The 144,179-nt window shown below is 43.2% G+C and overlaps 1 protein-coding gene across 1 annotated transcript; it reads right to left on the bottom strand.

Moving 5' to 3' along the window:
• Positions 1 to 37,667: 37,667 nt before the first annotated feature.
• On the bottom strand, positions 37,668 to 121,913 carry LOC149457453 (E3 ubiquitin-protein ligase DTX4-like). Its single transcript, XM_089683670.1, has 9 exons — positions 121,184 to 121,913; positions 74,074 to 75,883; positions 73,926 to 73,987; positions 72,719 to 72,871; positions 70,531 to 70,592; positions 63,128 to 63,229; positions 50,783 to 50,944; positions 47,084 to 47,173; positions 37,668 to 42,783 (listed from the first exon to the last, which is right to left on the bottom strand). Exons 1-9 carry the CDS (start codon positions 121,389 to 121,391, stop codon positions 42,571 to 42,573), a joined length of 2,862 nt encoding a protein of 953 aa, XP_089539796.1. The 5' UTR covers positions 121,392 to 121,913; the 3' UTR covers positions 37,668 to 42,570.
• Between the last annotated feature and the right edge of the window lie 22,266 nt (positions 121,914 to 144,179).

The following is a 144,179-nucleotide window of genomic DNA, read 5'->3' as shown; positions in this document are numbered from 1 at the left end:
ATTCCATCGAGGATAAGGCGCATATCCTCTTGTGTGTAATTTCTACCTTTACATGCTTTCTTCAAATAGCTCACAGTAGCCGTTGAAGAAACAGTGGGTCTTGGACAATGTTTGACAATCCTATTTATGTCTTCTATCTCAATGGGTTTCTTTAATAGATTGTCTCCTATTGTCATGAAGGGCATCTGTTGTGTATTGGAATCAATACCATATTGGGTATTATGGCGTGTGTGTGATGGACTTAGCATGTCCACTATACCTAGACTATTAGCTGCTCTGAACAGCAGAGAGCCTGAACTAGCGGATTCATCAACAAGTGAGTCATCTGCTTCAGTAGTTGAAGAAACAGCTATTCCCCCTGTCGCTCCCTGTGTGGTAGGACTTTGAACCACACCCTGGGAGGGCGCGGGTGTTTGAACTGTACTAGGCTGTGTGGTAGAAATGTGAACAGCACTAGGTATTTGAGGGGTCTGTGGAAGTGTTGGTGCTGGAGGTGCAGTGGGGTGTTGGACTGCATAATGTCCGGCTAAAAAATCAATATCTTCTTCAGTAAGAGATGGATAAAGTTTTGTGGGCTGTGGGACAGGTGGGACATATGGGGGAGGGAATGGCATGAGAGGGTGTGTGGGTCTGTCTATTTCTGACTCTAATGCATGTATTTTAGTGGCATCTACATTTCTAGCTTTGGCTTTATTTTGTTTCCCAGTTTGTCTATGAAACCAGAGAGGGGCAAATTCTAACCAATTTTGTCCACCTTTGGTCATGTATTTCTGATCCCACACAGGATCTCCCTTATACCATGGGAAAGCCTGTTTATCCCCCAGACAGAGACCCCTAATCATATCCATATGAAAAATATTATTGCTCCCATCACGGGGGAACGGGTCAACACTTCCCATGAATTCACTCCAGTCTGCTAATTTATCCACCCAGGGGTTAACTAGATAGTAATCTGTCCCACAGATACGGGCTACATAATCTTTACATGTCTCACCAACATTTGGGGGAGGGAGTTTATCCTTACTTTGACCACTTCCCATTTTTACACTTACAAAGGTCTGTGTTACAAATCTGTCCTATAGGCTGTCCCAAAAAACAGGGGTCAACTTCCAAATGACAATTTACTTTATAAAAATGTCTGGACTTAAGATATTTATTGGGTCTTTCTCTAGTGGTTGACCAAAAGTGGAGATTATAACCTGGATATACAATACTTCTAATAATATCCTGACTCTGACTAACTCCCACTTTTCTAACAATAAGCCTACAACACAATTTGAACAAGACATTTACATAGGCACCCAACTCCGTGTCACCATGCTATCACCTTCTCTAGGTCATCAGCCAATAAGGCCTAGCTAAAGGGGTGGTGCGTCTTACAACGGAAGTTGACAATACCTTCAGTGACCTCTGGCCCATACACTTACCAACTGGGCACTTGTGTCACACAAACAAATTATCTTATACTTCTATGCGATAGGAAGAAAAGCAAAGAGTTGCAAGACAGAATTGATCAGCCCCGGACTTTTCCTGGTTTCTTCTCAGAGAAACTCTTTTCAGCCCCTTCTCATAAGAGACTGTGCAGTTCCCAAAACTGCTCCTGGTCTTTTCCAAAAGACCTTGTGCTCCCCACAGCACTTTGCGCCTGGCCACTAGCGTCTTTAGACGCGAAGCCCGGTGCTACCTAAGGGCATGAGATTTTAATCAGAGCCCTTCCGGCAAGACAGACTAATTGACAGAATGACAAAAAATCTTACCTACCGAAAAGGATGATTATCTCATCCCGGACACGAGCCCCCAATTGAAAGGAATTGGCTCCTCTCGTTCCTTCCTGTAGCTACCGACTCCCGTCAGTCCCCTGGCCCTGATCAATGTCTGTCTACAGGCCTGGAGTCCCCTTTGAGATACAGGAAATTGCACACAGACACAAGGTGGTATCTCAGAAGGAACTGAATTTATTCTTCCGTGTTCAAACTTATATATGAAACTTAAAACAATACATGGAAATATAAGAACCAATCAATTGACAGGTATGCATTGACCAATCAGAATATTATATACGTCAGTAATGCCCAATCATTTAGCATTTATGTTAATTATTATTATATACGTCAAACATTAATATAGAAAGTAGACAACTTCCCTTTTAGCGCTGGCTATAGTTTATTAATACTCTTGCAACAGGAAAAAGCCCACCGCAGACTTTCAGTCTTGTGCTCGGTAGAGGAAAAAAGGAAGTTACATCTGAAGGGAAAAGAGGAACCTCAGACTCTTATCGAAAGTAAGAAACAGTCTTAAAACACAAATTCATCTTTAAGTACTGACATAAATCTCAAAATGGATTCTTATCTTAAAATGGCAGATCTCAGGTCAAGAGACAATATGGCGGTATGGTAATGCTGAAAGGCTAATTCCTTCACTTTCCTTAACCTAATATCTAATATCTTCTTATTAACAGTACTAACATAAGTATGAATGAGTTGGATCTTAATAGAATAATTGAGTTATTATATTTATATTTGTTCTAGATTGGGAAAAGCAAGTAATTAGACTTCATAGTCTGTGAATATACATATGAACATATATCTTGGGTTTTCTTTACATTCCAGCCACACATGTGGTAGCAATTGGTCTAGCCATCCTCCCCCATCTATGTAAGAGATAAAGTTACACTCAGACTTTGAGAGAAGTAGATTGGAGGTTTTGTTTTAATACCTCCTGTTGGTGTCAATTATCTTAGTGGGACTACAAGAGAATACCAACCCACTTTTAGGAGATGGTGGGGGCTGGATTGCTCTTTCAAGAGCAGAACAAAGGTTTGAGTTTCACTCACTCTTTATATAGAAGCCTTGAGACACACACACACTCACACACATATACATATATACAATCTTATCAAGAACTTAACTATATTTTTTGGACATTATTTAAACATTCTGTATGCCAATATTTTATTTCTAATTTTATGCAACGTTATTATTAAATCATCTTTTTGAGTTTATGCAAGAAGTGGAAGGACTTTCTATCTGAACATTTCTCATCAATACAAGTTAATAAAATATCGAGACAATACAATATTTTACAGATGGTTAGTTGGGAGATGTCAGTGAATATTTGAACCGTGTGACCTGAAAGAGTGACATACGTTCAGGCTCCAGCTACTCTCATGATGTTTACCTTGACCCTATGATAGTGAGGCTTGACAATCATATCTCTAGGCAAACCATCAGATTTGGGGGCTGTCATGGCTCTGTGAAAGCAATCCAATTCCATTTGGTGAAAAAAAAATATCAGAAATCAGAAATCATGTCTTGCATCAATGCATTTATAACTGGCTCCAGGTCTGTAATGATCTCAGGCAGACCCCTGATCCTATGTTGTAAAAAAAAAAAAACATGGGCAGACTTGATGGACCACTCTGTATTTTTATGCCGTCACTTTTCTATGTTTCTATCTGTGGGATCTATTTTTCTTTATTGGCTTGATCCAACTGCTCTTCTAGTGAAGAAATTATGCTGGTGTTTTGGTTCACCCTTTTCACTGTGTCATCAACCTTCAACTCTATGGAATCCAACTGTTCACCAATGGTTTGGAAGTCACTCTTAATATCAGTTGTGATGATGGCACAGGCCTTAGAAAGTTCCTATTGTAGGAGAGTAGAAAACCTAGCAGTAGGTACTACATCGCCAGAATATGTGACAGGTGGCATAGGCGATTGGTCTATGGTGGATCTGGAGTGACTCGGGACTAATTCAGCCATATTTTTGTCCATAGAAGAAGCAGGGGATGCAGCACAACTGACTCCCCCCCCTTCCCAGGGGGATAGACGATGGAGAGAAATGCTGGATCTCACCTGGGGATATTGGCAGTAGCTCATCCAAGGACTGTGATGAAAAAGAGTCTCAAGCTGTGTCCTCCTGTGAAGCTGCTGGGGGTAGACCTCTGGACTGTGTCGGTGGTCTGATTTGTGCAGCTGAGTTCTGCACCAGCTTGGTTGGAGGGGGTCGCTGCTGTGAAGGAGACGGGCTAGCCAATCGGGATAGCTGTGGCAGTTGTGGAGGCTTTTTCTTAGCCGTGTCCACCGTTCTCTGATGCATCCTGAGCTCCCCCAGCTGTAGGTGTAGTTTGTGGTTCTCTCTCTGCTCCCCAGATCACTAAATATAGCATGGAAGGCCAGAAGGGAGTGTAGATGTCAGGGATCCAGGTATGACCAGAGATGTGTGGACTGACACAGGGAACAGCAGGCTTCAGAAATGATGAAATAATCATAAAATTTATTAGGAGCACAAATGTACAAACGCACATGCAACCAAAAACCAAACCTCCAACGAATAATAGATATGTACAATTGTAGTCAGGGCTGGAGAGGTGGAGTGGTCAGGACTGACCGGGTCAGGAACAATCGGGCAGATAAGGTACAACAGGATCAGGCAGGAGAATGGTCAGGAATAGCCGGGGTTGGTGCAAGCGGAGTTCTAGCAGAGTCAGAGTCAAGCAGGAGAGTCAAGCAGGCAGGATACAGGAAACAGGATCAGGACAACAGGGCACATGGGAAAACACCAAGGCACTGATTGCAGGCCTGGTGCTGCTTAAATATACCTCCTGCAATCAGCCTCAGGTGATGGCTTGATTGCAGGAGTGAGATCCTGGCTGCTGAAAGCACCCGCTGGCAAGCACTGGTACTTCAGCCCACACGGCAGGTGAGCCCATTCCTGACACACCCGCTAGCAAGCATCGATACTGCAGCCCACAGGGCAGGTGAGCCCATTCCTGACAATAGAGCTTGGTCAGCTCATGTCCACTCCCGGCGCTGCGCACATCATCAACACTAATCACTTCTGCTTTCAAGGAGAAACATGTTGTCACTTTCACACCTGCAAATCATGTAGCATTTACATATTTTTGTCCAACCCCTGTACTTACCTATTCTCAAGGCATTCCAGTCTGGTCACATGCTCAGCTCCCAGTTGTAACTTCAGGGGAGAGGAGGGACAGCTGACAAGGATGTCCCATAGTAAGCCTATGGGTAACATCAACGCTTAGGCATTCCAACCATTGTTGGCTTTCCTCTCCTGTGAAGCCGACCGCTGGGGAGATCACTTGACCAGACTGGAGCCCTCTGAGAATACTTCTGATTTTCTACTTAGAATTAAAATTGCAAATTTGCAATTAACAAATAACACCATTATCTGTGACATCCTGTGCTCAAGCTGCTTGCCGGGAAGAAAACACAACAAACGGGGCTCTTTTAGAGTGAATTAGAAAAGCAAGCAAACCTTGAGCCTTGTACAAAAATGAATCTTTCCAGTAGAAAACTCCTGACAAGCTTCCATTCTAGAATAAAATAAAAGCTTTGCACACACAAAACATAAAAACTGCAGTGGGCATCTTTTTTTTTACCCAACTCCTCTGCAGCATACTGTTTACTGCAAAATGACAAGTGCACTCAAATCCCAATGACGTAGATTACTTGAACTGTCCTTTTGTGAGCTGCAACAATGAATGTACCAGTCAGTCAATCTCTCAGCATCTCACTGAATGATTAATCACTGCATTGGCAGTGTCTTCTATTGGATTGAACCACATTGGGTGCAGTGGATAATGTTTGTGCACAACACATGCAAGCAGGATGGACCTCTTCCGTACCATAGGCCCATAACTCTGCAGTGTAATTGCTTGATTAGTATAATTGGGAAAGCATGCATTACTATTTCTAGATGGTAATGGAAGGCAACTCAGTACTTACCAACGTCGGTGGGAAATGGGGGTTTGAGACAGGACTTCCCCTGCTTCCCTTCAATACTCTCGATCAACACTGTTTCTTCACCGCAGATGTATACCCCAGCTCCTCTTACAACAAACACGTCAAAGACATACCCGGAGCCACAAGCATTTTTTCCAATAAGTCCCGCCTCGTACATCACCCACATGGCCACCTGTTCCAATGCAAAATAGTAAGTTTAGGGACTATAGCACATTCACATAACACTAATGTATATCAGACTATGCATCCAAGTGAAAAAAAAAAAACAGCAAAAAGGAAGTGTATAGAAGTTATAACAAACAATGTTTATGTTATGTTTTTACACTTATTTTGTATTTTCTGTAAACACAGAATTTTTGAGATGATGTAATCCCAGATAAAGCATTCCAGTTCTACTTGCAAACGTTAGCCCTGGTTCACACGGATGCGAATTGTCATACAACATCGATTAGAACTTTGATATGCAAATTTTTCAGTACAGCATACAGCACCCTAGAGTTGTAAAGACACCATAGATTCAATGTCCATACTGTAGAAATAAACAATATAAGTATCCTCCTGCGCTCCACAGACTGCCTAAATATAGCTAGCTGCTATCATCTACACCCTATACCATGGGACACACAGGATAAATATTAAAAAATGGATGAAGCACTCTGCTATAAAAGTGCTATATACAAAAACAAAATATTATGCACATATATGAAATATAAAAGTGACTAGTGCTTAAATAATATATGTGTTAAAGATATACAAAACATTTTATATAAATTTTAATATAACCAGTCTGCCCTCAAGTGGCTAAAAACTGGTTATACATGTGCACACACAACTGAATAGAAAGTGACCAAGTGCTTAAATACATAAATAGTGTCTTAATAAATATAATAAAAAATCACAGTGAATAATCTTAAAAAGTGCCAAGTGTTTAAACAGCAATCAATATACATAAAGTATAATCGTGCAAAAAAACATGCTATCACTCTTCTGTGAAGAAATAAAAGTGCTTCTTCATTCACATAGTGCTCAGACCAAGATGTCACTCCGGTGAATCAATCCTAAATATCCAGAGTGCCTCCTCACCTCCAACATTCGACCCCTAGAGGTCACAAATCATTTATTTAAATGATATTCCAAAAGCGACACCAGGATATAACTTGCCCCACGATTCAAAATCTTAATACATCAGATGCCTCAGCCATATGTCCATGGACCATGGAAGATTTAAGCACAAAGAGAGATCTCCATAGCGCAATATGTAGTTTTATTAGGAAAAAAAACAAAGATAGAAAACTCACATGCTCTTAGAAGTATACAGGCGGTTCCCCCATATCCTATGGGTGTGATAGGAAATCGCGTTTGCCAAAAACTGGAAGTACGTCACCGGAAATACGTCACCGAACTCCACCCGGAAATGATGTCAATGCGCTCCACGCGTTACACCACTGTCACGTGGCTTCTTCAGGATCCTGAAGAGCGCATTGACGTCATTTCCGGGTGGAGCTCGGTGACGTATTTCCGGTAACATACTTCCGGTTTTCGGCAAACGCGAAAAAAAAACCAATTAGCCTGGAAGCTGTGACCTCTGAAATCAGAAGTCCAACACCAGCCTGTGTTACTCATGTTTGTCTATGTAGCAGTTGCATTTAGGTTTAGCCCAAGAGCATGTTAGTTAAATGCTGTATCCACATTTTATGTTTCTAGTTCAGTCCAGGGAAGGAGCCTTATGTGTTTTTGTTCGTTGGGGCTTTTGCCTAAAATATTGCACCAAAAGCCCTGATACCACTATAGCAGAAACCCTTAGGATGGCAACTCTGCTTGCTGCAACAAAGGGAGAGTTTGAGGGTAAAATGGAGTAAATAGCCCCTGGTACCCCTGCACACTTATAAGTGTTGCAACAGATGTAGGGTGCCATTAATAAGTTGTATTCTTGATGACCTTGGGGCTGCTGGCACTCTGCAGATTGAGAGGTGTTAGTGCTAAAGCCTCTTCCACTAACTTGCCAAGCCAATGGTGGACAAGAACATACAGTGCATTCAAGACCTGCAGTTAAAAGAGGCAGGTCCATTTGCAGCTCCGACCCTCATCCATCAGCTCTCCTTCAGTGCCTGTGGGCCCAGAGACACCTAATGACATGCTTGACACATGGCAGGACAAAACCTGTAATTAATGGGAATATCTCAGACCCCACTGTCGTGTCCAAATAGGAGCCATCACTATACACTCACATGAGCCTACTGGATGCTCCATAAAGCTGCAGCAAAATTCCAGCATAGTGGAACTGCAAGATGTCACTTCCACTGGCTTTCCAAGTCACGCTCAAGCATGAGTAGATTGGACACCTCTTCCCAAGGGGTTACTAGAATCACTATGCCTGTGGGAATGGTTGCCAGTCCTAAAGGTAGTGGAGGAAGAAAACCTCAGGATAGAAAACACTCCTTTCCCGGGGGTAGAATCTGAGCTGGATAGCATGGGAGGCCCCTGAAACTAGAGGTAGACCTTTCAATTCCAATGTGTTCTTGCTAGGCCTGAGGAAATATCAGGAACTCATAGGTCATAGATGGATCGAATCTCAGCTGGTGCAGCAGGGATGGGCCGAGATGCAATCCTTCTATGGGCAGGCTGATTGTACTGGTTGTCCACCAATAGAATTCAGTACATGCTGGGAATTTTTTCATGCAATTACTGCCAGCAGCTATAGCCACCAGCAGTGATTGTTATATTGTGCCGTCAGGGAAGGTTCCCCATTGGAAAAACACAATAGTGCTACGAGCAGGATTCCCCCATCAACACAGTCAGTGGTGGAAGGAAAAGAAATTGCATAATCTATGGGCTGCTTAAGCTTGTTCTTTATTGTCTATGAGCCTTTAGATGGGCAGAACCACACTTTCATGTGCTGTCCTAGAAGATGAACACACAATACAATGACAGCATATCAGTATACATAGAATAACTAGTGTAGCATAAATGACAGATGACACAGCAGAAAGGCACTTACAGGTGATGATGTCTCAAGCCCCTTGGGAGAGAAGCAAGCACACTGCATCCACAGTTAATAGAAATCTAAAATGGCTGACGAACTTCCTAAACCAAGAGTAATTTTCTGTCTGAGAATTCACATACCCAGAGGAGAACTGCCGACTTTCATCGACGATTATTCCAGGTACACAATAACGTATCTAATGAAGCACAAAAGTGAGACATTAGAAAAACTTCAAGAGTTTGTAGCTATGATAAGCAACAAGTTTCAAAGGAAACCTAGAATAATACACACTGACAATGGAGGGGAATATATGAATAAAGAGATGGAATCATACCTAAAGAAAAAAGGTATTATACACCAAACAACTGTACCATACACTCCTGAGCAAAATGGTGTAGCGGAAAGAAAGAATCGCACTCTTGTAGAAATGACCAGATGTATGATTTCGGACACTGCCTTACCTAACAAATACTGGGGAGAAGCAATAATGACTGCAACATACCTACAAAACAGGCTCCCATCAAAATCTATTGGGAGTACACCATATGAAATGTAAAATGGATCAAAACCTAACGTAGGACACATCAGAGTATTTGGCTGTAAAGCATATGCCCACATTCCAAGTCAGAAACGCTCCAAGTTGGAGAACAAAGCCATAGAAGGCATTCTGGTTGGCTACAGTGAGCAGAGTAAGGGATATAGAATCCTTTGTCCAAAGACCAACAAGGTCACAGTAAGCCGCAGTGTTTATTTTGATGAAAATGAAGCACCAGATAAAACAATTCTTGAAAAATGTGGAGAGGATTTACGCGCTGAATCGGCAAGAGACACTGACCCATGCGAAGCAGGACAAGAGCCAGAACAAGAAGTGGAACTTACAATCAACGAGCCAATAGAATCCACTGAACAACAAGAAATCAGAAGATCCTCTCGAATGACAAAAGGGATACCACCCCGCAGGTTATCATACGCTGCTAAAACGCATCAAACACAGGAGCCAACATCCTGGGAAGACATAGAAACTTTGCCGAGAAGGGAAGCCGATCAGTGGAGAAAAGCAGCTGAAGAAGAAATAAAATCACTTCAAGAAAATAAAACTTGGTCACTAACAGAACTCCCTCCTGGTCGCAAAACCATCGGAAGCAAATGGACTTTTAAAGTAAAATATGATGCAGAAGGAAACATCCATAGATACAAAGCAAGATTAGTTGCCAAGGGATACTCCCAGAAATTTGGAGAAGATTACGATGAGACATTTGCTCCAGTTGTGAAACATTCTACTATAAGAACACTCCTTAGTATTGTTGCCGGAAAGGGAATGCAAGTAAAGCATCTAGATGTCAAAACTGCCTTTTTGCATGGAGACATCAAGGAGGATCTGTACATGGAACAGCCACCAGGCTTTGAGAAAGAAAAGAACCTTGTATGCAAACTGCAAAAGAGCATCTACGGGCTCAAGCAAGCGGCGAGAGCATGGAATGAAAAAGTGAACGAAATACTCAGAAAAGAAGGGTTCTCAAAAAGTAAAGCAGATCCATGTCTGTATTCAAAGAATCAAGAGAACAAATGGACATACATCCTAATATACGTCGATGACATCTTGACGTGTTTTGAACAAGAAGGGGACTATGACCAAATAGTTCACAAACTGAAACAAAATTTTGAAATTAAAGAGTTGGGGAACATTACTCACTATCTAGGAATTCAAATAGAGTGGGAAGAGGATGGAAGCTATCTTCTTAACCAAAGTCAGAAAATTACAGAAATGTTAGAACAGTTTCACATGCAAGATGCAAAGGAAGTGAAAACACCGATGGAACCAGATTATCTAAAAAACAATGGAACAGAAAACTTGTTACCTAACAATGATTATTACCGCAGGGCAATCGGAAAATTGCTATACATCGCCACCGTGACAAGACAAGACATCACCCTAGCAGTGGGAATACTTTGCAGGAAAGTCGCAACACCGTGTCAACGCGACTGGAATGCAGTAAAGAGGGTAATGCAATACCTAAAGGGAACAAATCGGATGAAGCTGCGACTTCCAGCATTGTCAAACCCAAAACTGATTGGATATGTGGACGCCGATTGGGCTGGAGACACCACTGACCGCAAATCTACAAGTGGTTACATCTTCCAGTATGGACAAGGAACCATAAGCTGGTCTAGTCGGAAACAAGTGACTGTTGCACTCTCTTCAACTGAAGTGGAATACATAGCAGCAGCACATGCATGTCAAGAAGCCATTTGGATTCGTCAACTTCTACTAGACATGGGACTGAATATGTCACAACCCACACCCATCTTTGAAGACAATCAGGGATGCATAAAGCTTACACACTCTGAGAAGATTAACCCAAGAACCAAGCACATTGATGTAAGATATCATCTGCTCAGAGACATGCAAGAACAAGGGATTATCGACATCCAGTACTGCCCATCAGAGGAGATGACTGCAGACGCACTCACCAAACCTTTGCCAAGGGAACGTCATTGTTTTCTACAAAAGAGACTAAATGTCATATAATTATGCACATGCCGTTGAGAAGGGGTGTTGGGAATACAACAGCATGTACTATAATGTACTATATACAGTATTCTGTGGTAATATCACTTGACCAGTAGATGGCACTGTATGCTAAAGGTTACTAGTTGTGTATGTGTAAAACTTGCTGCTTCTTTCTTCTTCTCTATCATCTCTTCAGGAAGTAACGAGTCTAATATGTCTGCTGAAATGTGCTCTGTATGTTCGTAACTTAAGCCACACAAGTAAAGTCTGAATTCTGCTATCACTACCAGTGTCTTCTATAACACATAACCAACAATGCCCACCTCCTGGAGAGTGTCCTTCACTTGTCTGGATGTTGTAAATGGGTTTTTCTTTACCATAGAGAGGATCCTGCGATCATCCATCACTGTTGTCTTCCATGGATATCCAAGCCTTTTTATGTTGCTGAGCTCAACAGTGTGTTCTTCTTTCCTCAGAATGTACAAACTGTTGATTTGACCACTCCTAATGTTGCTGCTATTTCTCTGATGGATTTGTTTCATTTTTGAAGCCTTACATTGGCCTGTTCCACTTGCATCCCTCAGACCCCCAGACACTGTCACTGAAAGTCATCCTTCCCTAACTGACTCACCTCCACCCATAGATATTCCTCACACAGTCACTTCCACCTCACACCCCCCTTGCTGACAGACATCTCTCTCCCACTGGCATACCCCCTACACTCCTCTCCTGTACATGCTGCCCACAGTCATACCCTCCACACTCCTCTCCTGTACATGCTGCCCACTGTCATACCCCCTACACTCCTCTCCTATACATGTTGCCCACTATCATACCCCTACACTTCTCTCCTATACATGCTGCCCCCTGGCATACTGCATACACTCCTCTCCTATACATGCTGCCCCCTGTCATACCCTGCACACTCCTCTCTTATACATACTGCCCCCTGTCATACCCCCTACACTTCTCTTCAATAAATGCTGCCCACTATTACACCCCCTACACTCCTCTCCTATACATGCTGCCCACTGTCATACCCCCTACGCTCCTCTCCTATACAGGCTGCCCACTGTCATACCCCCTACACTCCTCTCCTATACATGCTGCCCCCTGTCATACCCTGCACACTCCTCTCTTATACATACTGCCCCCTGTCATACCCCCTACACTTCTCTCCAATAAATGCTGCCCACTGTCATACCCCCTACGCTCCTCTCCTATACAGGCTGCCCACTGTCATACCCCCTACACTTCTCCCCTATACATGCTGTCCACTGTCATACCCCCTACACTCCTCTCCTATACATGTTGCCCACTATCATACCCCCTACACTTCTCTCCTATACATGCTGCCCCCTGGCATACTGCCTACACTCCTCTCCTATACATGCTGCCCCCTATCATACCCTCCACACTCCTCTCTTATACATACTGCCCCCTGTCATACCCCCTACACTTCTCTCCAATAAATGCTGCCCACTATTATACCCCCTACACTCCTCTCCTGTACATGCTGCCCACTGTCATACGCCCTATGCTCCTCTCCTATACAGGCTGCCCACTGTCATACCCCCTACACTTCTCTCCTATACATGCTGCCCACTGTCATACCCTCCACACTCCTCTCCTATACATGCTGACCCCTGTCATACCCCCTACACTCCTCTCCTATACATGCTGCCCACTGTCATACCCCCTACACTTCTCTCCTATACATGCTTCCCACTGTCATACCCTCCACACTCCTCCTATACATGCTGACCCCTGTCATACCCCCTACACTCCTCTCCTATACATGCTGCCCACTGTCATACCCCCTACACTCCTCTCCTATACATGCTGCCCCCTGTCAAACCCCCTACACATGCTGCCCACTGTCATACCCTCCATACTCCTCTCCTATACATGCCATACCCCCTACACTCCTCTCCTATACATGCTGCCCCCTGTCAAACCCCCTACACATGCTGCCCACTGTCATACCCTCCATACTCCTCTCCTATACATACCACCCCGTCATACCCCCTTCACTTCTCTCCTATACATACCGCCCCGTCATACCCCCTACACTCCTCTCCTATACATGCTGCCCACTGTCATACCCCCTACACTCCTCTCCTATACATACCGCCTGGTCATACACCCTATACATGCTGCCCACTGTCATACCCTCCACACTCCTATCCCATACATACCGCCACTGTCATACCCCCTACTCGCCTCTCCTATACATACTGCCACCCTGTCATACCCTCCACACACCTCTCCTATACATACCGCCCTCTGCCATATCACTTACACTCCTCTCCTATGCATGCCGCCCCGTCATACCCCCTACACTCCTCTCCTATACATGCTGCCCCGTCATACCACCTACACTCCTCTCCTATACATGCCGCCCTGTCATATCCCCTACACTCCTCTCCTATACATGCTACCCCCTGGCATACTGCCCACTGTCATACCCTCCACACTCCTCCCCTATATGTCTTACCCACTAAAACAGTTCTTCAACATTATTTTGAATATCCCCAATGTTACTGTCTCTGGAATGGATACATTTTTGCTATTTCAGCTAAAGGAAATCTCTCTGTCTCCAATTCTGTTCTGCCCATCATTAGTATTCTTTTAATTTCATGATTACTACTGTTACATATACTGTAGAAGAGTATGGTTGGTGTTAAAAAAAAAATAATCCACCCCACGTGTCAGCTATGCTAGCTGCACCACTGCTGCATATACTTCTTACTACTGTGTAGACCTGAACAAGCACGAATACAGCAGACATATTATGTTGTATGGGACAACTTTATCAGCTCATTTTTTCATATATAGTGTTCTTCCACTATTTCTGTATGGTGCAGAAAGATTGTTCACTTAGCCAGGGTTCACACTGAATACGACTTGGAAGTCGCACGATTTCAAAGTTGGATGTCAGTGCCACTTCAGGTGCGACTTCTAAGTCATCTGCACGATTTTATGCAGAGATTTCTGTGCAAGTCGCACCCGAAATCACCAAAAGTAGTGCAGGAACTATTTTTCAAGTCTGAGTCACACCAATTAGAACAGTTCCATTGCCAATCATTGGGTGTGACTTGTCATGGGAATTGACAGTTCAAAGTCGTATAGGTGTGGATGGGGGCTTAGGTAATGTCTGCAGCCCCCCTTTAACCGCAGCCTACAGGGGACTTATACCCCCTTCCTGCCCAGGACAATTTTCAGCTTTCAGCGCTGTTGCACTTTGAATGACAATTGCGCGGTCATGCAACACTGTACCCATATGAAATTTTTATCATTTTTTTGTGACACATAGAGCTTTATTTTGGTGGTATTTAATCACCTCTGGGTTTTTTATTTTTTCTTAAACAAACCAAAAACCACAGAAAAGTTTTTGTTATAAAATTTTGTAAATAAGTGATTTTTCTCCTTCACTGATGTGAAGGAGGCTGCACTGATGGGCACTGATAGGCTGCACTGATGGACACTGATAGGTGGCACTGATGGGCACTGATGAGGAGGCACTGGTAGGTGGCACTGATGGGCATTGACAGGCATCACTGATGGGCACTGAAAGGCAGCACTGATACATGGCACTGATATATGGCACTGATAGGCGGCACTGACTGGCACTGTTAGGCGGCACTGACAGGCACTGATAGGTGGCACTGATTAGCAGCACTGATAGGTGGCACTGATGGGTGACACTGAAAGGCAGCTCAGATGGGCACTGATATGTGGCATTGATGTGCACTGGTAGGCACTGATATGTGGCACTGATGGGCACTGGCACAAGGCACTGATGAGCACTGACATAAGGCACTGATGGACACTGACAGGTGGCACTGCTGGGGCTACACTGATCATCAGGGCACACTGATCATCAGTGTCCTGATGATCAGTGTACATGTCCCCTCCAAGGAATGCAGATTACCGGCTCTCCTCTCCTCTGTCAGCATGACAGCTCGAGAGGAGAGAAATGCCGATAACCGGCATTTCCCTGTTTACATGTGATCAGCTGTGATTGGACACAGCTGATCACATGACCGAGCCAACATCTTCGACTCTTTCTGTGATCCGTGATCCGCTGTGTCCGAGGGACACAGCGCACCACCGATCGCCGCGCTGCACGCTCCCTGAGCCGCGCATGCGCAGTGAGAATGGAGGACGTCATATGATGTCCTCCCAGAACGAGAGAACCACCTTGCGCCCGTCATATTACTATATGGCGGGCGGGAGGTGGTTAAAACCTTGGAATTACTTTTTATTTGTTTATTGTCACAATTATTTATTATTTGTTTATTGTCACAACCAGTGTTTTGTTGTTTTTATTTAGCTTTGTATTTTTTTTAGCCCTGATAACTACAGCTGTCTTATAGGCCCCTTTCAGACGGGGCACAGGCTCACCTGAGGTTTGGGGTCTAAGCGCTAACTGGTATTCACCAGAGCTCCTGATGGTGGAGATGGGTCTTGCTGCATGTTAGTATCAGGTCACGGTCCTCAGGCTCGCCCCACCAGGAGGGGAGTAAGTGAGGGTCCAGTAGTAGATATAGCAGGTAAAAATCAAACAGAAGCATAGTTGGTAAACAAACCGAAGGTCGGTAACAAGTGGTTGCAAGTTGGGATCAGGCAGAAGCGTAGTCGAGGAACAAGCCAAAGGTCAATAATGAGTGGCAGGGAAGGTACGGACGGCAGCAGGAGAGACAAGAGTGAGATATTGGCTGGAAAAGGCACAAATATGTGGCAAACATGAAGTGCAGAGACATGGCTTAAATCAGGAAGTTCATGGGAGGAGCAAAGAGTTCAAGGTTCAGCAGAAAACAAAGCACAAGGCAGGATTGTCAAATGGATCAAGCACAGTGCTGTCCGGCATCTCAGGTAGCTCAGTGAGAAGAGTTAACGACAGCCACAGGCAAGGTTGGGGGTTCAAACCCAGGACCTAACAGTACTCCTCTCCTCCCTGGATGTCTTAGGGCTGGGCTGGTGAGCAAACCTCAGGTGGATTTCTCTTGTTAATCTAGGGGCATGAACATTCTCCTCAAGCTCCCAAGAATTTTTTTCTTGCTGATATCTGTCCCATTGCACCCGATATTGTAATTTGTTCCTAAATATCCTGGAATCAAGAATTTTCTCCACCACAAATTCTTCTGTACCCTGTACCTCAATAGGTGCAGGAGGTGGAAGAATTCTTCTAGAGAAAGGTTTTTCATTAAACTGTTTCAGTAGCAATATGTGAAAAACAGCATGAATCTTCATAGTGTCAGGAAGTTTTAGGCAAAAGGTGACCGGGTTGATTTGAGCAGAAATCTGAAAAAGGACCCACAAACTTTTGACTCAACTTAGATGGAACATGGACCTTAAAATTTTTGGTTGATAACCAAACTTTATTACCCACATGAAAGGTAGGAAGTGAAGTTGAATGAATATGTGGTACACTACATCCCAATGTTGAGGGCATCTGGCTTGGTATGGTTCAGGAAGGGAGGAGGACGCTCGCTCGCCCCCCCCCTTTCCAGACCTGCTGGGCTGCATGCTCGGATAAGGGTCTGGTATGGATTTTGGGGGGGACCCCCATGTCTATTTTTTCCCCTTTTTTCCTGCGGGTTTCCCTCAAAATCCATACCAGACCCGAAGGGGTTAGTATGGATGAAGGGGGGGACCCCACACTGTTTGAAAAAAAAAATGCCAACGCCAACAATTCTTTTGAAAGCGGGAACCCCGCTGACAGCTGAAACACTAAAGAATGTTTCACTACTAAAATACCGCATGACTTAATAATATAACTCCTGCCATATTTTACTCAGATGAGGTGAAATACCCCTCAGCAAACTGTCCCTGTTCAAAGTTAGCGGTCAAACGTTCGGTAGGTGCAAATGTTCAAACGCGAACCGAACAAGGGGGGTGTGCGGCCCATCACTAATGCAAACTCTGCTGTAGGAAGATAGTCCACTCAGTCATGCTGAAGATAAGTGACAAAACATCAAAGATATTGCTCCAGAGTTTGATTGGCTCTTTCGGTCTGACCATTAGTCTGGGGATGGAAAGCAGAGGACAGATTAAGTTTAACACCTAAAGCTAAGCAAAAACTTTTCCAGAATTTTGAAATAAATTACACTCCTCTGTCAGACACTACGTCATTAGGGATTCCATGCAGTTTAAAGACTTATTGAACCATCAGTTCTGCAGTTTGTTTAGCAGTGGGCATCCCCTTAACTGGAATAAAATGAACCATCTTTGTGAGACGGTTGACAACTACCAAGATGGTGGTCATTCCAATGAGGGAGGTAAATCAACCACAAAGTTCATAGATATTGACCTCCATGGTCTTGATGGAACGGGGAGTGGCTGAAGCAACCCCAAAGGAGAAGCTCGGGAGTCTTATTGCATGCACAGGTCAGGCACGAGGCCACATAGCATTTGATACCTTTCTTGTAACCAGGCCCCCAAAAAGGAAGATGATAAAAGTTCTTCTGTCTCCCACCAAAATGCCCAGTAAGTTTGGAATCATGAACCAGCCTGCGGACTTCAACCTGAGCAGAATAAGGTACATAGAGTTGAATCCAAAAAGCCATGTTAATGTCCTTAGGTGGATGATTGAGAAGTGGGTCATTATCATACCCCTCTTTGAGAAGATTCAAGAATGCCTTAGAACTTGTGGCCCCTAGGAAGTTCTTTTGAGCAGGATCTTGCATTCAGAGTTCTATTCCTAGAGAGGCCCAGACAACAACCGTGATAAGACATCAGCCTTACCATTTCTTTACCCAGGTAAAAGATAAAATTAAACCTGGAAAAGAACGGAGACCAACGTGCTTGTCTAGAAGGCAATCTCTTGGAAGAATGGATGAATTCTAGATTTTTATGATTAGTGAGAACAGTCACAAGATGCTTAGCCTCTTCCAGCAGATGCCTTCATCCAGAAAAAGCTTTCTTAATTGTCAGAAACTCCATATTCCCAATGTCATAAGTCTTTTCAGCTAACGACATCAAGAGAGAAAGATATGCACAAAGATGAAGCTGCATCTTTTCTCCTCTTCGCTGAGAAAGGATAGTCTGAAGCATCCACTTCCACAAAAAAAAAAAAGGTAGTTCAGAATCGGGATGTACCAATATTGGTGCAGAAGTGAAAAGTCTTTAGCTTACTAAAAGCAGTCTGTGCCTCAGGTGACTATATAGAGGGCACTTTTTTCTTTGTAAGCTGCGTAACTGGTGCTATTACCGTTGAGAAATCTTTCATGAATTTCCTGTAAAAGTTGACAAATCCAACAAATTGTTGTATTCCCCTAATGTTTCCAGGGCAGGCCAATTCACCACTGTTTTGATCTCCTGGGATCCATGTTCACTCCTTCTGAAGAAATAAATCCCAAGAAATGTACCTGGGTTGTTCAAACTCACACTTTTCCAGTTTTAAAGTTGGTTCTTCCTTAATCTTTCAAATACAGTGCAGACATGCTTGCGATGCTTCTCCAGGCCAATTAAAAACAGGAGAATATATTCTAGATATGCAATGACAAGTGGTCCAACAGGTCTCGAAAAATATCATTGATGAAGTGTTAAAAAGTTGCAAGAGCATTGCATAGGCCAAAAGGCATAACCAAGGACTCGAAATGCCCATGTTTGGCTCTAAAGATGGTTTTCCATTCATCTCCTTGACGAATGCGTACAAGGTTATATGCCTAAATTAAATTTGGTAAAGAGTCCCTTTACAAAAGTTCCTGAAATTGATGCATGGACAGAAGTTGCAGTCCTTTTTCCTCAACAAAGAACAGGGCTGCTCCTGCAGGAGATGTTGAGAGTCTGATAAAGCCCTTCTCTAAATTCTCATTAAACCACTCCATATTGTCTATATATAACGCTTTTGTGCTTTACAAAGCAACTGGATGAAGTGGATCCTTCCTAAGATTCCAGGAAGAGATCATAACGGCCCTTTAGTATCCAGAAGGTGCTATGGCCCAAACCCCAAACCCAGATGCAGTTAGCCGGCTGCATGAGAGGCATTTTCCTGATGCCATTCCTGGTACCCCAACCCAAAGGACACCCCAAAAAAGATAATGGAGAACCACCTGCACTACCCTGAATACACTATTATTCTAGGAATGGGTTGCCGCTGACACCTGGCTATACACCTGGATAGAATGGGATCAAAATTATAGCAAAATTGGTGCTGCGCTCCCATACTTATATAAATAATTAAATCAAAAATGAGGTTTCAATTACACCCCTAGTGAATCCTCATGTGTGTAATTATCCCAAACTCAGTTCTTCAGTGATGTTTGATAAACCATATGACAGAAAATAAAAATGTGCAAAAACGCATAAAAACATAATACATAAACCCACTTGTGTCCCTAAACAGGGTGAAATCACAAACATGTATTAAACCACACATTATAAAACACTTGGCATAAATAAATGCCCAAAGGTGCAGTGGAAACAGACTGACAAATGGCACTATTGTGCCTATAAAACAAACAATAGGACGGTCAGGATAAATCGGCCCTGACTATAAGACAATCTACAAGGACTATAACAAATCCTTCAACATTAATGTGCGACCACTGCTAAACATGTGCCCACATGTACCAAAGTATAAATTGCCATGCTCTCATCCCTAAATTTGGGACTATACTGCTATATAAATAGCAGGAAGAAAAAAAATAAATAAATAAAAATAATTATATAAAATATTGAGTGAATCCAAAAATGAAAATCCAGTGACACTCTATGATAAACACATAACTTAAATTTATAACAAAGTCCACAAAAACATGTGCCACCAATTATTCATAAACAATAAACAAATCATCCATGTGTGTAATCTTCAATATGGCTGGATATACAGTCAGGTCCATAAATATTGGGACATCAACACAATTCTAACATTTTTGGCAAGATGTGCTTTAGCTGCAGACTGTCAGCTTTAATTTGAGGGTATTTACATCCAAATCAGGTGAACGGTGTAGGAATTACAACAGTTTGCATATGTGCCTCCCACTTGTTAAAGGACCAAAAGTAATGGGACAATTGGCTTCTCAGCTATTCCATGGCCAGGTGTGTGTTATTCCCTCATTATCCCAATTACAATGAGCAGATAAAAGGTCCAGAGTTCATTTCAAGTGTGCTATTTGCATTTGGAATCTGTTGCTGTCAACTCTCAAGATGAGATCCAAAGACCTGTCACTATCAGTGAAGCAAGCCATCCTTAGGCTGAAAAAACAAACCTATCAGAGAGATAGCAAAAACATTAGGCGTGGCCAAAACAACTGTTTGGAACAATCTTAAAAAGAAGGAATGCATCGGTGAGCTCTGCAACACCAAAAGACCCGGAAGACCACGGAAAACAACTATAAGTAAACACCCTTCATAACAGTTGGCCAGATCAAGAACACTCTCCAGGAGGTAGGTGTATGTGTGTCAAAGTCAACAATCAAGAGAAGACTTCACCAGAGTGAATACAGAGGGTTCACCACAAGATGTAAACCGTTGGTGAGCCTCAAAAACAGGAAGGCCAGATTAGAGTTTGCCAAACGACATCTAAAAAAGCCTTAACAGTTCTGGAACAACATTCTATGGACAGATGAGACCAAGACCAACCAGAGTGATGGGAAGAGAGTAGTATGGAGAAGGAAAGGAACTGCTCATGATCCTAAGCATACCACCTCATCAGTGAAGCATGGTGGTGGTAGTGTCATGGCGTGGGCATGTATGGCTGCCAATGGAACTGGTTCTCTTGTATTTATTGATGATGAGACTGCTGACAAAAGCAGCAGGATGAATTCTGAAGCGTTTCTGGCAATATTATCTGCTCATATTCAGCCAAATGCTTCAGAACTCATTGGACGCCGCTTCATAGTGCAGATGGACAATGACCCAAAACATACTGCAAAAGCAACCAAAGAATTTTTTAAGGGAAAGAAGTGGAATGTTATGCAATGGCCAAGTCAATCACCAGACCTGAATCCGATTGAGCATGCATTTCACTTGCTGAAGACAAAACTGAAAGCAAAATGCCCCAAGAACAAGCAGGAACTGAAGACAGTTGCAGCAGAGGCCTGGCAGAACATCACCAGGAATGAAACCCAGCGTCTGGTGATGTCTATGTGTTCCAGACTTCAGGCTGTAATTGACTGCAAAGGATTTGCAACCAAGTATTAAAAAGTGAAAGTTTGATTTATGATTATTATTTTGTCCCATTACTTTTGGTCCCTTAACAAGTGGGAGGCACATATGCAAACTGTTGTAATTCCTACACCGTTCACCTGATTGGGATGAAAATACCCTCAAATTAAAGCTGACAGTCTGCAGTTAAAGCACATCTTGTTTGTTTCATTTCAAATCCATTGTGGTGGTGTATAGAGTCAAACATCTTAGAATTGTGTTGATGTCCCAATATTTATGGACCTGACTGTATAAAAACCTCCAGCGATCAATATAAATCTGGCAGGTGAACAAAAAGTGTAATCTTTCACCAGTAAGATTGCTCCCTCACCTTCATGAAGCAACCACACTGGGTCAAAATGCTTTTTTGCTATTAAGCACAGCCAACCGCTGAATCCTCCACGTCAGATTCGGTATCACAAACAGTGGTGGTATACCCCTTCAGAACTTACAGGTATCACCTCTCCTGATATCTGGATGGTTTTCATATGATCTATTTGTACCTCAAGTTCCTCATCTATGTTTATAAAACAAGAAGAAGAATCCTTCCATCGTGTGATATTGTTTCATTTATTGATGTACAGTTGCGTTCAAAATAATAGCAGTGTGTTGAAAAAAGTGAATAAAGCTCAAAATCCTTCTAATAGCTTTTATTTCCATACACACAAATGCATTGGGCACACTACACATTCTATTCCAAATCAAAACATGAAGAAAAATATATCAAATTTGTGTTGTTCCTCTAAAAAATGGAAGAAAAGTGAATATTAGACTGTTCAAAAAATAGCAGTGTTTGTATTCTTCTTTACAAACTCAAACGTTCACTATATAAACTGAAAAATGTTTGAAGATTTTGCTTTCCTTTGAATCACTTAATTAATATTTAGTTGTATAAGCACTGTTTCTGAGAACTGCTGTACATCTGTGTTGCATGGAGTCAACCAACTTCTGGCACCTGTGAACAGGTATTCCAGCCCAGGATGATTGGACTACATTCCACAGTTCTTCTCTATTTCTTGGTTTTGCCTCAGAAACTGCATTTTTGATGTCACCCCACAAGTTTTCTATAGGATTAAGATCCGGGGATTGGGCTGGCCACTCCGTAACATCAATCTTGTTGGTCTGGAACCAAGATGTTGCACGTTTACTGGTGTGTTTGGGGTCGTTGTCTTGTTGGAACACCCATTTCAAGGGCATTTCCTCTTCAGCATAAGGCAGCATGACCTCTTCAAGTATTCTGATGTATTCAAACTGATCCATGATCCCTGGTATGCGATAAATAGGCCCAACACTGTAGTATGAGAAACATCCCCATATCATGATGCTTGCACAACCATGCTTCACTGTCTTCACAGTGTACTGTGGCTTGAATTCAGTGTTTGGGGGTCGTCTGACAAACTGTCTCCGGCCACTAGACCCAAAAAGAACAATCCTACTTTCATCAGTCCACAAAATGTTGCGCCATTTCTCTTTAGGCCAGTCAATGTGCTCTTTGGCAAATTGTAACCTCTTCAGCACATGTCTTTTTTTCAACAGTGGGACTTTGCGGGGGCTTCTTGCAGATAGCTTGGCTTCACATAGGCGTCTAATTGTAACAGTACTCACAGGTAACTTTAGACCTTCTTTGATCTTCCTGGAGCTGATTGTTGGCTGAGTCCTTGCCATTTTGGCTATTCTTCTATCCTTTCGAATGGTAGTTTTTTGCTTTCTTCCACGTCTTTCAGGTTTTGGTTGCCATTTTAAAGCATTTGCCATCATTTTAGCTGAGCAGCCTATCATTTTCTGCACTTCTTTATATGTTTTCCCCTCTCCAATCAACTTTTTAATCAAGGTACGCTGTTCTTCTGAACAATGTCTGGAATGACCAATTTTCCTCAGAATTTCAGAGAGAAATGCACTGTAACCAGCATGTACAACATTTGCTGCCTTCCTTCCTTAAATAAGAGCAATAATTGCCACCTGTTTTTCAAAGAATGAATGACCTCACTAATAGAACTCCACACTGCTATTATTTTGAACATGCCCCTTTCAATTAGTGATTCAATTATACAGAATCAGCAGCATGCATGTCATGACTGTTGGGTCTGTTGGATTTCTATTACTCTACTACACATGCTAGTAAATTATTTGCCATGTAGAAATATCATATCTACCAAAAACAGTGATTGATCAGGTTAGTGATGTCTGACTGCTATTATTTTGAACACAACTGTAAAAGAATACTATAAATGCTCACTCACATGTGTTATGAGATAATAATGCTCACAGATCCTCATAGGAACTCCTGGGTGTACTCCTATGGGTGTATCTATGGGTGTATCAAGATGGTGCTTCCACCGGAAATGATGTCACCATGTCTCCGTCTCTTGTCCAACTAGTTGCATCACTAATCGCGTGACTTCATCAGGAACCACATATGCTGAAGCATGGGGGCCTGGGGTGGCCAGTGGGTGGATGGCCCCTATGCTTCAGCATATATATATTTCATAATATTTGTTGGCACATTTCATGTGTGCAGGCATCATCCTGGTATAATTTTTTTCAGCCGAAGATGGGCTTTCATGTAAAAGCAATCCTAGTGGCTAATTAGCTGAATGATTGCTTTTACATGCACCAGAAGAAGATGCCCCCGCCCTCCCCCGCTGCCTTCCACGGGCTTCTCGGGCAGTCCTGTGCCATCGGGAACCTGAGAATGTAGCCGGTGTTTCTGCCAGCTGACCATAGAGCTGATTGGAGACCAGAGTGGTGCCAATCATCTCGCTACGAGCATTTCATCACTTCGGTTTCGCAGGATATAAACAGTGCCATTTGTAAATTGGTAAAGCATATGATCACACCGATCTTGGTGAGATTAGATAATGTAAGGGCAGAGGAGATATCCAGAGTCTGATAGACCCCAGATTTCTCAAAAAAGAATATAGGACAATGCCCATTGAAGTTATAGGGGATATTTGTATTCCCTGTGATAGCATTAAAGGTGATTAAAAAAATGAAAGGGACAGTGTAATAATAATTTTAAAAAATCAAAATAACTTAATATGTAAATAGAAGTTGCACCATACATGTGAGGTATCGCCGTGAACATCAGATCAAGGGCAGTAATTCTAACACTAGACCTCCTCTGTAAATCTAAAATGGTAGCTTGTAAAGTGTTGCCTATGGATATTAAAAACGTATGCAGTTTGTTGCCATTGCACGGAGCATGCGCAGTTTTAAAGCATGTCATATTTGGTATCTACTTACTCAGCATAGCATCACCTTTTATATTTTACCATATAATTTGCCAATATATTGTTTTTGTGCATTAAAAGTAAAAAAAGTGTATTTTTTAAAAAAATTTGCATTTGAAAAATTGCTGCGCGAATACTATGTAACATTAAAAATTGTAGTACCCACCATTTTATTCACTAGGGTGTCTGCTTTAAAAAAAATATATAATGTTTGGGGGTTCAAAGTACTTTCCTGGCAAAAAATACAGATTTTTTTCATGTGAACAAAAAGTGTCAGAAAAGGCTTGGTCTTCAGGTGGTTAGAAGAGTGAGTGATGTGTGGCATAAACTTCTAATGCTGGGCATAAAACGCCCCCACCCCCGAAAATGACCCCTTTTTGGAAAGTAGACACCCCAAACTATTTGCTGAGAGGCATGTTGAATCAATAGAAGAATTTATTTTCTTTAAATGTTTTTGGAAACGACAAAAAAATTTTTTTTTTTTTATATATCATTTAAGTGACAACTTTGTGTAAAGAAAGAAAAAAAAAAAGGTATTTTAGCACCTCAAGAAATGTGATGGCAGTCAGTGTCTCCCCCCCCCCCCCACAGGGTCTCCTGTGTCCCCCCTACAGTGTCACCTGTGTCCCCCCTCCCACAGAGTCTCCTGTGTCCCCTACAGTGTCTCCTGTGCCCCCCCAGAGTCTCCTGTGTCCCCCCCACAGAGTTTCCTGTGTCCCCCCCTACAGTGTCTCCTGTGTTCCCCCTCCCACAGAGTCTCCTGTGTCCCCCCCCCACAGTGTCACCTGTGTCCCCCCTCTACAGTCTCCTGTGTCTCCCGCCCACAATATCTCCTGTATCCCCCCCACAGTCTCCTGTGTCCCCCCTACAGTGTCTCCTGTGTCCCCCCCACATTGTCTCCTGTGTGCCCCCCCACATTGTCTCCTGTGTGCCCCCCCCACAGAGTCTCCTGCGTGTCCCCCCCCACAGTCTCCTGCGTGTCCCCCCCCCCACAGTCTCCTGTGTGTCCTAACAGAGTCTCCTGTGTCCCCCCCCAACAGAGTCTCCTGTGCGCCCCCCACAGAGTCTCCTGTGTCCCCCCCACAGAGTTTCCTGTGTCCCCCCCCTACAGTATCTCCTGTGTTCCCCCCTACAGTGTCTCCTGTGTCCCCCCCTATAGTGTCTCCTGTGTTCCCCCTCTCACAGAGTCTACTGTGTCCCCCCCTACAGTGTCTCCTGTGTCCCCCCCTACAGTGTCTCCTGTGTTCCCCCTTCCACAGAGACTCATGTGTCCCCCCTACAGTGTCTCCTGTGTCCCCCCCTACAGTGTCTCCTGTGCCCCCCTACAGTGTCTCCTGTGTCCCCACAGAGTCTCCTGTGCCCCCCCCACAGTGTCTCCTGTGTCCCCCCCCTACAGTGTCTCCTGTGCCCTCCAGAGTCTCTTGTGTTCCCCCTCCCACAGAGTCTCCTGTGTTCCCCCTCCCACAGAGTCTCCTGTGTCCCCCACAGAGTCTCCTGTGTCCCCCTCCCTACAGTGTCTCCTGTGTTCCCCCTCCCACAGAGTCTGTGTTCCACCTCCCACAGAGTCTCCTGTGTCCCCCTGTACAGTGTCTCCTGTGCCCCCCCACAGAGTCTCCTGTGTTCCCCCTCCCACAGTCTCCCGTGTCCCCCCCTAGAATGTCTCCTGTGCCCCCCCACAGAGTCTCATGTGTCCTCCCTACAGTGTCTCCTGTGTCCCCCCCCACAGTCTCCTGTGTCCCCCCTACAGTGTCTCCTGTGCCCCCCTACAGTGTCTCCTGTGCTCCCCCCTACAGTGTCTCCTGTGCCCCCCCCTACAGTGTCTGCTGTGCCCCCCCCTACAGTGTCTCCTGTGCCCTCCAGAGTCTCTTGTGTTCTCCCTCCCACAGAGTCTCCTGTGTTCCCCCTCCCACAGAGTCAACTGTGCCCCCCACAGAGTCTCCTGTGTCCCCCCCCCTACAGTGTCTCCTGTGTTCCCCCTCCCACAGAGTCTGTGGTCCCCCTCCCACAGAGTCTCCTGTGTCCCCCCTACAGTGTCTCCTGTGTCCCCCCCTACAGTGTCTCCTGTGTCCCCCCCTACAGTGTCTCCTGTGTGCCCACTCCCACAGAGTCTGTGTTGCCCCTCCCACAGAGTCTCCTGTGTCCCCCCCTACAGTGTCTCCTGTGCCCCCCCTACAGTGTCTCCTGTGTCCCCCCTACAGTGTCTCCTGTGTCCCCCCCCTTACAGTGTCTCCTGTGTGCCCCCTCCCACAGAGTCTGTGTTCCCCCTCCCACAGAGTCTCCTGTGTCCCCCCCTACAGTGTCTCCTGTGCCCCCCCTACAGTGTCTCCTGTGTCCCCCCTACAGTGTCTCCTGTGTCCCCCCCTACAGTGTCTCCTGTGTCCCCCCCTACAGTGTCTCCTGTGTCCCCCCCCTTACAGTGTCTCCTGTGTGCCCACTCCCACAGAGTCTGTGTTCCCCCTCCCACAGAGTCTCCTGTGTCCCCCCCTACAGTGTCTCCTGTGCCCCCCCTACAGTGTCTCCTGTGTCCCCCCTACAGTGTCTCCTGTGTCCCCCCCTACAGTGTCTCCTGTGTCCCCCCCTACAGTGTCTCCTGTGTCCCCCCCCTTACAGTGTCTCCTGTGTGCCCACTCCCACAGAGTCTGTGTTCCCCCTCCCACAGAGTCTCCTGTGTCCCCCCTACAGTGTCTCCTGTGCCCCCCCTACAGTGTCTCCTGTGTCCCCCCTACAGTGTCTCCTGTGCCCCCCCCCTACAGTGTCTCCTGTGTCCCCCCCCCCTACATTGTCTCTTTCCTATCACACACAGCTACAGGCGCCTACCTGTCAGCGTGTGCGGAGCAGAATGGAAATCAACACAGTACTGGGTGGAAGGCGGGAGCAGGAGCTGCCAAGGTGGTGATTGGTTTCTAGGACAGCCTACAGAAACAATTGAGTACTGTCCGTGATACTTTTTTTATTTGCACTAACATACAATTTTGAGAACAAGCTTTCCGGGTATGTCCCCTTCTTCAAAGTCTACTAGTACTGCTTGGACCTTGAAGAAGGGGACATTCCCCGAAAGCTTGTGTTTCTGTCACAAATGCACTAATACGGCTACAATCACCTAGGACAGCCTAGCAATCAATCACTGAGCAGCTTCTGCCCTCCATCCAGGACTATGCTGCCTCTTGCTCTCTGCTTTGCCTGTAACATGAGAGCGTCGGAGGCTGAGAGGAGGCGGGACCAAGGTCACCATCCACCTGTCGGCTCCCCGCCGCCGTGTAGAGCTTCTTCCTTCTATACGCCATCCAGCGGCTAAAACGGCTCATTTTACTTTTAACTACAAAATCGCGTGTGTAGCCATCGTGTGTTATTCTACGAAGTGGGACCTGGAAGAACAGCCTTGTCCAAGAGCTCTATATATATATATATATATATATATATATAAATTGGGTGAGAGAAACCAGGAACAGAAAGACATATTGTCACTCTATTGAGCAATTCAATGTAATCTTTTATCCTCTAGTTAGTAAAAGAAAAATGAATCAGCCAATCTGGTTGGTTATTAGAATCAATACCATTTAAGATAAAAAAAATTTTAAGTATTGTAATTTATATACCATATTATATTATTATTATACAGAATGTATATGCCATATTATGTTATTATTATATAGAATTTATATACCGTATTATATTATTATTATTATTATTATACAGGAATTATATTCCGTATTATATTATTATTATTATTCAGGATTTCTATAGCGCCAACAGTTTGCTCAGCGCTTTACAAAATGAATGAATAAATTCTGAGCATTTGTTCCGGGCACTGATAGCTTTTCTATGCTGCACCTACTCTGTCGTACATTTCTGTACTTGTTGTCCATCTATTCATGTAATATATTTTTTTTTTCCCAGGTATTTGTGGGACGGAACAATGGTGCAGTTCTGCAACCATCTGCAGTTCCTGGATCCTCTCCCACCAACAATCTCCAATGACCCCCCCAGCTACCTTCCATGACACAAAGTGGGATGAGCGCCGGTGGACCATAACCATAACAGAATCCCTTATTTATTTCAGGTATTTATATAGCGCCGTCAATTTACGCAGCGCTTTACATATATATTGTACATTCACATCAGTCCCTAACCCTCAAGGGGTGTACAATCTATGGTCCCTAACTTACATTCATACATACACATACTAGGGCCAATTTAGACAGGATCCAATTAACCTACCAGCATGTCTTTGGAGTGTGGGAGGAAACCGGAGTACCCGGAGAAAACCCACGCAGGCACAGGGAGAACATGTAAACTCCAGGCCGGTGGTGCCGTGACTGGGATTCAAACCAATGACCCTAGTACTGCCAGGTGAAAGTGCTAAACATTTAGCCACTGTGCTGCCCCACTTGTGTCTTCCTTTATACCTTTGTTACACAACCCCCTCCACCTTTATACCAGCTTTATACTTTTTGCTCCAATCTATCCCCAGAAGATGTTGTTTCCAACAAAACACGTAGGGAGCAACTTGTACGCGTTGCTATCACGCATCAGTGCTGGTTGGAGCCGGCTTTTTTCCATTAACCATCAACCTGCTATCGCCTACAGATGGATGTGGCTCTTTTATGTGTTTCATAACTAAAGAGGTGATTGCGTCTGCATGTTTATGTTCGATTAACCTCCCTAGCGGTCTGATTATGTCCATATTTCTGTGCTCAAAGCGGTACATTTTTTTGCATGGAAATATGTATTTTTTTTATTGTAGGCCTGTAATTTTTAGGAATAATTTACTGAAATCTGTCCGAACAAAAGTCTAGTAAACATCCCGGGTAGGATAAAACTTGAAACACGAAATCATAAATTATAATTTAATAAATAATCATAAAAAATAATAATATAATAATAAATTTAATTCAATAATATAATCAAACCAAAAACACTGAAATTTGAAATATAGCGCCAAGTTCTCACATCACTGAGCAAAGTTGCAAAATCGTTTTCAGTGTCTGATGACAAATTTCCCCACGAATCATTATCACTCAATTCTGCAAGTGGTTCTGATTTACTATCGCTGTTCTCTAGCTGGTCTAAAACTGCTTTTGACCTAAAGGGACGCTTTTTGGATGCCATGGACATTTCTCAGTTTCCAGGCAGAAAGAACAGTAAAAATGCAGGCAGGGCACAGGACAAATCAGTAGGGACAAAATGTATGTGAAATGGTTTGATACAGTAATGTTTTACTATGTGATTTTAGTGAATGTCACTTTTTGTCATTTTTAAATTTCCCGCTGTTCCGTCCCTCGTACGTCCTGACGCTTGCAGGGGACGGAACCCAGACAACAGATGCCGGCGTCCGCCGGATTACATTGCCGGGGACACTGCAGGAGGGACATCGCGGGAGCGCAGGACAAGGTAAGTGATCAAGGGATCCCGGAGCACCGCTGCAGGGTATTCCTGAGTGTAGCTCGGGGTTACCGCTTGTGGTACTGAAACTTTACCCCGAGCTACACTCGGGAATACCGCCAGGGAGGTTAAAGTCTTACTAAACCCACAACAGTAAATCAGTCTGTATATGCAGTAAAGCATGCTTGTTATACTCACTGTGGAACCTAAGGGGTTAATACCCTGCATTGTGTAAAAATGCTGTTTGATCCATTCTTCTCTGCCCCTCCTCTTTTTGAAATGACTACCTGATACAGACTGAATCTGTAGTCACATGCACATGCTCAGTTTGGTGAGTATTGCTAAAGATGTTTTTTTTTTTCTTGGGAGAGTGCATATAATTAGCAGAGGGCCAATCAGCACTGTCCAGACAGAGGATCAGGGATTCTGCTTCCTCCCAGAGCAGAAAGAAAACACCTCCTACATGCTTTAGCTAGCGGTGGGCTGGACACTGATAGAAGTCACAAGACTGCTCTAAACAGGGCTGCTGTTAGAAACCACAGGGTCTCATAAAGCCAACCTGACAGCCACCCCCCCCCCCAAGAAACACAGTTTACTATGCTTCAGTTGTGAATGAACACAGTGAGTGATCAGTACAAATTACTCATTGTGTTCATTCAGGAAAAGAAGGGGCTGGTGAATATGTCATATTTACTGGACCCTTCCTCCACTTTCTATCATGAAGGATACTTTTGAGTGCTTGCAGCTGCTGGTGGGAAATCCGGCAGTACTGTGGGGGCACACAGGGGGGCCTGGGCAGCAGGGGGGAACCTATGGTGCACAGGGAGGCTGATGGGTGCACCGGAGGGGGGCAATTACTGGAGACCGGATACAGTGAATACAGGGTCCGGAGAGACTGCAGTGAATGCAGGGTCCTGGGAGACCGGATATAGTGACTGCAGGGTCCGAGGAGACCAGATATAGTGAATGCAGGGTCTGGGGAGATCGGATTTAGTGAATACAGGGTCTGGGGAGACCAGATATAGTGACTGCAGGGTCCTGGGATACTGGATATAGTGACTGCAGGGTCCGGGGAGACCAGCTATAGTGACTGCAGGGTCCGGGGAGACCAGATATAGTGAATGCAGGGTCCGGGGAGACCAGATATAGTGAATGCAGGGTCCGGGGAGACCAGATATAGTGACTGCAGCGTCCGAGGAGACCAAATATAGTGAATGCAGGGTCCTGGGAGACCGGATATAGTGAATACAGGGTCTGGAGAGACTGCAGTGAATGCAGGGTCCTGGGAGACCGGATATAGTGACTGCAGAGTCCGAGGAGACCAGATATAGTGAATGCAGGGTCCGGGGAGACCAGATATAGTGACTGCAGCGTCCGAGGAGACCAAATATAGTGAATGCAGGGTCCTGGGAGACCGGATATAGTGAATACAGGGTCCGGAGAGACTGCAGTGAATGCAGGGTCCTGGGAGACCGGATATAGTGAATACAGGGTCCGGAGAGACTGCAGTGAATGCAGGGTCCTGGGAGACCGGATATAGTGACTGCAGAGTCCGAGGAGACCAGATATAGTGAATGCAGGGTCCGGGGAGACCAGATATAGTGACTGCAGCGTCCGAGGAGACCAAATATAGTGAATGCAGGGTCCTGGGAGACCGGATATAGTGAATACAGGGTCCGGAGAGACTGCAGTGAATGCAGGGTCCTGGGAGACCGGATATAGTGAATACAGGGTCCGGAGAGACTGCAGTGAATGCAGGGTCCTGGGAGACCGGATATAGTGACTGCAGAGTCCAAGGAGACCAGATATAGTGAATGCAGGGTCCGGGGAGATCGGATTTAGTGAATACAGAATCCGGGGAGACCAGATATAGTGACTGCAGAGTCCTGGGAGACCGGATATAGTGACTGCAGGGTCCGGGGAGACCAGATATACTGACTGCAGGGTCCGGGGAGACCAGATATAGTGAATGCAGGGTCCGGGGAGACAAGATATAGTGAATGCAGGGTCCGGGGAGACCAGATATAGTGAATGCAGGGTCCGGGGAGACTAGATATAGTGAATGCAGGGTCCGGGGAGACCAGATATAGTGAATGCAGGGTCCGGGGAGACAAGATATAGTGAATGCAGGGTCCGGGGAGACCAGATATAGTGAATGCAGGGTACGGGGAGACCAGATATAGTGAATGCGGGGTCCAGGGAGAACGGATATAGTGAATGCAGGGTTCGAGGAGACCAGATATAGTGTCCTGGGTTTATAACACTTTAAGTTCACAGGAGGGAAGATTTTTTCACATAAGGATTGTCATAGACTTTCACATTGAATTTAATATTGTATGTTGTTTGTGACATTATTGTAGCGCTGCTGGTTTTTTGATTGTTTATATAGATGTTTCTTTTTATCGTAAAGATGATAGTGTCCCAAAGAACATGATTTCACATGTTCGCTGGCTCTCACGGCCAGCGAGGAATTATTTTTGCCATTGTTGAATTTAATTTAAAATGTTTATTGAATTAAATTATTTTTATTGTAATTTATTATTGAAGCGCCTTGTAGTTTTAAGCAGGATTTTGTCTGTGAGTCAGAGGCTTGCTAGAAGCCTGGGAGTGAGGCAGTGAGGTTACCTCAGGTCAAGCTGGGAGGCTGTATAGGTCAGGGCTTCTGAAGCCTTCCCACCCTTCTAGAAACTGCAGGAACTTTATAGAAGGGGGCGGAGGAGGGGAGGAGACCTGGATTTTCACATTTGAGAGAACCTGACCAATCCCCAGGCAGGAGGTCTGGCATGGTGGCTAGGACAGCCCTTAAATATGGGAGAGCCTAAACAGCAAGGGAGTCGGGTGGAAGATGGAATGAAGGAAGTTGCTGGTGTGTGGAGCCTGGGGGAGGGGAGCCCAGCAGAGGGGGGTGTATCTACGGGCAGGAGCTGGACAGAAGGATTTCCACTGCCCTACAGTCTGCTTGGGAGAGACAGCCTGTCAGCAGGGAAGGAGCCAGCCCAGCATAAGGGCTGAAAGCAGCTGCAACCCATGCAGCTACAGGACAGTAGTAATTCTACACCCTCTGGGCCACAGAAGGGAGAGGGCGGTCAAGTGCAATATACAACTTTGCTGTAGCTTTTGGAATCTCTTGCCCAGAGATACCCTCAGGACAGCTCGGTGAATGAGGAGAGTTTCACTTGAGGCCTGAGGAGGTTCACCAAAGGGGAAAACTGTTGCTGATTCTTGCCCACATTTTTGTACATTTGTGCAGGTTGTTTTCTAGAGTTCTACAGTTCGTTGGTCATCGCATTTTCTCCTAGTCCCCATCCAAGTTGTTAACCCCTAATAAAAACAACAAAAACAAGCTCAAGGACTGTTTTACTGACATTGAAAGTGTAGAACATGTGTGTTCCACCCTTTTTTTAATGTCCCTCTGTTAACACTGTTCCTGTAGTGTCCGGCACGATTCGGATAATCATATTTTTTTTTAAATATTGTAAATACCTGTAAATCATGTGCAAAGACTGCACTTCTGGTCCAGACCGCCTAGGCGATGACGTATAAAGGCAATTCGCAAAGTCTCCTGGGATGTCGGGTCCTTTATCCCAGGAGACCTTTGAGTTCTTTCTAGTTGCTGACTATCGCGTTAACTTAAAACCAGAAATTGCGCCAAGCAGTGTCATTACTGCGCAGGCACAAGATCGAGTGGAGCATGCTGGGATAGCCAGCAGCACCAACTCCAGGAAATATAGACTTGCTTCAGATGCCCACATCCATCATGGTGCCTGCCTGCTCCCGAGATCAAGGTAAACGTTTACTTATTTCAAATTAATTAGAAGGCTATAACAAATAACTTTATCCATTTATTAACCCCTTGACGCCGACATCACACAAATATGGGGCCTCACAGAACTGGGCTTTTTTCCATGGGACCGCATATTTGCGTACCTGTCACTGAGAGCCCTGGGTCCCGTTGTAACGATTGGCTATCACAGTGATCAGTCACTGTACAGCCCGGCCCTTTTTTTTTTCTCTCTGTGAATGGAGGAGAGGGATAGAGGGAAAAAAATGTTTGTAAAGATAAATAAATATCTCCTAGATTGTAAGCTCGAAAGAGCAGGGCCCTCAATCCCCTCATGTTTTGCATTGTATTGGTATTGTTCTGTCACATGTTCTGTCCCCCTCTGTAATGTACAGCGCTGAGCAAACTATTGGCGCTTTATAAATACTGTATAATAATAATAATAATTAAAAAAGAAAAGAAAAAAAGAAAGAAAAATACCTAGATCAAGGTTTGATCTAGTTCAGTGCCAGGGTAAGTGTTTGGGTCAGGGTCAAAGGTCAAGGTCAGAAGTTCAGGGTCAAAGGTCAGGATTTTAAAAAAAATTGGTGTCTGTGTGTTTTAGGTAAAAAAAAACAAAAAAAAAAACAAAATGCGCACTATTGTTTCTGGGCTGTACTACGGGTACAAACAACAAATATCATACACATATATGATATCAATGCCATCGTCAAGAGCTGTAAAATTTATTTTGGGTTATTCTTTGATGGTAGGTTATGGTAGTAACAAGAAACACACAGCTAAATTTAATAAAATTATTTATTTTTTTTACTATTTTGGGCCAGTTTTCCTTTGATAATAAAAAAATTTAGGAGATATCCATTACCATTTACCACCAAATGAAATCCCAATTTGTCCTGTAAAACGCAAGGTATAATTTACCTGGATGAGCAAAGTAGTTGTGATGATATGTACGGTTTTACTAGCACATGTCAATGTTGCAAATTTGTGCTTAGGCATTTAGATTTGTTTTACCCTTAGGTGTGAAGGGGTTCATGTTAAAGAATAAACAATACTGGGTCAGCTTTTAAAACAAATTTGTTATGGGGACTGGAGCTCTGCTTTAAGAACTTTGAACAGTTCAAATCAATGTATAGAGATAAGTGAGTAATGAAAAATCTCCTCTGCCACTTCCCTCTTCTCACATGATTTTGCGTACGTTCATGAAACACACAAAAAGCTGTGTGACACGCTTGCTGTACCATTTATTGTTAATGACACCCCAAATGCACCAAGCAAAAAATGCAATTTTGTACAAGAAAGCATGGTAAATGCAGTAAAACTCACGAAGCTCCAAGATACATGATCATATTTGCCGTGTCATGTGTAGAGCAGTCCATTGGAATGGTTAAGCTGCATCGGCAAGATGCCAGGTTTTAAGCTACAATTGTGTACATTGGAGCTGAGTCAGCGTAATGGAGCCGCGACAGGCCCCATCCTTCCCATAGAAGAAGATTCTTTTTCTTTAAAAGAAGTGGGAAAGGACATTTTGGGGGATATTCTGTACACCAGTGATGTACAGGACGCCCACAGGTTGATATATTGTATTGAATTTTTTTATATGTTTAGCAAGTTATTGCAGCTGCAGATTGAAAAGGAATAACTTTTTATGACATTAAATTACAAAATGTCTTCTGCTGCAATTTTCATGTGTGACACGGCAAGGCCACGCCACTATGTGACAAGGCAGTCTGGGCCAGGTTTTGGAGAAAACAGGCCCACTAATGGCACAGATGGGTGCTGTTCTTTTAGGAAAGACAGGATTAGAGGCCAGTGCCCCACCCTCCTGAAGGGGTCAGTGATTGCAAGGGAGATGAGAGGTGCACGTCTGGACCGGTGCTGTCCAGGATGGGACAGATAAACCGACAGGGTCTCACCCAGGGGTCCGAGGTGCCCCAAGTCAGAGGCTTGAGATGGAGAGAAAGTCTATGAGAGACAGAACAACTGGCAGCTGTAAAGGAAAGACATAGAGCTGAGAGAGGCACTGGGGACAGGTACTAGATGGTCTGGAGCAGTGTTTCTCAACAGGTACTAGATGGTCTGGGGACAGGTACTAGATGGTCTGGAGCAGTGTTTCTCAACCTTTTTTCAGTTAAGGCACCCTTTAAAATTATGGAGAGTCCCGAGCCACCCTTTAAAATGATGGATAGTCTTGAGGCACCCCATTGTAAAATGGGCTGCCTCACAACTGTCCATCATTTTAAAAGGGCACCCCATTCTAAAATGTGAATAAATATTCTAATAGTTTTATATACCGCAGTGATACCCACACATGTAGTACACCCAACATTAGAGGTGATTTATTCTTTCAAAGCCAATACACTTTTGCACACTGTTACTGACTAATGTGACCCCAGCACTGATGGAGAGGGGGCAGGGGAGGGGCAAACTAGGATGCTGTGAAGGCAGCTAACATCCTCCTTATCAACTGATGATGTCATTGGTTGTCAGGATGCCGGCGGCTAGTAATGACGCACAATGAAGACCTGTGGCTTTGTGTAACTGAAAGTCAGGCTTGTTCTACCCTCTGGCTTGTATACAAGTTTCGGCAATTTTTAAACATTTTGCCAAGGCACCCCTGAAAACACCTCAAGGCACCCTGGTTGAGAAATGCTGGTCTGGAGGACCAAGGCAAGAGGCCTAAGCAGTAGAGCTGCAAAGAAAGCCAGGAAACTTTACTGTTGTTTTGTCGTATTGATGGTGAGAACCCCATGTGGGTAGATGTTTATTTTGAACTTTTGCATTTGTACAATAAAAGTGGGCAGGAAAAGCCCGGAAATGTCCCCCCATGCTTTAATATTTTTATTTAACATAAGTAGAGTTTTACCTAACCCCCCCCTTTTTTTTTTAAATATGGGGTTCTGTCTTAGATAAAAAAAAAAAAAAAAACATTCACTAATTTATTGTGGAAGGGCTACATGTTACCTGAGTTCATTATACACTATATTGCCAACAGTATTGGGACACCCATCCAAATCATTGGATTCAGGTGTTCCAATCACCTACATGGCCACAGGTGTATAGAATTAAGCACCAAGGCATGCAGGCTGCTTCTACAAACATTTATGAAAGAATGGGTCGCACTCAGGAGCTCAGTGAATTCAAGCCTAGTACTGTGATAAGTTGCAACCTGTGCAATAAGTCCATTGGCTCAGAGTTGGCTCTGAGGAAGAGGCAAGTCCTCAAAACGCTTTAGCCTGTTGGAAGTCCAGGGTTCCCATTGCGGACAGTCATGTAGTGTGCTGTTTCATGATATGTCTGTCATTATTGTCATTTGTGTGTACAATACCTATCATTTTTTTCAATAAATGTTTTTTAAAGTAATGCACAAGGCCGGTGCGCCTTCTGCTTGTTTTCTTTGTATCCATTGTGTTTGAATAGACAGCTTAAGTACATGGAAGGCCATACACCAGTAGATTTTAAAAACTTCTCAGTACATTCGATAACTTGACAAATGTCATTCAAAGGTACTTCAAAATGTAATTTTTTTTAACATTCCATTCGGAAGGAAATCTTATACACTGTTAGAAATTTAATTTGAGAAAAATTTTCCATCTTGCTCTTTTGAATTTTCTCTTTACTATGGTCAAACAAACATCAATTTGATCCCACTAACAAGAAGATTGAATAAATCATACTCAGAATTCTACTAGTATATGGCCAGCTTTAGAACCAAGACACCCACCAGTTCCACTACAGCACAAAACTGCACAAGAGTACTCGTAGTACATAGGAATGGCAGATAATAGATAAGTCGGGATATTTTTCTAATGGCAATTCAAAAAACATATAGACACAGATAAAAAAAAAAAACACAAAACTTTGCACTTTGCAATTTTATTAATGAATTGTGTATTTTGGCAGGAGTACAAACAATTTACAAATTTTGTATCCCAGATTTTTTCACTTGATAACATTTTGTGTTATATCAAATTATTTTTATAAGAAAGCTATATAAAAATATAAAAAGAAATACACATAGTAACAAAGTAAAAATTAACTTGCAATACAATTCTGGCAGTCAATGCAAACATTCTTTAATATAGCTTCTCTTTATAGCCTTTGAAACAAAGGATTTATAGGAAAATAACCTCCTTTTGTGAAACGAGGAGAGACTACTAACAGGACATAAAAGATGTAAAGTGGATGCAAAGATTCAATGTTCTTGAAATCAGGATCAAATTAATCTTTTCATTGCTCTAACTTGGTCTGGTAATAAAATTAACATTTGGAAGTCAATTGGTTGTTATAAGCAAGCAAGAACAGTATGCATATTATAACTGATGCCCAGAATACCTGGATGTAACATATTAATTTCCAAGGTTTACTAATTCTGCTCACCCTGCCAAAGACTTACATTTGGACAAAATTGTAGTGGCCAACAGGTTACACTATGCAGACATAATTATGTGGACACCCCTCTAAATTATTTAGTTCAGGTGTGTTCAGTGAAGGGTACTGTTAATGCTACAACATACAAAGACATTTTAGACAACTGTGCATTTCCAATCTTGTAGTAACAGTTTGGTGGGAGGCCCCTATGTTCCAGCATAACTTTGCCCCTGTGCACAAGCCTAGCTCATGAACACATGGTTTGACCAGTTCTATGATGAGGAACTAAATGGCCTTCACAGAACCCTGACCTAAACCTACTAAACACTTTTGGGAAGAATTGAAACAGTGACCGTAAGAAGAAGAGTGGAGGATGTTAAATAAATAAATAAGGGGAAAGAGGGGGCAACACCGTATTAATGCCTATAATTTTTTAAGTATTTGTTCTCAAGACCACGCTGGACTGACTGGATCAGTCACTGGTCGTAGGTGGGTAGTTGTGTGGGTGGGTAGGCAGATGTCCCTCTGTCGGTTGTGCCTTTTTGGTACGGCCTTAAGCTCATTTCCATATGTTGACTTGGAATAATAGGAAAGAAGGAGCACCAGATGTCCAAGAGAATGCACTTTTGATGGTAGATTAAGAGACATTTATTGAGAATATCGACAAGTACATCAAACCAACGCCTTTTGAGAGAAAAGTCTCTCCCTTCTTCAGGGCTATTAATTAATATAATTTTTGAAGGGTATGTCCAAGAAGATCATAGAGGTGGGATGATCTGGTGTCCCAGCTTTTGCCCAGAGAGTATATTTGATTTAATATTCTTAAGCAGGCTGTACTTTTAATTATCAAGTAACACAACAGAAATTGGATGCCTGTTAATAAGAATTTTAGACAATTTGTTGCGTACCTGTCTGGGAACAAGCCTACACACTGGAAAGTCAGTATGCAGTTTCTGCATACTTGTTTCAGATCAGTTTCTCAGAAAGTATTGAAGCCATTGGATGAGAATGACAGCTGGGCTACTACGAGTATTTTCAGAAGGTTCACCAGTTGGTTGAATCTGGAAAGATCACAGGGTGCCCTGTCATTGTAGAAATGCAGGAAAGGTCCGTTTTACTACTCAGAACTCTCTGTGGGATATCTGCATTACCAGTCTTAGTTGCCAAGTGGGTTATTTACTAAAACTGGAGAGTGTAAAATCTGATGCAGCTCTACATAAAAAACAGTCGGCATCCAGGTTTTATTGCCAAAGCCTAACTAAACATGCTGAAGTTAGAACCTGATGTGCTGAAGTTATGAATCTGATCTGAATGCATCAATTTTAGTAAATCTACCCCCAAATGTCTGAAGGAAGGATAGACTTGGTTGACTCTGGAAAACAACCAGATTTTCCATTTTTTTTCTTCCAACATAATATAGCAGATCAGTAAATCTGATTTAAAATATTCCCTTTCAATAGGAATCACATGACCCAATTCCTAGGCTTTGAGAAAGGATTGAAGGGAAGATGGAGCAACATTTTCTTCTGTTAATCCTCATCCAACCCAGCAGAACAGTTGCATAGCTTTAAGTTAACATTTGAGCAAGGGTACACTTTATGGTTGACAAAAGTATAATCCAATTGTATATCAAGGACATGTACAATATCTGTATCTAAAATGCTTTGATAAGTACCTAAATACATTTTTTGTTAATAGCACAAATACATTATGCATGTAACCATGTTATGTCATGGCCAAATTTTACAAAACGTAGGTCCTTCCATATATACATTGACAATGTTCAGTCTAGAAATGGATTTTGTACACAAGAAAAGTTAGAAAACAATAAGCTGCAGTGCATGTTGAACCAAATCTGGTGCATATAAGGCTACTAAGAGACATTGTTGTATTGCTTACTATAAACCCCTGCATGAGTCTTTTCCACCATGTTCTAGGTATACTGGGACATTAGAAGCTATATTAAAGACACATATATAAGCATTGTTCCTTTCCTGACCTCTGGCCGAAATTCAATCAAAATAATAATCTATTACTTTAGGCTCAAACCTTCCACATGTTTATTAAAGGTTCTACCGCTGGGACAGCCACACCAAATCAAATCTGATTACTCAACCAATTTTACCATCATCCATGTAATAAAGGGGCCATCCTGAACCTTGAAGGGTAGGTCCACCCAAAAAAGATATTTTATTTATAGGTGAAGCCTGTTCAGCTGAGCCAGTCCCTTATTTCCTAAATGTCTTATGTACTTCAATAGCAAGATCTCCCTGACATACTGTCTGACTCTATTTCTGTTCTCTTGATAGTTTTGTGTATTCCTGCTCACCTATTATTTAGGGAGAAATATATATTCAAAGACAATTTGTTACGAATTAACTTTTGAATTCCAGGTTGTTTTCCATTGTCATTGGTTTGCCATTTTTTGAGTTGGCTCCCCCAAAACTGATACACCAGCCTTAGGTAAATGCTTTTGCATTGACTCAAAAGTTTAAAAAACCTGGCAGCAAATTTATTCTACTAAAGTTTCTAGCTCTGCCCACCTGCCATGGCCATTACAAGAGGATGTCAATCAAGATCTCAGCGCTGGGGTTCTCAGCTCCACCCACCAGCTATGTTCTTTATAAGGGGTGCCCATAAAAATCTGACTGCATAGTTCCCAGCTATGCCCACCTGTGACCCAACGGTGTCACTCCTTTTTATATTGATTATTCAAGTTAAATTACAGAGAATGTAGCAGAAGAAAGGGAATTCCCTTGATTACCAACAAACCTGTCGCTCACTGATGCACAACTGGAAACTCTAAAGATGAGACCTCACTGCTTCAAACTTTCAAGAGATTAGGAAAGCTGCAGGGTTGTTCCAACTCACTATAATTCAGCACCAGTTCTGGCAGGATTGACCCTCTATTTTTTTTTTTATACTGGGTATAGCCAAATTAAACAATTAAACCAATTGCAGTAGTGAAAGATTCATCTCCTAGAGATGGGTTGATAACTAGCAGATGGACATCAGGTGCAAATTCTTTGCAGGTCTCTAGGCATACTCAAAATACTGCTCACAGTAAAATCAGGGGCAATTCAACCAAGCAACCAATCTCTGAAGGAGTGATCTCTGCTATACTCTGCTGCTAAAGGAGAAAAGACCCCAGAGGGGTCTATTCTGGGTTCAGTGCTGAGATCGACCTCATCCCTTCACCTGCAATATGCTGATACTAGTAATAGCCAAGCATTTATTGACAGTTATGGAAAAGATGAGGAGGCACAGTAGCAACCCAGCTAATAAGATTCTCGTGGTGAAGGTGTGTTAGGAAGGCCACAAAGAGGTCTGAGTCAGTGGCGCACATAGACTGGGCCCCTGTTCAGCACCAGTCACATCTGTCTCACACATACCATCACCCACTATCCAGGGCACAATCTTACAAGGTTCCTTCATCAACGGGAGCTTCCTGGGAGCCTCCATTTTAATTTTTAACTTTTCTTAGGAGCATTTGCCCACATCCCTCCATTAAGTGCCCTGTTTACACCAGCCATGTACTTTCTGATGTCACGGCTTCTGGATCCTTTAAAGTCTGTGATGTAACCAGTGCTGACAGACCCATCACTGTGCGCTCTGAACCATCAAAGTGTCTTTAGCAGGGCTCGGACTCGGTCAATTCTGTCATATTTTATTGTTGTCTTTGTCTCCATTTTAGAGATTTTGCCTCACTTCCTGTCTTTTTGATAGGTGAAAGACAGAACAGGACGTAAAGTGAAATCTCAATTGCAGAATGAAAAAAATCCAGTAGAGAGGATGAGTTATAACTTGTTTCTGGATGTCTACATTCCCACATGGATGGTTTCCCTTCACTTCCTCTCCAGTTGATGGGTGTCAGAACAGAAAATGAGGTAAAATCTCTACAGTGACAATGATATTTAAAAAAACTAACAGAGATTCTAACCTCTGCCCATGATATCTCATACTTAAAAATGTTTTGGCTGGAGTCAGGCTGCTGATGGCCATCTTGACATTGTTGCTTCTGTGCAGTGAGGGGACACTGATGGGATAACCAGCCATAGTAAGTCTATGGAACCAGCCCTGGGGAGTAGGTATAAGAAATCTGTGGTTCTTCTCTCCCTGGGTAGATGACTTCTTTTTAACATGGATTTGACCTTTAACTAGTGAGCTAATGCACCAAAAAAGTGCTGAAATTATCAAAGAACCCGCAAAGAACCTGCACTCTGAGTAGAAGAAAATATATACAAACATAGAAATATATATACAAATGTAAATACTTTTTTTCTGCACTAAAAGCAGAGAACTGAATATGTGAGGAGTGACTGGTTAATGTAACCATTGCAACAACTTGGAGCAAACTATGCTGGTATGTCAAGAGTCATTAGTCATTTTGGGTCAGTCACTTGACACCTCCCAGTCCCGTAGCTGCCGCAAAACACTGTCCAGATACCGGGAGTCAGGAAAGCCCTTGCCAGTGATATTTGAGCCAAACTCAGTCTTGAGTGGGATCCGGGTGATTGAGACAGAATCCAGGACACCAGGGACACGGGATGGGAAGATGGGGAAGAGAAGGCGTCGCTCCCAGGCCTTTATAAGGAGGAGCAGTATCTGAAAAGACAATAAGAATTAAACACACAGAAAATTTTCTCAATTGTGCAAAGTGAGGGGTTACAGAAAACAATCTGGTGAACCTGACATATTCAATGACAGATTGTCTTTGGGTCATGGAAAGTTCTGTTAGGCTGCTCGAACGTAAGCAACTCTGCAAGTACAACTGCAAAATTCCCTGCAGCCTACAGTACATTTCCATACTTAACTCAAGAAATGCTCTTTTGCTTTGTAAGCTCTTCATTGCTCATGTGAACAAGACTGAGGCCTTGTCTAACAACTTTGAGTACCTCTCCAAGCGCCAGTCAATTCCTTCAAGTGATCCACTGTGTAGCAGGTGCCAGCATCTGGGGTGCTCATCCAAGCCCAGTATGCAATCTAAAGATGGAAGGACACTGCACTCATGTATAAGTTGGAGAGAACAGTGGCCTCAACCTGGGTTGCTTCCAGGCCACTCCCTCTGATGTCTGTTTTGCCCCACCTACAGGGTTTGGTCACAGACCTCTGTGACCAAGCCCTGTGGGCACGGTGGAATATGTCAGGGGCATGGCCTGGGTGGAGACTAGGTTGAGTATTGGGTTGGGTGGACTTTAATTTTGGGTGACGCATGTCAACTTAGTGGTTATGCCTGCACAGGAGAATGTCAACTTAGTGGTCATGCCTGCACAATAATACTTCCCTTTACAAAGACCATGAACCAATATCAGTATGTCATATCTAAGATGAGTGTAATGGCGCACCTAGCCCAGTAAAGAGTCTGTCTGGCAGTTAAATTTATGAAGTATATTGAAGTTGCTAGTTCACAGGTAGTAGTACAGCCAACGTGTTTCTGGGGAACATTGTACCCAAACTAAAATTTTATCATTTTCTTCACACAACTAGAGCTTTCTTTTGGTGGTATTTAATCAACACTGGGGCTTTATTTTTTGCTAAATTAACAAAAAAAGACCAAAAAGTTTGAAAAAAAACCACATCTTTCTTTGTTTCTGTTATAAAAGTTTGCAAATAAATAATTGTTCTTCATAAATTTAGGCCAAGATGTATTCTGCTACATTTCTTTGGTGAAAATAACCCAAATTAGGATGTATTTTTTAGTTTGTAGGAAAGTTATAGAGTTCACAAACTATGAGATATATCTGAATATTGATCAATCCTGAAGTACTGACAGCCAATCTAATTTCTTAAGGTCCAAGAATGTCAGAACAGTACAGATATCCTCCAAATGACCCCTTTTTGCAAAGTAGACAGTCCGCGTACTTCATAAGAGGCATGGCGAGTTTTTTGAAGTTGTATTTTTTTTGGACATAATTTTTCGGAAAATGGAAAAATTAAAAAAAATATTTTCACAATTTTTTTTTACATACTGTCACCAGTGCAGTACAGCGTCATCATATGACTGGCATGGCTGTGATCAGGGACACTGACTGATGAAAGTATGAAAAAAAAAAAACAATTTTTTTTTTAATTTTTAAATTTTTATTTTTTTATTACGTTTTTTTTAAGATTTTTTTTCATATTTCACTATGACCAAAGTAGTACAATATTACCACAGTAACATTGTACTACTTTGGAGAAGTGATCAGTATTTTTTTATTTTTACACAATTTGCTTATAGCAAAGAATTACTTTGCTATAAGCAAGCATTTACCTGAATGACATTGATTCATTCAGGGATTTTTTTTTTTTGTGCTTAGCTGTGATTTGACCACGGCTAATCACATGACACAGCTGGGCTGTGATTGGCCCAGCTTGTGCATGTGATCGCTGTGACCATTCACAGCTAGACACACTAGTATAGAATGGATGGCATGAATGAAGCCATCCATTGTATACAGCTGTCATGTGACCTGCTGTGATTGGTCACAGCAGGTCACATGGTACCCGCAACGGGGCCGGTACTCAGATCTGTCATCGGCCGTGTCCGAGGTACTCGGCCGGTGACAGATCGCGCCGCTGCACGGCTCTGCAGGCGCGCAAACTGCGCATGCCCGAAAGGACGCCATATGGTGTCCACCCGGAAAGGTGAGGGTTTTTGCCGGCCGCCATTCGGCCATAGGCCGGGAGGGAAATGGTTGAATTATCATTTAGCAATTATTATTAGCAGAGCGCCTTTCAGTTGCTTTTAGACCTCAACAAGTCTAATCACACCTCTCTCAGTTATGAGACCCCCTGAAGGACAACGTAACCCAGATCTGATACAGGACAACACATCGGTCCAACATGGACATACACATAGTATTACCTATGACCAATGTTGTATGGGGTTCATGATAGAATTACAAAAGACAGGTTAGCATTTGACATCTCTCTTTAATGTTACATATTTTTCTAAGAGGTGGGTATTTTTTTAAGTCGCTTTATAGTAGCCTCCCTAGCGGTCTGATTATGTCCATATTTTTGTGTTCAAAGCGGTACATTTTTTTGCATGGAAATATGTATTTTTTTTATTGTAGGCCTGTAATTTTTAGGAATAACTCACTGAAATCTGTCCGAACAAGAGTCTAGTAAACATCCCGGGTATGTTAAAATTTGAAACACAAAATCATAAATTATAATTTAATAAATAATCATAAAAAATAATAATATAATAATAATAAATTTGATTCAATAATATAATCAAACCAAAAACACTGAAATTTGAACTATAGCGCCAAGTTCGCACATCACTGAGCAAAGTCGCAAAATCGTTTTCAGTGTCTGATGACGAATTTCCCCACTAATCATTATCACTCAATTCTGCAAGTAGTTCTAATTTACTATCGCTGTTCTCTAGCCGGTCTAAAACCGCTTTTGACATAAAGGGACGCTTTCTGGACGCCATGGACATTTCTCAGTTTCCAGGCAGAAAGAACAGTAAAAATGCAGGCAGGGCACAGGACAAAGCACTCGGGACAAAATGTATGTGAAATGCTTTGATACAGTAATGTTTTACTATATGATTTCAGTGTATTTTGTGAATGTAATTTTTACAACTTTCAAATTTCCCGCCAGTTCCGTCCCTCGTACGTCCCGACGTTGCAGGGAACGGAACCCAGAAGACGGATGTCGGTATCCGCCGGAGGATATTGCAGGGGACACTGCGGGAGGGAGATCGCGGGAGCGCAGGACAAGGTAAGTGAAGAAGAGATCCCGGAGCAACGCTGCAAGGCATTCCCGAGTGTAGCTCGGGGTTACCGCTTGTGGTGCTGAAACTTTACCCCGAGCTACACTCAGGAATACCTCTAGGGAGGTTAAAGCAGTCGTTTTAGTAAAAATAACAAAAATTTTAGTTGCTGACTTTTAATAAACAGACACTTATCTGTCCCCAGATCCAGCGATGTGCTCACCCGAGGGGGGTTCTGAGAGCTGTATTTGTTTCCTGGCATCTTTTTTTTTTTTTTTGGCGCCCAATGTGGGGCGCGAACCTCAGCACCAGCATCTTAACTGTTGGTACCCATCTGTGACAGCTTGCAGCTTCACAGCTGGGTGCCCATTGCACATGTATGAGCCGTGCTGCAACAATTGTCATTGGTCCTGCAGTCTTCTGGGATCTGTACCGTGCCCTAGAAGATTGCAGGGAGGAAGGGGGGGGGAGGAGAACGTCTGCTCGGATTGCCTAGGAAATCTGAGCCGAAGTGGGAGAAGGTACCTGTCAAAACCAGGTACCCGCTCCACCCCCTACCAAAAAGATTGCGAAATGTGACAGAGGAGGGGTTAGGAGGTCTTAAAGCGTAACTTCACCTTTTGGGTGGAGTTACATTTTAATGTATAGTTCTGCTTTAAAAGCATACTCCAGTCAATCATGAATATTCGCATTTTAACCATCTAATGCTGGTAACACACATTACAATCTGACTATACAATATTTCTTATATTTACTGAAACTACTGTATGTAGTGGAAGAAATCGTGTCATTGAATATAAATTGAATGGCTTGTTTAGGTAGGCGCTCGCATATCAAAATTGTAAAAGAGGTTATATGAAGATTCTACAATCAAATTGTAATGTGTGTAGCCATCTCATGAAGCCTTCCTGACAAGTGCTGCAAACATTCAACCTGACATTTATAATGTACAACTGACTGTCCATATCCATGCAATTCTTTTGGTTGTTCAGTTCTTTGTTTCCTTAAAGTTCCAGAATCTGAGCCTATGAAAATGCATTCTAAGGGTTCCTAGGTTCCAAGTACCACCCTTTGTAGTTCTTTGCATAGCAAGTCCAAGTGCAGACACAGAGGTTGGACAAAAGGTCTCAGTGCCACCCATAAGTACTCTGAAAGTGCTTTGACTCTTTATAGACACTCTAGTGCATGTACACTTACCTCTCTTCCTTTCTTTGTATTAGGGAGGTAACAGTGAAGAGGGAAGTCTGGAGCAGTAAACTTCATCCCTGGATGGGGCTGACCTGGACCCTAAGTATAGAGAAATGACACCATGAATAACATAAACCAGGTACTTTCACTTCGATCAGTCATTATAGCTACTGCATACCAGTAAAGCCTTATCGAGTTATGTACATCTAGTTCTGGCTTCTCTCAGGTCCCCAGTGCTAAATTTCATAGTTACTTACACCCCCGTTTGAATCTAGTGTGCTGCTTAAACACCTCAACCTTCAAAGCTGCCCACATGGAAGAAAAATATATTTGAAATATATTTGAAAAATATTCTTCCCAAATATATTGCCATATATTTGAAATACTACAATTTTGTCCATATTTCAATATATTTCAAATGATATTTCAATAAATAAATATATACTTTTTAAAAATACATTTTTCAAAATATATTCTTCAGATTTTTTTTACATAAAAAAAAGTCAAATATACATCATATATATAGTCATATATATATATATCATATATTTTTACATATATTTGTAAATGCATACCAAAAATGTAGATTTGTATTTTTAAAGACATACAGTATATTTGAAATGTATTTTTAAAAATATTTTTCATATATTGTGTAATAAAAATGAATTTCAACATGCAGTGTGTATATATATACCGTATTTGCCGGCGTATAAGACGACTGGGCGTATAAGACGACCCCCCTACTTTTCCTGCTAAAATGTAGTGTTTGGGCTATACTCGCCGTATAAGACTACCCCTCTTCCAATGCACACCAGTGGGAGGAATAGTGTCCCATCATTGATGTCAGTGGGAGGAATAGTGCCCCATCATTGGTGTCAGTGGGAGGAATAGTGCCCCATCATTGGTATCAGTGGGGGGAATAGGTGCCCCATCATTGGTATCAGTGGGGGGAATAGGTGCCCCATCATTGGTATCAGTGGCAGGAATGATGCCCCATCATTGGTATCAGTGGCAGGAATAGTGCCCCATCATTGGTATCAGTGGGGGGAATAGGTGCCCCATCATTGGTGTCAGTGGGAGGAATGGTGTCCCATCATTGGTGTCAGTGAGGGGTGGAATAGTGCCCCATCATTGGTGTCAGTGGGGGGTGGAATAGTGCCCCATCGTTGGTGTCAGTGGGGGGGGGAATAGTGCCCCATCGTTGGTGTCAGTGGGGGGGGGAATAGTGCCCCATCGTTGGTGTCAGTGGGAGGAATAGTGCCCCATCGTTGGTATCAGTGGGAGGAATAGTGCCCCATCGTTGGTATCAGTGACACCAATGATGGGGCACTATTCCTCCCACTGAGACTTGCTGACCCTGTTCTCGTATGGTGCTGCTGCAGCCAGCATATGTGGTTGCAGCAGCACCTCTACACAGAACACTTACCTGCTGCTCCGGCACTCAATTTTCGTGGGGCCACTCGGCTCCGCCCCCTCGCCGGTGATTGGCCGCCTGTGTGCCTTTCCTAAACTACAGTTCTGGCGGCTAATCACCGGTGAGGAGGCGGAGCCGAGCAGCCGCACGAACATCCAGTGGCCGAACTGAAGGAGACGCCGCGCTTCCTGGACCGGATCGTCGTGGGACTGGATCCAGGTAAGAGACATCAGCCCCTGCAAACCCCTGTACTTAATGCCGCAGCCCCCCTAACATGTGTACCGGCGTATAAGACGACCCCCGACTTTTGAGAAGATTTTCAAGGGTCAAAAAGTCGTCTTATACGCCGGCAAATACGGTATATATTTTTTGAATATGGATAAAATTGTAGTATTTCAAGTATATGGCAATATATTTGGGAAGAATATTTTTTAAATATATTTCAAATATATTTTTCTTCCATATGGGTAGAGATGGCAATTTGAGACTGACAAAGGCTTGGCCTTAAGGCAACCTATAATATATTTTCATTTAGGCCTTGTTCACATGTGGCATACTAAGGCATATGTCCATGGAGGGCTGTGTTTACCCAAATGGGGATGCACAGGTGTTCTGTTCATCACCATGCAGGCCATCCACACATCATTGGGATTGTCTGCATGGGTGTGCATGGAACACCTGTGCATCCCTGCATGGGTAAACATGGCCCTCCATGGGTGTGCACATTCTCCCTCTAGTTTTTATCTGTATTTCAAGGAATGGCTACCCACAGACATAATATAATGCTCTACAGGCACATAACAGATCTTGTACAAATGCTTGTTCCATAAACAGTGGCAGGCTTATCTACTAGAAAATAATTTGTTCAAATAATAGACATCTTAAAACCGTTTAAAGTGGGACTGCACTGCATCTGAGCACCACAAAATGAAAATGCTATTTAATTAATATTTAATATTTAAAGAAAACTCCTCCATCCATCCCCGTCTCCATGCTTTGCTGAGAAATCACTTTGAAAAACACCCCCCTAGCATTTCTAGCCATGGTCATCTTGACTAAGGGCAGATAATTCATGTAGCATTTACTTCCTGGAATCCATCTGCTCATAGCACAGTCATGCAGGCAGGAGGGTGTGCTTGGCTGAGAAAATCCCTCCTACCCACTTCCCCTCCTGAAGACTCCTGGGGTGTTTGACATCATTTGCTTAGGCATGGAAACCAGGAAGCAACTGAAGAAATGTAAAAAAAAAAAATTAAGAGTAAATATTATATACCTTCCTATCTGTTTACTAATGCTAGCAGCATAAGGATTCAAAATAGTCAATATTGACTGGGAGAGCGAAGTTCTGCTTTACTTAGGATTTTTGTGCGGACTAGTTGGAGAATGTTAGTAATGCTCAAAATGCTGTTTCCTGTCTAAGCATGAAGCGGAGCCTGCATATGTAATCAAACTGCAGTTGTAGAGAGTCTGTTGTTTTCAGTCCGGTTGCACTGAATTATAGACTTGTACTGAGTTACAGGAGCAGTAAGTACATGCACAGTACAGCACTCCAAGGCAGGAAGTAGAGCCTGCATATGTAATCAAATTAAAGTTGTAAAGAGTCTATTATTTTCAGCAGTGCCGGGACAAGGTCATCCAGCACCCAGGGCAAAGATGCCAAACTGCGCCCCCTGTTCATGATGTGTAAGCTTAGGGGATCCTCTGCCCAGCAGTCATTCACTTGTCAAAATCACTGTGCAGCTCAGTTTTAACACTGGGCACATGCTTGTGTTGATGGCTTTCTCCTCCACTTGCGGTTCTCTCCTGGACAATTGTGCGTTTTGTGGTGGGGGCTGTGCTCTCTCTCCCACTCATCCTTCCTGCTAATGCAGCTCCTGTGTGTTTGTGAACTGGCAGGAAGGAGAAGGGGGAGCCAGAACACAGCCTGCACCACTTCCCGGCTCTCTTCTTCTCTCCTTGCTGCTCCTAGTGCTGGGCTGACAGGAGTAGTGATGTCATTGTCACTACTCCTGTCAGCCTTGTAACAGAAGGAAAGCACCCCCATCTCTGCAGTAAACCATTGCGCCCAGGACAGCCACCCTTCCTGCCCACCCCTTGTCCCAGCTCTGGTTTCCAGTCAGGTCACACTGAATTATAGACTTGTATTGAGTACACTCACAGCACAGCACTCCTAAGCAGAAAGTAGATCCTGCATATGGATGTCCATATTCGGAACTAGTGGCTGGCTTTTGCGCAATGACTGAGTTTCCAGATTGGAAATAGCAATTCTCTGATCAGTAGGATGCCTGACTTACCTGTACTCCAGGAGGAATATGGTAGATGATACGTATGGTCTCAAACTCAGAATACCCAGGCAAGGAATGAGGAATGATATGGAAAGACATCTTCCCAGCAGGCTGAGACCCAATCTTCACACCGTGCAATGTCTGACATATCGGGCAGCGCAAAGTGCCATCCTGGTAAGACAGGGAGGAGACAAATGTTATGGTTTACAACACTTTCTTTGCCTAAATTAGTCAATTAAAAGACAAGGCTTTTCAAAACCCATAAGTTTGTTCTGGTTGGCGGATGATGGTTTCAACCGTTTTCCAGCTTCTTAAAGAAAAACAAAAACCCGGCTATTATAGAAACACAAAGGCTGCCATTGCCAAACTTGTTTTCTGAAAATGCTATTTGTGATGTTTACCCCCTTGTTTCAATACCTTTAGTTTCTGACCAGGGGCAAGTATAGCGATCAGTAAGTCTCTGACTTTCTTGATCTGCGTGCTCATTCTGGGTCAGTGAATGTGAGCACTGAAAGGATTGCTGTATATTTGAACTTAGAGAATTCCCATGGCTCAGTAAAACTGGGATAACTGTAAAAACTGTGGAATTCACAACAGACAATATACAAGAATAACACAATCCGAATAGAAACCAGAAAAGCTACAATTTCTGGGGAAATTGTGTGAAGTGTTCTTGCCTCCACCAGTAGTCTACAACTGGAGTGGGCGGAGTAACTGGGTGGAGTAGCTTGAGTAACTGTTGTGTGGTTGGAGTGGCTGGAGTAACTGTGAAAAGGTCAATGGGTGGTGTGAGTTGCAAACAAATGATCATATTGTGAAAACTATCAGGACTATGGCTTAGCCATGGACATTTTTAGTGGCAGCAGGGATAGCTGAACGATTTGATATAAGATTTGTGTAGGTGGGCTTGAAAATGAGGGAGTGATGGCAGTTTAGAAATCATGTCCTGATTTTTCAGCTCACACTCTAGCTTTTGTCAGCTCCCACTCTATTTCACCACAAAAACGCAGATATTTTGTGAACAATTCGGCGTAACGTTCCACAAAGTAATAGCTCACCAATCGGGAACAATCCGCACGTTTCAGTATATTACTGTCTATGTAGTGTAAAAACTGTGGGAGGAGTTAGGGTGGTAAATTTGGCTATAATAATAAGAATATATATGTGAGATAACAGTAAGTGGTCTTGCCATGCAAGAACACTTAATTATTCATATGGACGAAAGTAGCATTGCAATATGTTTTCATGTATTTCAATATGTTATATAAAATATAAAATCTAGCATATAAATTTGTCATAATAGCTATTAACCACTTGACCTCCGGAAGTTTTAACCCCCCCTTCATGACCAGGCAATTTTTTGCTTTTTGGCACTGCAGTGTTTTATCTGGAAATTTTGCGGTCATACAACGCTGTACACAAATTAAATTTACCGTATTTTCCGGCGTATAAGACAACTTTTTACCCCTCGAAAATCTTCTCAAAAGTCGGGCGTCGTCTTATACGCAGGTATACGGCATGCTGACACTTGGTGTCAGGGCGGCACTTTTTAGGGGGGCCGCCACCCCCCCTTCCAACAGAAGGGACACTAAGTACAGGGGTGGGCAGGGGCTGCTGTTTCTTACCTGGCTCCGGTCCCAGTCCCACAACGATCCAGTCCAGGAAGTGCGGCTGCTCCTTCATTCAGTTTGGCTCCGCCTCCTCACCGGTGATTGGCCGCCAGAACTGTAGCTCAGGAAAGGCACACAGGCGGCCAATCACTGGCGAGGAGGTGGAGCCGAGCGGCCCCACGAAAATCGAGTGAAGGAGCGGCCGGTAAGTGTGCCGTGCAGAGGTGCTGCTGCAACCACATATGCTGGCTTCAGCAGCACCATACTGGAACAGGGGTCAGCAAGTGTAATTGGTGTCAGTGGGAGAAATAGTGCCCCATCATTGGTGTCACTGATACCAATGATGGGGCATTATTCCTCCCACTGACACCAACGATGGGGCACTTTTCCTCCCCCCCACTGACACCAACGATGGGGCACTATTCCTCCCCCCCCCACTGACAACAATGATGGGGCACTATTCCACCCCCCACTGACACCAATGATGGAACACTATTCCTTCCCCCACTGACACCAATGATGGAATACTATTCCTCCCACTGACACCAATGTTGGGACACTATTCCTCCCACTGACGCCAATGATGAGGCACGATTCCTCCCACTGACACCAAAGATGGGGCAGTATTCCCCCCACTGATACTAATGATGGGGCACTATTCCTCCCACTGATACCAATGATGGGGCACTATTCCTGCCACTGATACCAATGATGGGGCGCTATTCCTCCCACTGACACCAATGATGGGGCGCTATTCCTCCCACTGACACCAATGATGGGGTGCCATTCCTCCCACTGACACCAATGATGGGGCACGATTCGTCGCTCTGACACCAATGATGGGGCACTATTCCTCCCACTAATACCAATGATGGGGCACTATTCCTCCCACTAATACCAATGATGGGGCACTATTCCTCCCACTAATACCAATGATGGGGCACTATTCCTCCCACTGATACCAATGATGGGGCACGATTCGTCGCTCTGACACCAATGATGGGGCACTATTCCTCCCACTGACACCAATGATGGGGCACGATTCTTCCCACTGGTGTGCATTGGAAGAGGGGTAGTCTTATATGGCGAGTGTAGCCCAAACACTATATTTTAACAGGAAAAGTAGGCGGTTGTCTTATACGCCCAGTCGTCTTATACGCCGGAAAATACGGTATATAATTTTTTTTCAGCTTTCTTTTTATGGCATTTGATCAGCACTGGATTTTTACATTTTTGAATATAAATTTAAAAAAAATATTTATATGTTCTCCTAGATTGTAAGCTCGAAAGAGCAGGGCCCTCGAACCTCTCGTATATTGTTTTGTTACTGTATTGTCTCATGTACTGTCCCCCACTATATTGTACAATGCTGAGCAAACTTTTTGGCGCTATATAAAACACTGTATAATAATAATAACTAGAAAAGCTACAATTTCTGGGGAAATTGTGTGAAGTGTTCTTGCCTCCACCAGTAGTCTACAACTGGAGTGGGCGGAGTAACTGGGTGGAGTGGGCAGAGTAACTGTGTGGAGTGTTTGGAGTGAGTAAAGATAGTAAACATTACACTAACCAATTGATTGATTAAATTTAAAAAGTGCACATGGCAAGCTTGATAGAGTGAGAAATGCATTTCAACTTTTAATTATTTATATAGCACATTTAATTGCAATGTTGTTGCCCAAAGTGCTTCACAGTTACATTAAAACATACATTTATAAAAACATTAGCAGCATTATTACTAGAGATGAGCGAATTATTCAAAAATTCGGTTCGGCTGATTCGCCGAATTCGCCGATTAAATTCGCTTCGTGCCGAATATATTCGCTGCAAATTTAACTTATAAAAAGGGTGTTTATAGGCTTCAGAGAGCCTTTATATTAGTGCAGAACACTGTACCTTTAATTTAAATGCCCTTGGAGTCTGCTGGGGAAGAGAAATAATACTGTCAGTCAGTATGACATGCAGATGAGTGCCGTCGATCTTAGAATCACCGCACACTTCACTCATTTGGGCAGTCACGGGGCCAAAACCAGAGTGTGGAGCCACAGTGTGGCGGTGGAGGCAGCAGCAATGGGAGGCCATACAGCACCCTATGACAAAATGGAACCCACCAGCAGTGTGAGGAGACCTGAAAGTGGCACATGGCAGAGTGTGGCGATGGAGACAGCAGCAATGGGAGGCCGTACAGGGACCCATGACACACTCTGGACCTGGCAGCAGCATGAGGAGGCGGTACAGGGGCCCATGACAGATTACGGGCCTGGCAGCAGCATGAGGAGTCGGTACGGGGGCCCATGGCAGATTACGGGCCTGGCAGCAGCATGAGGAGGCGGTACAGGGGCCCATGGCAGAGTGGCGGAGCGTAAGCAGCTAAAATTGAAGGCCATACAAAGGCCTATGTTAAAAAGTCCCCCCAGCAGCAGCGTGGGGAGACGACTATCAAGAGTCCAATGGCAGAGTGGCGGAGCAGAAGCAGCTTCAATTGAAGGCCATACACAGGCCTAGGTTAAAAAGCGGAAGCCGTCAGCAGCGTGAGCAGACGACAGAGACACATGGCGCAGGGTGGCGGTGGATGCAGCAGCAATGGAAGGCCATACAGCACCCTATCACAAAATGGAAACCAACAAAAGTGTAAGGAGACCTGAAAGTGGCACATGGCGCAGGGTGGCGGTGGAGGCAGCAGTATTCGGAAGACATACACAGGACTAGTTTAAAAAGCGGAAGCCGTCAGCAGCGTGAGCAGACGACAGAGGCACATGGCGCAGGGTGGCGGTGGAGGCAGCAGTATTCGGAAGCCATACACAGGCCTAGGTTAAAAAGCGGAAGCCGTCAGCAGCGTGAGCAGACGACAGAGGCACATGGCGCAGGGTGGCGGTGGAGGCAGCAGTATTCGGAAGCCATACACAGGCCTAGGTTTAAAACTGGAACCCAGCAGCGTGAGCAGACGACAAAGACGCACATGGCAGAGGATGGATCTGGCAGCAGTATGAGAAGGCGGTACAGGGGCCCGTGGCACAGTGTGGTGATGGGGGCTACAGCAACTGGATGCCAGAAAGTGGCCGATAGGGCTATATACTGCATGACTACATAGGTGGTTTTTATAGTACTTTATTTTGGCCTCCCTCTCAGCAGGTGTGAAAAAGGCCACCATTTTTGAACGGTAGCGAGGGTCCAACAAGGTGGACAGCCAAAAGTCATCCCTCTGTCTGATGGTTATTATTCGGCTGTCGCTACGCAAGCAACCGAGCATGCTATGGGCCATTTGTGCCAAGGAATGCGAGGGACTCCCTGCCTCCATCTCCACAGCATACTGCCACGGTGCGTCCGGGTCCTCTGTCTCCTCCTCCTCCTCTACCAGATGCTCCTGCTCCTCCACTCCTGTCCGCTGAGTGGAAAAACCACCCATTTCACTCAATAATTCCTGAGCACCAATGTCCTCCTCTACCTCCTCCTCTTCTTCCTGTCCTGTCCCCACAGGGGTCATGTGGCGTTGAGATCTGTGCGCCACGTCTACCGCACCCTGACCAGCTATTGTTAACAGCATTTGTTCCAGGACGTGCAACAGAGGAATGACGTCGTTCATCCCATAGTCCTGCCGACTCACGAATAGCGTGGCCTCCTCAAAGGGCCTGAGCAAGCGGCAGGTGTCACGCATGAGCTGCCAATGGCTGACATCTAAGTTACACAGGGGAGTACCTTTATCCGCTTGTAACATCAGGAAATCGGTGATGGCCTTTCGCTGTTCGTAAAGGCGGTCTAACATATGTAGGGTTGAATTCCACCTTGTTGCAACGTCGCAGATCAGGCGATGCTGTGGAATTCCGTTCTGCCGCTGCAGCTCAAGGAGGGTGTGCTTTGCGGTGTAGGAATGGCTGAAATGCATGCAAAGTTTACGTGACATTTTAAGGATGTCTTGCAGTGGGATGGTGGATTTTAGGAACCGCTTGACAACCAGATTGAACACGTGAGCCATGCATGGCGCATGGCACAACCTTCCTTGACGCAGAGCAGACACCATGTTCTTTCCGTTGTCGGTCAACATGGTTCCGATTTTCAGTTTGCGCGGAGACAGCCATCTATCGATTTCTCTGTTCATTACACTCAGAAGTTCCTCCCCTGTGTGACTACGTTCGCCAAGGCATACCAGGTGCAGCACAGCGTGACACCGTTGCGCCCTGCACATGTGATATGCCGGTCGGGTAATGGGACTTGGCACGGGGGTGGCGGCTGAGGACACGGCGGAAGAAGAGGTGGTAGAGGCGGACATCTTTGCTGGACCAAGGACGTGCAAACGTGGAGGCAAAAGCGGCGTGACCTGTCCAAGTTGCTGGTGCGGCTGTGCCGGCACCACGTTCACCCAGTGGGCCGTAAATGACATGTACTGTCCCTGAATGTAGTTACAGCTCCACACGTCGGCGCTGCCGTGCACTTTGGCAGAGACCGACATGCTCAAAGACTGGCCCACCATCTCTTCTACATGTGAATGCAGGGCTGGCACTGCCTTTTTGGCGAAGAAATGCCGGCTTGGCACTCTCCACCGCGGCTCGGCACAAGCCATCATTTCTCGGAAAGGTGCTGAGTCCACCACTTGGAAAGGGAGGGACTGCCGCACCAGCAACTTGGACAGGAGGACGTTCAGCTTCTGCACCGTCGGGTGCGTGCTCGCAAACTGTTGTCTCTTGGAAACGGATTCCAAGAAAGACTGCTGACGGAATCCGTGAAGAGGAGTAGCAGGAGAAGGAGCATCTGAACGAGCGGAAGATGCCAACGAGCGACAACTCCCCTCAGCAGAGGTGTTGGAGCCTTGACTGGCTGATAGAGGGCGATTGACGTCGGGTGACGGAGCAAGTAACGGAGCGGGTGATGGAGCGGGGGCTGGGGCAGGCAGAACCGCCGTATCTTTATCACGGTTTTCCCAGGCCACCGAATGGCGACGCTGCATATGCTGACGCAACGCTGTAGTCCCAACATTGGCCCCCTGGCCACGCTTGACTTTCTGGCCACATAGTCGACATACGGCTACGTTTACTTCCTCGGGCGGTGTGACGAAAAATTGCCACACCGCCGAGTAGGAAACTTTGCCCTCGCTACTCCTCACTGGCTGACTGCTACTTCCTCCGTGCACACCGGCACCACTACTGGCCGTGGTGGTAGGCTGCAGTGGAGCTGGTGCTCTACTCCGTGGCCGTTTGGCTCCACTGACACTGCTGCGACCCTGCTGCCTCCTGGGCAACCCACCGACTGTTTTGCTCGCTGGCAAGCTGGCACCCTCTTCTCCTGATGATGCGGAAGCAATAGCCTGATGACGACGAGGGTGCCAAGTGCGATCAGCCTCATCATCATCAATTAGGGTCTCCGCATCACTACTAGCCCCCTCGGCTGCGTGTGGGTCAGGAGACAGACCTGTCTCTAGACCGGCTACCGAGCCACTCTCCTCGCCAGTACTTCTTCGCCTGGCTGCTGAAGAGGCGGATGTCTCCCCCCGTTCCTGACCGCCCTCTGTTAGCTCTTCCTCACTGTACAGTGGGGCTGAGCCCACAGAATGCGATACTTCGCTTGGTGAGGGAACACCAAAGGACAGGGGCAGGTCGAGGACACGTGATTTCAGTGGGCTTGCTCCCGGGCCATGCCAACTAACGGTTGTGTGTGACGTACCCACCGACCGTTGGCTGTAGGTGTCAGAGGTGACCTGGGAAGAGGAAGACGACCGAGTCAACCAATCGATGACGGCAGGGTTGTCGGTGGAGACACGACCGCTGGATGACACCGGGAGCACTGGCCTCTGGCTGCGACTAGTGCTGCCTCGACCCCTTCCACTGCTGCCACGTCTGCTCGCTCCTGAAACATTGCCTCCTCTGCCACTCCTCTGCGTGTTGTCTGACATACTCTTTAATTCAATAAGCACCCCAAAAATAAAACCAGATTTAACTCTTTGAACGTACAATAGTGGTTGTGAAGCAGAAAGTCAGTTTATTTAGCACAATCGGTCAATTGCAGCTTGCCGTTGGCTGTAAACTGTACGTTTATGTCACTGGAATGCACTAATCACCCAAAAAATATTACCGCCACCCGGCGTGTAAATGGATCTAACTCTTAGAACGTACAATAGTGGTTGTGAAGCAGAAAGTCAGTTTATTTAGCACAATCGGTCAATTGCAGCTTGCCGTTGGCTGGAAACTGTACGTTTATGTCACTGGAATGCACTAATCACCCAAAAAATATTACCGCCACCCGGCGTGTAAATGGATCTAACTCTTTGAACGTACAATGGTGGTTGTGAAGCAGAAAGTCAGTTTATTTAGCACAAACGGTCAATTGCAGCTTGCCGTTGGCTGGAAACTGTACGTTTATGTCACTGGAATGCACTAATCACCCAAAAAATATTACCGCCACCCGGCGTGTAAATAGATCTAACTCTTTGAACGTACAATGGTGGTTGTGAAGCAGAAAGTCAGTTTATTGTACACAATCGGTCAATTGCAGCTTGCCGTTGGCTGGAAACTGTACGTTTCTGTCACTGGAATGCACTAATCACCCAAAAAATATTACCGCCACCCGGCGTGTAAATGGATCTAACTCTTTGAACGTACAATGGTGGTTGTGAAGCAGAAAGTCAGTTTATTGTACACAATCGGTCAATTGCAGCTTGCCGTTGGCTGGAAACTGTACGTTTCTGTCACTGGAATGCACTAATCATCCAAAAAATATTACCACCAGCCGGCGTGTAAATGGATTTAACTCTTTGAACGTACAATAGTGGTTGTGAAGCAGAAAGTCAGTTTATTTAGCACAATCGGTCAATTGCAGCTTGCCGTTGGCTGGAAACTGTACGTTTCTGTCACTGGAATGCACTAATCACCCAAAAAATATTACCGCCAGCCGGCGTGTAAATGGATCTAACTCTTTGAACGTACAATGGTGGTTGTGAAGCAGAAAGTCAGTTTATTGTACACAATCAGTCAATTGCAGCTTGCCGTTGGCTGGAAACTGTACGTTTCTGTCACTGGAATGCACTAATCACCCAAAAAATATTACCGCCACCCGGCGTGTAAATGGATCTAACTCTTTGAACGTACAATAGTGGTCACTTTAAATTTTCGATTCTTTGATAGCTGTGGCCCTGAGTAACGATTCTGTGTCCCTGAGTAACGATTCTGTGTCCCTGAGTAACGATTCTGTGTCCCTGAGTAACGATTCTGTGTCCCTGAGTAACGATTCTGTGTCCCTGAGTAACAATTCTGTGTCCCTGAGTAACAATTCTGTGTCCCTGAGTAACGATTCTGTGGCCCTAAAGTCTCAGTGGCCCTAACTCTGTCCCTTAATACAGACAGGTCTGTCTCTCTTGAATGACCGGAGGCTAATGGAGAATTCTAAGATGGCCGCGATTTATAGCTCCACCATCACACAGTGCTGGCTGGCTGCTGATTGGCTAATGCGATCACATGTCATGATTCATGACTCATGAATGCATTATGGGTCAGCGCGCCTTGTCTGCGCGCCTTCCCAGAGATCCCCGCCCCATCTTCTCTGTCCATTTTCTCCTGTCGCCACACATGTCGCCGCCATTTTTGGGAAAATTCGATTCGTGCATCCAAAGTTTGCTAATCTTCGGATTCGTCGCTTATCGAATTTTTCCAAATCTTCGGAACGAATTCCACTTCGTCATGTTCGATTCGCTCATCTCTAATTATCACCCCAAATACTCTCTACTGTAGAAAACTTATTTCCAAACCTTTAACCAGAAGCCGGCTTAACTGTCACTAATTCAAAATTAGATTTCAAATAGGGCAGAGAAGAGCGGTTAAAAACAAACTGCTCCAAATTGCTCACTTCACTGGCGTCTTCAAATGGTCGTAGTTTTAAAAACTATAAATCCTACAGCGAAGAGCTTTATATTGTGAGAACCACAAGACCCAGACCTACATTTTGATGCATAGTATGTCTCTGAAATATTAAAAATGAAGTTTTAATGAATGTCAATAGACGGCGTGAGTTGCAAACAAATTGTCATATTGTGAAAACTATCAGGACTATGGCTTAGCCGTGGACATTTTTAGTGGCAGCAGGGATAGCTGAACGTTTTGATATAAGTTTTGTGTAGGTGGGCTTGAAAATGAGGGAGTGATGGCATTTTAGAAATCATGTCCTGCTTTTTCAACTCACACTCTAGCTTTTGTCAGCTCCCACTCTAGTTTTGAACATTCCGCCATTCATTCCGATGGGATCAATTTCACCACAAGAACGCCGATATTTCGTTAACCATTTGGCGAAACGTTCCACAAAGTAATAGTACATCAATCGGGAACAAATCGCACGTTTGGGTATATTACTTGTCTATGTAGTGTAAAAACTGTGGGAGGAGTTAGGGTGGTAAATTTGGCTATAATAATAAGAATATATATGTGAGATAACAGTAAGTGGTCTTGCCATGCAAGAACACTTAATTACTTTCTGCTATAAAACATAGCCAATAAAAAAAATTACAAAATCAAATTCCTTCATAAATTTAGGCCAATATGTATTTTGCTACATATTTTTGGTAAAACAAATCCCAATAAGCATGCATTGATTGTTTTGCGTGAAAGTTATAGCGTCTACAAACTATGGTATATAAACTGGAATTTTTTTTTTTTTTTTTTAATACTAGTAATGGTGGCGATTAGCAACTTATAGCAGGACTGCAATAGTATGGCAGGCAATCCGATACCAACTGACACTTTTGACACTTTGTGGAAACCAGTGACATTAATACAGTGATCATTGCTAAAAATATACACTGTCACTGTACTAATGACCCTGGCTGGGAAGGGGTTAAACATCTAGGGTGATCAAAGGGTTAAATGTGTGCCTAACCAGTGTTTACGTGTGTACTGTGCATTGCTTCCACTAAGGGATGTGCCAGTTTTTATTCCTGCTTTGCAGGGAAACAAAAACTGGCAAATTCCCGCTAACTGGACAGCGCTCTGTATTGTTTACATTGACAGTGCTCTGCCCTGTCCGTTCTGGTGGTTAATCATTGGCCAGCACCAGTTGATCAGCTTGTGCTGTGACTAATCACAGCACAGCCAGTGCACTCCCTACCCAGAACTGCCAGATCACGTATTAGATACGTGATCCAGCACAGGGAGGTGATCGGCAAGCAATTAAAAAGCTGAACTCCCAGGGATACAGCTAAATGCAAAAATGAAACATACATGGGAACTGTTTTACCAGTCAAATAATTTGTAGTTGTTTATGCAATCTTTAGAATGACACATCTCTGCCTCATAGCACAGCCCTTTTAGTAGAGAAGAAGACCAGATTTTTCTCTGCTGCAGTTATGTAACACTTACAGTTCTTGTCCCTCCACAGCCTGTGACTGGATGTTAAAAATAGATTGATGAGCTCATCTCTCTGTTACTCTACTCTCTCCTACTATTAGGAAGTTCCTTGTTAGTACATAAGCACTGCAGTGCAATTGATTGGCTCCTTGCGCTGCTTTTCCCTCTCTCAATTTGAGCCCTGCTGTTCAAAAATTAAAAAATTGTAAACCAAATGCCATGTTAGGTACTTACACTGCTTGCATTTAAAATAATACATTTAATAATGTATTTATGCACGTAGAGCTGCATAATCCTTGTCTTTAATATCTGCCTGGAGTTCCATTTTAACCTCCCTGGCGGTATGATTATTTCAGATTTTTGGTGCTGAAAGCGGTACCATTATTTTGCATGGAAATATGTATTTTTTTTATTGTAGGCTGTAATTTTTAGGAAAAACTCACTGAAATCTGTCCGAACAAGAGTCTAGTAAACATCCCGGGTATGATAAAATTTGAAACACAAAATCATAAATTATAATTTAATAAATAATCATAAAAATAATATAAAAATAATAAAAAATTTAATTCAATAATATAATCAAACCAAAAACACTGAAATGTGAAATAGAGCGCCAAGTTCGCACATTGCTGAGCTCAGTCGCAAAATCGTTTTCAGTTTCTGATGACGAATTTCCCCCACGAATCATTATCACTCAATTCTGTAAGTGGTTCTGATTTACTATCGCTGTTCTCTAGCTGATCTAAACCGCTTTTGACCTAAAGGGACACTTTTTGGACGCCATGGACATTTCTCAGTTTCCAGGCAGAAAGAACAGACAAAATGCAGGCAGGGCGCAGGACAAAGCACTAGGGACAATATGTATGTGAAATAGGTTGAAACAGCAATGTTTTACTGTGTAAAATGAAAAAAAAAAAATGACATTTTTTAAAATTTTTAAATTTCCCGCCGCCGCCGGCGGCGGCGCCCGTACGTCCCGACGTCACAGGGACAGGACACAGAAGCCGGATGCCGGCATCGGCCGCAGGAGATGGCCGGGGACGCTGCAGGGGACACATCGTGGGAGCGCAGGGTAAGGTAAGTGAAGAACACATGCCGGAGCAGTGCCGCATGGTATTCCCGAGTGTAGCTCGGGGTTACCGCTTTTGGTACTGAAATGTTACCCCGAGCTACACTCGGGAATACCGCCAGGGAGGTTAAGCAAGCAGGCACCTTTTTAAATTTTACTAGGCTAACCTTAGCTGCTCTACATAAAAAAAGCCCATTTAGAGAGCCAACTTTCTAAAGCTTGTATTACACACACCACTGATTGAGTTTGGGGAGAGACTTGTCCCCATTGTCCCTGGCCTCCTGCTCTGTAGTACTGAGATTTGCCTCTAAATGTGGTTGCACTTTTTAGATTAAATATATGTTGATTTCTTTACCTTGTATAGAGGTGCCAGGCAGCGAACGTGATAGGCATGACTGCAGCGGTATAATCTGCCCACTTCTCCATCTGTCATTGGCTGATTGCACATAGCGCAATCCTAAGTAAAAAGATAAAAGATACATTATAGTGGCAATAAAAATACACAATAAAAGTGAAAACTGAGAAGTTGAATCTTATAGTGTCGCTCCAAGCCTGAGCATAGTATGCTTCCCTGCTGGTGCTCAGAAGTAGAAGAGCCAGCATCAGGTTTACCCACGTCTAGAGGTGCCGGTACAGAGAGTTTAAATCACCGCTCACCCAACCTGATCCATGTGAATGTAAGTAACAGCCTCAGCCAGCGCTGCTCCTCTAACCACAACATCTGATGTATTTCACCCCACCCATTGAGGCATAGTCATAGAGCTTCTATGACAAAGCCTGATGAGCGGGGCTAAACGTGTCAGGGGATGCGGTCAGTGGAGCAACACTGGCTGAGGCTGTTACTTACACTCACATTGATTGGGTTGGATGAGGGGCATTTTAAACTCTCTATACTGGTACCCCTGAAAAAAAGAGAAGAGTTAAATATTCCTGCCATTGTAGCAATGCCACAGATTATCCTAGGTGGACTTCATGGAGCTACAACCAATGCCCATCCACATTTATAATGGTCCTGGTCATGCCTTCAGCAATTTGTTCTTTGTTAATTAGGCATTATTAGTATGCCTTATCAGTTTGTAATTCTCTGTTCATTGTGTAACTGCTCCATCTAGTGGCTGTTTGTATACACTGCATCTTTTCACAGTAGAAGTTTGACCCATTTCAGCTTCCATAGCTTGTAGCCTATGAACTCTGATTACATCATCAGCCCTGCTCATAGCAGCCATTTCCTCATCACAGACTCCATTCCTGTGGTAACCACGCTGCTGGTAGGATCCAACCCTCACATTCAGGTTCACAATAGCATCGTCGGTACGTCTACACACGTCTATATCTTATGCATCTGTGTTTTATGTAACCTACATGTCTTACATGTGTTTATATGTGCATTGCCTTACTGTAATGTATAATATGCTTTGTCACATGGCAGACAGTGTTACTAAGCGCCTTATTTTCTGTTCCTCAGTTTCACCTCTTATATCTTTGCAATAAAGACAAAGTTGGACGTTGCTTCTTTGTCAACTCATTGCCGAGAAAGGTTTAGCTGTCTGTCAAGCTATGTACCTTCACACATAAGGAGGACAGAACAGTGAAACGACGGCTTCTTACAAGCTGGATACGAGGACTGCGACTCCTGAAGTCCTGACTGCAGTGAAACGACGGCTTCTTACAAGCTGGATACGAGGACTGCGACTCCTGAAGTCCTGACTGCAGTGAAACGACGGCTTCTTACAAGCTGGATAGGAGGAACTACGCAGCATCGCCACCTGCAGCGGTTGCAAGTGTGCTAACCAGTTCACAGCACCATCATGTCAGCAAGGGAATCCGGACAGTTCGAGACAAGGTCTTGCATCTCAGTTAACTCCAGAGGCTCAGGGAGATCTTTGAGCAGCTCCACCGTCGCCATTGCCCGCGCGAAGGCCGAGGCCGCCAAAACCCGCGCGACATTTGCCGAACAAGAAAGACAATTAAAAATAGAGAAAGCATGCACGGAAGCAGCTCTAGAAAAGCTAACTGTGGAAAAAGAAGCTGCAGCTGCTGTAGCAGAAGCAGAGGCTTTAGAGGAAGCAGCAAACTTCACAAGCGATAGACTCAGCTACATAAGTAGGCCCGAACCCAGTCTTCACAATAACTCGCAACGCACTTCAGATTAGGTACTGCAACATGCTAAGTCAGAAGACGGCCTAAATCCAGGTCCAAGAGCGACATCAACCCCTGCTAAGGAGCTCCAACAGACTCCAGTCATACAACAAGCGACCTCAGTTATCCAAAGACCCTGCATGGAACAAGTCGACGGTTCCATAGGACATCAACCCTCAATGCAACCTGCATTCAAACCCACAAATGATCGCAGTATGGTCAAACCCTTTAAGGAAGAACAAGTAGATGGTGCCTATTACAGCAACAATCTGTCAAACAGAGATACAGGTATGTCAGATTTTCTAAAATTCTTTGCCCGATGTGAGTTAATAACCAAGGGACTCTCCAAGTTTAATGACAGACCTGAAAGCTATAGGTCATGGCGATCATCATTCAGGAATAATATCAGAGTACTGGATCTGTCTGCATGTGAAGAAGTAGATCTTCTTGTCAAGTGGCTAGGAAATGAGTCGACAGAGCATGCAAGGCGGATTAGAGACATTAATATTAACTACCCAATCAGAGGGTTAAACATGATATGGGAGAGACTTGAGGAGTGTTACGGCTCACCAGAAGTGATAGAGAACGCACTTTTCAAAAGAATTGAGGATTTCCCTAAGATCCAAAACAAAGATTCCCAGAAGCTAAGAGAACTGAGTGATCTGTTAACAGAGCTACAAGTTGCCAAAACTGAAGGAGACTTACAAGGTCTAGCATTCTTAGATACTGCACGTGGTGTAAACCCCATAGTACAAAAATTACCGTACAACCTGCAAGAGAAGTGGATTGCTCAAGGCTCCAGGTACAAGCAACAGTACGATGTCTCGTTCCCTCCATTCTCTTTCTTTATGGACTTCGTGCACCAACAAGCAAAAACTAGGAATGATCCCAGCTTTAACTTCTCGATGTTTGACACCGCTTACAGACTGGTACAAATCACATGCCCCTGATCTCATGCCACTACTCCAGCAATTGTACGCCTATTGCTTGGAAGAGGGAAGTCTGCCCCCTTCCATGTTGCAAGCTCATATTGTCCTAATCCCGAAACCTGGGGAAGATGCCACACAATGCTCCGCTAATCGACCCATATCTCTCCTTTAATTTTGATTTAAAAATACTCACTAAAAAATCCCTGCTACCAGATTGATAAAGATCCTCCGGTCTTTAGTGAATGCAGACCAAACCGGTTTCATGCGGGGTAAGTTAACGGATGTCAATATCCGTAGGGTCTTTGCTCATCTACAGATTTCTTCCAAGGACCAGGGTACTTGTAGCACTAGACCTAGAAAAGGCTTTTGACGTCGTACCTTGGCCTTACATGGAAGTTGTGCTTGAAGAATTTGGCTTCAGCCCCATCTTCCGTAAATGGACCACCATCCCATACCAATGACCAGTGGCCCAAATCAAGCTTGGTGGGGCTTTATCCTCTTATTTTCCAATTGAATGAGGAACTAGATAAGGATGTCCCCTCTCTCCGGCCCTATTTGCCCTCATGGTGCAACCTATATCCTATAGTCCTCTGGTGCAGTTTTGGGTGTCTGGGCCGGATCCATAGAGGAGAAGCTTGCCCTTTATGCCAATGAAATCAGTCTTGTCCTCCGGGATCCAGGCCCTTCACCCAGTGAAGCGCTAGACCTACTTTCCTATTTTGGTAGCATGACCATGTTAAAAGTCAACTGGGACAAGTCCCTCATTCTTCCAGTGGATCCAGATGCTGTTAAGGTAGCAGATCTGTCACCCTCTCTGCTGTGGATGGATACAATTAAGTATTTAGGGGTGCACATCTCAGCCAGGATACAAGATTTTTGCAAACTCAATCTTTCTCCTCGCCTACAATTCTCCAAAACTAAAGGCTTGGAGTAACTTATCCTTGTCACCGATAGGCAGAATAAACCTGCTTAAAATGATGCTGCTTCCCCTACTGCTGTATGTTTTCTCTCCTGTATAGATATCAAAATCAGTTTTCAAACATTTTAATTTGCACATCAGCAATTTCCTCTGGGGCTCTTGCTCACCTCGGTTCTGGCTATCCCTGCTCCAGAGACCCTGGAAGCCAAGGCGGCCTAGCCTGCCCAAACTTCTTTTTATATTTTATAACTGTAATGCACTTGCATGCCCATAATTGGCTTATTTCGGACGCCTCCAACCCTGTGGTTGCTATGGAGGCTGCCTATGTGGGATCCTATGAAACTCTGAGGAGTTCTTTCTTCAGAGGTCTTAAAGCTCCACATCCTCTTACGAAATCTATGAAAAAAGGTAGTCAGAGCATGGACTCACATCACCCCTCCTGTGGGGAACCGTTCCACATGGTATTCCTCTGATAACCCTTTGTGGCTAAACTCCACTCTACCTGAATTTATCTCCATACCTACTCCCTCCTTTTGGGTTACAAATGCCATCCATTATTAGGCCCATATCTGTGAGAGTGGCGTATTGCAGACCTCTGATAATCTCAAACAAAAATTTGCATTGTGCAATTCTCACTTCTTCTGGTTCCTCCAGTTGCGCTATGCCTATGTAGCACAGATTGGGAGCTCTCCTTTAACCATACAACAGTTCAACATGGAGTCGCTGCTCCAGGAGGAATCCCTTAAGAAACCATGTATAAGGCCTTACAGCCAACTGTGCACCATTGACTAGACAGTCTGTGATCTTTTTGGGTGGCGGGGTGGACGACAAGGATTGGGAGGATATATGGGAATATCCATTCTCTCAATAGCTGTCCTCCAGGGATCACCTGATCCAGTTTAAAATACTCCATAAGTTTCATTTCACACCCCATAGGCGCCACAAGATTTATCCGGACTGCCCACCATATTGTTGGCGTTGCTGAGCACATTCGGCTGATTATCTCCATATGATTAGATCGTGCCCCTCCCTACAACTATTTTCAAAAAGTGCCCTACATTTTATCACATATCTGACCACTATCCCTATCTCCCAACAGGTGGACATCTGTATATTTGGGTTGGTAGAGGCCTTGGCTCCCACCAGAGCAGATTGCATTGGGATTTGGGTTTACTATTCTATGCTCGAAAATCCATCATACTCAAATAGAGAGTCTCAATGGTCCCCACTCTGAACACTTTGGAAGTCGCTGGTAAACTCTGGTATACCTTATTATAAAGAAAACTATTTGAACAGAAGGTGCCCCAAAAATTTAACAAAGCATGGAGTCTGACACTACCACTGGTTGGAGTCTGACACTACCACTGTGGGGAAAGGTGACCCTGTAGATATCCCACCATATCTTTCTGTACAGATCTGGTTTCAACCATATTCCAGCTCTACACGTTAACTACCTCATGCAATTTGACCAGGTGTCATGCTAATTTGTAGTATATAGACATCTGTATGCAAGGAGCTGGAGGGTGGCCAACAATCCCAATGATGTGTCTCCTTTCTTTTTTAGCATTTTTAATGTGGGTGAACGTCTACATTACTGTCTTTGCGTAGCAATCACAGGGTAGTTTAGTTTACTTGTGTGTTTTTGTTTTTTTGTTTTGTACTCTCTTTTGATCTGGGTATGCCCAGAGGCTCTGTTTTGTGCTCTTTGAAATATAAAATAATAAAACGAATTTAAAGAAAAAAAATGACTTTGAATATACTTCAGAGGTTAACTGCAAAGAAAGTAACATTTTGGCTCTGAGTAGATTCTTGCAATCTGCATCACATGCTAGTTTTTTATATTCTAGGGTATCTTCATTGCTTGGATAGCCCAACCTGGATTCCCTGTTCATGCCTGACATCCATGGCCATTACAAAACTGACCAATGGTCAAATTTCCCCAACATACACTCCACAAATGTAGTACAAACAGATAACATCTACACCTCCTCTCTTGGCCAACTGATACACTCCCACGGCTTCAACTACCACCTCTACGCCGATGACATGCAAATCTACCTCTCCACCCCTCGCCTCACCCCTACAGTCTCCGCCCGAATCACCTGCCTACTGAATGACATATCAGACTGGATGTCACTCCACTTCCTCAAACTAAACCTTTCCAAAACCGAGCTCCTAGTTCTAGTTTTCCCCCCAGCCCGCGACCCCCCCCCCAACCTCTCCATCATGACCAATAATGCCACCATCAGTCCCACCCGCAAGCCAAAGTTCTAGGTGTCACTCTAGACTCCAATCTGTCCTTCCAGCCCCATGTCTAATCGCTGGCAAACTCATGCAGGCTCCACCTCCGCAACATCTCCAAAATACGTTCGTTCCTAACCCCAGCCACTACTACTACAACTCCCTCCTCACCGGCTTACCTCATCACAGACTATCCCCGCTTCAGTCTATCCTGAACTCTGCGGCCAGACTCATCCACCTTACCAACCGCTCCGTATCCGCCACCCCCTTCTGTCATTCCCTCCACTGGCTTCCGATTGCCCAACGCATAAAATTAAAACTACTAACATTGACGTACAAAGCTATTCATAATACTGCCCCAAACTACCTCACCGACCTGATATCCAAATACCACCTAACACGTACTCTTCGCTCCTCACAAGACCTCCTACTCTCTAGCTCCCTGGTCTCCTCCTCCCATGCCCGACTCCAGGACTTCTCCAGGTCTTCCCCCATCCTCTAGAACTCACTACCCCAATCCATCAGACTGCTCACATTTAGGCGCACCCTGAAAACCCATCTCTTCAGGGAAGCCTACCCTGCCCTCACCTAACTGCCGATCTCCTCCACTCCTCCTACCACTCCATCCCCCACAGCCATTTCCTCCTGTACCACTATCCCCTCCCTCCTAGATTGTAAGCTCCAAGGAGCAGGGCCCTCGAACCCCTCGTGTATTGTTTTGTTACTGTATTGTCTCATGTGCTGTCTCCCACTATAATATAATATTGTGAGCAGATCCAACCAATACAACAGCCTTTCTCAACCTTTTTTCCGCAAAGAATTCTTGAAATACATTTCAGATATCAGGGAACTCCTGCCAAAATGAATTCACCTGGGGTCAGTGGGAACAATGCTTATATTGGTGGTCAGCGGTAAGCATGCCCCCATTACATTGGTGGTCAGAATGCCACCCTTACATAAAGCTAAAAAGGTAATGAAATCCTGCCGCTAGCACTTCAAGGTGGTGTTGCACCCCAGAACTATGTATCCACCATCATTTGGGAGGTCAATCAGCCACAGCTCAAGGAACACTTAGCAAATCTCTGGAGCAACACTAGGGTTCCACCGAACCCTGGTTGAGAATGGCCGCACACAGGCTGCCTACAGAAAATTAGAAGAGCTGGGCAGATGCAAGAGCAATCACCCTGTACTAGGAGACAGAGCAACAGTGACTGGTCTTCATTACAGGAAGCTCCTGCAAAATGTTTCACACTGAAAACACATCAAGATTCAAGCAAGAATACACATCTTTAGGCAATATTTGCTTATCCCAGAATTCAGCTCTAAGCATAAGAAGAGTTTGTGATAGCTCCTACTCTTGGTTCTCATCTGAGCACATCAATGGTAGTAGAGTCAGGGCTGAAATTTTTGTAACATCCCCTATAAGGATTCAGCAAGTGATGCAAACACAGATGCCCAACAAGAATTGAAACATCAGCAGTGGGAAAACATAAATGATTAAAAGTACATGATTAGATAATACATTGATACCTCTGACAAGGGAGTCTTCACTTTTTGCAGGAATTGTTTGATCATCTCCTCTGGCTTTTTACCTGTTGAAAAGGCAGAGGTCAGTGTTTTAAGATGGGAGAGGAAAACACAAATAATAACCACCAATGCACAAAAATGAAAAGCCCCAAAATTTGGCAGAGGAATTAGAAATGACACTGCACTTCCTCTGGTGTCCATCCTGTGGCAGTAATTGACCATATAGCGTAACTCCCAGTATCGTAAGGTTACCGGCTTAGGGCCTCTCCGTAAAATCCCCCTGTAAGATGCATGCACTGTATGTATAAAGGAGTAATACAGCATATACAATTTTGTTAAAAATATTGTACCATGAGGATGTACAGTCAGGTCCATAAATATTGGGACATTGACACAATACTAAAATTTTTGACTCTATACACCACCACAATGGATTGAACAAGATGTGCTTTAACTGCAGACTGTCAGCTTTAATTTGAGGGTATTTACATCCAAATCAGGTGAGCGGTGTAGGAATTACAACAGTTTGTCTACCACTTGTTAAGGGACCAAAAGTAATGGGACAATTGGCTTCTCAGCTGTTCCATGGCCAGGTATGTGTTATTTCCCCATTATCCCAATTACAATGAGCAGATAAAAGGTCCAGAGTTAATTTCAAGTGTGCTATTTGCATTTGGAATCTGTTGCTGTCAACTCTCAAGATGAGATCCAAAGAGCTGTCACTATCAGTGAAGCAAGCCATCATTAGGCTGAAAAAACAAAACAAACCCATCAGAGAGATAGCAAAAACATTTGGCGTGGCCAAAACAACTGTTTGGAACATTCTTAAAAAGAAGGAACGCACTGGTGAGCTCAGCAACACCACAAGACCCGGAAGACCACGGAAAACAACTGTGGTGGATGACCGAAGAATTCTTTCCCTGGTGAAGAAAACACCCTACAGTTGGCCAGATCAGGAACACTCTCCAGGAGGTAGGTGTATGTGTGTCAAAGTCAACAATCAAGAGAAGACTTCACCAGAGTGAATACAGAGGGTTCACCACAAGATGTAAACCATTGGTGAGCCTCAAAAACAGGAAGGCCAGATTAGAGTTTGCCAAACGACATCTAAAAAAGCCTTCACAGTTCTGGAACAACATCCTATGGACAGATGAGACTGAGATCAACTTGTACCAGAGTGATGGGAAGGGAAGAGAAGAGTATGGAGAAGGAAAGGAACTGCTCATGATCCTAAGCATACCACCTCATCAGTGAAGCATGGTGGTGGTAGTGTCATGGCGTGGGCATGTATGGCTACCAGTGGAACTGGTTCTCTTGTATTTATTGATGATGTGACTGCTGACAAAAGCAGCAGGATGAATTCTGAAGTGTTTCGGGCAATATTATCTGCTCATATTCAGCCAAATGCTTCAGAACTCATTGGACGCACCTTCACAGTGCAGATGGACAATGAACCAAAGCATACTGCAAAAGCAACCAAAGAGTTTTTTAAGGGAAAGAAGTGGAATGTTATGCAATGGCCAAGTCAATCACCTGATCTGAATCCGATTGAGCATGCATTTCACTTGCTGAAGACAAAACTTCAGACAGTTGCAGTAGAGGCCTGGCAGAGCATCACCAGGGATGAAACCCAGCGTCTGGTGATGTCTATGCGGTCCAGACTTCAGGCTGTAATTGACTGCAAAGGATTTGCAATCAAGTATTAATAAGTGAAAGTTTGATTTATGATTATTATGCTGTCCCATTACTTTTGGTCCCTTAACAAGTGGGAGGCACATATGCAAACTGGTGTAATTCCTACACCGTTCACCTGATTTGGATGTAAATACCCTCAAATTAAAGCTGACAGTCTGCAGTTAAAGCACATCTTGTTCATTTCATTTCAAATCCATTGTGGTGGTGTATAGAGCCAAAAAATTTAGAATTGTGTCGATGTCCCAATATTTATGGACCTGACTGTATGTGTGCACCCACCAGTCAAGAATCAACTTGTGATTCTCAACCTGCCTGTTGCCTAATTTAAGCAAAGGACTAGACTAAAAGACTATCACTATTGCAAGGTGTGCTGGGGAAGATCCTTATTTCCTCAGGACTGTCCTATAGGAAAGCTTACTGCAAGTTTTTCAAATAATTAAATAAATATCTTGAAAATAGTAACTATGAAAAATGACACAAAAAAAGGAAGACATACTCTTTTTGTTGCTTATCTTCCGACTGCTCCCTTGGATTCCAGGTACTGGTCGGATGTCCCTTTTCTTTACTGGTGGTGGTTGAAATATTGGGGTAGCAGGAATAGAAAGACAAACGGGAAGCCCTGCTGCACTCATTAGAAGTCCACTAATACCTAAGAAACAAACAGATTAGTTTGGGTTAGTTGAGGGCATCAGATCAAATCTCAACCGTGACCTCTCATGGTGAAGTTAAGGCAGGCTTCCATCATAAACAATCATTTTGTAGAACCCCTCTGCTTTCTAATTTGTTTTTCAGAATTAGTGTCCCCATTAAAGCCATCCAAAGCCACTAAAAGAGAAAGTGCCTGAGCTCTCAAAGTGCAGTAGTTGCTCGGCTATAGTTTATTAGTCTCAAGTTTTTGGACAACAGTATTCTTCAGAAGATACTGTATGAATGCAGGCAAATCTGATATTTCAAAAGGGCTGTTTTTGCTTTTTATAGTAACCAAAGGGTCCTCCAATACTATTTTGGTGTTTTGTAGATGATTGGTATTAAACCTGACAGTTTCTAACTTCCTGGATCTGCACACTTGCTGTGCCCATTAGGTGTTTCCACTCTGTTGGATGTGTACCTATTTTTTATTATGCAGAATGTAACAGAAGGTGCTGAAAGACAAAAGGGTGGGTTATAACACCCAAAACTCCCAAGTGAACAGAATCTGGAATTGTGGTAGAGAGTAGGGATGCACTGATACTAGTTTGAGTATGAGTACCAGTACGTTTTCTCAAGTGCTAGCCGATACCAATTACCGATACCTATATTTAGTGTCATGTACAAGTATTTTTTAGACTAATGAAAAATGATTACTGGTTCTCTATAATTATGAAGATGTTTATAAATGAATCATTTAGTATCGGTTATAGTATTGGAGGATTGGCACAAGTATAAGTACTTGTGCAAATGCTTAGTATTGGCACCAATACCGATATTGGTGCAATGCTAGTAGAGAGATCTTCCTACTGGAGTATGAGACATATAAGGAGCCAGGGGGTGATCTGATATGTCTGCTAAGCATATTCGGGACACAAATGGAGTTGGTACATTCTTTTTAAATGCTTGTACCCATAAGACTGTGTCTGCCAACTCTAGTTTACAAGTGTTTAATGATTTTAGCTGTATGTGCACCATAGGTCAGCCAGTATACAGTATAGCATAGTAATTTTTACCTGCTAGGGCTGGTGGGATCATTCCTGAGCCTTCTATGTTACTGAGAGGCACTGGAGGCACCCTGTAAAGCGCAAAAAAAAAAAAAAATTTTTAAAGGCATTTTGTATGCAATGTGTATCAAACAACACAATAAGCTTCAGAACTTACCTAGTGACACCTTTACTCTTTTGACATCGTTGGCTGTCATGATGCTGAGTTTTGGCTGGTCTGCTGTCCATTTGTCGCCCTGGCCAGCTTGCAGATTTCACACTCTGCACTAGAAGACACTGTGGGCAAGCGCAGGGTGGAGGGCTCCTGCTTCCTCTAAGTGAAGCTGAACGGGACAGGTTTCTGCCACCTAAATTAGGCTTTGCATGGCTGATTCTATGGTGAGGGCTAGCTGAACTTGGCTTGGAGTCAGTGGACGTGGACCTTGATTGAGACCTAAGTAGTTCAGGCCTACTATCTTCAGGTCTGGAATTGGATCTTACATATCCTGGCCTACAAGCTACATTTCTACAGTCTGTTTTGACTGGGGAAGGCCTGATCTCATCATACCTAGAGGCAGACCTAGATAGTGCAGGTCTAAAGTCAGCTGGTCTAACATCACATGCAGAAAATTCATACTTAGAGTCAGACCTTACTAATTCAGGTTTAGGCTCACCAGGTCTAGAATTTGACCTCACAAATCCAGATGTGTATTCATTATGCCCAGAACTTGATCTGAGAAATACAGGCCTACTTTCTGAAGGCCTAGATTCTGACCTGTGTATCACAGCTTGGTGTTCTTCTGGTCTCGAGTTAGCCCTACTTAATGCTGGCCTGTAGTCACCAGGCCTGGATTCTGATCTTGCTAGCTCAGGTCTTGAGTCTCTGCATCTTGAATCTGACCTTGTTAGCCCAGATCTTGAATTTGACCGCCTAGAGTTAGACCTTGCTAATGCAGGGCTAGATTTATAAATATTACAGTCATGTTGTACAGGGGCCCATTGTGGGCTGATATCCGAGTCAAGCAACATTGAGTTTGGACTCCCTGATTCAGCACTAGACTCATCGGAAGTGGTTTCACAGTAAGAAGAAGGTCCATAATTTGGCAGAATCACATTAGCATCAAAATTAATAAGTTCTTGGCTGCTTTCTTCTAGGTCTCGGTTGTAGTTTACTAATCCGTCATTAGAATTTACAAATCCATGATTAGAATGTATAGGACCAGCACTGTAATTCACTGCTCCAGAATTAAAGTTCACTGATATCTGATTGGCATTCAAAAGCTCATGGCTCGAATTTTGCAACATGAGGCTAGGATCAACCATCCCATACCTGGAGCACAATGGCTCTTGTCTAGAGTTTATTGTCGTCTGGTGATTGTTCATGGGTACACGATTGAAGCTGACTAAAAAATGGTTTGAGTTCATTGGTCCTTGATTTGAGTTTGGCAATTCTCTGTTGACATTCATAAGACCTTGATTGGCATTCACCAGACCTTGGTTTATTATTTCTTGATTGGTGCTTAGGGTTCTTCTTCTGGAGTTTATTAATCCATGATTAGCATTAACTAGCTCTTGGTTAAAATTTACTAGTCCACGGCTTGTGCCAGCAGGTTGTTGTTGAGCTGTTAAGGACTTACGTTTGTAATCTGAACAGGCATTAAGATATTGGGGTAATGCAACGTGGTATGCTGGAGGACAATTTATGCCAGCTTTTGGGTAAGGCATCTGGGCTCGAGCTCTAACCCTAATCCTCCTCTGAGAAGGAAATTCTATTTGGGTCATGGTCTGAAAGCAGATATGAGATCCACTGCAGGGTTCCCCAAGGCGCACACCCGTTTGCTGCCTCTCCAGAGCATCCTGGATCAAGATAGACAGTCTTGTTTCAAAAGGGACCCACTGACGTGGAAGCTCCTCCCATTCCCACACTATGCCCCTACCAGGAGCACTTGAAAGTGGGAAATTCACCCTCCTGACTGGATACAGGGTACCTGTGTAAAGAAATAATAGAAAAGGTTAGAAGGAGTCACCAAAACAACAAACTGGTGCAAATATTATCATTAGACATAGGGATGAAAAGGAGCCAAAGAAACAGCAAGGATAAAAAAACATATTGACCTATTCCCATGTATCTTATGCAGGCCATAGACGGCTCGAAAACCGGGCGTTTTTTCGTCCGATAAAAGAAAAATCGGTCGTTCGTTAAACCGGCGTTTCCACCAACGATTACGAAAATCAGCTGACCAAGTCATAAAGTTCACCCCATATAACAGGCAAAACTTCTGTTCTTTCCAGGTCACGGCTCATGCGCATATTTTTTTCTGTAAAAACGATCATACGATTTGTCCATCATTGACGCGAAAATCGGTCATTTTCCAGGAATTTTCCGACATGACCGATAATCCAAAAATGGAAAAAAAAAAAGCAAAAACAGGTCGACGAATTAACCCACTAACAGTGTGAAAATCGGCCGATTTTCGAACCGTCTATGGCCAACATAACTCTTTGCATACTTTTGTATCTAACATTTTCATACTAGTATGCGCTTCTATTGTGGTGTCACTGCCTAATAACAGCACCCAATAAGGACATAGTCTATATATGCAATACTGGGTTGTAGACATCACTTGAAGTGGGGAACCTTGCCTCATATGCCCTGGCAGTCTTAAAGTGAATTTATGCTTTGCCCATGAAAGGCTTTTGGCTCTATTTCATAATGAATACATAAAAAGAAAACATTAAAGGGAATGTATAATGTTTTTGTATACGAATTTCTTCATTTATTATGTCCAGGTATTATTATTATTTTTTTACATGTATTTATACAGCGCTGACAATTTATGCATCGCTTTACACACAGTATATATTGTACATTCACTTCAACCCATATATATATATATATATATATATATATATATATATATATATATATATTACAGTTTAAGAAAGTGTGGAAACTTTTTGAAGAACTCTCATAAAAGTGATCCAAAGCCTTTAACGTTTCCCTTTAAAAACACAATTACCCTAGTACCAAAGGAATATTGGAGGAACCCTCCTGCATACATTCTTATAATGCCTGGTATTAAGGGCTTTTTGAACTGAGGTTCATAAAATAATCCTCCAGCCGACTACAGTGGACCCTGGTACAGATCCTATTGGATATTCTTTACATGTCAACCAGGTTTCCATCAAACGATATAAGTGCTCTTTGACAGTCCACTTGCTGAACGCATTCCAGCTCTCTGAAAGCAAATGACCCCCCCCATTTCAGACCAGTGGTTTTTCAAGATGAAAGAGATAAGGTCAATGGAAGAGCTGACAGTGACCTTACATAACAGAGAGGCTAGATTTCATGATATATGGCTTCTATCGATGGCGTTTACCTGTTCTGTCCATTACACGTCTATTCTGCATCTGACACCAACAACACGTTAGCTTTATTGAGTAGTAATTGTTTGTTTATCACCTTTAGACCTGCAGATGGTGCTTTCAGGCATGGGGGCTGGTGAAGGCTGTTTGCTTATATTTTTCTCTATACTTTCACATTATAGTAATCCCTCCCCCACATCCTTCCCCCTACCCTCTCCCCCTTTTTTTCCTTCTTTCCTTTCCATAGCACCTGAATTTTCATTTCATCACAAGACTTTCCCCCCTTTTCACGCCTTTGGGAGTTTCTCTTTCAAACCTTTTCCTTTAAAGTGGTTTGACAATAGTAAAACTGAGGAAACATGTAAGAGGGGTATTGCGATTAGCTGATGTTGGTTCCAAAAGTTCTGTCTTTGCTAGAACACTGTCCTTCCTGCTGAGGCCAAACCCTCCACCATCCTGTGCCCTGTCCATGCCAGACATTCCCAGTCATTGATTTTTATATACCCAAAGAAGGAATATCCACACATCAATAGAGTTGCTGCATTTTATTGGTGGTACTTGGAAAATGGCATAATAGTCACATCATGCCAAGATGCTATCCGGGGTCACTTAACAGTATATTGTTAATAACATTTAGTGGATGGTCCGCAGTAATCACATGTGAAAACATCAGGCAGCACGTTAAGTAAGCCAACTTCCCTCTGACATTCTCTCCCTTAACCTAGAGTAATTAGCACTCACTGGAATGGGATTTCTGCAGTCACCTCCTCTATAGGTACAACTCTCCTGGGCCCTCCAGGGGAGTAGCCTCATTCCAGGGAACTCTTGCCCTGGCCTAAAAGGCCTTTTGCAACCTGCCCTAGCCTCCACCTCCATAAGGGTCAGAAAGTTTACAGCTGGCTCTCCTAGGTGCAGGTCTACTTCCCCCAGGCTTTCCAGCCCTGTTCAGGGCCTCCACATGCTGGTTACATCTGTATAGGTGTGGAGTGTTTGGCTCCCATGCTCCATCTGCACTAAGGCTCTTCCCAACCTAGCTTATCCATGGCACTGACTTATCCATGGCATCACTACAGGAGGACTCTAACTAAAAGGGGTCTAGCACCTGATGACACTATCTTCTTCTAGAACAGAGAAGCCTAGGGGCAGACTAGCCAACTACACCTGCCTACACACGGTGACAACCAAAACATATTCTTATGTTTCTTTGTTGTATGATACACAGCCTCAATAGTCTTTCCAAGGGACATCTTATACTAACATTTTCCGATGTGTGCATATGTTTCTCCAATCTTTTCAGGTTAGCTGTGACAGGCTTTATGGTCACTCTTTTGATTAACTTACAAGACAATACATGACCACCTGTATGTCAGGTATACTTTGGGATAGATTTACTAAAACTAGTCCATGGTAGCCAATCAGCTTCTAACTTCAGCTTGTTCAATTAAGCTTTGGCAATAAAACCTGGATGCTGATCGATTTCTCTACAAAGCTGCACAAGTTTTAGTAAATATCCCCTTTTGTGTTTTTATAGGTGTATTTGCTGTAATGATATCTAACTGGATTGTATTCGTACAGAATGTATAATGGCTGTGGATTTATATGTATATGCCCTGCCCAAAATACAGAATTAAAAAAAACACAATCACATCCCTTAAATACATATCGATAATAAGATTAGGTTACAATAAGTTGTTTCTTCTTACATATACAGCTAGCAGTAATAATAAAAGCAGTATTAAGGAAAAAGTCATAATTCTGTTCGAGACACCTGTCCAAACTTTTAAAGCAATGTTTCCTTTTAAATTCCCCAGCTGTGAATGGCACTGGGAATTCTAGTTGAAGACCCTTCTGTTTGCAAATCATGAAAAGAACTGATGGCTCTTTGTTTAAAGTAGGTGCAGCTCTGCACGAAAAGAGTCCCATGGTGCAGCCTGCGGGCCATGGGAAGCCTTTCATAAGGGACTTCAGAGAGAAAAATGACATTCCTGAAAGACCATGTAAAAACCTCCATTGTCATTTACCGATCAATGCTACAATTATCTGATATATGGCAGCACTTAAAGGGATGTTCCCTTGTATGACTAGGGTAGAATGCTGACGGCCCTTTGTTTGGGAAAATGTTAACGGTCATGCACGGTTTCCTTTTTGTGCTTCTCTGAATTATTAACTTTAATTTGCCTTACATGCAACAGTCATTCAGTGGAGTCCTCCTCCCTAAACTGGTCTTTTATCTGGTCACAGATGTTGATGGGTCAAATCATCCACTGTTTGTTATTACGGTATGTAAAGATTCAGAAGACAAAATTCATTCAACGTTCTGTCAGAACCAACATTAACTTTTTCAGCAATTTATTATTATTATTATTATTATTATACAGTATTTATATAGCACCAAAAGGTTTGCTCAGCGCTGTACATTATAGTGGGGGACAGTACATGAGACAATACAGTAGCAAAACAATACACGAGGGGTTCCAGGGCCCTGCTCTTTCGAGCTTACAATTTAAGCTACAGTATCTCTTCTACTGGATCAGACTACGCAGGTCAGCTTTTGCTACCATGAGCCTTGGCCTCCCATGACCCTGTCGCCTTCTTTGAACCAATTTTCATTGGTCCTGACCACTGCAGACCAGGAACCACCAACAAGAGCTGCAGTTTTTGGAGTTTCTCTGATTCAGTTGTCTAGCATTACAGTTTGGCTCTTGTCAAATTCGCTCAAATTCTTACCCTTGTGGGGAGGTGCAGAATGGTGTGGCGGCAAAGTCTAGTTGCAGGAAGCCGAAGTCCAAACTTTACAAACAGCCCGGTGGGAAGGCACCCAACTGGAAACACTTACAGGTTGAATAGTCAATGTGAAATAAATCAAGTCTTGGGCATGCCGACAGTGTCTTTCTTGGAGGGCAGTATGTGTCCTGGCCAGTCTGAGCCCATATGGGAGGATTCCAGGAAGGATGATATGTCCCTATCCTTTCCGTACTCATCTGGAACCTTTCCCTAAAGCTATTCACTGTCCCTGATAGACAGGTGACCTGTCACTACACTACCCGCTCGCAAAATGCGTGCCAAGCCCGGGAGCCAAGGTCTTAAATAGACTCTGCCTCAGCCAAGATGGCTTCTCAGTCTGCAATGCCGCTGTGGTTGAGCGCCACCTGCAGTGGAGAAAACAAACTGCACCTGCCTACACGCCCATTTTTCTGCTTTCAACACATTAACTTCAGGGATGACTTGCTGCCTATTATCCAACCCACTTTCATCGTCAAGCCCGGGAGCCAGGGTTATAAATAGAGTCTGCCTGACCCAAGATGGCCACCAGAGTCTCATGGGGTGGTAGCATCCAAATGGCCGGTTTCTACAGTGACCAGTAAAACATAGAGGAGCGTGTTCCTCTTGACTTCTTTTCCCTCTGCAATGGCCCTGCGGTTGACCGCCACCTGCAGTAGAAAAGATAGATGCACCTGTCTACACGCTTGCCCATTTTTCTGCTTTCAACACATAAACTTCAGGGATGACATGTTTACTTGCTGCCTAATACTTTCATTGTCACGACAAAATCAATGTATTTCACTTTACCTGTCAGTGGCCATAATGTTGTGAAGAATATTGATGAAAGCACTCAGGATACGGCCTGCCATGCAGCCGGTATATACTGTATTCCAGCACAAAGTATGATGACAAAACACATTCTACACAAAGCTTGTTTCCATTGCTTTTAATTAAACCACAACAGGTGTCAAGTCACAATGTCGGCTGCTCAGCAACAATTGTAATGAGGCCGATGAAAGCAAAGACTTATTAACATTTATGTAAGGTGGTCAGCGGACGGGACCATTTTATATGGGGAGGTGTCATGTCTGATCCAAAAGAAAAAAAAAGGGAGGGGGGTGTCTGTGTGATGAGGGGGGCAACAGTTAGGGGCAGTTGAGGGCTGTGAGAAAAGTAGCTTTTCCCAGGACATTATTAATTCTCTTTCTTATTGTCTGTGAATAAATCTCCCAGCCCCCTCCTTGGCTATCTTTTCTCTCTCGGGGGCATCTGTCTTTCTCCTATTCAAGGCCCAGCTGCTCCCCCCTCCCAGGCAAGATGCCATTGTATCATCCCAGCGACCACAGCCTGAGGGTCCATGTACCCCCACCTCCTAATTAATGTCTCATGAGCTAGAGACCTGGGTGAGGGGCTCTGTCAATACAGACTGACACATATTTGCATAGCTAACAGCTGCAAATGGCGTTACAGTGTCATGTAAAGGGTGGAAGTTAGCCGAGAAGATTGCCAAGAACTGGAATGGTGAATCTGAAATCTGCAATATCTTAAGCTGGGTATACACTAGTTGGATGTTGTTTGACGTTTTCATTGTGAGAATGCTTCTTCATTTGTCTAAGCATTAGTGGTGTCAAATCAACATTTGTTTTAGATCAGGGGTCTCCAAGCTTTCTAAAAAAAAGAGACAGATTACTGTCCTTCAGACTTTAGGGGGCAAGACTCGGGCAAGTTGGAGTAGAAAATGTAATGGTGCCAGTGGGAGTAAACAAGACCCCATCTTTACACCATGTTCCAAATTATTATGCAAATTCTATTTAAGTGTCACAAAGATTAAATATTTTGTTTTTCAGTGTAACTCATGGATGGCATTGTGTGTCAGGGCTCTTTTGATCACTGAAAACAATCTCGGACACCTGTGATAATTAGATTGGCCGGTGAGCCCAATTTAAGGAAAAACTACTAAAGGATGGCGTTCCACATTATTAAGCAGAGCACCATTTTCAAGTAATATGGGGAAGAAAAAGGATCTGTCTGCTGCCGAAAAGAGTGAAATAGTTCAATGCCTTGGGCGTGGTATGAAAACATTAGATATTTCACGAAAAATTAAGCGTGATCATCGCACTATTAAGAGATTTGTGGCTGATTCAGAGCACAGAAGGGTTGGTGCAGATAAAGGCACATTGAGGAAGATTTCTGCCAGATCCATGCATCGGATCAAGAGAGCAGCTGCTAAAATACCATTACATAGCAGCAAACAGATATTTGAAGCTGCTGGTGCCTCTGGAGTCCCACGGACATCAAGGTGTAGAGTTCTCCAGAGTCTTGCAACTGTGCATAAACCTTCTATTCGGCCACCACTAACCAATGCTCATAAGCAGAAACGGCTGCATTGGGCAGAAAAATACATGAAGACTAATTTTCAAACAGTCCTGTTCACTGATGAGTGCCGTGCAACCCTTGATGGTCCAGATGAATAGAGTAGTGGATGGTTGGTGGACGGCCACCCTTTTCCAACAAGACTGCGACGTCAGCAAGGCGGTGGTGGAGTCATGTTTTGGGCTGGAATCATGGGAACAGAGCTGGTCAGCCCCTTTAGGGTCCCCGAAGGTGTAAAGATGACCTCTGCAAAGTATGTGGAGTTTATGACTGACCACTTTCTTCCCTGGTACAGAAGGAAGAACTATGCTTTCCGTAACAAAATCATCTTCATGCATGACAATGCACCATCTCTTGCTGTAAAGAATACCTCTGCATCAATGGCTGCTATGGGGATAAAAGGAGAGAAAGTCATGGTGTGGCCTCCATCCTCCCCTGACCTCAATCCTATTGAGAACCTTTGGAGCATCCTCAAGCAAAAGATCTATGAGGCTGGGAGGCAGTTTACATCCAAACAGCAGCTCTGGGAGGCTATTCTGACATCTTGCAAACAAATTCAAGCAGAAACTGTCCAAAAGCTCACAAGTTCAATGGATGCAAGACTTGTGTAGCTGCTATCAAATAAGGGGTCCTATGTTAAAATGTAACCTGACCTGTTAAAATGTTTAAAAAGTTAAAATTTTGTTAAAAGTTTGATTGAAATAGCTTTTGATTTCAGTAAATATGCTGCAAACACAACAAATGACAATCTTCAGTTCTTTACAACCTATAAAGTGTTTTGAAACTTACTGTGTGTAATAATTTGGAACAGTGCATTGTAAGTTTTTTATGTTTAAAAAAAATACTGTTTTCATTAGGAGGTTTGTTCAATAAAATTTGAATTGTACTTTTAATAGTTGATAACATGAGAATTATGCTGACTGTTATTTACATCAATTATTTAGGTAAATGAGAAAAATATCATTTGCATAATAATTTGGAACACGGTGTAGTATTAGGAGAATAATAGTGCCCCATCGTCAGTGTCACTAGGTGGAATTGCGCCCCATCATTGCTGTCATTGGGAGGAATAATGCTCCATCATTGGTGTCACTGGGAGCAATAGTGCCCCATCGTTGGTGTCAATGGGAGGAATTGTGCCCCATCATTGGTGTCAGTGGGAGGAATTGTGTCCCATCATTGGTCTCAGTGGGAGGAATTGTGTCCCATCATTGGTCTCAGTGGGAGGAATTGTGTCCCATCATTGGTCTCAGTGGGAAGAATAGTGCCCCATCATTTTTGTTAGTGGGAGGAATAGGGCCCTAGCATTGGTGTCACTGGGAGGAACTGTGCCCAATCATTAGTGTCAATGGGAGGAATAGTTCCCCATCATTGGTGTCAATGGGAGGAATTCTGCCCATCATTGGTGTCAGTGGGAGCAATAGTGTCCCATTGTTGGTGTCAATGGGAGGAATTGTGCCCCATTGTTGGTGTCAATGGGAGGAATTGTGCCCCATCATTAGTGTCAGTGGGAACAATAGTGCCTCATTGTTGGTGTCAATGGGAGGAATTGTGCCCCATCATTGGTGTCAATGGGAGGAATAGGGCCCTAGCATTGGTGTCAATGGGAGGAATTGTGCCCAATCAGTAGTGTCAATGGGAAGAATTGTGCCCCATCATTGGTGTCAGTGGGAGCAATATTGCCCCATTGTTGGTGTCAATGGGAGGAATTGTGCCCCATCATTGGTGTCAATGGGAGGAATGGGGCCCTAGAGTTGGTGTCAATGGGAGGAATTGTGCCCAATCAGTAGGGTCAATGGGAGGAACTGTGCCCCATCATTGGTGTTACGTAGAGGGATAGGGCCCTATCATTGGTGTTACAGGGAGGGATTGTGCCTAATCATTAGCGTCAGTGGGAGGAATAGTTCCCCATCATTGGTGTCGTTGGGAGGAATTATGTTCCATTGATGGAGTCAATGGATGGAACATTGCCCAAAGGGACAGATAAAGTCAAGCAAAGGGCCATATCTGCCACCCGGGCCGCAGTTTGGAGACCAATGTTTTAGACCTTGGTAAAGTCCATTCATTCCAAAATCGATTGCTAAAAGCAAACAAAATCTTGAACAACTTCGAATGGCTTTCAAATGTGCCGAGATTTTGTGTACGAATTTTGCTAAGAACTTTGGATAAAATTCTTGTTCGAAATTCTACTAGTGTGTATCCACCAGTAAAACTACCTTGCTAGAAATAAGGAAAACGTTTACATACATTTACCATCATCATGGAAAAAGGTTATCGGATTTTTAACACAATGGGTGAGATTTGCTAAAACTGTGCATAGTAACCAATCAGCTTCTATCTTCAGCTTGTTCAATTAAGCTTTGACAATAAAATCTGGAAGCTTATTGGTTACTATGCAGAGATGCACCAGAATCTATTTGCACCAGCTTTACAGTTTTAGTAAACCCCCCCCCCCCCCAATGTTTTATGGGAATTCACAAAAAGTAACAAAAGTAAGTTTCATTCATTTTTTTAAGCAGTTCAAGTCATTGTTATCGATTTATTGTATGCATTTGAATAGCACTGGCACTTCTTTTGCACCTCTTTTACGAATACCATTGAACGCTTCACGTCAGTACCCACAAAGGAGCTTATGTCACTGTAGGTCCTATTTTTGGTGGCAACAAATTTAACCGCTTCCCAACCGCCCTATAGCAGATATACTGCTACAGGGCGGCATGGGTGCACACAATCACATATATATATATATATACACGTGATTTTGCATTTCCGGGTAGGGGGCGGGTAACGGCCGGTGATTACTCGCCGGCGCCCTGTGATTGCCGAACATCTCCAATGGGGAGGGGAGAGAACCGTTTGTCAACTCGTGCACACTGCTGTGGATGGCTGTGCACAGCACAGCCATCCACAGCAGTGTTCTTGCAGTGAAGCACACGGACACAGGCATAAGTAAAACAGCACACAGTTAACCCATTGATCACCCCTTCTGTTAACCCCTTCCTGCCCAGTGCCATTAGTACAGTGTCAGTGCTTTTTTTTTAGCACTGATCACTTTATTGGTGTCACTGGGTCGTGCAGTGTCAGAATGCCTGCCGCAGTCTGACTATAAGTCGCTGATCGCCGCCATTACTAGTAAAAATGAAAAGAAATTCCAGTATATATACCGCCATTTGTAAACGCTATAACTTCAACGTAAACCAATTAATTTACACGTATTGGGATTTTTTTTCGCAAAGACATTTTGGCCTAAAGTTATGACGAAATTACATTTTTACTGGACATGTTTAATAGCAAAAAGTCAAATTGTCACTTTTTTTATAGCGCAAAAAATTTAAAAACGCACAGGTGAACAGGTGATTTGACAGTTTTGCTGCATTTAGTGCTTGCACATAGGAAGCCTTCTGTTGCCCTTTCAAAATCTAGATTTAGCCCTGGTTCACACAGAATGCAACTTTGAAATCACGGCACTTCACTTGAAGTAGCGCCGTTTCAAAGCTGCAGATCAGTGCGATTTGTACCTCCGATTTCACTTCGGCTTGCAACTTCATTAAACAGAAATCAACACAAATTGCATTGAAATCAGAAAAAAGTAGTATAGGAACTATTTTTGAAATTGCGCTACTTCAAATCGCACTGATAAAGACAGTGCCATAGAAATACATTAGATGCGACTTCAGGTATGATTTGTAAATATTATGTCCCAACTGAAAGTCGCACTGATGTGAACCAGAGTGTGAATATGTACTATAACCAATGGTATATCATCCAGGTAAATATGCTTTCGTTTAATTGAAGTAGATGTAAGCCCTTAGCCTTGTTCACACCGGTGCGACTTGTCAGCTTCAAATCGCATGACAAGTCGCACCCTTTTATCCGAAATGGAACCCTTCAAATTGATGCAACTCCGACGGTAGTTTCTGCACTACTTTTTGCGATTTCAGATGCGACTTGCATAGACAGCTGTGCATGAAGTCACACAGATGTCTTCCAAGTCACACTGACAAGCGACTTTAAAATTGTGCAAATTCAAGCGAAGTCACATGATTTCAAAGTCAGATCTAGTGTGAACCAGGGCTTAAGGAATGACATTTGGTTTAGTAAACTACTGCATATCATAAACATTTGTCATTTTTAAAAATAAAATACTTTTTACCTTTTTTCATGTTTTGTTGCATCCTAGTGCTGCTGATTTCTTCTAACCTTGTTGCAGTCACTTCCTGACTCCAGCAATGGCTACATGGCATTTCTAATGGGGGCAAGAGTGGACACTGGGGGTTGGAGAGGGCTGCAGAGTGCAAAATCTGGTGCAGCTCTGCCAAGAAACCAATCAGCTTCCAGGTTTCTTGCCAAAGCCTAATTTAACAAGCTGAAGTTAAGCAGGCCATGCATGGGTCGAATTCCGAACAATTTTTCGGAATCTGTAATCTGATGGTGCCACCAATGATTTCGAAAATCGGTAGTTTTTCACAAATTTTTCCAGCATGCCCATTAAACGAAATGGGGAGGAACCACGAAAATCGGCCAGTGCCATTGCCCCACTAACAGAACGAAAATCGGCCGATTATTTAAGAATACCTAAGGGTCTGATTATAGAACGAAAAATCGTTTGGAAATCGACCCATGTATGGCCAGCCTTAGAAGCTTTTTGGCTACCATGCACAGCTGCACCAGATCCTGAGTGCTCCAGCTTGATGCTCGGTTCACACTAGTACAGTTTTGCGGGATGCGGTACGGCAGCCGTGCCTTGCAAAATGCAGGAAAAAGGTCCCTGTACCTTTCCATAAATCGCAGCCTGCGCTGGGAACAGCACTACAATGTAGGTGCGATTTCCAGTGTGGGCACCTGCCATTAAGATTGATGGCACCCACCCGCAGGTCTCGTGTTTTGTGTGCGGGTGGTTGCAGCTGTGGGACAAAGTGTGGGTCCAGCAGTGGCTTCCCCCCGCACTAGTATGAACTGAGCCTTAGGCTAGGTGCACACCTATGCAGTTTGCGCTTGATCCGTTTCCACTGTGCATTTTTGCACGTGCATTTTTTACGCTTTTTTGAAGCTTCTCATCAGCAGTTAGGCTGCTTTCACACTGAGGAGTTTTTCAAGCATTTTTGCGTTAAAAATAGCACCTGAAAAGCTCAAGAAAACTGCTTCCCTTTGTATGTGAATGTATATCTATGTATGTTTCACACTGAGGAGTTGCGCTTGCGGTGCGGTGTAAAAACTCCTGCTAGCAGCATCTTTGTGGCATGTTTGGGGAATTTAAAAAAAAAATGCCTCTTCTCATTGAAATCAATGGAAAACGCCTGAAAAGCGCCTTATAAATGCCTAAAAAACGCATCTGAGAAGCGTTTTTGGTGAAGTTTTTAAGTCACGCGTCTTTAAAAAAATAGCCCAGAAAGCGTGGCAAAAGCGCCTATGCGGTTTTTCCTGTTTTTCTGGTGGATCACTGTGAAAGTAGCCCTAGAGCAGTCTTGTGACTTCTATCAGTGTCCAGCTGAGCACTAGTTAAAGCTTGTTAGAGGAGTTTTCATTCTCTTCTGTTTGTCTTATGAGGCTGCATAACCCCTGACCCTCTGTTTGGACAGCTCTGATTGGCCCTGTGCTAATCACATGCACTCTCCCAAAGAAAAAAAAAATCTCTAGCAATACACATCAAACTGAACATGTGCAGCTTGCCCTTAAGACTCTGTTCTATCAGAAGATGGATTGGGTACAGTAGAAGAAGTGGAGGATCAGAGAAGACAGGATCAAATATCCTTTTTACACAATGCAGAGGATTAGCCCCTTAGGTTCCACACTGCGTATAACATTCATGCTTTACAGCATATACAGACTGATTTTATTGTTCTGGGTTTAGTAACACTATAGGATGGTAAAAGAGAAGCGTGTCCAAAGCTTTTTTTTACCATACTTCTTTTGAGGGTCAAAGGAGTACACTTACTTTTGCTCTCCTGTAATCTCGAATCAGCGAACAGAAGGCTATGGCCTGCTATCAGCTGACATGGCAGAGGCATTCCAAGCTTTGGAAAGCCTGATTGACAACTGGCTCTGCCTCTCAACATGTGGCTGACAGCCAGAGCCAGCTGTGCCCACCCCCTTCTCTTTCCTGGAGCTACAGCGAGCGCTGGGGGAGAAGAGCAGAGATCTGTGACTGCCAGTCACTGCTCTCTGCTATCAGCAGACTGAGAGCAGAGCAATCAGCGGTCATGTGATCACTCAGTTCTCGGGTTTAAATCCAACATGGGACAGCTGCAGCATCAAACCGATGCTGCAGCATATAGGTGAGCATATTTTTTTGCAAACCCCAAACCTTCCTTCTATGGTGTGGTCATCAAGCCTTGGGACAGTATGGAAATCTGCTAGGTCCAGAGGTCCCCTTAAGGATGGATGGGTGCTCAGCCTGCGTACAGGGTTCCCTCCTCTGGATGTTGAATTCAGTGGGGATTATCTTGGAATAAATCTATGTCTGGAAGATTAAAATTTTGGTGTAATGCTTCAGTCTCCCAGACCAGAACACGATATTCCCTTTACTTCAGCCTTCCAGAGCTTAGCAACATCCCTTGGACAATGGTGACCTCATATGAGCCTTTTGACATCACCAAAGGACTGACTGCCAAAGATGGAGATTTCGGTCCAGCTGGTTTTCTGATGCAGACACCACCATAAATGCCAAAGGCCTTGAACAGGCTGACCATTGGACTGATCAACATTCATGGGCTACTTATTGAGCACTATTGCCTGGCTGACCATTAAGCACTATTCACAGAATGATCATTGAGCTCTGTCCACAATCTGACCATTGAGCTCTGCCCGCAATCTGACCATTAAGCTCTGCCCACAATCTGACCATTGAGCTCTGTCCACAATCTGACCATTGAGCTCTGTCCACATTCTGATCATTCAGCTCTGTCCACAATCTGATCGTTGAGCCCTGCCCACAATCTGATCGTTGAGCTTTGCCCACAATCTGATCGTTGAGCTCTGTCCACAATATGACCATTGAGCTCTGTCCACAATATGACCATTGAGCTCTGTCCACAATCTGACCATTGAGCTCTGTCCACAATCTGACCATTGAGCTCTGTCCACAATATGACCACTGAGCACTATCATAGGGATGACCATTGAGCTCTGTCCACAATATGACCATTGAGCTCCGTCCACAATATGACCATTGAGCTCCGTCCACAACCTGCCCATTGAGCTCCGCCCACAATCTGCCCATTGAGCTCCGCCCACAATCTGCCCATTGAGCTCCGCCCACAATCAGACCATTGAGCTCCGCCCACAATCAGACCATTGAGCTCCGCCCACAATCAGACCATTGAGCTCCACCCACAATCAGACCATTGAGCTCCACCCACAATCTGACCATTGAGCTCTGCCCACAATCTGACCATTGAGCACTATCATAGGGATGACCGTTGAGCTCTGTGCACAATCTGACCATTGAGCACTATCATAGGGATGACCATTGAGCTCTGTCCACAATCTGACCATTGAGCACTATCATAGGGATGACCATTGAGCTCTGTCCACAATCTGACCATTGAGCACTATCATAGGGATGACCATTGAGCACGATCCACAAGCTGAACACTCAGCTTTATCCATGAGATGACCATTGAGCTCTGTCCTCAAGCTGAACACTCAGCTTTATCCATGAGATGACCATTGAGCACCATCCACAGGATGGTCATAAAGCATCATACATGGGATGACCACTGACTGTGGGCTGACTACTATGACCAGAACACGATATTCCCTTTACTTCAGCCTTCCAGAGCTTAGCAACATCCCTGGGACAATGGTGACCTCATATGAGCCTTTTGACATCACCAAAGGACTGACTGCCAAAGATGGAGATTTCGGTCCAGCTGGTTTTCTGATCCAGACACCACCATAAATGCCAAAGGCCTTGAACAGGCTGACCATTGAGCAATATCCATGGGACTGATCAACATTCATGGGCTACTTATTGAGCACTATTGCCTGGCTGACCATTAAGCACTATTCACAGAATGATCATTGAGCTCTGTCCACAATCTGACCATTGAGCTCTGCCCGCAATCTGACCATTAAGCTCTGCCCACAATCTGACCATTGAGCTCTGTCCACAATCTGACCGTTGAGCTCTGTCCACATTCTGATCATTCAGCTCTGCCCACAATCTGATCGTTGAGCTCTGCCCACAATCTGATCGTTGAGCTTTGCCCACAATCTGATCGTTGAGCTTTGCCCACAATCTGATCGTTGAACTCTGTCCACAATCTGACCGTTGAGCTCTGTCCACAATATGACTATTGAGCTCTGTCCACAATATGACCACTGAGCACTATCATAGGGATGACCATTGAGCTCTGTCCACAATCTGACCATTGAGCTCTGTCCACAATCTGACCATTGAGCTCCGTCCACAATATGACCATTGAGCTCCGTCCACAATATGACCATTGAGCTCCGCCCACAACCTGCCCATTGAGCTCCGCCCACAACCTGCCCATTGAGCTCCGCCCACAACCTGCCCATTGAGCTCCGCCCACAATCAGACCATTGAGCTCCACCCACAATCTGACCATTGAGCTCTGCCCACAATCTGACCATTGAGCTCTGCCCACAATCTGACCATTGAGCTCTGCCCACAATCTGACTATTGAGCACTATCATAGGGATGACCGTTGAGCTCTGTCCACAATCTGACCATTGAGCACTATCATAGGGATGACCATTGAGCTCTGTCCACAATCTGACCATTGAGCACTATCATAGGGATGACCATTGAGCACGATCCACAAGCTGAACACTCAGCTTTATCCATGAGATGACCATTGAGCACCATCCACAGGATGGTCATAAAGCATCATACATGGGATGACCACTGACTGTGGGCTGACTACTATGCAATGTATAAGCGATGATCATGGAGCATTTTCCAATGACTGACCAAGGAGCACTATCCATGGGATTTCTAGAGCCTGTAAAGAAATCCATTTCTACCATTCTAGAGCCTGTAAAGAAATCCATTTCTACCATTCTATAGCCTGTAAAGAAATCAATTTCTACCATTCTAGACCCTGTAAAGAAATCCATTTCAACCATTCTAGAGCCTATAAAGAAATCCATTTTTACCATTATAGAGCCTGTAAAGAAATCCATTTCCACCATTCTAGAACCTGTAAAGAAATCGATTTCCACCATTCTAGAACCTGTAAAGAAATACATTTCCACCATTCTAGAGCCTGTAAAGAAATCCATTTTTACCATTATAGAGCCTGTAAAGAAATCCATTTCCACCATTCTAGAACCTGTAAAGAAATCCATTTTCACCATTCTAGAACCTGTAAAGAAATACATTTCCACCATTCTAGAACCTGTAAAGAAATCCATTCCCACCATTCTAGAGCCTGTAAAGAAATCCATTTCCACCATTCTAGAACCTGTAAAGAAATCATTGTCTACCATTCTACAGCCTGTAAAGAAATCAATTTCCACCATTCTAGAGCCTGGAAAGAAATAATTGTCTATCGTTCTACAGCCTGTAAAGAAATCAATTTCTACCATTCTACGACATGTAAAGAAATCCATTTCCACCATTCTAAAGCCTGTAAAGAAATATATTTCCACCATTCTAGAACCTGTAAAGAAATCCATTTCCACCATTCTAGAGCCTGTAAAGAAATCCATTTCCACCATTCTAGAGCCTGTAAAGAAATCAATTTCCACCATTCTAGAGCCTGTAAAGAAATACATTTCCACCATTCTAGAGCCTATAAAGAAATACATTTCCACCATTCTAGAGCCTGTAAAGAAATACATTTCCACCATTCTAGAGCCTGTAAAGAAAAAAGACATTGCAACATTTCACCTACAGAGAATCTTATGACTATTCACAGAGGAGCTCTCTTAGTTCTGCAAAGGTTACCAATATAGACAAAATACATACATGAAGTCACTATTGATATAGATTCCTTTTCACAGCTAGTGGCAAGCCATGTGCGCTCCTAGTGTTCAGACTGCATTGTCACTGACATCTACTGGTCTCTACTAAAGATTATGAACCAGTTGGTGTAGTTCCTGATCATACAAGCAGACTTGCAGCTACAGACCTATATTGCTTCAGCCCTCAGCATATGGCCTTGTTGACACAGATGTACTACAGTGTAACGGTCATGTGAGGGCCGTGTCTACCTGCACAGGGTTGCACAGGTGTTCCATGCATCCAGGCAATCCCATTCATGTCAATTGAGATGCAACTGCTTCAAAGACGCGAATGATGCTCCCAATTGTATATTTATGCAGGAGCACTACTCCAAATGCACACTGTCTCTAGTACGCCCATGTAAACAAGACCTATTTCTTTTCTGTGTATTCCTTGAGAACTAAATTCACTTTTAAATGTAAAGAAGACAGTATAGTGTTTTCAAAAGTGTCCTTTTTCAGCCTCTAATAATAAATCTAAGAAGGGTATGTATTATTGGTGCACCGATCATTCAGGATGCACTTAATATCACGAATTTAAATGAATATAAATTTGGACAGAAAATAAAATGATATATATACACAGGTATATATATATATATATATATATATATCAGTAATATGGGTGGAGTGCACAACGGTGATCAATCACAGTGCATAGCAATCACGCCCTCCCAAAGGCCATATATAGAAAAAAGACATTTGGATTGCTGCACATAAACTTTAATTGTTGAAAAATCACCATACAAAAAAAGTGATCCAAAAAATGGACAAAGCCACACATCACAGTGTATACAGGTCCATAAATATTGGGACATCGACACAATTCTAACATTTTTGGCTCTATACTCCACCACAATGGATTTGAAATGAAAAGAACAAGATGTGCTTTAACTGCAGACTGTCAGCTTTAATTTGAGGTTATTTACATCCAAATCAGGTGAACGATGTAGGAATTACAACAGTTTGCATATGTGCCTCCCACTTGTTAAGGGACCAAAAGTAATAGGACAGAATAATAATCATAAATCAAACTTTCACCTTTTAATATTTGGTTGCAAATCCTTTGCAGTCAATTACAGCCTGAAGTCTGGAACGCATAGACATCACCAGACGCTGGGTTTCATCCCTGGTGATGCTCGGCCAGGCCTCTACTGCAACTGTCTTCAGTTCCTGCTTGTTCTTGCGGAATTTTCCCTTCAGTTTTGTCTTCAGCAAGTGAAATGCATGCTCAATCGGATTCAGGTCAGGTGATTGACTTGGCCATTGCATAACATTCCACTTCTTTCCCTTAAAAAACTATTTGGTTGCTTTTGCAGTATGCTTTGGGTCATTGTCCATCTGCACTGTGAAGCGGCGTCCAATGAGTTCTGAAGCATTTGGCTGAATATGAGCAGATAATATTGCCCGAAACACTTCAGAATTCATCCTGCTGCTTTTGTCAGCAGTCACATCATCATTAAATACAAGAGGACCAGTTCCATTGGCAGCCATACATGCCCACGCCATGACACTACCACCACCATGCTTCACTGATGAGCTGGTATGCTTAGGATCATGAGCAGTTCCTTTCCTTCTCCATAGTTCCTTTCCTTCTCCAGTTCCTCTTCTCTTCCCATCACTCTGGTACAAGTTGATCTTGGTCTCATCTGTCCATAGGATGTTGTTCCAGAACTGTGAAGGCTTTTTTAGATGTCGTTTGGCAAACTCTAATCTGGCCTTCCTGTTTTTGAGGCTCACCAACGGTTTACATCTTGTGGTGAACCCTCTGTATTCACTCTGGTGAAGTCTTCTCTTGATTGTTGACTTTGACACACATACACCTACCTCCTGGAGAGTGTTCTTGATCTGGCCAACTTTTGTGAAGGGTGTTTTCTTCACCAGGGAAAGAATTCTTCGGTCATCCACCACAGTTGTTTTCTGTGGTCTTCCGGGTCTTTTGGTGTTGCTGAGCTCACCGGCGCGTTCCTTCTTTTTAAGAATGTTCCAAACAGTTGTTTTGGCCACACCTAATGTTTTTGCTATCTCTCTGATGGGTTTGTTTTGTTTTTTCAGCCTAATGATGGCTTGCTTCACTGATAGTGACAGCTCTTTGGATCTCATCTTGAGAGTTGACAGCAACAGATTCCAAATGCAAATAGCACACTTGAAATGAACTCTGGACCTTTTATCTGCTCATTGTAATTGGGATAATGAGGGAATAACACACACCTGGCCATGGAACAGCTGAGAAGCCAATTGTCCCATTACTTTTGGTCCCTTAACAAGTGGGAGGCACATATGCAAACTGTTGTAATTCCTACACTGTTCACCTAAATTGGATGTAAATACTCTCAAATGAAAGCTGACAGTCTGCAGTTAAAGCACATCTTGTTCGTTTCATTTCAAATCCATTGTGGTGGTGTATAGAGCCAAAAATGTTAGAATTGTGTCGATGTCCCAATATTTATGGACCTGACTGTATATATAATTTAAAATCCTTAAATAGAGGTGTCTTTGCATTGAAGTCAATAGGGGGCGTTTCTGCATTGAAGTCAATGAGACAAAATTTTGCCTTGAAGTCAATATGGGGCGTTTTTGCATTGAAGTCAATGGAGAGCGAGTTTGCATTGAAGTTAGCGGGACACAATTTTGCATCAAAGAACATAAGGGGTGTTTTTGCATTGAAGTCAATGGGACACAATATTGCATTTAGGTAAATGAGAAGTGTTTTTGCATTGAAGTCAATGGGACATGATTTTGCATTGAAGTCAGTTGTCATTATCGACACATCGGCAAAACGCAGATAACCCTATTTTTAGTCAATAATATTAGGCGGCCGATATATTAGTGCATCACTAGCATTTATTTACGAAAAACGTATGACAGCCTATACATATGATCATAGGAATAAGGTTCAAATTATTTTGGTAAGGACGTTTGTCACAGAGTTGCTGTCAAGTTAACCAAAGCACAATGCCACGGCTGAATTTGGTCTGGGCATCCACATATCAGCGATCTGCGTCTAAGGCCGATCATTAGCAGGTGATCGCTGCATGAGAAATGACATTCAAGCAGCCATGATTAGCTGCAGGAGCCGGCGGCCTCCCTTTGCTTTCAATGGGGCTGCCTCCTGCAACAAATCGTCGAGAACCTCTGCTGGCATTCTCGCATGTAGTCGGTGTCGGGTCCATTTGCAGGTTTGAGTGTAGTCGGGAAATATAATCATTGACAAGGAGTATTTGCGGTCCCAAAGTTTAGGTGTCCCGATTTCTCATCTCAGGAGCTGAGAGGTAAGAATGCTTAGTACACATTTCTGGTTCTGCTTGACTGAAATATCAGATAATGCTCCTCAACTGGCTGCCGTGTGCCCTTGAGGTGTACCTTGATCCATAATAGGAATAAAACTCAATATTCTGAGAGCTGAGATCTTTTATTTAAAAATAATATAAATTCCTAGAACTATAAAGAATGTAATTGATGCCGTAAACCAATACTTTCATACCAAGCCTCATGTGTGAAGCAGAAAAAAATCCTACCGTGTGAAAATCATTTCTGATCGCCTGCAATAAGTCACTGCGCACTCACGGTTGAACTACATTTGTGTCTTCCTTCATCCTGACTATCTATGTAACTTCACGATACAGCTGTGTATAAGCCATTTCATGGCTTTAGTCCCCGGTCACACTGGTGCGACTTGTCATGCGATTTGATACTTTCAAATCACATTATAAGTCGCAACCTATTGTCTGCAATGGAAGCAATCATATTGGCGTGAATCTGACTCCCTCGGAAAGTACTTCGTGCACTACTTTTTGCAAGTTCAGGTGCGACTCGCATAGGTATGAAGTTGCTCAAATGTCTTCCAAGTTGCACCTGAAGTCGCACTGACATTTTCAAGTGAAGTCACACGATTTCAAAGTGGGATTTAGTGTGACCGAAGCCTTAAAGGATAAATTCACCTTTTAACAAAAAATAATAAATGCATATTTTTTTGCAGGTAAAAAAAATCCATTTATTATTTTTTACAGCGGCTGTTTTTGGCTTTTGATGATTTTTTCTACACCCAGTAAACCCCCCAGCATGTTATCCTATGTGTCCATGCACACATAGACTGGAATCAATTTTTTTGTCTGGGACGTTTTTTGGCTGGAAAAAAAACAGGAATAGTGAGTTTCTGGAGGAGTTTTTTAGCTGTAAAACACTCTAACGCTGAAAAATGTGGTGAAATGCCGCAAACCGCCGTTCTTGGATGTTTTTTGACCAAAAAAATGCTAAAAAACGCAAACGCGGAAAAACACCAATGCAAAAATACAAAAAAAAAAGCTGAAAAACTAAAAATTTTAACATGATTTTACACAGCTAACGTTACCAGCATTATCAAAACTTTCAGTGTGCACGAGGACTAAGTTTTCGTGCACACTGGACTTGTTTACAAGGCTGTTTTTGGTTTCTGACATTTTTCTACAGCCAGTAAACCCCCCAGCATGTTATCCTATGTGTCCATGCACACATAGGCTTTAATCAGTGTTTTTTGACAGGGGCGTTTTTTTGGCTGGAGAAAAGAATCCACAGCTAATAAGTTTCAAGATGAGTTTTTTAGCTGTAAAAACGCTGTAAGGCTCAGTTCACACTAACTTTGTAAGCAGGCGTTTGAGGGGCGTTTTTAACGATCCTCAAACACCTATGGAAATGATAATATGAGCAGCACATAGTGCTGTTCACATTAGCAAGACATGAAGCATTAGCGTCACGTCAAAATTGAAGCCACGTCGAGTCAGGGGGAGTTGAAGCCTTTCAATACCTCTCATTCAAGTCTATGGCAGGCATTTGCAGGGCATTTGCGGGGCATTAATACCATTACCTCTTATAGGCGTTTTTAGTGCGGTTTTAACACTTGTAAAACGCCTATAAAACACCTCAGAACCGCGCATAGGGCGTTTGGGGATCGGTTTTAACGCTTGTAGAACGTCCATACTTTAAGCTCATTAACGCCTGTCTAACTCTATAGGGGCGTTCTGGAAACATTACAAATTAATCAAGTGTGAACAAGACCTAACGCTGGTAAATGCGGTAAAACACGGCAACCAGGCATTTTTTAGCCGAAAAAAAAAACGTTAGCATACAAAAACGCTAACATGAAAAAACGCGGCTAAACAATAATGCAAAAACACGACTTTATATAGGTAATGCTACCTGCGTTTTTTTAACGCCCAGTGTGCATGAGGCCTAAAGCATTGCACCAGCAATAGCAATCAGAAGATCGCTGGTGACATGCAGGTCTCCTGCAGACCTGCCAGTATTATCTGTCTGATAATTGATCAATTAGAACAACGCTCTTCACCAAATTAATCTCTGTTGATACAAACCAGATAAGATCAGCATTAATATTAGTGCAAAAAAGAACCTTAGTAAGAAATCAAATCAATAAAAAATATTAAAAAATAAATTCATAAATTACTGCAAATACTGAAAAATAGTCAAACTCATAAATCATGCATATATGAAAGTATGAAAGTGATCAAGTAACTATATGAAATCAATATTAGTTAATAAAAAATCATAAATAAAAAAATGTCCATAAAAATATATTGTTATATTGTGAAAGGTATATATATATATATATATATATATATATATATATATATACAGTCAGGTCCATAAATATTGGGACATCGACACAATTCTAACATTTTTGGCTCTATACACCACCACAATAGATTTGAAATGAAACAAACAATATGCACTTTAACTGCAGACTGTCAGCTTTAATTTGAGGGTATTTACATCCAAATCAGGTGGACGGTGTAGGAATTACAACAGTTTGCATATGTGCCTCCCACTTGTTAAGGGACCAAAAGTAATGGGACAATTGGCTTCTCAGCTGTTCCATGGCCAGGTGTGTGTTATTCCCTCATTATCCCAATTACAATGAGCAGATAAAAGGTCCAGAGTTCATTTCAAGTGTGCTATTTGCATTTGGAATCTGTTGCTGTCAACTCTCAAGATGAGATCCAAAGAGCTGTCACTATCAGTGAAGCAAGCCATCATTAGGCTGAAAAAACAAAACAAACCCATCAGAGAGATAGAAAAAACATTAGGCGTGGCCAAAACAACTGTTTGGAACATACTTAAAAAGAAGGAACGCACCGGTGAGCTCAGCAACACCAAAAGACCCAGAAGACAACGAAAAACAACTGTGGTGGATGACTGAAGAATTCTTTCCCTGGTGAAGAAAACACCCTTCACAACAGTTGGCCAGATCAAGAACACTCTCCAGGATGTACAGTAGGTGTATGTTTGTCAAAGTCAACAATCAAGAGAAGACTTCACCAGAGTGAATACAGAGGGTTCACCACAAGATGTAAACCACTGGTGAGCCTCAAAAACAGGAAGGCCAGATTAGAGTTTGCCAAACGACATCTAAAAAAAGCCTTCACAGTTCTGGAACAACATCCTATGGACAGATGAGACCAAGATCAACTTGTACCAGAGTGATGGGAAGAGAAGAGTATGGAGAAGGAAAGGAACTGCTCATAATCCTAAGCATACCACCTCATCAGTGAAGCATGGTGGTGGTAGTGTCATGGCGTGGGCATGTATGGCTGCCAATGGAACTGGTTCTCTTGTATTTATTGATGATGTGACTGCTGACAAAAGCAGCAGGATGAATTCTGAAGTGTTTCGGGCAATATTATCTGCTCATATTCAGCCAAATGCTTCAGAACTCATTTGACGCCGCTTCACAGTGCAGATGGACAATGACCCAAAGCATACTGCAAAAGCAACCAAAGAGTTTTTTAAGGGAAAGAAGTGGAATGTTATGCAATGGCCAAGTCAATCACCTGACCTGAATCCGATTGAGCATGCATTTCACTTGCTTAAGACAAAACTGAAGGGAAAATGCCCCAAGAACAAGCAGGAACTGAAGGTAGTTGCAGTAGAGGCCTGGCAGAGCATCACCAGGGATGAAACCCAGCGTCTGGTGATGTCTATGCGTTCCAGACTTCAGGCTGTAATTGACTGCAAAGGATTTGCAACCAAGTATTAAAAAGTGAAAGTTTGATTTATGATTATTATTCTGTCCCATTACTTTTGGTCCCTTAACAAGTGGGAGGCACATATGCAAACTGTTGTAATTCCTACACCGTCCACCTGATTTGGATGTAAATACCCTCAAATAAAAGCTGACAGTCTGCAGTTAAAGCACATCTTGTTCGTTTCATTTCAAATCCATTGTGGTGGTGTATAGAGCCAAAAATGTTAGAATTGTGTCGATGTCCCAATATTTATGGACCTGACTGTATATATATTCTCCAAAATGTCTTCTTATTACACCAACACCACGTGATATCCACCACCAAACAAAATAAATAAACTCACCAAAGAGACCACGTGACGTAACTCGTAGGTAACGCCGATACGCAGCTTCTGGTACAAGTGACGCACTTCCGGTGGAGGACGCCATCTTAGTACACCCAGGAAGTACCACATGGATGCAGCATACCCACATAGAGCAGGAGGAAGGGACTGCAGGTTCATGTGAGTGTACTTCCTATGTTTAAATAAAGACTGCATTATTATTAATACTACACTATGGAGGATCTTTTCTATTACTCACTGGGATTGTGAGTAATATACCCTACAGAGTATCCTTATAAAAGGCAGAGGAGGAAGCATTTGGAGGCTGAATAGGAGACCGTTTATGATCCTTGGCTTTCTGGAGAGGTATTAGCCGGAGATATAAAGGATCCAGAGTGATCCTGAATGCCTGTTGGGCCCTTTGGGGTCGCAGGAAGGAGGTGAGGAGGCACTGCAGCTGGAGTGGATTTAAAGTGTGCCGGTACTTGCACGAAGTGTTCACGTTTAACACATTGCATAGTGTTTTATCACGTTTTATCAGCACTTGTTACTTTATGGGCTTATTAGTACTTGTTTTAAAAGGTTTTTTGATTATTATCAAGGACACTTAACACCATTTTATTTTATATTGTGTGTGTTTATCACCATTTTTAGGTCACTAAGGTGACCCTCACACTAGTATTGTCCACTTTGTTATCATGGTTTTGATTAGCACTATATTGTTATATGTATATTTTTGGTTTGTTGATTTATTAGCACTTTATGATTGTATGGATACACATTTATTTTTATTCAATTTTGTAGTTAGCGCTGCACCATTCTTTTTCATTTCTTTGTTCTGATTGGTATTATCATTGGGTGTTGGCCGCTATTGGTTAGGGTATTTCCGTATCAGCGCAGGAGGATTTTTAGTCTTTCTTAGTATAAAATGTGCCCATCAGAGTGGCCCTTAGTATAAAATGTGCCCATCAGAGTGCTCTTTAATATAAAATGTGCCCATCAGAGTGCTCTTTAATATAAAATGTGCCCGTTAGAGTGGCCCTTAACATAAAATGTGCCTATCAGAGTGGCCCTTAGTATAAAATGTGCCCATCAGAGTGGCTCTTAATATAAAATGTGCCCATCAGAGTGGCCCTTAACATAAAATGTGCGCATAAGAGTGGCCCTTAATATAAAATGTGCCCATTAGAGTGGCCCTTAATATAAATTGTGCCCATCAGAGTGCTCCTTAACATAAAATGTGCCCATCAGAGTGCTCCTTAACATAAAATGTGCCCATCAGAGTGGCCCTTAGTATAAAATGTGCCCATCAGAGTGGCCTTTAACATAAAATGTGCCCATCGTAGTGGCCCTTAACATAAAATATGCCCATCAAGAGTGGCCCTTAACATAAATTGTGCCCATCAGAGTGGCCCTTAACATAAATTGTGCCCATCAGAGTGGCCCTTAACATAAAATGTGCCCATCATAGTGGCCCTTAACATAAAACATGCCCATCAAGAGTGGCCCTTAACATAAATTGTGCCCATCAGAGTGGCCCTTAATATAAAATGTGCCCATCAGAGTGCTCCATAATATAAAATGTGCCCATCAGAGTGGCCTTTAACATAAAATGTGCCCTCCTTTATATTCCAACAGATTGCAAGTTCTTCCACCTTCTGTATCCTCACTTATACATAATACAATGTAGGCTCTTCCACTTTCTGTACCATAGTATACCCTAATTATAAACTCGTCCCCCTTCAGCCTCCTCTCTTATATTCTAATACATTGTACGTTTTTCAGCTTCTGTATCCTCCCTTATCCCATAAAAGATTGTAAACCCGGCCACATTCTGTATCCTCCCTTATCCCATAAAAGATTGTAAGCCCGTCAAAATTCTGTATCCTCCCTTATATTCTAAAAGATTGCAAACTTTGCCACATTCTGTATTCTCCCCTATATCCTAATAGATTGCAAATTCTTCCACCTTCTGTATTCTCATTTATACCTAATACAATGAAAGCTCTTCCACTTTCTGTACCATTCTCCATACTAGACCCTAATAGACTGTAAACTTGTCCAACTTCTGCATTTTTCCTTTTATACTTAAGGAGGCATTTTTCAGCTAAGCACACCCTCCTGCCTGCATGCCTGATCTAAGGACAGGTGGATTCCAGGAAGTAAATGCTACATGAAACATGTGCCCTTACTCAAGATGGCCACTGCCAGAAGTGCTAGAGGGTGTTTATCAAAGTGATAGAGGGTGTTTTTCAAAGTCTCATAAAAGTTAAACATGGAGACATGGATGGATTGGTGCATTTGCTCTTAAAAATGAATAAATAGTTTTTTGTGGTTTGTGGGTGCTCAGATGCAGTGCAGTTCGGCTTTATTGCAGTGTAAGCTCTTCCGCTTTTTGCACCATTCTTTATACCCTAATAGACTGTAAGCTTGTTCACCTTCTGCTTCTTCCCTTATATTATACAGTGAAGGAAATAAGTATTTGATCCCCTGCTGATTTTAAATGTTTGCCCACTCAGAAAAAAATGATCAATCTAAAAATCAAATGGTAGGTGTATTGTAACACTGAGAGACAGAATAGCAACAAAACAATTCAAAAGAAATGCATGTCTAACAACTTATGCACTGCTGTGCATGTTCATGAGGGAAATAAGTATTTGATCCCCTATCATTCAGCAGGATTTCTGGCTACCGGGTGTCTTTCATACAGGTAACAAGCTGAGATTAGAAGCAGTCTACTTTTGTTACCTGTAAAAAATGGACGGGGCAACGTACCATCAAATCTTAGGTGAGAACCTTCTTCCCTCAGCCAGGGCATTGAAAATGGGTCGTGGATAGGTGTTCCAGCATGACAATGACCCAAAAACACCCGGCCAAGGCAACAAAGGAGTAGCTCAAGAAGAAGCACATTAAGGTCCTGGAGTGGCCTAGCCAGTCTCCAGACCTTAATCCCATTGAAAATCTCTGGAGGGAGCTGAAAGTACGAGTTGCCAAAACGTCAGCCACCAAACCTTAATGACTTGGAGAGGATCTGCCTAGAGGAGTGGGCCAAAATCCCTCCTGAGATGTGTGCAAACCTGGTGGCCAACTGCAGGAAACGTCTGACCTCTGTGATTGCCAACAAGGGATTTGCCACCAAGTACGAAGTCATGTTTTGTGAAGGGGATCAAATACTTATTTCCCTCATGAACATGCAAATCAGTGCATCATTTGTTAGACAAGCATTTCTGCTTAATTTTTTGTTGCTATTCTGTCTCTCAGTGTTACAATACACCTACCATTCGATTTTTAGACTGATCATTTCTTTGTGAGTGGGCAAACATTCAAAATCAGCAGGGGATCAAATACTTATTTCCTTCACTGTAATAGACTTTAAGCTCTTCCACCTTCTTTATTCTCCTATATATCATAATCATTTGTAGTTCTTCCACATTTTGTATCCCAATAGATTGTTAGCTCCTCCACCTTCTGTATCCTCCCTTATTATTATACAGGATTTATATAGCACCAATAGTTTGTGCAGTGCATTACAATACAAAGGGAGACAGTACAGATACAATCCAATAAAAAACAAGAGGATTAAGAAGGTCCTGTTCATAAGAGCTTACAATCTAATAGGATACCATTCAGAGCCTGTATACCTGCACACAAGATATAGCCCGACATAAACTATAGCATATGAATAAGATTATGCTGATCACAGTCATGTTTATATCTAAACGAAGAAAAAAAAAAAGTATTTGTATATGTACATTATGGAGAGACTGTCTGGAGAGTGATTACAGAAAGAGGAGCATTGTGGGGGAGGATCTACAGTGGTCCACACACAGCTGGCCTCTAGGCTGTAGGAGCTTATAGCTGGAGGGGTAATAGGAGACAAAGGCACAGCTGTTCAGTCCAAGACCCCCAACATGACCTGTAGACACATAGAAAGATAACTGCAGAGCTGGCCTTCCTGCTGCGCTGCGTTTCACAGCATCCTGCACAAAACAATGACCTGCACTATATTGCTCTATAGACCATGAGCAGCCCTCCAAAGCACAATCTGCTCATAGATGCTCACAGAGCCTACTTCCCTGTAGTTGGCTCTCACTGGCGGTGTTATAGGAACACCAGACTGGGTGTTGTGTGGTGTGAAAGTGCCGATATCTGGTGGTAATCTGAGATCTACGCCAGGGGGCGAGATTAATCCAGCTAATGCGTTAAACAGATGATCCCCAGAGAGGGTGGAGGGGGGGGGGGTGTTATGATAATCTAGTACAGGGGTATGCATGGCTGCCGACTGTCCCTAGTTTGTTGGGACTTTGAAATGTTTTCCCTGTAAAGTGACACTTTTCCAAAATCTTTGCCTTCCCTTTCTTTTTATTTCCACCAAGTGTTTTAAAGGAAGGCCTGTACTGGTAGAAGGAAGACCAGGATATGTTACTTTATTTCACCTGCTGGGTTGTCATGTTGGTCTAGTGTCTCCCATACCATTGGAGTCACTGGTCAAGTACATGAATGCAAACCTGGACACATGACTTTATTTCACCTGCCTGCTTGTCATGTTGGTCTAGTGTCTTCCATACCATTGGAGTCACTGGTCAAGTACATGAATGCAGACCTGGACACATGACTTTATTTCACCTGCCTGCTTGTCATGTTGGTCTAGTGTCTTCCATACCATTGGAGTCACTGGTCAAGTACATGAATGCAGACCTGGACATATGACTTTATTTCACCTGCCTGCTTCTCATGTTGGTCTAGTGTCTTCCATACCATTGGAGTCATTGATCAAGTACATGAATGCAGACCTGGACACATGACTTTATTTCAGCTGCCTGGTTGTCATGTTGGTCTAGTGTCTTCCATACCATTGGAGTCACTGATCAAGTACATGAATGCAGACTTGGACATACGACCATATTTTACCTGCCTGGTTGTCATGTTGGTCTAGTGGCTTCCATACCATTAGAGTAATTGACCTTACTTTGCTGGGACTTAGAAATATTTGCCCTGTAATGTGCCACATTTCCCAAATCTTTGCCTTCCCTCTCTTTTTATTTTCATTAAGTGTTTTAAAGGAAGGACTGTAGTGTGAAAATACAAAGGATGGCATTGACAAACTGTTCTTTTGAAGACCATAGTTGCCTGGTTCTCATGTTGGTCTGGTGGCTTTCATACCATTGAAGTCACTAACTAAGGACAAAAATGCAGACCAGGAGTTGTGACTTTATTTTGTCTGCCTGGCTGTCATGTTAGTCAAGTGGCTTCCATACCATTGAAGTCATTAATTCAGGACAAGAATGCAGACCAGGGCATGTGACTTTAATTCACCTGTCTGGTAGACATGTTGGTCTTGTGGCTTCCATACCATTGGAATCACGGATTCAGGGAAAGAATGCAGACCAGGAGATGTGACTTTATTTCACCTGTATGGTTGTCATGTTAGTCTGGTGGCTTCTGTACCATTGGAGTCACTGATTCAGGACAAGAATGCAGCCAGAAGATGTGGCTTTATTTCACCTGCCTCTTTGTCATGTTTGTCTGGTGACTTCCATACAGTTGATCTTGGATAAGAATGCAAAACAGGAGACGTTACTCTATTTTGCCTGCCTGGTTGTCATGTTGGTCTGGTGGCTTCCATACCATTGGAATCATTGATCCACTGCAAATATGCAGACCAGGAGATACGACTTTATTTAACTTGTCTGGTTGTCATGTCAGTATGGTGGCTTCTATACCATTGGAGTCACTGATCAAGGACAAGAATGCAGACCAGGAGATGTGACCTTATTTCACGTGTTGCATGAAGTAATTTAGAAAAAATTGAGGTCATACATTAGACAGCTAGTTAGCCAGCATTTTCAGGATGGATGAGACATTATTGGTAAGAAGAAGAATTATACAGCCAACATGTTTTGGGGGATTGGTTTTCCTCTTTTTCAGGGCTTGCATTTATACATCTGATGTGTGTTAGGCCATGGAAACTGTGTCTGGGTTGAAGCCTATTCTGGAGTTCTGGCTTTTCAAACAGATGGCAAAATGGTTTTTGATCGCTTTTAAGCATTTCCCATTTCTGAATTGCAAATTTTATAACCGATCACTATTTATTCATATAGAGAGTTGCCACAATTGATTAGCACCCATTTACCAAACTGAAAACAAGGATTTTAGCCCAAAGCGCTTATTTTATGCCAGCAAACAGACCAGTGGAGAATTGGACCCACTTTTGGGGAGATTTTCCAATTTCCTGTGCAATTACATTGTCTCATTATCAACCCCTAACGTCATAAGCCAGCCAAATATCACCAATTTGTAAAAATGGGGAACATCAATGTGGCCAATTTCACCAGTCATGTCTGACAAACTGAAACAATGACCTATCTACATAGCAGATTTTATCACATCCATTGTTGAAGAGGGAGGCAGGATGGTTGTCTTGTCATAGGGATAAATGTGAATTTTATATCAAAAGCACTATAGGCATACACAATGATAACTTAAATATTAATAATGTTCACAGGAAATGTCTCAGTAGTTGGCAGGCCCCCCAGTTAAATCCCAATAGGTATCATTATTCTGTGTGTGTCCCCTCATTTCAAGGACCGTCCGTCTACAACTAATGCAGCCTTGCTTACACACATTATAGCATAGGAAGAAGGTTGGACAACACAGTCATGTGTCATGAGGCTACAGTCCCTTCCAAATGCACTCTCAAAAGTTTGATAATTCTGGCTTCAATGAGTTATATATATCTTGGTCTAAAGACATACTAAGTGTGCCTTATGACCTTATGTGATGTATTGACAGTGCTTACTTGCTTACACATTAACCAGCTTCTTATAATTCATAGCCAAAAAAATCACATGCTAAACTTGGAGTATCCAGTCCTTACACGATCAAAGGACACATTTTACAACTTACTATTGCTTATTTTACTGACACACCTTGTGAAGGTAGAAGTCAAAGGCACTCCCTTCTTTCTCACCCCTTGTCTCCAGCCCCTACCCACCTCTGAGCACTGTATAATTGATTCCATCCCATACCCACCTCTGAGCACTGTCCCTTGGTTCCACCCCCTACCCACCTCTGAGCACTGCATAATTGATTCCATCCCCTACCCACCTCTGAGCACTCTCCCTTGGTTCCACCCCCTACCCACCTCTGTGCACTGTATAATTGATTTCACCCCCTACCCACCTATGAACACTGTATAATTGATTCCACCCCCTACCCACTTCTGAGCGCTGTATAATTGATTCCACCCCCCACCCACCTCTGTGCACTGTATAATTGATTCCATCCCCTACCCACCTCTGAGCCTTGTATAATTGATTCCATCCTCTACCCACCTCTAAGCACTGTATAACTGATTCCACCCCCTACCCACCTCTGAGCACTCTCCCTTGGTTCCACCCCCTACCCACCTCTGAGCACTGTATAATTGATCCCACCCCCTACCCACCTTTGAGCACTGCATAACTGATCCCACCCCCTACCCACCTTTGAGCGCTGTATAACTGATTCCATCCCCTACTCACCTCTGAGCACTGTATAATTGATCCCACCCCCTACCCACCTCGGAGCACTATATAATTGATCCCATCCCCTACCCACCTTTGAGCACTGTATAACTGATTCCATCCCCTACCCACCTCTGAGCACTGTCCCTTGGTTCCACCCCCTACCCACCTCTCAGTACTGCTCGTTTTAGAGAATACAGAACCAGATATCATTTTGTGATGCTAAGTAGTTTGTATTTACTTTGTTAATAACAAGAAAAGTATTATACAATAAACCCTCCGAGCAACAATAGCCCTCCAGCGACAATAGATTACCCCCAGCAGCACTAACCCCCCCCCTTACCCAGCAACAGTAGATTACCCCCAGCAACAATAGATGTTGTGTAATAAAAAAAAAAACAGCAACAATACATCTCCCACCAGTCGCCATAAATGGACCATTGAACAGTCAGAAACAATAAACTCTTCCCTTAACAGTAGATACCTCAGTGACAATATATCCCTCCTCAGCGACAATAGATCCCCTGGCAGCCAACATCAATAAACCTCCCAGCACACCCCAGCACCCCTTTCCATTATAGACATTCAGTGCTGGCGGTGTGGGGAAACACTTTCCCAGCGTACCCACTGAAAAAAGCCCTGATAATCATAGCCTATCAAACCCTTCCTGATCCCTACAGCCTAAATTGTTAGCAAAAAAAAATGTTTAGTACATTCCTGTCAGCTGCTGTACCCTCCTTTGTACAGTCTTCCACTGCAAATAAAAAAGGTGGTGAGGATCTGATAGGTAAGTATTAAACAGCAATTTAACCTAAAAAGGCAGCAGGTATGGGTTAATATTATATAATAGATTGCTTTAAAGAGGACCTGTTATAGAAAGAAAACATAAGCAGAAGATTGTCAAAAGCTACAACCGCATAATACTGTCCATTGGTATCTTGTCTCGTTATATTACCTCTCACCAGTAAGAACTGGTGACACATCCTACCACTAATGGAAAATGTTTGGATGTTGCGCCCGATACAATGGCCTTCTGACATAGCTCCACTCATTTACAGACACTACCTGTCATTTGGAACCAAATCCGGTCCCTCTTTCTTTCCCAACTGTCTTTTAGATAGGTGTAAGTAAATTCATGACTTAGGGGACAATTTTGTATATTTCCAATAAAAAAACTTCTGAATCATTATTTCAAAGTTTGACCAGAAAGACGAGACTGACCAGACTTGCTCTGAAAATGAGAAGCTATTGTGCAGCTCTATGTAGCAGGAAACCTTGCATATGTAATGAACAAATATGGCTGCCCTCATGTATTCCTATATAAATGCATTTTTTTCAAAGAATTTAAACACTGCAGGTATTTTGCTCCTAAAGCAAACAAAAAGAAAGCTTATAACAAAATTAGACCCCTACTAATATGCCCCACAATATCCTTGCTCATATCTTGAGTTGTGAGCACCAGCACCAAATAGCACGTGGCCACTCAATGAAGTTGGAAGAGAAGCAGTTTAACATTAAACTGCATAGGATATTCTTTCCTGTTAGAGCAGTAAGGATGTGGAACTTCCTTCCACAATCGGTGGTGTCAGCAGGATTATTAATAGTTTAAAAAAAACTCTTAGATGGGCATCTTAGCGAATGCAGCATACAGGGATATGGGAAGTGGTATAGACATAAATACACACACATTAGGTCTGCCTACCTTGTAACTGACAGTGGAAGGCAGTAGGTGGATTCCACTTGGTTGAATAGTGACTATGGAAGCTGCCCACTGCTGTTCCCACACTGTCAGTGTGCCCCTATATCATTGGTTGCTTGGACATTGGTGGTCTGTGTCCTAGCAGCCAATGAAGCAAATACAAAGTAGTAAAATTAACAACACCACACCTTCCCCGCCGCCCCCTATTACTCTGGCCTACAGTATGTACGCCAGCTATAAGTTGCTCTTAAAAACTAACCCAGGATGCTGCATTCACTATATCTGGTCTCCCACAGTACTCAGAAATTAAACTAGTTTAGTAAATATAAACTGCTCAATACCTTTTCTCATCAGCAGTATATAGCACTCTTGTGACTTCTATCAGTGTCTGGCTGAGCACTGGTTATCACTTGTAGGAGAAGTTTTCATTCTCCTCGGACTGTCCTATGAGGCTGCATGACCCCTGGCCCTCTGGACAGTGCTAACTGGCCCTGTGCCAATCACATGCACCCACCCAGAAAAAAAAACATCTCTAGCAATATACACTAAACTGAGCATGTGCAGAGTGCCTCCTAAGGTTCTGTACTATCAGCAGATGGATTGGGGACAGTAGAAGAAGGGGAGGATCAGAGAAGATGGGATCAAACAGCCTTTTTACACAATGTGGAGGATTAACCCCTTAGGCTCTACAGTGAGTATAACAAGCATGCTTTACTGCATATACAGACTGACTTTACTGTTGTGGATTTAGTAACACTTTATTTACCTCCAGTTTTGTTATCTACGAACTGGCAGTAATTGTTTATAAATGTTCAGCAACCGCAATGACATTTTGTAAAAGCGATGCAAATAAGCACTACCTGAATCTGTTGTATGTGTTGGGACTGTTAGACTACTTTCACACTGAGGAGTGTTTGAAGTGTTTTTGAATTAAAAAAAGTTCCTGAAAAGCTCAAGAAAACTGCTTATAAAACAGGGGATGTAGCTGTGTTGAGAATTAAGCAATCACATTCAAATCATTTTAAAGTGCCTCTGATTAACCCCAAATAAAGTTCAGTTGGTTCTAGTAGGTCTATCTTGACATTTTCTTTGTCGCATCCTACAGCAAAAGACATGGTCCGCAGAGAGCTTCCAAACCATCAGAGGGATCTCATTGTTAAAAGGTATCAGTCAGAAGGGTGCAAAAGAATTTCCCAGGCATTAGATATACCATGGAACACAGTGAAGACAGTCATCATCAAGTGGAGAAAATATGGTGCAACAATGACATTACCAAGAACTGGACGTCCCTCCAAAATTGATAAAGACGAGAAGAAAACTGGTCTGGGAGGCTGTCAAGAGGCCTACAGCAACATTAAAGGAGCTGCAGGAATATCTGGCAAGTACTGGCTGTGTGGTACATGTGACAACAATCTCCGGTATTCTTCATATGTCTGGGCTATATGGGGTAGAGTGGCAAAACATCAAGTCCGGCTAAAGTTTGCAAAATCATATCTGAAGTTTCCCAAAAGCATGTGAGAAAATGTGTTATGGTCTGATGAAACCAAGGTTAAACTTTTTGGCCATATTTCCTAAAAATATGTTTGGCACTAAAAGAACACTGCCCATCACCAAAAGAACACCATACCCACAGTGAAGCATGGTGGTGGCAGCATCTTGATTTGGGGCTGTTTTTCTTCAGCTGGAACTGAGGCCTTAGTCAAGGTAGAGGGAATTATGAAAAGTTCCAAATACTAGTCAATATTGGCACAAAACCTTCAGGCTTCTGCTAGAAAGCTGAACATGACGAGGAACTTCATCTTTCAGCATGACAACGACCCAAAGCATACATCCAAATCAACAAAGGAATGGCTTCACCAGAAGAAGATTAAAGTTTTGGAATGGCCCTGAATCGCATCGGAAATCTGTGGGGTGATCTGAAGAGGGCTGTGCACAGGAGATGCCCTCGCAATCTAACAGATTTGGAGTGTTTTTGCAAGGAAGAGTGGGCAAATATTGCCAAGTCAAGATGTGCCATCCTGATAGACTTATCCTCAAAAAGACTGAGTGCTGGAATCACATCAAAAGGTGCTTCAGCAAAGTATTAGTTTAAGGGTGTGCACACTTATCCAACCACATTATTTTAGTTTTTTATTTTTACTTCCCTCCACCTAAAAGATTTCAATTTGTTGTTCAACTGGGTTGTACAGTTTGTAGGTTACATTAAAGGTGGAAAAAGGTTTGAAAGTATTTATTTTTGTCTCATTTTTTTCCATCACAGAAACCTGACATTTTAACAGGGGTGTGTAAACTTTTTATATCCACTGTATATGGATGATGGCACTGCATACTGTATATTTTATTAATAATAATAATAAAAAAAATCTATGTACCTTTTTTATATAATCAATATACAGCTGTCATGTGACCCAGCTCTTTCCCAGTCTATCTGCAGGGAAACGTCAGTGAGTGGAGCTTCCAGTCCTCTGCTTCTGGTCACATGTTCAAAAAAAAAAAAAAAATAGCCTTCGGAATATAGAGGAAAAATACATAACGAATATCAAATGAAATAGTCATACAAATGTGTATTTGAACTAAAATCTTTATTATTTTTTTTGGTGTGGGCTATCTAGGGGAAGTTTTGCCAATCATAGCCTGCTTCATGCCCCTCCAGCCTGTGTCTAATATTTGTATGTGCTTAGAATTACAAGGCGGTGAAGCCTACATAAATCAAGATGTAATGTCCTGCCCCTATAGTGTAGAGCTGTTTATTGTACATGGAGGAAAGGAGTGGAATGTTATTTATCCGAGTGTATACGCCTACATACGTGACTCTATAATCACATGGGTGGGACAGATAAGCAAATGGAGGAAATGAACAGCTTAGAAGGGAACTGTAGCTTGAGCATGCTCAGTAGATGTGGCAATAGGTAGTTTGTACAATCTCAGGCTGCAGCGGAGACACAGACAAGGAAGGAGGAACAACAAACAGTAGGACCAACTAAATGAAAGTTTGTGAAAGCACTTTGTATCATAATCATTTTTTTTCATCTTTTCTTGCATCTTTGCAGCCGATTTCCTGCATTCTCCTTGCAGCCACTTCCTGTCTACATGCACTCCAGTGATAGCTGCATATATTTCTCAGGACAAGACTCCTGATGGTAACAAAAGTGCACTATACTCGTGTAATGTGTATTGAAACAGTTATTTGTAGTCTCCATCCAAAGCTAAATGTCACAGGGTGACAACACTGGAGTGCAGCTGGAAGAAAGGACTGGAGAGTGGTCACCCAATAAAAGGAAGTGCTTGAACAAGGACCTTCATGGCAGGATCATCAGGTATTAGTTTAATGAAAGCTGCAGATTTCAAAATATTGAAAATTACTTTTGAAATGACATATACATGCTAAAGCTTATACAGGCTTACGAACGCCTCGGTTAACATAATTTTCAGTTTACGAATGAAAATCCATTGAAAATAATGGCTCGGTTTACGAATTTTTTTTGCAATACGAACGGACTAATTGGTTTTCAATGCATTTACGATGGGTTTTTTTAATCATGTCCCTGTGCCTTTAAAGTGCACTTTATAAAGTGTTTTGAACAGATAAAAGACTTTTTGTAACTTTTTTCTGATTTTCTGACCTCTGGAACAGATTAATTGGTTTTCAATGCATTTACGAATTCATTTTTAATCATGTCCCTGTACAGTATTTATGCCTTTAAAGTGCACTTTATAAAGAGTTTTAAAGAGATAAAAGACTTTTTTTTATCTTTTTTCTGAGCTCCGGAAAGGATTAATTGGTTTTCAATGCATTCCTATGGGAAACTGCATTTCGGTTTACGAATTTTTCGCAATACGAAAAGTCCTGCAGAATGCATAATTCATAAGCCGAGGTACGCCTGTATTAGTATTTAGTTAATAAAGTGTTACTAAACCCACAGTCTGTATATGCAGTAAAGCATGCTTCTCATACTCACTGTGGAACCTACGGGGTTAATCCGCCGCATTGTATAAAAATGCTGTTTGATCCTGTCTTCTCTGATCCTCCCCTTTTTCTACAGGGCCCAATCCATCTGCTGATAGTATGAAGCTCTAGGAGTCACTCTGCACGTGCTCAGTTTAGTGTGTATTGCCAGAGATTTTTGTGATGTGATCAGCGCAGGGCCAATCGGCGCTGTCCAGACAGAGGGTCAGGGGTTATGGAGCCTCATAGAACACTCTGAGCAGAATGAAAACTCCTCCTACAAGGTTTAACCAGTGGTCTGCTGGACACTGATAAAAGTCACAAGACTGCTATAACTGCTGATGAGAAAAGGTATTTAGCAGTTTATATTTACTAAAATAATTGCTTTTCCATGTTCTGTGTAGTGTAAGAGACCAGATATAGTGAATGCAGGGTCCGGGGAGACTAGATATAATGAATGCAGGGGTCGTCGAGACCAGATATAGTGACTGCAGTGTCTGGGGAGAGTGGATATAGGGAATGCAGGGTCCTGGGAGACCAGATATAGTAAATGCAGGGTCCAGGGAGACTGGATATAGTGAATGCAGGGTCCGGGGAGAACAGATATAGTGAATGCAGGGTCTGGGGAGACCGGATATAGTGAATGCAGGGACTGCGGAGACCAGATATAGTGAATGCAGGGTCCGGGGAGACCGGATATAGTGGATGCAGGGTCCTGGGAGACCAGATATAGTGAATGCAGGGTCCATGGAGACCAGATATAGTGAATGCAGGGTCCAGGGAGACCGGATATAGTGAATGCAGGGTCCTGGGAGACCTGATATACTGAATGCAGGGTCCTGGGAGAGCGGATATAGTGAATGCAGGGTCCGGGAAGACAGGATATAGTGAATGCAGGGTCTGGGAAGACCGGATATAGTGAATGCAGGGTCTGGGGAGACCGGATATAGTGAATGCAGGGTCCGGGGAGACCGGATATAGTGAATGCAGGGTCAGGGGAGACCGGATATAGTGAATGCAGGGTCCTGGGAGAGCGGATATAGTGAATGCAGGGTCCGGGAAGACCGGATATAGTGAATGCAGGGTCTGGGAAGACTGGATATAGTAAATGCAGGGTCTGGGGAGACCGGATATAGTGAATGCAGGGTCTGGGGAGACCGGATATAGTGAATGCAGGGTCCTGGGTTTAGTAACACTCTAAGTTATCTAATATATATATACTGTATATACACACACACTCTATATATTGTGTATTATTTTTAGTGTAGCATGCATTGCTGATGTATGGGAAAGTCTTCTGCGAATAAGGAAGTTCTATTTGCATTTCTGTTTTCTTTTCTTTTTTTTTGTATCAGCAATACACTGTCACATTGTTCTCTGCAATCTGCTGATTTTCCACACTACCCAAAATAAGTTTCCCAGAAACAATTTCACCACTATCAGCCTTGGTGATTCATGTCTGTGTGTCCAATTGGGAACAGTACGAGATTCATCAGTCACGTATGCGATGGATCGGAGCATCTCGCTGATGGGAAATGCGGGTAGTTTAGGACACTGATGATTTGCCCATCTGCTACAGAACAAACTAGCTGACACACAGCTGTGAAAAGTCTTCCCTTCCAGAGAAGATTTTTATTTACACAAGTGATGGCCTTGTTGTTTTTTTTTTGTACAAGATAATCACCAATTACGCCCCTCTGGTGTGTGAGCTGGTAAAGAGGACCTGCAAGATAAACAAATTGTTCCTCCTAAGGCAGCCATCAGCAGCCTAGTATTAGCATTGTCACCAGTCACAGGTGCTTGTGATGGCTGTATTAACCACTTGCCCTCCAGAGGATTTCCCCCCCTTCCTGACCAGGCCATTTTTGGTGATACGGCTCTACGTTACTTTAACTGACAATCGTGCAGTCATGCAATGCTGCACCCAAATGAAATTTATGTTCTTTTTTTCCCCCACAAATGAAGCTTTCTTTCAGTGGTATTTGATCACCTCTGCAGTTTTTATTTTTTGTTCTATAAACAAAAAAAGACCAACAATTTTGAAAAAAAAAAAACAATATTTTTTACTGTTTGCTATAAAATATGTCCAGTAAAAAAAAAAAAAAAAATCAAATTTCATCAGAAATTTAGGTCAAAATGTATTCTGCTACATGTGTCTTTTCTAAAAAAAACAATTTACATGTACATGTAAATTAAATGGTTTACATGACAGGTATAGCGTCTACAAGTGGAGGTATATATAGTGGATGGTTTTTTTTAATACTAGTAATGGCAGCAATCAGCGACTTATAGGACTGTGGCAGCCATTCTGACGCTAACTGACACTGACATCCCCAGTTACACTAATACAGTGATTAGTGCTGGTAAAAAGCACTGACACTGTACTAATGACACTGGGCAGGAAGGGGTTAACATCTGGGACGATCAAAGGGTTAACTGTGTGCTGTGTGTTGTACTGTGTAAGCATGCTGCTTTGTATTGCTCAGAAGACCGAAAGAATGTCTGCATCTGATTGGATAAATTTCCATCTGGCTAAAAAAAAACAATCACAAAAATTCTGTCGAGCTGGTGGTGCTGACAGAGCCACCAACAGCTCGAATTTTGGCAGGATCGAACATGGAAGCCTATTGGTGAAATTGGCCTATTTTTGGTTATCATTAGGAAGCCATAGATATCAAAGGGTGGTCCGATGGGCAGATGGCAAGCATTCATGAATATGTCAGGAGGGGGAGGAGATGCACACACAAACAGTTTGGGCTTCCATCTCTTGGAGGGGAACAATAGCTATTAGCAGGCAAGCCTGGATTTCCATCACTGTGGCATGTAGGCACGCAATCTTGGGCCTAAAACTGTTTGCTAGGATAATTATTTTCTTGTTTTACTTGTCCTGACCTGGCTTAGAATATAGTCACAGTTTTTGTAAATGGGTTTATGCATAATGAATGTACAGCTGTGCTCAAAAGTTTGCATACGCTGGTAGAAATTGTGAAATTTTGGCATTGATATTGAAAATATGACTGATCATACCGAAAAACGTTTATCTAAGGATAGTGATCATATGAAGCCATTTAGCATCACATAGTTGTTTGGCTCCTTTTTAAATCATAATGATAACAGAAATCACCCAAATGGCCATGATCAAAAGTTTACATACCCTGGAATGTTTGGCCTTGGTACAGAAACACAAGGTGACACACAGGTTAAAATGGCAATTAAAGGTTAATTTCCCAGATCTGTGGCTTTGGAAAATTCAGGTATCCCGTGATACCAAGCCAAGGTCAGGTAGACCAAGAAAGATTGCAGCCATAACTGCCAGAAAAATTGTTTGAGATGCAAAGAAAAACCCACAGGTAAACTCATGAGAAATACAGGCTGCTTTGGAAAGTATGGTTGTGTCAAGGAGATCAATATGACAATATCTGAACAACAATTAGCTGCATGGCCGAGTTGCCATCAGTCTAAGAAAAATCTAAGCTTTGGTAGATGTTTATTGACGTTTTGAAAGAATAGGAGCACCAGCTTGTATAGACCTTTTAAAAGATTTTTACTTTGTAACAGCCAACACATTTTTGGGGCTCAGCAATCCCCCTTTAACAGGGCTAAAAACCAGATAATGTAGGCACCTTGATTGGAAAAGCCTTTTAAAAGGTCTATACAAGCTGACGTGGTGCTGCCATCCTTCACAAAGGTCCAGTAAGACCCCACAGTTGCTGGTGAGCAGCCTCTAGGACTGTAAACCACCCCGTGCGCTATAACGCATCTACATAAAGTTCATTTCTCCTACATCACAAAGATTGGTAAATGTTTAGTAACCTTTTACATTCAAGAGGTTCTTGCAAAGGACTGAAGTGTTAGAAAAAATTATCTATATAACTGACATTTTATTCTACAATGTACTAGATAAAAAATGTGATCAAACACATTACACCTGTGTATTTCTTGTATGTGGAAGCCTCAATGCTAGCTGGCACAGCAAGGAGCTCAGTTCCTACACTAGGACTCCCTAGGAAGGGTTTGCACCCACATGGAGGCCCACAGTGCCCAACTTGGCCATAGGTAGGATTGGAGGATGTCACAAAATTTCTGATACATTTAAAGGTGGCCATAGACAGTTCTGAGAAGTCAAACACACAGGCACGGTCTGATTGACCTCCGCCTTCTGTCTGTGTGGGTCCCTCATAGACATTAGGTTGTCACCAGATCCTGGGTGCCTCTACATGTAATATCATGATAAAGGCCACTGTGATGGAAACACTACTAAGCATCGTCTCTATTTACCTTAAAAGCACATGAATACTGGGCAGATGCTAAGATAAGAGCAACACAAATGCTTTTAGTAGTTAAGTAGCACATTTATGTATATCAATCTATACATCAGACCTAAATGAGAAAGAGGGAGAAAGAGATTTGGGTCCAAAAGGGACATCTAAGGTTTTTTTTCACCTAACACTGAGATAGTAAACCTGCCACTTAATCAATACATGACCACTCCTTGTAAATCGGATTACAGCATTGCGAGCTACACGCTTTTGAAAACTCTGTGATTACTTTTCCCATGGAATGTCTAACATTAAAACGACAATCAGATGTTTTGCACATTTTCTGTAGTGGAGTGTTACAGTCACATACTAGAAGTAATCAGTCACACATGTAAGCAGGGATATATTCGTGAAGATACCGTCTGATCTGTCCAATTTTCCAAGCATACATATAATATTGTATAACATACAGTATATCTAAGCATGTACAGCAGGGTTTCTCAACCAGGGTTCTGTGGAACCCTAAGGTTCCTCCAAAGGTTGCCAGGGGTTCCTTGAGCAATAACCAATTTTTGCCTCTTAGATAATTTCCCACTGACACCACTGAATTTTTAATATTTCAATGTTTTTTATTAATTTTAAATTGTATAAAACAGAGGCAACAAAACACGCCCACGCAGGGGCTATCAATTGCCCATATAAAAATTAAAAAAAGAATAGAAAAAACATTGCTCTAACGCCAACAGAGCAAAAGGTGCGCCCACGCAGGGGCTATCAATGGCACATAAATTACAAGAACATTAATATAACTCTGACTGTAACGCAAACTAAAAGCAGCTATCCACTGCCACACAGAAAACAAATAGAAAAAGTAAAGAAAGGAGTACAAAGAAAAAAAAAAATAACAAAACCAAAGAGCAGGGGTCCAAGAACGCCAATACCGAACACCATCACATCCCTAGACTAGCCAGGGGGAGTGTGGGAAAAGGCATATTGCAACCACGGCTCCCATATTTTCAAAAATTTACATTGGGAGTCGATGCAGATACTTGACATCTGTTCATTGAGCATCATAGTGGTCATACGATCCCGCACCCCTACCACTGATCTTTTTAGCTATCTGTAAGTGAGTAATCCTTCCCAATGACCACAAGTGCAAGGAACACTCTTCCCATTGACCATTACATTAATGCATCATAAGTTGAACATACAGTAATTTTTTGCAGGGGTTCCCTGAGACCTGAAAGTTATTTCAAGGGTTCCTCTGTGTTGAAAAGGTTGAGAAAGTCTGATATACAGTGTAATATACAATAAGTCTGTGGATGCACTATTGAACATATAGGCAGATGTTGTAGGGTAGCCTTCTTCAAACAATGCTTAGATCTGCAGACCTCTGCTATGAGTAGAAAGATATCTGCCCTTTGTCATGAGTGTTGAAGCCTGCTGTTGTTATTTATACAACTCAACTGATAGAATGGAGCTGTTCAGGCAGGCCTGAATCAAACTAAAGCTGGCCATATACCAATAGAATTTTTTTAGGAAAAAAAACATTTTTGGAATGTTTCTTTTGATTTTCTAGTTAATGGGCTCAAATCGACAATCATTTTTGACCACAGGGAAACAAAAATCAAAAAAGAATGGAAGATTTTTCACAAACTGATGAAATTCTAATAGTGAATGTGGTTTTCGTTTTGGAATTCCATTTATTCCAAAATCAAATGTTAATCAAGTGCTTTTGAACAACGTCACTGACGGTGTTAATGATTGTACTCACAAGATTTTTCGTACAAATCATTGTACCAAAATCTACAAGTGTATAGCCAGCTTAGGAAACTGGCATATGCCTGTGCCTGCATGGGTTTCCTTTGGGTACTCCGGTTTCCTCCCACACTCCAAAGACAAGTTGGTAGGTTAATTGGATCCTGTCTACATTGGCCCTAGTATGTATGAATGTGAGTTAGGGACCTTAGATTGTGCACCCCTTGAAGGTTAGGGAATGATGTGAATGTACAATATATATTATTATTATACAGGATTTATATAGCGCCAATGGTTTGCTCAGCGCTTTACATTATAGTGGGAGACAATACAGTAACATAACAGTTCAATACAAGAGGGATTTGAGGGCCCTGCTCCTTGGAGCTTACAATCTGGGAGATATATGTAAAGCGCTGTGTAAATTGATGGCGCCATATAAGTACCTGTAATCAATAAATAAATAAAATACCCCCATTTATAGCCTAATTGCAAAAAGCACCCTTACACTTACCTGACAGCAGCTCCAAGCTCCCTTTGTTTCTGGTCCAGAGGGTTACATCCGGCGCTTGGTAGTAGCGTGGGGGGTGGAATCTATAAGTCTAGGAGCAGACAGTACCTACTGATTGGCTGCCCTTGGCAGAGAAGCTAATTAGTAGCATATCCTGCAAACAGATCCCACCCTGCTCCACAAGTCCCGAGTGGGATGGAGTCTACAGCAATAGTCAGGTGATTTTTGCAGATTAGGTTGGAAGAGTAGCGGGAATATGCCAGGGTTCAACTTTAACACCTTATATCCCCGGAAGAGGCAAGGTTTAGCCAGGCTGAACAGAAATTTTCCAGCAAACTGGCAAACCTTATTGTGAAATAACAAGACACAAGCACTCACTATCACATCCCAGTATCCTAAACAACACGATCTCTGCAACAGTGTGGCTTGTTCTTAGGGTTGGCAAGACATTCAACTTTTTATTTGAACAAATTGAATGTTGGCTTTTTCTCATTCACCTTTTGGACATATAAACAGACACAAAGACCTAGACAGACATCCAAAGGCCCAGGATCATCCATATGTTTTACATAACTATAATATAACTGGATACTAACATTTATAGGTAAAGTTGATCCAGGGAATATCAGATTGTCTTTTGGGGGATCAGGAAGGAATTTTTTCTCCTGCAGAAGCAAACTGGATCATGCTTTGCTAAGTTTTTTTGCCTTCCTCTGGATCAACTGTGGGTGTAGGATTATAACTTTTTTTTTAATGGTTGAACTTGATGGACGTTTGTCTTTTTTCAGCCAGACTAAGGCTGGCCATACATTATACAATTATCTGCAGATTTTTGGTTTAGATTTACCAAAAACCATATAATAGGAGGACAAACCTAAACAACACTTTCAGTTGTATCCAATTAGGCAGGCCCTTGCACTACATAGTTGAAGGTAAATCTAAAGGAAATTGGGCAGAAAATCTGCAGATAATTGTATAATGTATGGCCAGCCTTACTCTGCAACTATGTAACTATGGGTGCCTGCAAACTCCCCACAGAAACGAGACAGTATCATGTTTATGTCCCAATCAGACACTACTAGGCAGCTGACATCTGCAGCAGTCAGAGTGTGCCCATAGATATGCAATCATCTCCTGATTGTCCACCTTTGGCGACTGAACGCTTTGTGTATATACTTATGCTTATACTACCCACACAAATTCATATCTTGTGTCAGATTTGACCTTTCGGTAAATAAAATCAATTACATGTAACAGCTACATAGCATAAGGGTCTAACAAACTGGATATAGCATGGATGGTTTGTTTAGGTAGGGGCTCACTCTGTACTGTGGTTGGTAGGTATCTTACTAATCAAATCAGAAGCAATTTCTTGACTATACGTGGGCCATCCTTGGTTAGTGGGACTTTTTCATGTCCTCCTCTGGACTTCAGACTACTTGTATTCATCACAGCACAGTTAGGGTTAGTTCCAATGAGGAAAGGGGCCTAATCACCCATTGGTCATATATATATATTCCAAACACTGGGAAATCTTTGTGAGAGATAAGGTGCTCCCTAGATATTGCAAGCAGAAAAAATCAGCTAAGTGAACCTGTTGTATTGCAAGTCAGTGCACTGACTGTACATTGATTACTATAATTAAACCCTGCTGTTCTTTCCCAGATTAGTACATTGCACCTGTCCTCCCACACATCATAGCCCATGAAGCCTGCACCTGCTGGCCCCGCAGTCGTCTTCCCTCGAAGCATGACCCTTGTGAGGACAGGTATGCACAAGACCACTTTGGACTGCTCACCTGTATCCAGACGGAATTGGTTCATAGAGATGAGATCCAGGATGTAGGGGGTGAGACTGGCATCGGCCTCCCCGAGGCTCACCGAACTGGACCTGGGAGTCTCCCGCAGTACCTGCTCGATGTAATGAGCCACCTGTGGGCTGTAGGGTCTCCAGAGAGAAGATTCATCCTGCCATTCCCAAACCAACACAGATCCTCGGTCCAACATCTTCAGTTTTGTCCGGTTGTTTGGGCCAAGTACTCCCGGCTACACAACACGATAAGTAGCGTTGTGTTGATTCTAATAATCCTCCAATGGTTATGGTGTTAAGATCCACTGTCCTCCTGTAGTCCTCCGGTTCTGATGTCAAGTTGTAGCTCTGGATGACCCGGGTGAAGGACACATTGCAAGCTCATAGACCATTGTCAGTTGTCTAAGTTTGCCTCTCCAGTTGCATTACTTGCTGCCAGTTGTGTGCCAACTTTTCCGCATGCTCTTTTTTCACCCTCTAGTCTTTAGGACTTTCTTTTTCCTCTGTTTTCTCTCCTTTTAACACTCTTTCAAGGCTTCACTCATCGCACCAAGTAAACTTTCGCTTACTTTCAGCCAGCCCTCCCTTCTCTGTCACACCCTGACCCTCCTTCCTTCTGTCCCCAGCCAACTCCTTGCAATAGTCCTTTGCTGATCTGTGTCCCTTGCAGCTGGGTGTTCGGGAGGCCTCTCTCCAAGGAAGGAGAGGGGGAGGAGGAGAAGGAGGGGGGGGGTCCCTCTGTCTTCTGCAAACACTTCCCCTACTGCCCCTCCTCCTCCTCCTATTCCCCCAGGGACAAATCTTTGAAAAGGCTCTGGGTCCCTTTGTGTACAATTAATGATCAATCACCCCTCCCAAAGCCTGCCCCTTTAACCTTGCTCTTATCTGTCTCCAGAAGCAAGGCTTATTTGTGCCAAATGTCTTAAACTGTTATTAAGGCAGCCCTGGGCTGGCAATACACAGGACAATTCTACTAACAATCAAATGACAGTCAAAACTGTTTTTTTGTACACAGCCGATTGCAGATGAAAAATAGAGATGCATCATTTTATTTATTAATTCTTTTTATTCTTGCATCCCCTTTGGACTTTTTCAGTACAAGATTGTTGAAGGCTCCGTTCCCATATCTTGCGTTTGATGCATTCTCCAGTGCCTTTTGCAGTTTGTTTTACAGTTTTTTACACGTTTTTGATGCATTTTGAAGTGTTTTTACAGCGTCGTTTTGTTCAGCTTCTTTTTTGTTAAAGTGGATTTTTTTTTTTGCTGGATAGAGTAAAAATGCAAAACGCGGCAAAAAAGCACTACCATGCATTTCAGCAGCATCTCCATTGAACTCTATTGTAGCAAAACGCTGATTTTTGCTTGTAAAAAAGTCCCTGACCTTTTCCAAAAATGCATGCAGCTCACAAAAGCATAGATGTGAACATGTTCCATAGGAAACCATGTTAAATGTACTAGAGTTGTTGGCTCGAATCCAGGGGTGTATTTACCACAAATCAAACAAGGCATTTGCCTAGGGCGACATTTTTCAGGGGGGGGCAGCACTGCCCCTCGGAAGAAGGGACACACGTGGCATGGGGACCTAGTGGGTTCCGAGAGAGGCTGTGAGTTTCATGACGGTGCACAGCCCTACTTTTATTCCCATGGATGTCTGGAGCTGTGAAGATGAGTGTCTTTCTCTCTCTTGCCATGGAGGGATGGTGGCTGGTGTATGGGGGGCAGTAGTAGTGGAAGGCTCTCTCCGGTGGGAATCAGGGGTGTTGTTGGTCAATGTCAGGCTCTCTCTGAGGGGGGTGCCAATTTTTGTGTGGCAGCACAAAACCTTAATATACCACTGTTCAAATCCCAACCACGGCACCACCTGACTGGAGTTTGCATGTTCTCCCTGTGCCTGCGTGGGTTTCCTCCAGTTTCCTCCCACTCTCCAAAGACATGCTGGTAGGTAAAATGGATTCTGTCTAAAATGACCCTAGTATAAGTATGTATGAGCCTTAGATGGACCTTAGATTATACGCCCCTTGAGGATTAGGGACTGATGTGAATGTACAATATATATGTAAAGTGCTGCGTAAATTTAAGTACCTGAAATAAATTCAATCAATCAATAAATAAATAATACATATCCTATTGTACCCATTATCACAAATATATCACTCACATAGATTGCCAAAGAACATAAAAACATTGACTTGAAGGCCCACAGGGGCCACACAGGCCAACGCCAATATCTTTTTTATGTACGCACGACCATATAAGCCTAATTATAAGCAATGTACATGGCGGCAGCTATTTTTGACCCACTTATCTTGATGCAGATTAGTAGCCAGAAATCATGTGATCTGAGCTGCTGAGGCTAGGAGGTTGGAGAGGAGCACTTTTTTATTTTAGCCAAAAATTATTGTTTTTTACTCAAAATAGTGATGCGATTTTGTAACGTTGACGTTTTTACAGCGGCTGTTTTTGGCTATTGATGTTTTTTTCCCCACCCAGTAAACCCCCAGCATGTTATTATTATTATTATTATTATACAGTATTTATAAAGCGCCAATAGTTCGCTCAGCGCTGTACATTACAAAAGGGAGACAGAACATGTGACAGAACAATACCAATACAATGCAAAACATGAGGGGATCAAGGGCCCTGCTCTTTCGAGCTTACAATCTAGGAGATTCTGTTATTCTATGTGTCCATGTACACAAAGACTATAATCAACATTTCGTGGCTGGAAAAAACCCCCAGAACTAGTGGGTTTCTAGAAGAGTTTTTTAGCTGTAAAAACGCTCTAATGCTGAAAAATGTGGCAAAATGTGTTAAAATGCCGCAAGCTGGCGTTTTTGGACTTTTTTATACCAAAAAAACACAAACATGGAAAAACGCAGGAAAATGCAGCTAAACGCTAATGCAAAAAAGCTAATGCAAAAACGCTAAAAAAAGCTGAAAAACGTTTTTAACGTGATTTTACACAGCTAACATTACCAGCATTATCAAAACGCCCCATGTGCATGGAGCCTTAATTGATCCTAAAAACCTTCCTGGAAGCCAGTCCATTGAAAGGCACAGAGTTTTAGTTGGTCCTCTGGTCACCCATGCCTCTCTGATTTCAAGGGGAACACATAGGCTGAGCAGAGTCATTCTCATCTCTCTGGATAGTCAAGGCTTAGCTCACTCGAAGCATATTCATCCTTTGTCACTCAGTTCTGAAAGATTCCAACACAACCAGCATATTTCTCATTCACACATTGCTCCAAATCCCACCAACTGCACCTACATGGGTTGAATGGACTAATGCAGAGACAAAGCAAGACTCCACATACTAAGAGGGCCCTCCTAACCCTGTTCTCCTGTACAACCATGAGTCTAAATTGGAGCCTCAGGCCATGGCCCTCACTCCATATATACATGAAGACATGTTCTTCAACACAGAGGTCATGCAATAATCCGTGTATTTACTTAACAAATAAATAAGTCACTGTTTTTGACTCTCCCACAACCAGTACAGGTAAGACAACAGGCCTGCTTTACTGCTAGTTCCACTAGCTGAAGATATGGTCACTTTGTTTTCAGGATCAAGAAGAGGAAAACCTGTGTAAGTTCTAATTCAGTAGGCATTCCCATTGCACAGTACTGAGTGCCAAGCAACCAGTCACCAAGTAGAAGCCACATGGAAGGAAAGAAAGTGCATCATATGCTCCTCCATACCCAGAAGTACCAGGTATTGTCTTCACTTATGGAATCAAAATGAACTAACATTGGTGCAAAGAGATTTATTTATTTCAGGTACTTATATAGCGCCGTCAATTTACGCAGCGCTTTACACATATATATTGTACATTCACATCAGTCCCTAACCCTCAAGTGGTGTACAATCTAAGGTCCCTAACTTACATTCATACATACACATATTAGGGCCAATTTAGACAGGATCCAATTAACCTACCAGCATGTCTTTGGAGTGTGGGAGGAAACCGGACTACCCAGAGGAAATCCATGCAGGCACAGGGAGAATATGCAAACTCCAGGCAGGTGGTGCCATGGCTGCGATTTGAACCAACGACCCTAGTACTGCCAGGCGGAAGTGCTAACCATTTAGTCACTGTGCTGCCCGAGATAGTGGGTATGTGCATCTGGAGGAAAAAGCAGTTAAGTGAACCTGTTGTTTTTCAATGATGGGTAAAACACAAGTTCACTTTAAGAGAAAGCCATACTATGACAAAGAACACGGGGACGTGACTTCAAACTAGCAGAAGGAAAGTTCAAAACTAACCTTAGAAAGCTTTTTTTTTACCAGAAGAGTAGTTGATACTTGGAATAGACTTTCAGCAGAAGTTTGTGAGTCAGTCAACATTCAATGGATTCATACATGCTTGGGACAAACATACTGTAGATCTATAATGAAACAAAAATAAACCCCAAAAATATATAAAGAAAAATGGGCAAACTCGATGGACTACTTGGTCTTTTTTTTGCTGTCATCCTTCTATGTGTCTATACACTCAAAGTACATTTCAACCTACCAATGTACAAAAACTGGAAATGAATGTAGTGGCATCGCAGAGGTCACAGATAAAGTCCTTGTTCTGTAGTTCTAGAGTTTTTTAGATGTCCTTTATTTTGGTTTGATGCACATGAAATAGACATGTAACCTGCCTTTTATATAACTGTGCTGCCACATTTTTTATGAGTAGATATACTCACTTGCCACTTTATTAGGTACACCTTGCTAGTCGCAAGAAAATATCCCCCACTCCATTACACCACCACCAGCCTGAACCGTTGATACAAGGCAGGATGGATCCATGCTTTCCTGTTGTTTATGCCAAATTCTGACCCTATTATCTGAATGTCGCATCAACCAGTCTGCCCATTCTCCTCTGACATCAACAAGGCATTGGTTGTGTGTGATGATCCCAGTAGATCAGCAGTTTTTAAAATGCTCAGACCAGCCCGTCTGGCACCAACAACCATGCTACATTCAAAGTCACTTAAATCCCCTTTCTTTCCCATTCTGATGCTTGGTTTGAACTTCAGCAAGCCATCTTCACCACGTCTAGATGCCTAAATGCATTCAGTTGCTGCCATGTGATTGGCAGATTAGCAATTTGTGTTATCAAGCAATTGAACAGGTGCACCTAATAAAGTGGCCGGTGAGTGTGTGTACAATTTTCTAAAAAGTCCCATTAATACCTGTTGAGGCCACCAGTGAAGTCCACCTAATAGGCTTTGTGCGATGGGCTGGCAACAATTCTGCACTGCTCCTGAATTCAGAGCAGAGTTGCCACTCTTAGTCCTTCCCACTGCTTTCTGGATTAGCAGGACTACCTCTGTTGCTGAACCTTTCCTGTGTTAAAACATCTGTGTTTGAGGGGTCCCAGAGGCAACCTTTCATCAGGGCTGGGATGTAATAGGGCTGTCTGAGTACAGCAAAAATTATCTTTAATTTTGAACAATTGACCTTCTCATTCTTTATTCGTCTATATTGGTTTTTCAAGAACAGTTTTTGAGGCTCCTGTAGGTTTATAAAGCTGCCTGTGGAATATACCAAACCAGGGCAAAAGATGGCCATTGGATCGTCTTTTTGATCAGCCACCAGGCTGATAAAAAAGAAAAAAAGACTGGATTTCCCCATCCACATAAGTGAGGTGGGTGAAGGAATCCTGCCTGCTGTGCTGGCTTCAGGTGTTGATCGAATGAAAAATTTCCAAAAGTCCCGTTTGAGAAAGGACAATCTAATGATTGCCTTCTCTCAAAGAGGATTGGCCATAGATGGATCAAAATTCATCTGGTCCCTGCTGAACCGGCCAAATTTTGATCCATGTATGGCCATCTTTAGAGATCAACTTAGAGGTCAACCAACATACACTTAAAGATACAATGCTCCTCCACTTCACCAAACTGTGGGGTCATTTTATCAATGTTTTCACTCAAGATTTGCACACCTTTGATCCAAAATGTACACATTTTTTCTGATGGATTGCTATGTAAAAAATAGTGTGAAGGTTGAGTGAATCCTGGGTATCCATAAGATCTTATTGATGCCTGTGTCCCTGCTGGTGAGATTCAACTTCTCTATTTGTCCTGGAGACCATTGGAGGGGGAAGGGGCCCTAATTTTTTTTCTTTTTACATGGTTGGAGTTTTGCTTTAACCACCTCCCGTCCAGCCATTGTATATAAACGGCCAGACGGTGGCAGTGCAGGGTCGGGTGGCCGTTTAAAAACGGCCTCCCCGCACCCTGCTTGTGTGCGCTTCCTGGGAGCGCGCAGCACCGCGATCCGGAGCCGCTGTGTCCCTTGGACACAGTGGAACACCGACTGTCGTCCGGGACCTCTGTGCGAGGTCCCAATCATGTGATCACTGATTGGCCAAGCAGTGATCACATGCAGAGTAGTAAGCAAGATGTCACTTCTGACATCATTGCTTACTACGTGTGAAATCTGTGAATGATCACAGAGGTCACATAGTACAGTGGTGGGCAACCTTTTTTTTCAACTGAGCCAAACCTCGCCAAAACCACGATTGAAATTTATTTTGAGAGCCACATTTTTAAAACTGAAAATACATAGGATGGTACACTGTTTTTAGTTTCAATAAGTTTTTATAGTAATTCATCCCCCATATAGTAATTCATCCCCCATATAGTAATTCATCCCCCATAGTAATTCATCCCCCATATAGTAATTCATCCCCCATATAGTAATTCATCCCCCCTATAGTAATTCACCCCCCCTATAGTAATTAATCCCCCATAGTAATTCATCCCCCATATTAATTCATCCCTCATATAGTAGTAGTAAGTAAGTAGCAAGTAGTAAGCCAAGTCCCCCCTGTGTCCATTCACTTACCTTTGCTCCGCGCGTTCCTCTCGCCGTGTTCCCGCGCCGTTCCGGTCTTCAGGGCGGACTGTGAGAGGAGCCTAGCTCCTCTCACGTTCGTCACGCTGCCCCGCCTACACACATCCCGACAGCCAATCACTGGCTATCAGGATGTGAGTGGCAGCAAGACTGGCCAATCATTGCATTTGAGCGCGCTGCCCTGGCTGGTTTTTTTTTGGATCACACTGCAGAGTCCCTGCCGCCCGAGAGGAGGGAGGGGAGCGGGCGCCCGGCACACAAGAGCCGCAATAAATCGTGTAAAGAGCCGCATGTGGCTTGCGAGCCGCGGCTTGCCGACCACTGACATAGTACAAGGCTATTCACAACAGCCTTGTACCATGTGACAAGCTGTGACCAATCACAGCTCACACAGTAGTTCTCAATGGCTGCAAGAATGCAGCTAGAGAGAAGGAGGAATGATTGCTTTTACAGCCTTTATGGGTGTAAAAGCAATCAGTGTAAATAAAAAAAAAATATATCATCACCCCCCACAAGTAGTACAGTGTCACCATGGTGACACTGTACTGCTAGGGTGACAGTTTGTATAAAAAAAAAACCCATAAATAATAATATAAAAAAAATGTTTAAAAATGATAATTTTGGTTATAAACTAATTTGGGTTATTTTTTTTTACTAAAAAGATAACAGAATAAATTTTGACCAAGATTTATGATGAAATACTATTTATTTGCAAAATTTTATAAGAAAAACATTTTTTTCAAAATTTTAGGACTTTTTCATTTACATAGCAAAAAAATAAAAATCCCAGTGGTGAATAAATACCACCAAAATAAAGCTTTATCTGTCTCAAAAAAAGGCTAAAAAATTCATATGGGTAGAGTGTTGCATGACCGCGCAATTGTCATTCAAAGTGTGATAGCACTGAAAGCTGAAAATTGGCCTGGACAGGAAGGGGGTAAAAGTGTCCGGACTAGAAGTGGTTAAAGTGTTACTAAACCCCGGACCCTGCATTCACTATATCTAGTCTTCCTGGACCCTGCATTCACTATACCTGATCTTCCTAGACCCTGCATTCACTGTATCTGGTCTCCCACAGTACACAGAACATGGAAATGAAAATATTTTAGTAAATATAAACTGCTGAATATATTAGCTCATCAGCAGTATATAGCAGTCTTGTGACTCCTACCAGTGTCCAACTGAGCACTAGTTAAAGCCTGTAGGGGGAGTTTTCATTCTCCTCTGACTGTCCTGTGGGGCTACATAACCCCTGACCAGTGCTGGACAGTGCTGATTGGCCCTGGGTGGATCACATGCACCCTTCTAAAGGAAAAAAACTCTCTAGCCATACACTCTAAACTGAGCATGTGCAGAGTGACGCCTATAGCTCTGCACTATCAGCAGATGGATCGAGGGGATGATCAGAGAAGACAGGATCAAACAGCCTTTTTACACAATGCGAAGGATTAACCCCTTAGGTTCCACAGTGAATATAACAAGCATGCTTTACTGCATATACAGACTGACTTTACTGTTAAGGGTTTAGTAACACTTTAACCATATGCATTGATACCTTTTATATATCACCACTCTATTCGAATATATACAGTATATATTATCTTGCTTTTTCTGAAGCAGAAACAGCTGACTTCTGTATACTGTATACAGCCCTTCCCCCTCCTTCCAGTGCTCCTTCCTAATATCCTTGTCCAAATTATGGTTGTGTTCCTACAAAACAAGAACATCTGGCAGCCATGTGATTATGACAGTACATAAGTATGCTTCATATCACAGGTCTCCAAACTTTCTAAACAATGGTAAATTTACTGTTCTGCAGACTTTATGGGGGGGGGGGGGTCAGAGAGGGTAGCTCCATGTTTTAAACTATTTAAAGCTGAATCCTTACATTTGGGCTGTGTCCGCACTGTAAGGGTTACTGTCTAAGACAAGGGTGTCAAACTGGTTGCTCTCCAGCTGTTGCGAAACTATAAGTCCCATCATGCCTCTGCCTTTGGGAGTCATGCTTGTAACTGTTAATCTTGCAATGCCTCATGGGACTTGTAGTTTGCCAACAGCTGGAAGGCCACCAGTTTGACACCCGTAGTCTAAGGGGCTGGGTACATCAGTTTTACTTACCTGATCCTGCAGTTCTGCAGGTTCCCCCTGCTACTACACTGGCTGGCAGCCTTTTCCTCCCTGTACTCTGACAGTCAGAAGGACCAGGACCAGAAGTCAATGCAAGTCGCAATGAAATTGGAAAAAAGTAGTACAGGAACTATTTTGAAATCGTACTACTTCAAATCGTACTGATTAAGACAGTGCCATAGAAGTACATTAGATGCGACTTCAGGTGTGATTTGTAAATCGCATGTAGCACCTGAAGTCACACCGGGGTGAACCAAACGTAGTCTCCTGAGAATAATGGATTTGAAGAGCCAACTACTCATCTTCCCAAATCCCATCAATCCCATCTTCCCATCTTCACCTTTATTAAAGCGAGTAAGGTGTACAAATAAAATGGCTTGTGTGCTTCGGCAATAGGCCTTAATCACAGCCAAACGTAAACTCTGTATTCAAGTATGTATTCTTAGCTCAGAAAGGAACCTTCTATGGCTTTCCTCCTGCTCAAAATCTTTGTTATTCCTTTTTTTGCTGCTGTAGTCTGACTTCCTTTTAGAGGATTATTATTTATTTATTTCAGGTACTTATATAGCGCCATCAATTTACTCAGCGCTTTACATACATATATACATCAGTCCCTAACCTTCAAGGAGCATACAATCTAGGGTCCCTAACTTACATTCATACATACACATACTAGGGAAAATTTAGACAGGAGCCAATTAACCTGCCAACATGTCTTTGGAGTGTGGGAGGAAATCCACGCAGGCACAGGGAGAACATGCAAACTCCAGGCAGGAGGTACCGTGGTTAGGATTCAAACCAACGACCCTAGTACTGCCAGGCAGAAGTGCTTACCATTTAGCCACTGTGCTGTTTGTTCCCCATGGTCCCACTGTATGAAGGAACATAGCCACCCTCTCTTGCTCACTCTTGAGATGGACCGGAGACTATGGACTATAGGATGTATAGTGTGCATAGAGCAGTGCCCATGACCGCAACTAACATGCACTGCTTGTTCCAAACAAACAAAGTGAAGGGGAAAAGGAGAGTTTGGGGAGCTGACAAGGAATATTAGAAAGAGACAGAAAACCACAGTTTCAGGGAAAAAAAAGACTATAGGGCCATCAAGTAGTTGATGTTGTGATAGAGCTGCGCCTTGTCACGGTATTAGTAGGGGTATGTGTCACACAGGGATCTCAAGGATGTCTATAATGAATGGAGAAAACAGTTTTTTCAGTTTTATCCAGGATTGGCTGGATTCTGGAGCCTGGAGGCTTTGAAAAGGTTTGAGAGGGATGAAGCCTCTAACCCTGTGTCCACTTGTTACTGAGAGCAGCAGCCTGATTGTGTGTGGTTCAGGGCTTTTTCCCCTGGAGATAAGTTACTGTAGAAGTAGTGTGTGAGAACGGTCACTGGAATAGTGTGTTCTAGCCTTAGGCAGGCCATGGTGCAAATTTCTTTCCTGCAACCATGAGTTACAGGAAAGAAATTTGCACGATTCCTCCATCAACACAAAGTACTGACAGGGGAATCCCTCCTGCTAGGCAATTGTCTTCTTCCGGCAGGGGGCAGGCGGGGAAAGCTGTTCCCGCTGGCGGAAGAGCAGCCACTAGCAATAATCGCAAGTGAATCTAGAAGGCTGGTTGTACCCAAGCTGATTGGTCAAGCCACTTGGTACATTCAGCCTGCCAACACATGGTTCAAATCTCGGCTGGTTCCTGCTGAACCGCCCAAGATTGGAACAGTCTATGGCCAGCCTCAAGGAGAAGCCATCTGACCAGTAAATTACCTGACAGGTGTTAATACTGTAGATTGCTTGTCATTAGGCAGGCGCCTGTGCAGCCCAGGTGGACATTTCATTTGTCAAAAGGTTCTCTCTGCAAATTTCGGATAGCCAGGAGGCTGGAAAACGTATACTTTCACGTGGTTATGCTAAAAACTCCTGCAAGTTTTGAGCTTTACCTTTACATAAAAGCTGACCAAAAGCCCTGAAAATGTACTTTCCTGGCTGGATTGGAGTTGATGAAAAGCACTATATTTGAACGCATCGGCCACATGTATGGACTATTTTGGAGAATAAGGAAATTGTTTAGTGCCACTTTAACATAAATGGACAACTACAGCTAGAAGACAGTCTTGAACAGCCATTCTCAACCAGGGTTCCAAGGAATCCTAGGGTTCCTCCAGATATTCATAGGGGTTGTATGCTTGGCATAGCTAATTGTGTGGAATCAAATAACTTTTTAGCTGTCTGTAAAGGGGGCTTTCTTCCCAATGCCCACCAATATAAGGGACATTTATCACAATGACCTCCAAAGAATTGGTTTTAGCAGGGTTTCCCAAGACCTCAAAATTATTTCAAGAGTTCATCTAAAATAAAAAAGGTTGATAAAGGCTGGTCTCGAGTTTTCTCCAGAATATCACGCTCTGTACACAAGCCATGTACAAATGTTCTCACTCCCACACTCCTGATCCTGGGAGTGCATGTCGATAGTGAGGACATTCTGTGAAATATGCAGACCTCAGCTTTTTTGCTTTGTACAGTTGAGCTAATATGGCTGTGAAACCGCTTTTCAGCTTCAAATATAACTTGATTTTTTTTCCCCCTGCTTCAGAAACAATTGAGCAAAGTCTCCCAGCGATTGTATACAGACAGCCCCCCTTTTGCTCCAGCCCTCTGCGCCTTTCACACAATCCCACTCAGCCACACTCTTTCGTCTTGTACTTTGCCTCTTGTCCTTATGCATGGCTTCTCCTCTCCCTACCCCCCATCTCCATTCAGAAGCATTCAGAGCTGCAAATCCTTAATGAGCTAGTGGGCCGTCTGACCTCCTATTCTAAGCACAGATCCCAGGCTGGGACTACAATGAGACCGTCGCCCCCCTCATGTCGCCTGTTCCCCTCATTTCCCCATTGTGATTATTCTGAGTCTGCCCCAACAAATAGGACCCTCATTACAGAATCCTTGGGAAAGGAGCTTGGATCAAGTAGGGTGTCTTTTTCGCTGGGAAGAACAAAGATCCTGGAGGAGGGTTTAATAAATGGGGAGAGGGGCTTCCATGCAGCCTGGACACACATTACTGTGACCGCATTAGAATGCTGCTGTGAAAAAATGCTAAAAAGAGGAACCACAGCTCAAAAAGAAAGGAGTGTTTTCAAATTATGATGGCCACTGTGTCCCTGGAATTGTTCTTATTCTTGGGCTGCCACTCCTTGGTTCTGTACCCAACACTAAACATCTTCACCATGAACAGAGTTAAAGCGTATTTAAATTCAAGTGAAAAACATAATATATTGCAGATTACCAGTCCTAAGATTTGGTGGGTGCATTAGTTTTTTTTAGGCTTTTTTCTAATGATAGCCATACTTGCTTTGATTTTTTTTATCCCATTGTAGCGCTACCCCCTTAGGAGTCATTGAGTTTTCGGGTCATCCTATAGTCCTGCACAGCCAGGCAACATGCATTTCTTCATACCTTGCACACAAGAGACAGTAACCAGTCCTTAGGCTAGGGTAATAAACTTGGATGGGGTTGAGGGATGTATGGGATGCTCAAGGGAACTGAAACTGAGGACAACTCGTGAATAAGTTTGTACAAGTCTCTATAACAGATCTCCTCTTGGAGAGCTCTCCAGCCTCTCCTAGTGTACCACCCCAGATGAATCCTCATCTCATCCAGCTGTACTGAGGGAGTCCTTGAGGAAGGGGTCTCGGAATCTGTAATTTTAAATGCACAGACCAAGATGGGGGCTAGTCAGGTTTCCCACCAGAATGCCCTCTACCCTTATCTGGCCCAAGGGGTGTAGGATTACTCACCTGCAGGCTTGTTGGGTTAGTGGCTGCCTTCAGGCCTTCTGCTGGGCTGGTTCCTTCCCTTGCCCTACAGGTGGTCCTCTCTCTGGGGACTGGTGAGGTCAAGCGATCCTCCTCTCCAAGTCCAACCTGGAGGCAGGCCGCTTCCCACTTGGCCCCCTACCAGGCTCTTGCATCCCAGCCTCTCCATCTTCCACCCAAACGCTCCTGCTTCTGAGCAGGCTCAGTCATATTTAAGGGCTGTCCTGACCCCATGCCAAGCCTTATGTCTGGGTATTGGTCAAGATCCCTTAGGTATGCAGATCAGCCCCTCCTCATCCCCACTCACTGTCAAGAAACTTCTCAAGTCTTTAGAGCAGGAGAGGTATCAGGGAACTGACCTGCAGAGACCTCAGCCTTGAGCTAAGGTGACCTGGCTGACTCATGCCCAGGTTTCTACTCAGCCTTCCTTACTAAAAAAAAAAAAAAACTAGTTAGCTCCCCCTGGCTACCTAGAGGGGCACTACACCATCAATGTGCATTTCAATCAAAACAATTGAAATTGCAAACAATCAATTAGCCATAATTTCCCTTCCAATTGGATTTCGTTAAACTGAGTCAATCAGCCAGACCGGAATATCATTGATTGTTATGCATCAATTGGCAGCGCTGAGATACTTTGCTCATGAACGTGATCATATCTCTATCAATCAAATGATGAAATTATATGGTAGAAACAGATAGGAGAGCCTGGAGTTCAGTTTTAAAAAGACTGCCACATTGTTCATTCAGGGCAAAATAACGGAATCTTTGCCAAGGGGCCCCTCAACCCACTAGTACTTATCTTGTGAGCACCCTCCCCCCCCCCCCCCCCCCCGTGTTATTGCAGTTTGTGACATTTTAAGGTCCAGCAGCCAATCTCTAGGCCCAAGCACTGTCACATGACAGAGCGATGTCACTGCGCCCCCTAGCATCCGACCCATGTCAGGACAGTGTATTTAGCCGTTTACCTGGAAATCAGGTTTAAAGAGACTTTGTAACCTGAATAGGCAAGTGTTTGGACTTTGAGCCTCTGTGCCTCCAGTCCTGACAGTATGGAGGTATTCTGCATTTCAGGCAGTCTTTCCCTAATGCATAGGGCACTAAATGCAAGTGCCACTCCTTACAGCAATCAGCCCTGTCGAGCTGCAGCATATTTCAGCCTACCATAGACTTTGACAGGCTGCGAGCAGCAGAGCTGGATGCTGTACATGTGCCACCCAGGCACACTAAAATGCTGGGATAGGAGGCACATGGGCCAGATGCATATATTCACACTAGTGAACTGGTGTCTGCTATGTAGAACCAGTGAAAGCAGTTTCTTTATCATTTTTTTTTTCTTACACATTTGCTGTGGTGCCATCCCGTGCACCGCATAAAAACGCAGCATGTCTGCCTTTTTGCCGCACAGCATATAACACCAGCATGGTGGTGTGAACAGGACACATAGAAAACAATTGTTTTCAATGTGCCCTAGTAGTGAGTTATAACGCAGTCACCGCAGTATGTGTGAACAAGCCCTCAAGTACTGACATATTCTGGGGGTTGGCAGGCCGTCAATCACAATCAATCTTAGATTGTAAGCTCCCAGGAGCAGGGCCCTTCTAACCCTCTTGTATTGAACTGTATTGTTGCTGTATTGTCTCCCATTATATTGCAAAACGCTGAGAAAACTGTTGGCGCAATATAAATCCTGTATAATAATAATAATAACTAGTCAACTGCGGGGAGCTGACAGGTGGACTGTTACTTCAGTTCTGCCTCCACCAGCCTCTCATGTCTCTGCTGAGTGGCAGCATAGTGCTGGATGGAGGGTGGGGGCAGGAGCTGCCTCAGTGGTAAAGGACACAGTATTGGGGGACAGAGGACACTATTTAGGGGGGGAAGGAGGGGCGATTTGAAGGTAGAAGAGCACACTTGGGTGGGGGGAGGGGCAAAGAACACTAGAGTGGAGGTGGGTGATTTGAAGGGAGAGGCAGAGAGGACACTTGGGGGAGAGGCAGAGGACACTACAGTGGGAAGGGGGGGGGGTTTGTGAAGGGGGCAGAGAACACTGCTTGGGGGGGGGGGGTACAGGACACTACTGTGTGGGGGTGATGTGAAGGTGGCAGAAGATACTGCAGTGGGGGGTGATGTGAAGGGGCAGAGGACACTGCGTTGGGGGGTGATGTGAAGGGGCAGAGGACACTGCGTTGGGGGGTGATGTGAAGGGGGCAGAGGACACTGCGTTGGGGGGTGATGTGAAGGGGGCAGAGGACACTGCGTTGGGGGGGGGGGGGGGGGTACAGGAGCTGCCCTTAAAGTGGTTTCAAACCCTTACATATACCAGTGAAGTGACTGGCCTCAAGTGATACACAGAGATTAAACAAATTATTCTACATAGGTTGTACCTGTTTACCTACAGCCATGTTTCCCCTACATCCATTCAAAGTGCAGAATTTACACAGGATCTCTCAGCTCTGAAAATCAGGGAGTGGGGAGCTGAAGTCACATCAGTGAGGAGAACTCTCATAGCTTTGTGGAGGGGAGGGGAGGGAAGGGAAGGGACACCCCCCCCCCCTTCACACAGCACACAGGAACAGGGCTGAGGCTGTCAATCTGCTTGAGATCCCTCCCCTGTCACCATGTTTCTCCTTTTGTCAGGAAAACACGTCACAAGTGAAACATGCTTTTAGCAGAGGGAAGAATCAGTGGACAGAAATGCTCTGGATTGAGATGAGTACACACTATAGAGGGATATGCTTTTTTCATATTTCATGTCTGAGGTTTACAACCGCTTTGAGTTTTTTACCTAAGCATAAAAACAATGAAAAATAAATTTAAAAACATTGAGCTGCCCTTGATTTTTGGGCAGATGTCCATAAAAAAAATAATAGACAGTTAAAATCAATACAATTTGCATTAGCGATTTCTAAGGTGTGTAAATGGGCTTTCTACATTGATCCTAATAATTGAGAAGTTCTTTAACCTCCCTGGCGGTATTCCCGAGTGTAGCTCGGGGTAAAGTTTCAGTACCACAAGCGGTAACCCCGAGCTACACTCGGGCTTACCATGCGGCGTTGCTCAGAGATTCCCAGCAGCGCTTACCTTGTCCTTCGCTCGCGCGATGCGTTCCCTGCAGCGTCCCCGACCATCTCCTCCAGCCGATGCCAGCATCCGGCTTCTGTGTTCCGGTCCCTGCGAGCGTCAAGACGTACGGGGGCCGGAACTGGTGGCAAATTTGAAAATTTTAAAAGCTGTCATTTTCTAATAAACGAATATCACATAGTAAAACATTGCTGTTTCAAACCATTTCACATACATTTTGTCCCGAGTGCTTTGTCCTGTGCCCTGCCTGAATTTTGACTATTCTTTCTGCCTGGAAACTTAGAAAAGTCCATGGCGTCCAAAAAGCGTCCCTTTAGGTCAAAAGCAGTTTTAGACCAGCTAGAGAACAGCGATAGTAAATCAGAACCACTTGCAGAATTGAGTGATAATGATTCGTGGGGAAATTCGTCATCAGACAATGAAAATGATTCTGCGACTGAGCTCAGCGATGTGCGAACTTGGCGCTATATTTCAGATTTCAGTGTTTTTGGTTTGATTATATTATTGAATTAAATTTATTATATTATTTTTTATGATTATTTAGTAAATTATAATTTATGATTTCGTGTTTCAAGTTTTAGCCTACCCGGGATGTTTACTAGACTCTTGTTCGGACAGATTTCCGTGAGTTATTCCTAAAAATTACAGGCCTTCAATAAAAAAAAATACATATTTCCATGCAAAAAAATGTACCGCTTTCAGCACAGAAATATGGACATAATCATACCGCTAGGGAGGTTAAAGGGTCAATCCACTCAAGTGAACTTGTAGTTATAGAAATAAATAATAATCAACACCACTATGCATAATATGCTTCTGTAGCAGGCACTTACTGTAAAGTGTGTGTATACCAGGAGTGGGGAAGGTGTTACCAGCATGGAAATTTCACTTCACTTCCTGTACCAAGAGACACAACAAAAAGTTGAAGGAAATCTTACAAAGCAAGATACAGCCAGGTCCATAAATATTGGGACATCGACACAATTCTAACATTTTTGGCTCTATACACCACCTGGATTTGAAATGAAACGAACAAGATGTGCTTTAACTGCAGACTGTCAGCTTTAATTTGAGGGTATTTACATCCAAATCAGGTGAACGGTGTAGGAATTACAAGAGTTTGCATATGTGCCTCCCACTTGTTAAGGGACCAAAAGTAATGGGACAATTGGCTTCTCAGCTGTTCCATGGCAAGGTGTGTGTTATTCCCTCATTATCCCAATTACAATGAGCAGATAAAAGGTCCAGAGTTCATTTCAAGTCTGCGATTTGCATTTGGAATCTGTTGCTGTCAACTCTCAAAATGAGATCCGAAGAGCTGTCACTATCAGTGAAGCAAGCCATCATTAGGCTGAAAAAACAAAACAAACCCATCAGAGAGATAGCAAAAACATTAGGCGTGGCCAAAACAACTGCTTGGAACATACTTAAAAAGAAGGAACGCACTTGTGAGCTCAGCAACGCCAAAAGACCCGGAAGACCACAAAAAACAACTGTGGTGGATGACCGAAGAATTCTTTCCCTGGTGAAGAAAACACCCTTCACAACAGTTGGCCAGATCAAGAACACTCTCCAGGATGTAGGTGTATGTTTGTCAAAGTCAACAATCAAGAGAAGACTTCACCACAGTGAATACAGTGGGTTCACCACAAGATGTAAACCATTGGTGAGCCTCAAAAACAGGAAGGCCAGATTAGAGTTTGCCAAACGACATCTAAAAAAGCCTTCACAGTTCTGGAACAACATCCTATGGACAGATGAGACCAAGATCAACTTGTACCAGAGTGATGGGAAGAGAAGAGTATGGAGAAGGAAAGGAACTGCTCATGATCCTAAGCATACCACCTCATCAGTGAAGCATGGTGGTGGTAGAGTCATGGCGTGGGCATGTATGGCTGCAAATGGAACTGGTTCTCTTGTATTTATTGATGATGTGACTGCTGACAAAAGCAGCAGGATGAATTCTGAAGTGTTTCGGGCAATATTATCTGCTCATATTCAGCCAAATGCTTCAGAACACATTGGACGCCGCTTCACAGTGCAGATGGACAATGACCCAAAGCATACTGCAAAAGCAACCAAAGAGTTTTTTAAGGGAAAGAAGTGGAATGTTATGCAATGGCCAAGTCAATCACCTGACCTGAATCCGATTGAGCATGCATTTCACTTGCTGAAGACAAAACTGAAAAATGCCCCAAGAACAAGCAGGAACTGAAGACAGTTGCAGTAGAGGCCTGGCAGAGCATCACCAGGGATGAAACCCAACATCTGGTGACGTCTATGCATTCCAGACTTCAGGCTGTAATTGACTGCAAAGGATTTGCAACCAAGTATTAAAAAGTGAAAGTTTGATTTATGATTATTATTCTGTCCCATTACTTTTGGTCCCTTAACAAGTGGGAGGCACATATGCAAACCGTTGTAATTCCTACACCGTTCACCGTTTCATTTCAAATCCATTGTAGTGGTGTATAGAGCCAAAAATGTTAGCATTGTGTTGATGTCCCAATATTTATGGACCTGAATGTAAATTCCCCTCTTAGGGCTTGTTTATACTGAGCAGTTAAACTGCGTTTTTACTTTCCTTAATGACTCACCTTTTACCTGCAAAGGCAGCAGCTGGCTGTGTACACATGCCATGACCTTGATGCCTTGCTTTGCTGCCAAAGAAGGAATTATACACCCTGGCTCGGTAGGAGGCAATGTGATAGCGACCCATCAAGAGAATGGGGCCGTGTTGTATGGAAATACTGTTTTTTGGCCCACTTACTGCTACAGGGCGGCATGGGTGTGCAAAATCACATATAAATATATATTTATATGTATATACACGTGATTTTGCTGTTCGGGGTAGGGGGTATGTGTGCCAGCACCCGATGATCGCCGAGTATAACAACACAGATCTCTCCCGTCAGTTCCTGCACTCTGCTTTGTATGGCTCTGCATAGCAGAACCAGTCATAGCAGAACCATACAAAGCAGCGTGCTTACAGTGTAAAACACACATACAGCACACATAGTAAAACAACACACAGTTAACCCTTTGATCGCCCCATGTGTTAACCCCTTCCTGCCCAGTGCCATTAGTACAGTGTCAGTGCTTTTTATTAGCACTGATCACTGTATTGGTATCACTGGGGATGTCAGTGACACCAAGTCAATTCCCACCAGTGTCAGAATGCCCCCCGCAGTCCCGCTATAAGTCGCTGATCGCCACCATTACTAGTAAGAAAAAAAAAATTCCAGGATATTATATATATATTCACGTAAACCAATTAATTTACAGGTATTGGGATTTTTTTCAAGCAAAGACATGGAGCAGAATACATTTTGGCCTAAATTTATGACGAAATACATTTTTTTTCTGGAAACGTTTAATAGCTAAAAGTCAAAAATATTGTTTTTTTTCAAAATTGTCAGTCTTTCTTTGTTTATAGCGAAAAAAATAAAAACCGCACAGGTGATCAAATACCGCCTAAAGAAAACTCTATTTGTCGGGAAAAAAGGACATAAATGTAATTTGGGTGCAGCGTTGCATGACCGTGCAATTGTCAGTTAAAATAACACAGAGCCGTATCACAAAAAATGGCCTGGTCAGGAAGGGGGGTAAATCCTCTGGAGGGTAAGTGGTTAAAGCAAAAAAGTAAAAGTTAAAAACTGGCTACCCTCATGAGGGTTTCCACCATCCCTTCAAAACAAAAATAATAACATTAAGCTTCTTGGCTCTTTATTGCAGCACCTCTCTTCAGATCTTAAGCCTAGGCCTTTGGTCTAATCCCTCATACCAACTCACAGCACTGCCGTACTCCCATGCAACCTCTGCACTTTACTCGCAGTTCCCTCGCAGGTCCCTGCTGCACTAGCCAATGTCCTGACCTGGGCAGGGAGCCCTGAACTGCACACAGCCCCTTGATTATAAGGGCTGTGCCCAACTGCAATCCAGGAGAGCTGAACACAGGGTTTGAGAATTATTCACTTCAAAGACTCTTTAAAGCCTCCAAACTCCAGAACCTATTCCAGAAATTACAAATACCAGAGAAAACTGAAAAGCCAGTTTCCTCTGCTCAGTTTTTGGCTATGTTTTGCTTAGAGATACATCCTAAAAGCCACCCTACCCAAATGTTGTATTTTAGTAATAAGTAGAACTGTACCAGAAACTGGCTTCTTACATTTTTATATCCCAACAGTGAGATCTTACTGCCATAATTCCTGACTCTGTTCCTGCCATTTGGGAATTTTGGGTGTCCCCACCTACCTTTGGGGGTTCATCTCCTCCTGTTACATTCTCCATATAGAATAAATCCAAAATCCATTAGGAATGGAGGAAACCTCGCATAAGGGGCACAGCAGGTATTATGTCTTCAGGCACAAAAACAGCCATTGTATTGCAATGTGGCACGTAAGCACTTATATTTTACACTTATCCCTTTTTTATGTTGTCTGTTTTTGCACTTTGTGCAGCACAAAGCACTTTACTTACTCCCAATCAGTAGGGTGTAGGTGCTCAGACTTGTCCTGACACTCTTGGGGAGAAAGGACACGTGGCCTTACGGGCAGGTTCTCCCCCTTCCATGAGGTCTCCCTTTGGGGGATCTGCACCTAGTACTTGGGTGAACCTTGCTCCAGCAGGTCCCCTGAAGAACGGGGTCCACGTGGTTTCAACCTGGGTGGACTACGAGAACCCCAGTCTCTGTCATGAGTCTTGCGCCCCGAGTGAACTTTTTTGTGTGGTCACTTGGTGTTAGTTTTGGGTGTGCACACTGCCACATGGAACTGAAAAAAAATATTTTTGGGTGGACTAAGCCTGTAAATGAGACTGACTATATATTTGATAAATAGACTATATAAACAAGTCTATATGTTTGATATATAGATTTTTAAGAAGGCAAAAAAGTTTTTAAGCTCAACACAGCCAATTAGAAATCATCTCAGTACAGTAAACTGAATTTAATTGATCAGGGTTAGCACATAAGGTCCTTTGTATGGCTTGCTGTATACGCCTGTATGTTTGAGGAAGAAGCGCATTCTCCACTGACAGATGGGCCTATGGTCATTTACTTCAATACAGCCAATCGGCCAAACATGCCACAACAGACTAGGAACGTGACCCTCTCATTCAGCCAACACTTTTCCCTACAACTGCCCAATTCAAGCTCAGTGACCTTTACACAATACCGAGGGAGCTTGGGGTGAGGAATTTGAAACTTGTTGTATGGATGTCAAGACGTCCTTTCCGCTAATTATCAGAGATCCATCTGGCTGTGTTTATTAAAATAAATGGAGAAAAGGTCTTTTTAACTACTACAATTATTATTAAAGGACACATAACAAGAGTGATGTATGTAGATGCCTAAAAACTGTGAATAAGGACACAACAAGAGTGATTATTATTATTATATAGGATTTATATAGCGCCAACAGTTTGCGCAGCGCTTTACAAAATGAAGGTAGACACTACAGTTACAATACAATTTGGTGCAAGAGGAAACAGAGGGCCCTGCTCATTAGAGCTTACAATCTAGGAGGATATATGTAGACCTCTATTGCCCAACCTTTCTTTCTGAAAATGATCAAGTCATCTGGCTGTCATGCTGAGGATTGGGTTCAATACTTTTTGAGTCACTGATCTGGATTCAGAGAGATCACAGAGATAAGGAATTCTGACTCCTCTCCAACTTTGGGCAGCACAGTGGCCAAATGGTTAGCACCTCCACCTGGCAGTACTAGGGTCATTGGTTCAAATCCAAACCACAGCACCACCTGCCTGAGTTTGATTGTTCTCCCTGTGCCTGCATGGGTTTCCTCCAGGTACTCCAGCTTTCTCCCACACTCCAAAGACATGCTGGTAGGTTAATTGGATCCTGTCTAAATTGACCCTAGTATGTGTATGTATGAATGTAAGTTAGGGACCCTAGATTGTGTGCCCCTTGAGGGTTAGGGACTGATGTGAATGTACAATATATATGTAAAGCGCTGCGTCAATTGACGGCGCTTTTTAAGTACCTGAAATAAATAAATACTCTTTCATTTGGTGCAGGTCTCTGAACAACCATCTTCCCCAGGTTTCCTTCTGAATCTGGATTCTTCCTCCTGAAGCATGTCTGTTTTTTTCTCCTGGTACACAGCACTCGTTCATGGCATGCTGAAATTGTACACAGAGCTACTGTATTTATGTACAGATGTCAGTGTACAGTTAGGAAAAATTACTAGCAGGATGGGAATGATCTTTCATGACAAAAGAAACAAAGTTTTATCTGCCCTAAAAAACTATCTGCTGGCTTAAAAACAATAAAAAAAGAAAAAAAGTTCTGCTTTACATAGTCTGGCTGAAAAAAGACAAAAGTCCATCCAGTTAAAGCATAAAAAAAGTGATAATCCTACACCCAGAGTTGATCCAGAGGAAGGCAAACAACCCAGCAAAGCACGATCCAATTTGATCCTGCAGGGGAAAAAATTCCTTCCTGATCCCTCGAGAGGCAATCTGATATTGCCTGGATCAACGATACCTATAAATGTTAGTATCCAGTTATATTCTGTGTATCTAAGAAAGAATCCAGGCCTTTTTTAAAGCAATCCATTGAGCTGGCCAGAACCAACTCTTGAGGGAGTCTATTCCACATTTTCACAGCTCTCATTGTGAAGAAACCTTTTTTTATTTGGAGAATAATTTCTTTTCCTCCAGACATAGAGTGCCCCCCGTCATCTGTGATGACCTCAGGGTGAATAACTCTACACTATATGAGTTCACTATATGAACCACTGATGTATTATACATGGTGATCCCTTAATCTCCTCTTCTCAAGAGAGAATAAATTCATTTCCTCTAATTTTTCCTCATAGCTGAGCTTCTCCATGCCTCTTATCAGTTTGGTTGCCCTTCTCTGTACTTTCTCCAGTTCCCCAATGTTCTTCTTGTGAATTGGTGCCCAAAACTGAACTGCATATTCCAGATGAGGTTTTACTAATGTTTTGTACTGGGGTAATATGATATCTCTCTCTCTGGAGTCTATACCTCTTTTAATGCAAGAGAGGATTTTGCTCGCTTTAGAAACCGCAGCTTCGCATTGCATGCCATTATTAAGCTTGTGATGTACCAGAACCCCCAGATCCTT

This window comes from Staurois parvus, unplaced genomic scaffold (assembly GCF_062004578.1).
Source record: "Staurois parvus isolate SC_StPar_1 unplaced genomic scaffold, SC_StPar_1.0 ptg000320l, whole genome shotgun sequence".
Lineage (NCBI taxonomy): Eukaryota > Metazoa > Chordata > Amphibia > Anura > Ranidae > Staurois > Staurois parvus.
Note: the sequence above shows the minus strand (reverse complement) of the source record. Positions and strands in the feature narration are given on the sequence as shown.

Coding starts and splice junctions, on each gene's coding strand:
- LOC149457453 (XM_089683670.1), bottom strand. CDS start 121,391: ATGTTGGACCGAGGATCTGTGTTGGTTTGGGAATGGCAGGATGAATCT. Junction 72,872..73,925: donor GATCCCACCAGCCCTAGCAG/GTAAAAATTACT, acceptor TTTGTTTCTTAG/GTATTAGTGGACTTCTAATG. Junction 63,230..70,530: donor TGAAGACTCCCTTGTCAGAG/GTATCAATGTAT, acceptor CTTTTTACTTAG/GATTGCGCTATGTGCAATCA.